The sequence below is a fragment of the Talpa europaea genome (genome assembly GCF_964194135.1).
Source record: "Talpa europaea genome assembly, chromosome: 1".
NCBI lineage: Eukaryota > Metazoa > Chordata > Mammalia > Eulipotyphla > Talpidae > Talpa > Talpa europaea.
The window spans coordinates 48,847,262-48,991,440 of NC_140073.1; the positions used below are offsets into that span (position 1 = coordinate 48,847,262).

General features: G+C 38.9%; 1 protein-coding gene across 8 annotated transcripts; it reads right to left on the reverse strand.

Moving 5' to 3' along the window:
• Positions 1-18,418: 18,418 nt before the first annotated feature.
• On the reverse strand, positions 18,419-78,050 carry PAK1 (p21 (RAC1) activated kinase 1; the record flags this gene model as incomplete). Of its 8 annotated transcripts, none has more annotated exons than XM_084250238.1 (14): positions 18,419-18,505; positions 22,563-22,700; positions 25,750-25,946; positions 26,924-27,023; positions 30,235-30,352; positions 33,959-34,071; positions 38,784-38,832; positions 42,488-42,547; positions 44,698-44,876; positions 47,607-47,723; positions 53,103-53,140; positions 58,165-58,312; positions 58,786-58,886; positions 77,861-78,050. In XM_084250238.1, 14 exons carry the CDS (start codon positions 78,048-78,050, stop codon positions 18,419-18,421), a joined length of 1,635 nt encoding a protein of 544 aa, XP_084106364.1. The 8 variants fall into 8 exon arrangements, with proteins under 8 accessions (XP_084106364.1, XP_084106363.1, XP_084106367.1 ...); XM_084250237.1 differs by having other exon boundaries at positions 58,165-58,333; XM_084250241.1 differs by lacking the exon at positions 22,563-22,700 and having other exon boundaries at positions 42,488-42,542; positions 44,702-44,876.
• Positions 78,051-144,179: the final 66,129 nt, after the last annotated feature.

A 144,179-nucleotide genomic window follows, 5' to 3' on the forward strand; every position in this document is an offset into this window, starting at 1 on the left:
CACCCACAATTCTTTCCCTATCCAACTAGTAGTCACCTTTCACCTTCTAAAGACTTATCCGTCCCTCCCTTAGTGCACAGATACACACATGCTGCACACACACAACCATGACACATATCTTACTATCCTGAGATTGTGTGTACTTGTCTTTTCCTCCAGTAGACTGAATTCCTTGAAAGCAGGAACCACGTCTAAGGCACTTCTGTTATCCCCAGTTACCAGCACAAAGGTCAAACAGCTGGGCAGGAAAGACATAGGGGGAAGAACACTCTTGCCTAATCCAAAGAAGCCTCCTGTTTCCACACAGTGATCCAATTGGTGAAATTCTTGGATCCTAGATGAACCATGCTTACAAGTAAGGGGAGGTACAAGATATGGCCTTCTTCTCATTTCAGCATGCACATCATTTGGTCTCTTATATCTTACAGCCCACCAGAGGTGTGCCAAGATATGGCACAGAGGAAAAAAAGACATCCTGACTGGGGTAGGTAATATGTGACCACTCATTCTCACCAGAGCTCTTCTTTAAGGAAAATCAGGTTTTAGTCTGACCAATAATAAAAGAGCACCTTGTTAACCACTTGCTGTTTTGCTCTCATAAGCACAGCTGCTTTGGAAAACTCACAATGAAAATAAAATCAAAGACTAAGTCATTTCTATAATCCCTAGCCAAAAATAACTAACTGAACCTAAACTACTTAAACCTTATTTTTTCTTCAAGTTTCAGTACATGAAAAGTAAAAAGTAAATAAATGAGTGAATGATGTAAGGAAAAGAAGTAAAGAATACAACAACATGAGGAAAACAAGCGCATGTTTCTGTAAGGTTAACTTTGGTTCCAGAATTACGGCAGTCGTTTCACAGAAGAACGAGAGCTCTAGCACACCCAGTCCTGGAGACTACCATGAACCCACATGGAAGCTGGCACCAGCCCAAGTTCCCCACATCGGAGAAAGTGTGGTCCAGATGTTTTCCATGTTTCTATACCCTAGAGCAGCAGCAGAATTCATGCGTAAGTCTTTTCTCCTTTTGGACTTTCCACTGGCAGGTGTAGCAGCCAGTAATGAAGGTAAGATAGCACTGGTAGTTGATTATCCATGGAGTATGCTTTTTCTTTCTTCTTGACCTCTTGCTCCTGCGCGAAATCCTCCCGACCTTTTGCATAGTTCACCCTTTTGCTGGAAGGACAAATAAAATAATCAGGATCTAATAGCTTCTTCAAATGTTTCATGCCCCCATTCTATAGAAAATTCCATCAAAAATAGATGAATTTTTTTGAAACTGATAATCTAAGAAAATGCACTGAATTCAGTGCAGAAGAGTACAGCTTCATCCTACCTTTGTCACTAACCTGTTAATGTTTACTGTTGTCAATGCACCACTGAAGGCTTAGACTTCTCACCTCTAACAAGGCAACACTCTCTTTCGTAAACAACTAAAAGACACTGGATGCATCAAATTCGATAATAAATATGAATATGTTTTTAAACTATAATATGCTCTTGAAATAATTTAAGAACTAAGAGGCATGGGTGAAGTATATGAAAAATACAATCCTTGAATAAAAAGTTTCTCAAACAACTGTTTGCCCCTTCCCTTTTTTTCCCATAAGGAATTAAGATGATAGATTATTCAAATTAGCAATGACTGAAATAAGCCAAGTTTGTTTTTTTCTTTTGTCCACAAAAATATTTCAAAGGTAGAAATAACAGATCATGTGGTATGGGGCTTCACAATGTCATTAAGAACCTAGACATGCTCCACCTTGCTGTTCCACTACAGCACAGAGCTTTCTTCTCAGGGGTCCAAAATGGCTACTCTATTCATCACTCCAAATTCCAATCAGCAGGAAGGGGAAGGAACAAAGGTTGTGCCCCCTTATTTAAGGACACTTACAGAAGCTGAATGTGACTTTTCCCTAACAGATAGGTATTTTTATTTAAAGAAATAGATATTGAGGGACACCTACTTGTCACTTGCATTTTCTCACCACACTGTGATAGGAAAAAAAATTGTTCTCAGAAATAGAAACTTTCAGAGAATGTTTGGAATCAGATGTGGGAAGGGGAACAACAAATTATTTAAAAACAAGCAACAAGAGCCTTAAATGACCTGATCCCAGGCAATAGTATCTGTTGCTGAAAACTGTATGGTATGCCCACTTTGCTTTTTGTGAAAGCACTCACTCTAGTGCTACAGTTAAGAGTCATGGTCTGAGTGTCCACTTCCAGCCAAAATGGAGTAGCAGGCACTGAAGTAACCTTCATATCTTAAGTAACTAAAAAACATAAATATGTGAACCAACAGTTTCCAGACAGTGGGAAATAGGCACTGAAGGACAGTAATCCTTGAGAGATGATAAACAAAGGAAGTGTGCATTATGAATGCCCACTGATAACCTGACTAGAGTTTCCAGGATGAAATACCCAAAGTACTTCAGGTAGAGCCAGGCAGTATCCCTGAATTGAGCACACAGTATCCCTGAATTGAGCACACAGAATTGAGCACAGTATCCCTGAATTGAGCACACAGAGTTCCCCTGTATCTCACTCTCCCACCCCAGTCTCCAATTGAAGACTGGTCAGTACATGCATTTGAAGAAATTACCTTTGGCTAGGGAAGGGACCATATAAAAGGAGGTGGTAAGACAAACTCCAGGCCTCACAAAACTTTGTAAAACTACTGAATAGCACACTCAGAAGAGTATTGCCTCAGTAGTGGAAATAATTAGGCCTACATTAAAAGCTGTTATGACTTGGCCACACAAAGCTTATCATACATAAGCTTCAAAAGAATCAAAAGTTTCCAAGTAACTTGACGGTGTTTTCGAACAAAGATCAAATTCACAACAGTAGCATCCCATCAAAAATTACCATGTCAAGAAAACACAACCCAAATGGAGGAGGGAATATTCACGAACTACTAAAAAATGTCTCCAATGACAGAATTAGTGAACAAGCACATTGCAACATTATTACACCTGTATTCTATATGTTCAAGACAATAGAAGAAAACAAGCATGCTAGGGAAAGATGTGAAATATTGTTAGAAGATGAAAACTGAGCTTCTAGAGATGAAAGTCCTATCTGAGATGAAAAATACACTGCTTAGATTAAGCTCAGATTAGATACTACAGAAGAAAAGATTACAGAACGTGAGAATGTTTAAAAATGAAGAGTAGGCTGGGCGACAGAACTATGAGCCATCTATTTTAATGTGACTGGAACTCTGAAAGAGAGGAGGGAGAAAATAAGAGAAAAACAATAATTGAAGAAATGACTGAAATTTTTCCAAATTCAATGAAAACCCACAGACAAAAGGAGTATAGAAACCCCAAGGAAATAGCATATATAGAAAATTACAAGACATCATAATCAAGGTGCCTAAAAACACTGGTAAGAGAAAATGGACAAACTGCGAACCCAGTCAGAGTGGAAAGCTATATTACAGGTAAAGGGACAAATATAAAAATATTTCTTCACATTCTTTAAAAAAAAGATTTCTTACTGAAAACGATGCAAGCCAGAAAACAGTGAAGTAGCATCTTTAAAGGACCAAAAAAAAAAAAAAAAAAAAACCAAAAACAAAACCCCACATTAACCTAGAATTCAACACTCAGCAAAACAGTTTTAAATAATGAAAGTGAAATAAAAACCTTTTCATATAATCAAAACTGGAAGAATTAATTATCAGATGACTAACATTACAAGAAATGTTAAATGGTGTCACTCAGTAGGAAGGAAAAAGGTACCAGGGAGGCCTCCCTGGTGGAGCAAGGGAATAAGTTAAGCACAGCACTATGAAGCTATCTGCAGCATGAATTCGATTTCGGGCCAGGGAGCTGCCCACATGACACAGCAGACCTCTCCTGGCTCACCCGCTGCTCCCCTCAGCAGTGTATTTCAGTTGGTCTGCCTGTTCTGTTCCCCATTTGTGTCTGGTGAGTCTTCTCACCCCCCACACCTCTGACCTGTACCCCAGCTCTTGTATGCATAAATAAACCTTTAAAAAAATTTAAAAAGAATTTTCAATCTTACATGAACCCAATCATACAGCCTCTAAAGGAAAAACACACAAATCTCCAATTGTGGTGGGAAAATCAGCACACCTCTCTCAATAAAGGATAAAATAAGCAGACAAAAAGTCTATTAGAATATAGAAATTTTCAACTAATCTTCATTAACATTTATAGAACACAATGATGCACAATGTACATTCTTTTCAAATGAAAGTGGAACCTTTACCAAAGGGATCATGTATTGCACCAAAAAATTGGTATTAATAAACCTCTAAGAATTCAATTCTTAAGAATTCAATTCTTAGAGGTCTCTGGTGTAACTGACAGTGTAACTATTACACTTAAGAAAAATATACCAAGAAAATTACACATTTGGGAATTAAACACCCAATTTATAAATAACCATTGGGACAAAGGAAAATAATCACATTGAAAATAAGACAAGTTTGAATTGGTTGGTGAAACTGCATGAATTTGATGGGACTAATTGCAAAATTGGGGCGAAAAAGATGTTGTGGAACAAAAGCTCTTTCGGAGATAGTAAAGCACTTGAATGCTGAATAAAAGGCAGCATTTTCATCAAAATCATTACTACAACCACTGCCCTCACATTCACAAATCCTGCGTGTCTACCAATAAGAGCAAGCAAATTCAAAATGAAAATTCAATAATATTTAAGGAATGATCAATAAACAATGTTTCTCTTCCAGACCTCTGACTTCCAAATCCACACACCCAACAGCCGACTGACACCTGCACTTGTATTTCTCGATGGCACCTCAAGATGACAATGCCCAACACCAAACCCTGGACTTTCCCACCAAAACCTGCTCCTCCAGGGTCTGCACCACCTCAGTCAACGCCCCTCCTGCTCACCTACTTGCCTGAGCATGGAGGCTTGGGAAACAAGAACAAAAGCGTATCCCTCCCTGTACCCCGCTATAAAAAACAAAAACTCTAGACACAAAACAAGTATTTTCAGAGTTTGAGTAAAAGGGAGCCCTGAGCTGTGAGCACAGAGAGGAGGGACACTCACAGGCCGACCCCGGGCGCCTGCTCGGACGCTCAGATCAGCCCCGGCCACGCCGCCGCACGAGCCTCGAAGCTGGGGGGCTCAGGGCCCCTCACCCCGAAAAGGGCAAATCTGGGCGGAAGCCGTGGGGTCCTCAACTTCACGCCCCCACCCCGAATCTTGAGCAGAGGGAAGGAATAACGGCAGCTCCAGGTTCCCCGAGGAAGTGAGCTCACCCTGAAGAAGAGCATAATGCACACTATCCCGGCAATTCCTGCTATTTCTGGACAGGCTTGAGGAGAAAGCACAGAGCTGGACATTTTACTTACAGAAATTCACAGCCCCAGCCCTAATCAGGACTTCTTGCTTGAGAAGACCAGCGACTCTCAAGATGGCGGAACAGTGGAAGGAGTCAGCGGAAGGTGTGCAGTGGGCGTGGCCGGGCGTGGCCTGGCGTGGATGGGGCGTGGCCGGGGCTTGGCCACAGGTGGTAACCTCTCTGGAATCCACCTGAAGGCTGACTCTCAACCTTGGTTCAGAGCACCTCACTTTTTTTTTTTTTTTTGGCTTTTCAGGTTTTTTAATGAGCTTTTTTTGGGTATTTTTTCTTTTATATAATTTTTACATCATTTTTCTTTTTTGCACAATGTATGCATTTTCATCTTGGTTATATTCCCCATACAATTCCCAACCCCCTTTATTTTGACCCTAACCTCTCCTCCCCTTCCCTCACCCCCTGTAGTGTGTCTCTGGTTTATAGTTGCTTGTTGATTTTGGTTTTTACTTTATTATAATTAGTCATTTTCCTGATCCCTTATTTAGGTTTTCTTAACTCCTGCTATGAGTGAGACCATCCGGTGTTTTTCTTTTTCTTTCTGGCTTATTTTGCTGAGCATGATCCCTTCCAGCTCCATCCATGTTGCTGCAAATTGCATGAGTTTATCTTTTTTGATTGCTGAATAATATTCCATTGTGTATATGGACCACATCTTCTTGATCTAGTGTAGGGTAAAGAAAATATCAGGCTTTTCTGCCCTTCCACCATCAGGATAGATGATGGATCCTTGTCCTGAATGCATGCCTGATGGCGGGCACCTGGAATAGGGTGTGGGCATAGGTAGATGGGATTCAGCTGAGCTAAGACTGTGCTTTTTAAGGGTGGCGTCACGGGGATGCCAGCAGCAGCAGTAGAAGCCGAAGCCGAAAGAGAAGCCGAGAAGCAGCAGAACGAACCCCAGAGAGCCCAGATAGAGTGAGGATTTGCTTGCCAGCCTCCCAGCCCCCCAGCCAACACCCCTGCCTGCCATATGCCTGGTGAACCCCAATAAAAGACCTGCAAAAACCACTGAGGACTCTGACTCCTCCTTTACCCGGTCTGCATGGGATCAGAAAACCTGCACTGTGTCCTGTTCCTGCCCTACATCTAGTCATCTATTTTGGGGCATTTGGGTTGTTTCCATAGCTTAGCTATTGTACATAGTGCTGCTATGAACATAGGGGTGCAGGTGCCCTTTTGAATTAATGTTTCTGTGTCCTTTGGGTAAATACCTAGGAGTGGAATTGCTAGAGCATATGTGTGAGGCAGGAATGACACTGAGCAGGTTTTCTATGATCCCATGCAGATGGGGTAAAGGAGAAAAGAGTCCTGAAGCCCTCAGTGGGTTTTGTAGGTCTTTTATTTAGATTTACCAGGCATATGGCAGGCAAGGGTGCTAGGGGGCTGGGAGGCTGGCAGTCCTCCTAGCCCTCAGCAAATCCTCACTCTATCTGGGCTCACTGGCCTTCTCTCTGCTTCTCTTCTTCTTTCGGCTTCCGTTCGTTCTTGGGTTCTGCCCAAGAACCCAAGGTGTACCCACTTCAGGTGCTCGCCATCAGGCATGCATTCAGGACCACAGGGTTCCCTCATCTATCCTAATGACGGGAGGGCAGAAAAGCCTGATACTTTTACCTTACTCTACAATATGGAAGCTCCATCTTTAGCAGGTTGAGGAATCTCCACACAGCTCTCCATAGTGGTCAGACCAGTTTGCACTCCCACCAGCAGTGCAGGAGAGTTCCTTTTTCTCCACATCCTCACCAACATTTGTTGTTGCTACTTTTTTTAATATGTGCCATTCTCACTGGTGTGAGATAGTATCTCATTGTAGTTTTGATTTGCATTTCCCTGATTACAAGTGATGCTGAACATTTTTTCATATGCCTGTTGGCCATTTGCATTTCCTCTTTGGAGAAGTTCCTTTTTACCTCTTCTGCCCATTTTTTGACTGGGTTATTTACTTTGTTTTTGTTGAGTCTCTTCAGCTCTTTGTAGATTTTTGTGATCAGTCCTTTATCATTAGTGTTGTGTGCAAAAATTTTTTCCCAGTCCGTGGGGTGTCTCTTTGTTTCGGTTACTGTCTCTTTTGCTGTGCAGAAGAGAGAGCACCTCATTTTAAATGTACCTTTTAAAGTATGTTCTCCTTGTTTTGGTTTGGTTCTTTTAACACTAACTTACACCTAAATTGAGTTCTTGTTAATCATTAAGTTCAGGGGTTCACTATTTTTTGTAGCGAATTTCCTCAATTTTAAAATTATTTTTCTTGTCTTTTTTTTTTAACCTCCTGAACTCTGTCCTGTTTTACTTTTGCTTCTTTTGATTCCTCTAGCTATTTCTCTGGGTCTTACCTCATTGCTGAGCTCTAAACTCTTCCACTCCAATACCTGCTCGTCATTTTCACCTGGATATCCTGCTCTTACTACCTCAAACGCAGTAAATCCTAACTTGAATTCATTACCTTTCTCTTTAGTTCTGCTCCATCTCTTTGACTCCAGTTTCTAACTGGCATGATCTGAATCCAGTTTTTAGTTCTTCCTTTCTTTTGCTCTCCCCCCTCCCCAGTTTTGCTTATAATACTTTCTCTAATTTCTATTCATTTCTCCTAGTCATTATCTTGCTGATCTCAATGCACCAGGTCCCTAGTTATCTCAGCTAGTAGCAACTGCTCAATACTGCTATGGTAAGAGTTAACATAGTTATTGCAATGGACTCCTTAAGTATCTCAATATTTCCAGGTTGCATTTGCCAAAATCTACCTCTCAAAGAGCAGATAATGAACACTTAAAAATGCAAATCTGACAATGTTTAAAATTCATTTCTAAAGTATAAGCTTAAATTGGATCTAGCTTTCCTCTCTAGCTTCATCTTCCTCCTATTCTCCTCTGTCTCCATTCATATAGAAACCAAACCTCTTGAACTGCTCCCCTATACCATTATTTATCTTTAGTCATGCTTTCCCTACTGCTGGAATTACTCACTTCCTGTCCCCAACTTTTGCATGGCTAATTCCTTTTCTTGGTGTAATATTTAGCTCAGGAAGTCTTTGATTCTCACCACCATATCTGATTAAGTGCTTCCTTCTCTTGTCCCAAATGTCTCTTCAAATAAACTTACCTGTTTTGTTTTGCTGAGGTTTTAATTTCCGCTTCTCCCCTCTAATTGTAATCTTTTTGAGGAAGAGACCATAACTAATTCATCTCTTGTCCTCAATGCTTACTACAGTGCTTGGCAATGTTGTTCAAAGCACTGTTGGCTGGTTATAGTCATAAGCTACAGACCTATCCACACTTACACTTCATAAGGGAGTTAGACTGTATTTTTTTCCAGGGCTAACTGAATTCCCTGGAGTATGTCTCCATGTAACTCTTCACGGTTGGGAGGACTTCACTCTAACCCAGGGGAGAGAATGGTAGCTTGGATTTGGGCAGTGATAATGTACAAGAAAAAAAGTAGACTAATGACAAGAATTGCAAAATAAGTTAATGAAAAACTGCTTGTAAAGGCAGGAATGGACACTGTGCAGGTTTTCTGATCCAGCAGACTGGGTAAAGGAGGAATCAGAGTCCTCAGTGGTTTTGCAGGTTTTTATTGGGATTATCAGGATATGGCAGGCAGGGGTGCTGGGGGGCCAGGAGGCTGGCAGGCCTCCCAGCCCCCAGCAAGTCTTCACTCTGGGCGCTCTGGCCTTCTCTCAGCTTCTGCTTCTCTTGCTTCACACTCGGCTTCTCTTTCGGCTTCTCTTTCGGCTTCTGCTGGTGTCCCCGTGACACCACCCTTAAAAGCCCAGTCTCAGCCCAGGTGAATCCCATCTACCTATGCCCACACCATACTCCAGTTGCCCGCCATCAGGCATGCATTCAGGACCGCAAGGATCCATCATCTATCCTGATGGCGGGAGGGCAGAAAAGCCTGACATTTTTCCTTACCCTACACTGATAGAACTGAAAGGAGAAATAAACAAACCCATAATAATAGTTCAAGTCTTCAACACGTATCTTTCAACAATTAACAGGCCAATTAGACTGAAAATCAGCAAATGTTTAGAAGAATTCAATTTCAACCAATGGTATGTAATTGGTATTTATAGAACATTCCATCCAACAACTTCAGGCCTTAAACAAACTTCAGCAAATTAAAAAAAAAAATTAAATCCTAGAGTGTATTCTGAAATCAAACCAGATAGCATGTCAGAATGATAACAGGAAAATCTATAAATATTTGGAAACTAAGTGTACTTCTAAGTAATATATGGATCAAGTGCAAATCTCAAGGTAAATTTTACATATACATTGAACTGAATGGAAGTGAAAATATAACATAAAATTTGTGGGATATATCTAAGCTTGTACTGAAGAGGAACTTTATGGCACTAAATACATAAATTAGAAGGAGGATGTCTCAATCAATAATATAAGCTCATACCTCAAGAGCCTAGATAAAGGAAAAAACAATGAAGGAAGGAAATTATAAGAAAGGTAAAGAGGTTGGGGGCCCAGGGAGGTGGGTGTGGCTATAATAGGGCAACATAAAGGATCTCAGTGGTAATGGAAATATTATGCATCTTTACAATATGAGTGTCAATATTCTGCTGGTGATAGTGTTGCAAGGTGTTGCCATGGGAGTAAACTGGGTAAGGGTATGTGGGTTATCTCTGTGTTACTTTTTAGACTGCAGGTGAGTTTACAGTGATCTCAAACTAAAAGATTTTATTTTATTTTTTTCCTTCCATATTTTTAAAATATTTTTTAAATTGAGGTGACATTAGCTTACATTATTATTGGTGTTTTAATTTTAAAAAGACAAGCAACAGAATAGAACATTTTACAACACATAAATGAGAAAGAATATACAAAATATTCCAACAGAAATTATTTAAAAGATGACAAAATAGGGCCTCCCCTGGTGGCGCAGCGGTTGAGCTCTGGGTTGCGAAGCTGCCCACAGCCTCAGCAGCGCCGGTTCGATCCCCGGCTGCTCCCCGGCCACCAGGCGAGGGTCCCACATGGCGCGCAGACCTCTCCTGCCGCCCGCTGCTCCCCTCAACAGTGTACTTCGGTCCTTCTGCCTGTTCTGCTCCCCGCTCTGGCTCTGGTGAGTTCTCTCACCCTCCTGTGCTTCTGACTGCACCCAGTGCTTGTATAAATAAATAAGTAAATAAGTAAATAAATAAAGATGATAAAATAGGACAAAAAATGGGGAAAAGTTTTCAAAAGCACTTCCCAAGAGTAAAAGCACAATGAAATCCTGTATCACACATAGCAATTTGGTTGCAAAGAAATAGTCTGAAACATTAAATTAAGCAAGGGTTGACTGAGCAATGTTCACTCAGTTGAGCAATGTGTGTGTTCCCATACTAGAAGAAGAAGTAAATTGGTGTGACCCTTTGGGAAACTCTTGGGCATTATCTTAAAATGTTGAAGATGTTTATGCCATATGAGCCAATAATTCTATACCTAGGATATTGCCTAGATAAATGTGTTCTTATGGGTATATGGGTACCAGGATAAATATATGATGATGTGAAACTAAGCAAACCTAGGGCCCAAAGGGGAAGACCTGGATGGTGGGTCCTAATCCCTCACTTAGAACTGCAGGACACACTCAAAAACAGACATACAGGGATAAACAACAATAACAGGTTATATTTCAAGGGAGGTAAAAATAGGAAGGCTAAGAGAGAAAGAGAAAGTTACAAGACAGCTCTGACAAGATGGCCACTGGCTGCCTCAGCAGGGGAAGCAGGAGCCTGGGCCACAGAGTGGGGAAGAAGCCAGCCTCATGGGGAGAAGGCCAGCCTGCCTAGGCCTGAGGCAAATGCCTGGAACTAGCCTCAGAGGATGTGGGGAAAGAAGCCAGCTGGCCTGCTGAAGTATAGGGCCAAACCTGGAGCCACCTCGCATGTGAGGGAGGAAGCCAGGTGGCTTGCTTGAGACAAGAAGGGTCCAAGACCAGGACAGGACTGAAGGACAAAATTTTGCCATTCCAATGGGCTGGTGAATAAAGGGTTAATAATCTGATGACACTAAGCCTGCATACCTGCTGCCATAAATTTCCTGCGCCCATTGTTTTTTTTGTTTTTTTTTTTTTGGTGGGACCCTCGTGGTGGCCGGGGATCAAACTGGTGCTGCAGAGGCTGCAGGCAGCGTCTCAACCCAGCACTCAACCGCTGTGCCACCAGGGGAGGCCCCGCCCATTGTTTTTTATTACTAATCCCATCCCCTCACCCCCCACCCCCACCACTCCTGAGCTCTCTATGCACAGCATGGGCAAAAAGGGGAGTGATAGATACAGAAGAAGAGCCACAGACCTTGACACCAAACCAGCTCAACATGAAGCTGCAGGCACACAGCCTCCATGAGATGTTCACCTTTGATGGTCACGAGCCCTGTGTGACCACCAAGCTGCAGCTGATAGGTGCTCACAGGGAGAAACAATAAATGAACTTAAGCTAAGTCCGCTCTCCTTGTTTTCTTAGCCAATAAAGTTTAATTGCTTTGCTCTCAAACCCCATTCCTCAAACCTAAATAGAGGCCCTAACCCCAGCACTTCATGATTAGGGAGGTCTCCTCAGAGCTTTCTCCTTCTCTTTTACTTATCTATAAATGATTCCTTGCCGGCCCTCACCGGTGACTATGGATTCTTCTTTTAAATGTTGACCAGAGGGTCTCAATAGCCCTTTTCTGGTCTCGGGAACAGCCACCCCCCTCTCCATTTGTCTGACTCCCAGTAGGTGGAACAGTGGACAGTGGCTCAGTTTGCTCCCAGTTTGGAGGATGGAAACAGACCGAGGGGCCCCAGGCCCACTCTCTTGTCTGGTGACGTGCTAAAGAGCAGACTGGAGAGCTGCAGGGTCCTGCATTGTCCACCACCAAAGAGCCCAGCAAAAGAAGCAGGTCAGGACACGCGACCGTCCACACAGGAAGAGTCAACCACATGTCGTCCTGCTTTCAAGTCCTGATGGCCGCTCTGCTCCTCCCTCTTCCCACAGCTCCCTCACTCAGGATGTCAGGGGATGGAGTTCAGGCCACAGGGCATCATCCCATCTGGCTTGGGCTGTGTCAGAGGTCAGGGAAGAGAGTTTCCTCCCTCCTCTGTTTGAAAAAAAGTGGTGTAGGGCAGATTGTACTGCCTAGCCCAGGAGGCCACGGGGGTACCTCAAGAGCCAGGGGTACAGGACTGTTTACAACCATCCCAGGCTGGGCAGGTTCGTCTTCATTCCTCACAGATCAAAATAATTTTGGAGGCACTGGTGGGTTTTTACAGGTCTTTAATGCTGAACTAGGGGACAGACCAGTTTTCTCTCTCAGTATTCCCCTGGCTGTCTCCTCTCTTTTGTCCTACTCTTGCCTCAGAGTGATGTTACCCTAATCACTCCTCGTCACAGGTGTCTCCATTTACATTTATACATGCCCCATGCTCTCTGGGCCCAGATGCCCATAGCTACATGTGTGCATGTAAGACCGCTGGTGCCGGTTAGATGCTAAAAGCAGGAGGGAGTGAAAAAGTCTGATAACTTCATTTACCCTACAAGGACTTAGCCACACAAGCTGTTCCAACAAACGTCCGTGTGTGCATTGCTTCTCATAGCCCCAAACAAAAAATAACCCCACAGTTTTTCAGTAGAAGAATGAATAGTCAGTATATTCATACAACTGAATAACATGGAGCCAAGTCAGATTACCAGACAGCACACATACCAGGCCTTTTGAATAGCATTTACTGGAGGAAACCAGACTATAGGAGCAGTAACAGGTTTGGAAGTCCCCCTTGGTCATCTCCCTGGGAGTCAACATGCAGGAATGAGAGAGATCCTGGTCCTTTCGTAAGAATACGACCGTACAGTGTCTCCTCAATAACTCCCTCCCTCTTCTTCCAATGAGAAAGTTTGTTTCTTTACAAAGAAAGAGACCTGAGGGCCTCCCCTGTGGCGCAGCGATTGAACACTGGGCTGCGAAGCTGCCTGCAGCCTCTGTGGCGCTGGTTCGATCCCTGGCTGCTCCCTGGCCTCCGGAGGAGGGTCCCACATGGCGCGCAGACCTCTCCTGCCGCCCGCTGCTCCCCTCAGCAGTGTACTTCGGTCCTTCTGCCTGTTCTGCTCCCCGCTCTGGCTCTGGTGAATTCTCTCACCCTCCCATGCTTCTGACTGTACCCAGTGCTTGTATAAATAAATAAATAAATCTTAAAAAAAAAAAAGAGAGACCTTAAAAACAGAATGACTGACCTGATAAGGGCTGTGATCTAATTGCTCCATGACATAGAACTGTGGCTTCTAGCACTTTCCACCACTTCATGATTCATCAGTTAGCAGTGCACTGACTCTCGCCGAACAAGACCAGGGACAAAAGGTCATGTCTTGATATGACAGATAAGTGGCCTATTCAGCATGCTGGTAGAATTGATTTCTGTAAGCATGTTACTGTAGCTAGTTTCCATGGAGCTCGATGGCCAATTCATTTTCTGGAGGCCAGCGTACAGAGAATCTTAGACAAGTTAATCCTTTTTTTCTCAACCACTGTTGTTCTCTACCTCTGATCTCTACATGGCCTCTATGCTACCTGTCCCACTCCATCAGTTCTGCATATCTATTCAATCTATAGGCATGCCTGGAGAATGTTAATACACTGACTAGAGGCAGAGGAGCTCAACCTTGAGCTGTATTAGAATTACCTGGAGAAATAATCTGAAACTTCCAAATCCAAAGAGGGCCCTGAGAATTTGCATTTCTAAGGAATTCTCAGGTGATGCTAATGTTGCTGGTGTAGACCCACACTTTGAAAATCACTGGAATAGGGAAAGCCGTGAATAGTCTCTTCCCTCAACCAGGGGTTGGGTGAGCTCAGATTCCGACAAGAACAGACATACTAGATTTCTGACCGGGATACTTAAGATAACCATACAGCCTTCTCACAGAGGCAGAATACTTACACTACCTACCAATAATCATGATTCATAAAGGGTGGTCGATTAGGGCACAGACAGCCCTTTGCTTGTCAGATTTTGAAGCTGTGTCAATCCAGTCTAGTTAAAACAATAATAAACATAAAACCACCCTGGCTAAGCCACCCAGGGTTATCCTCTGGGTGACTGGAGTAATCCCACTAGCTATTTAGACTAGCACAACTGGAAGATTTCCCATTGTTGTGCTCAGTCCAAATTATCCATCCTCACCAGGAATAAGACTATGAGGTATCTCCTATTCCTTTCTCTCTACTGCCAACTAGAAAGTTTTCTCTTGTACATTTAAACCATGGTGGCTATGGTGAGACCCCAATAAAACATGAAACAGCTGGATGATCACCTCAGGGTTATACTAGGTCATGGTCCCTGGAGGCAAACAGGTGAAAGCCATTGGACTACACGGGAAAATATCCTGGGAGGGACACATTGTCTAGCCATAACTGTGTGTGCATGTGTTTGTGTGTGCATTATGCGGCATTGAGATTAACATCCATAGTTACAGGGTTAACCAAGTTAAAGGCTAATCAAGAACAATAGGATTGGGGCCTCCCTGGTGGCGCAGGGGGTTGAGCACCGCATTATGAAGCAACACACAGCTCTGCAGCACAAGTTCGATCCCTGGCCAGGCAGGGAGAAACCCACATGGCGAGGCAGACCTTTCCTGTCTCACCCATTACTCCCCTCAGCAGTGTTTTAATCAGTATGCCTGTTCTGTCCCCTACTCTGTCCCTGGTGAGTCCTCTCACCCCCCCACATCTCTGGCCTGCACCCCAACTCTTATATGCATAAATAAATAAATCTTAAAAAAATGGCTTATTTTACAAAAGAGACCCCATATAGCTCTCTCAGCTATTGCCCTGAGTGAGGACTCAGGGAGAAGTAGCAGACTGCAACCTGGAAAAGGGCTTCACTAGAATCTGTTTGCGCCATGACTTTGAACTTCCCCAGCTCCAAAACTGTAAGAAACGCATTTCTTTTGCAAGTTACCCAGTCTGTGGTATTTTGTTATAGTAGCCCTAACAGAAGAAGGCAGTCCTCCAGTACTCACTGGGGGGGCTCTGGTGTAGAAGTTTTTTAAGTAGTAATGTAGGTACTGTGGTGAAAGGATTTTTGCTGTAATTAAATTTCTAAATTAGATTTCTGAGGTGATTGTCTAAATGACCCTGACCTAATCAAATGAACAGGCTCATTTGCTGAGTTGATGGATTGCTGGCTGATTGCTGAAGTGGAAATCAGAGATGTTCTCTGACCTGGGAGAATGCAAACATCCATTCTGTGACTTGTCTGTGGGGGGCCATGTGGCAAGAAACTGCAGGCATTCTCTAGAGGGTAACAGTGTCCTCTGCTGACAGCAAGAAAACAAGAACCTCAGTCCTACAACTGCAAGGAAATGAAATCTTTCAACAACCAGTGAGTCGAAAAAGGACTGCAAGCCCTAGATAGGACTTGGACCAAGACCTTGATTTCAGCCTGCTGAGACCCTGAGCAGAAAATAGCCATGCCATGCCTGGATAGACCCCTGACCTATAGATACTGTGAAATAATTTGCATCTTTTTAAGCCACATTTGTGGTAATAAAATGGCAAGAGAAAACACAGGAAATAGATGTGTTCAGGGGATAAGCAGAATCAAACAGGAACAGTTGTCTGTGGGTAGAGCATTTCCGAGTTCTCTTGCACACTCTGCAGGCAGTAATGGGCATGCAGGTCTGCTATCTTAAACTGCCTGGGCATGTTCCATTATCTGAGAGGGTGTCTAGATATTCCAGCAGTAAAGTCATTCCTGTAATGCTTAAATTGACCATTGGAACAACCATTGGACAACCAGTGCTTCTGTTGTAACACCCACCTAATGAGGGCTCTAAGATTCCAAAGAAACACCTGGAACAATTCCTCAGACCTCATCAGAACCAGTTTACCACTGCAATCTTCGATTGAGGTGGTACAAACTTTGTGCCCTCATTACTCCTGTCTTCAGATGAGCTGGTTTTACCATTATCTAACATTCCTTCTATTTCAAACAAAAGCAACCCAACTGTACCTGTCCTTTAAGTAACTGCAAGGAAGCTCTCCTGTACCTCTGTATTTTTCTCCAAAGCAATATTGGGGACCACCAACCTTACTATTTTCGACCCTTTGATCTGAAAGCCATAACCACATAGCATTAAAAGAGCCATCAGCTTACTTTATTCCCCCTGGAGTTATAGCATTCACCTGGAGATATGGATGAAAAGTGTGATAGTTAACTTTATATGTCAGCTTGACTAGACCATTGGATGTCTAGATATCTGGCTGACAGTTCTGGGTTATGTCTGTACGGGTATTTCCAAAAGACACTGACATTTGGACTGGTAGACTGGGTAAAGCAAATGGCCCTCTCCTACGTGGGTGTGCATCATCTAATTACTTGAGCACCTGAATAGAAAAAGCTGGAAGAAGATCACTCTCTCTGCCTGAGTGTTGAGCTGGGGCATTGAGCCCTACTCTCCTCCTCGCAGAGCTTCTGGTTCTCAGGCCTCAGACTTGGACTGTAATCTATACTATTGGCTCTCTGTCTCTCAGATCTTTGAACTACACCACTGGCTTTCATGCATCTCCAATGAGATCCATGGGACTTCTTAGTCTCCATAACTGCCGAAGCCAGTAGCTTTTAATAGGTAATTGTTTTTAGCTCACTCTCTGAATTTATACTTAAAATAAAAGTGAAAAAAAGACAGCACACATTGTAGTATACAGTGATAAAGGGGAATCTTATCTGCAATTTACTCACAAATGTCTCAGGAAGAAAAAAAATTACACTACATATGTTTTCTTATGTTTTAAATGGCTTCAGAATAATTAGAAAAGGAATGAAAAAATGAAAGGAAGAAAGGCATACTTCAAGTAATACTTTCATCTCCTTTTATTGAAGGAAATAAAACATGAGCTGCAGAGGCTGTGGTACCTCAGAGCATGACAAGGTTGCCAATGACAAGCCACAATGCTGGCCAGGGGTCCTACGATAGTGTGAGGACCAAAACCACAAAGATAGCAGGAGGTAGCAAACATCCCCAACACTCGGTGCAAGCATTTCCATTTGCAGAGCACTTGGCCATGCATGGAGAAACAGGGTTCCCTCACAGCCAGGAGAATATCATCTCAGGTGACCAAATCCACCCACAACTACCGTGTAGTATCAGATTTGGAGGTTCTTTCTTTTGACCCAAAGACTCAGGCCATCAGAATATCTGAGTTGCTCTTTCAGCTTCTTATCCCAGATGGAGAAAGAGGCTAAACTTCTTGAAACAACACAAAGGTATACAGAGCTGGTAGGTGTTAATGCCTACCCTTATTCTAAAAGCAGCTAATTTTTTTTCCTGACTTCTCATACTGCTCTCACCCAGCACGTGCCCTAGGAAACCTCTCAACATTACAAACAAGAAAAGGATGGGGGCAGCAGCCTGGGGGATGTAGGGAATTAAAAGCTGCTAAATAGCCAAGGCCATTTCACAGGAAATAGCATGGGAACACTATCGGGTCCGGGTCCTCCCAAAGAGCTGCTAGAAGTATATACAAAGAAAAACGTGCTCGCTCTCTCCCATTTCAGGGTCAGCTGTGCCAAAGTAACGGTCCAGGAGATGAGCAATTTCATGTCCCTGGCAGATAAGCAAATCCTATGGTAATTCCTCAAGCAGTTCCAATTTTCAAGTACAATGATATGTTTGAGCAATTCAGTCACAAAAAAGCGAGCACTAAAGAAATCTCAACTGTTTACAAACTGACAATATTATAAAGCCATAAATTTATACTGTCAAGAAGTGATTGGCGGAAGGCAAGGAGGTTGCTATGTAGAAATAGGAGTCCAAGGGCTTATTCATATAAATCTTGATCAGGAACCACCTTCATATCCACAAATTGGAGGAAATTCCTTATTTAGAAATGACCATCATCTCATCTAGCATCCCAGTTGCAGTTCCCTTCAATGCTGGACACGCGGTTGTCAGGGTCGAAGTCTTGAGAGCACTGCGCAGGAAATGGGAGGAGCGAGGCAAGGAAGGGAGAGCATCGGGGTTGGCATTTCTGAAGTGAGCATTTCACAGAAGGCTTGGCACAATGAGGCTGGGATGAGTGTGGTTTTAGTGATTGTTCTTAGTTGCCTCCTTTGCTGCAGCAATCAGTGGAGTGAGGCTGGAGAGGGGCTTGGCAATCTTCAGGAACTGATGCTAGAAGGAGAAAAGAACAAGAGGTACATGACCACCACTGTTCCTGAGCGATCATTACAAAATGCTAAGGACACACATATTATCACAAGGAGCTATCTGGAGACCTTCAGATTATCCCCAAATTGAAAGACATCTTTAAAATATAAAGACTATTTTGGAAAACTGTTTGGCAGTGTCTGTCTACAGCTAAACGTACATCTCTCAAATACCCCAGCAATTCCATTTCTAGGTACTTTTCCAAGAGAAATGAGTTTGTATATCCATCAAAGACACATGCTCGTAGCAGCTTTATTTGTAATTGCCAGTAACTGAAAAGAATCCCCAAACTCAAGAGAATGGAAGGATGAAAAGTGTTAATTCATTTAATACTATACAGAAAATCACACAGCAATAAAAAGGAATTAATAATTGACAGATGACTCTCACAGACATTATGCTGAGTGAAAGAAGTCATACAGAAGAGAGTTCAGATTTCATGATTCATTTTTATATCAGGTTAAGACTAAACTATGATGGTAATCAGAGTAATAATTACCTTTGGGGGACGCTACAGACTGATCATGACCTGATGCATGTTGCATGTTGCAATACCGCATTTCAGGACTTTGTTAGATTCCTATCCAATTTGCTGGATTCTATCCTTGAATCCAGTTAGGACGATTAATCCAGCAATAGCTTGGTCTTTTTCCCAAATCACTTCCATTGGGCTATCCTTGAGCCACACCCTCAACTATTAAAGAAGACCACTCTGGAGAAAACACCATATGAAAATCACATTTATAATCTCAGTAAAACTGCCATGGGGAAGCACTTCTTTATGTAACTCACAGCCTTTTCAACTAAAAATAATTTTTTTTACATTTAGTAGTAAAAGGCTTTGTGTGTTGAGGGTGTGGATGTTTCTTCCATTTGGTAAGAAATTTTGGAACTTTCATGTTTACTTGTCTGTGCAGGCTACTAGGAAACTGAGAACCAAATTTGGTATTTAAACAAAACTAACTCAAGTGACTAGCATATTTGATTCTTCTGCTTTCTCTACAAGTCCCTTTTAATAATCATTTTAGATATGTATACAAATACACATAGACATATAGACAGATATGCATATCCTTTGTTGGAAGTTGCTTCAGCTTCTTTTTGGACCGAGATAGGATTAAAAAGTGGTACCAAGAACACATTACTCTTACTATGAAAAGAATAAAAGATATTAGCTAAATCACGAAGATATGAATTCCAACATCATCCTACGTATTTGTTCATATATCTATTCTTGAAGGAAAAACAAACGTGAAACTCTCTTGGCTTTAAGATTACAAAAGTCAGGGTTTTAAATATTTACAACATGTAGTAATAGTTTAAAAAGTCAGTGTTCTCAGAGAACATGTTTCCATGACTCCCCTCTAAACTGAAAGAGCAGCATGACCTAACACCCACTGGGAGGTCTCAGTTTCTCTGCATAATGGACAAAATAGACAACCAATAGGTAAGCCTTAAGGCCCTTCCACTTTTGACACTCTTTGAAACAAAAGAACAGTTGCCAAGAGCTTACACATTTTCGAGCCAAATAGATAAACCACAATCCTCACCCATCGCTACTGGCTATGTAATCGCAGGGAAGTTACCAAACACTTGAAACCCCAGTTTCCTCATATGTAAAAGTGGGAATAAAGGAACCTAACAATTCAAAGGGTGGTTATAAAGAGTAGATGAAAAAACATATAAAGTGCTGAGGGCCCAAAATATGGTAAAGATTCAATATAATGCACTTATTGTTAGTTTTATTATTTTACCAGGAAGAAAATTCTAGAGGGCACTAATCTTTTTTTTTCAACTTTTATTTATTTATGCATAAAAGAACTGGGGTACAGGCCAGAGGTCTGGGAGGTGAGAGGATCCACCAGAGACAGAGTGGGGGACAAAAACAGGCAGACTGACTGAAATACACTGCTGAGGGGAGCAGAAGCGAGACAGGAGACGTCTGCTGTGCCATGTGGGTCAGCTCCTTGGCCGGCTGCGGAGAGCTTCATAGTGCTGTTAAGCCCTTGTGCCACCAGGGAGGCCCACTAATCTTTCAATAAGTGGAGCTGGTATCTAATTAACAGTATCTTCCCCAATTGCAGACTTAGCATAGTATTTGCACATTTCCTAATGCCTAGGGTTTCTGGAACAAACCTCACATGAAAGGCAAAAAATATTATTCAGTGAAGGTAGATACTTTCAAGCAATTCCATTAAATTTTCTGGAGTCAGGGATTAACCAAACCTTTTATAATGCCAGCTTAATCCTGAAAGCACAGCATAACTATTTCATATGGCTATAAAACTGCTTTTAGTAGACCACATTATTTGTATTTTAACTTTACATTACAGGTATAATTCCTTATTAGTAGTGTCATTTTACTACACTGCCTACTGGTGATTTTATAAGTATCACATCCAATTTTATGACCAGCAGCTTATACTTGGTAGAATCCAGATCTCACATCCAACAGACCAGTGCCTTGTAATTAGTAACTCTGATTATAGAGATGTTAAATATATTCTGTAGGGTAATATTTCAAGAAAGGTAAATACTTAAAACAATTCCACTAAATGCAACAAATATTTTCTTAAAACCTAGTCTGACTCTGACTTTGACTAAGTATAAGAGGAGATGAATAAAATAGGTGATTCTATGGTAGGAAAGACAAGAGTTGTTAACAACTAATATTAACGCAGGGCAGTGTGGTCTCTCAGGCCCTGGTCTCTCAGTTGCTCTGGGTCTCTAACACAGAGGCCCCTCCACATCTGGGGAATTCACAGACTGAAAATACATACAACAGAGTATATAGTTAGGCCAACAGTGGTTGAGGTTATGTCTATACTGAACATGTTCAGACTTTATTTCCTTGTCACTGTTTCCTAAACAACAGTATAACAACTATTTATGTAACATTAATACTGTATTAGGTATTATAAGTAATCTGTAGAGAACTTAAAGCATAAGAGAGTGTATGTGTAGGTTGCATGCAGATACTACATGCAAATAATCATTTTATATAAGAAACTCTGGGGTTAAAAAAAGAAACTTGGGGTGTCCTAGAACCACTCCAATCCTCTGCAGATACCAAAGGACAATCATACAAAAGTAAATGACTGTGAATGCCTACAGATACTGTCATAAAGTTATATGTGATACTTTTTATTAAATTACCAGTAGGTGCAATAGTAAAATGACACTAGTCCTAAGAAATTATAATTATACCTGCAACATAAATGTTAAACACAAATAATATAGCCTGTTAAAGGCAGTTTTTTCAGCCATGTGAAGTAATTATGCTATAATTTCAGGATTAAACAGGGACAATAAAAGGATTAGTTAACCCCTGATTCCACGTTGTCCCACAACCTAGCAGAATCTCATTCCAGACGACAGCATATCATTGCCAGCATATGATTGGGTTTCCAGTGAAAAAACCAGGAAGACTTGAAAAAGTACACTCACCAACTAGCCTCTTTAACATATGTCCTCTTATATCCTTTCCTGAAAATGTTATCTTTTGAGTTTAGCCCAGTAAAATATAACTTTATGTGAGATATGCATGTCAGAGAGTTCTTTCTCACCAAGACTCAAACTTTACCAAGCAGAACAGCAGAAGTGCTAAAGAAAAAGGTAGGTAAAGTTCGTAGGAGCTCAGAAAGTGTATATATATATATATATATTTTTTTTTTTTTTGGTGGGACCCTCGCAGGCAGCTGGGGAACGAACCGGCGCTGCAGAGGCTGCGGGCAGCCTCACAGCCCAGCGCTCAACCACTGCGCCACTAGGGGACGCCCAAGAAAGTATATTTTTAAGTTGAGCCTAGGGGAATATATAGAGGCAGAGCCTAAGAGAACGATCTGCGCAAAGGAGCAAGGATGAAGAAGGCTAGGGAACTAGGAATATAGGCTGAGTGTGGGAAGTTGTAGGAGAGAAGCCTGGATCTAGAATAAGCAGTCCTCACAGACACACATGGAGCAAGAAAGACTTGGTTTAGTGATTCCTTGAATTAGGAGTTTCCCCAAAGAGAGACAGTTACCTGCAGCAGCTCTTTAGCGGAACCTCTCCTCTCTACATCCATCTCAAGACAGCGGTTCAGAAAGTCCCGGAAGATAGCTGATAGTTTCTCTGGATTCTGAAGCTCTGGGGTCCCATTTGTGGCAATGAGGTACAGGGCCTGGCAATACAAATGGAGAATCACCTTGGACTCCAACTGGCATTTTCTCTTGGTTCCCAGACACATCCTGAGTATTACAGATCTAAGAATTTCTTATTACTGATTACATTATCTAAGGGGTTTATTATTCATTTAGTCTGATGCATTAAACATCTGCCCATTTGCTGAAGAACATTATTTCTGATACCTTCACTTCAGTCACTCAAGAATTCTAGTAGGAGGGGAATATAAGAAGGAAGTGTTCTGTAAAGCAGTAACCTGTTTCACTGTTGCCTTTCTGTTCCCCTAACATGAAGTATCTTCTCAGAAAGGTAAAGAAAAATATAGTAACATGACATCCTTAAAAGCACAGAGCACTGTAATTCAAAGTACTTACAGAAACATGATCTCATTTAATGACCAGTAGTATAACCCTGGGTAATAAGGAGGGCAAGAATTACTACCCTTATTTCACAAAGTCCAAAAACAAAGATATACCTGGGATCACACTTCTCATATAAACTCATGTGCTCTGATTTTAGTTCCAATCTTATTTCCATCAGACTCTACTGATCAGCATTTTCAAGGACATTGTAAGACTGGGGAAAGCTGAGTTATATGCAGATTTGGAAGGCAAAGTTGGGATCAAGGGGCAGGAACTACAGTTTGGTACGCTGAAGCACTTTCTAATAATCAGAGCTATCTAAGAGGTATGCAGTTATGATTAGATGACTGCCTTTAAGCAACAACACAAAGGGAATTCCTGCAATGGACAAGAGATTAGAATGCGAAAACAAAGGCAATCAAAATAATTCATATTTATCCAAAACCAAAATTATAAACCCGTTGTATCTATATTTATATGCTCTCCTTTCCTTTGCCCATTACAATGGATAAACTGTCCATATGCTAATCGAATGATCTTATTTCAGTATTTGATCCACCCCTCTCATCTACTTAAGAACATCACTTCTTTTGTCACTCCCTTGTACATGCTTATATCCCTTTTCTCCACTGGCTCATTCCCATTAGCACACTTGACTCCAAGATATTTTTCTGTTCCCTTAACAATAGCAAAACTCCTTAAGAAAACAACAACAAAAAAACCATTCTGCGTACATGCCATCTTAACAACTTCTTCTACTCTGGTAGATTTATTCTAATTAGGCTTCATTCTTATCACTCTACTGATATTGATTGTCAAGGTCACAATAACCTCCACACTGGTCTTATTTTACACATCTAGCAGTCACATTTGACACAGTGATCATTCTCCTTGAATACTCTGTTCTCTTGGCCTCGAGAACATAATTCTCTAGTTCTCTTCCTACCTGGAAAACCATTCCTTGATCTCATTTGCTACTATCTACAGAGCAGCAGAGATCAGTACCCCAACCTCATTCCCTAGGATAGTAATCGCATCTATCACCCAGTTCTATAAACCAACTACATAGTACCTACTAAAAAATTTTATAGAATCCTGACCTCTCAGCCTTGAACTCTGGACTCACGTCCAACTCTACTTAATATTTCCTCTTGGATGTCTAAGAAACATTGAAAATTAACACAATCAAACCCAACTCTTTATTATCCCATTTCAGTAAATGGCAACTGAATTTTTTCAGAAAGTATGGCCCTAACTCTCAAAGTCCTTGTTGATTCCGCTTTCTCTGATAGCCAATCACTTTGTCCACTGTATGTTCAGAATATTTTATGAGTGCAACCACTTTCAACTTCTATTCTTACCATTATAGTTCAAGTCACCACTGTTATCTGAATGATTACAAGAATATCTCAGTCTATTTTCCATAAAATCTGCCAAAATTATTCACCAAAAACATAAATCTGACCATAGTACTCTACAGTTCAAACTCTTCCGATAACTTCCAATCTCCTGCAGAATAAAAGGAAAATTCCTACAATGGCTATAGGGTCTTACCTGATCTAGCTCCCTGCTACTTCCTTGACCCTGTTTATCTTTCTTCACTCAGGCACTCACTCTAGGGACAACTAATTTCCTTGATTTTCCCCAGGGTACAGTAAGTGTGACCTCAAGTCTTTTGTATACTTGATATCTGGAAAACTCTTGTATCAGATTAATCTCATGGCTTACTCCTTCACTGCCTTTTATTTCTGCTCAAGTAACATAAGTTATATCCTAAATAAAAAAGCACACTTCTCTGCTTCTCCACTATTCTCTTAACCCCCTTACTCTGCTCTTCTTCATAGCACTTACCACCTGTTACTATATACTAATTTGCTATCATTAAGACAGTTTTTTGCACCTAAGAACTCAATCATTCAATAAATGAATAAATGACTTATAATATTTCTTTTCTTGAACATTCACACTTTAAACTCAACAATACTCAGTTTCATCAAGAAAGATCCAGTTTGTGGTCCAACCACTATGGAGAGCTATGTGGAGATTTCTGGACCTACTAAACATAGAGCTTCCATATGATCCAGCAATTCCACTCCTAGGTATTTACCCAAAGGACACAGAAACATCAATTCCAAAGAACACCTGCACCCCTATGTTATAGCAGCACTATTTACAATAGCTAAGCTTTGGAAACAGCCCAAATGCCCAAAAATAGATGACTGGATCAAGAAGATGTGGTACATATACACCATGGAATATTACTCAGCATTCAAAAAAGATAAACACATGCAATTTGCAGCAACATGGATGGCGCTGGAAGGGATCATGCTCAGCAAAATAAGCCAAAAAGAAAAAGAAAAATACCGGATGGTCTCACTCATAGCAGGAATCTAGAAAACTTAAGTAAGGGACCAGGAAAATGAATAACTATAAGAAAGTGAAAATCAAAATCAACAAAAAACTATGAACCAGAGACACTTTTTGGGGAGTGGGGGGCGGGAGGGGAGGGATTTGGGTCAGAATGGGGGGGTTGCAATTGTATGGGGAATATAAAAATAAAATTTATTATTTAAAAAAAAAAAAAAAGAAAGATCCAGTTTGAAATCCATAAAGAAGAGCCTAATTCCCAATTCCTTTGACTAAAGAACAGCCCAAACATCTTAAAGTGAGGCTAATCACACTCACTCTCAGAGGGTTTTCATTGAGGTATGGGGGCTCCCCTTCAATCATCTCAATGGCCATGATGCCCAGGGACCAAATGTCAACCTTGGGTCCATAGGCCTTCCGAGTTACAACCTCTGGCGCCATCCAGTATGGGGTTCCCACCATGGTGCTCCGTTTGCTCTGCTCTGGGGTGATCTGGGCACAGAATCCGAAATCAGCTAGAAAAGTAAAAGAGAAAAGGATTTATAATTAGTATACTCCATTCATAGGTATTCTACCTGTAAGGGTCAATCTCTGCCTGACTCTAGCCCATGCAGTTCCTTGTCTCTCTAAAACTGCAGTCACACATATCCCACAACTGGAATCCAGCTCCTAGCCTGCTCAATCTTAAAGAGAAGTAGAAAGTACTTCTCTGGTCTCCCACTTCTCTTCAAACCTGAAGGAGTAGTACTGAAGTCCATGTTGCCGTCTTTGGCCTTGATTAAGTGCTCCAATTCTTTTTCCTTCTTGAAAACCATTCTCATACTTTGGAATCTGGTAGCTAGGTCTTTGCTTTATTTCCCTGGCATGAGTTCCAGAATTAAACCCTAAATATCCACAACTAGGCATGGCCCTACTTTTACTAGTTCCTCACCCTGTACCCTAACTAGGATAGAGACTACTAACAGTCTTCCCATTAAGTAACATCCACCTGTGACACAGCCTGTTTGGACTTCTGAACAAAATGTTCTGCCTACAGTTCATTCACATTATGCTGCAATTATGAGGTATTTGATAGGAGCCACTATGTCTTCTTACTCATTTTTATATTCCCAGAGGGTCTGGCATACAACAGCCATTGAATAATATTTGTAGGATGAATAAATAAAAGAAATTACATTACACTTTTTTTCTAATTATCTATTTTATGTCTCCCATACTTGACTGAGAACTACTTGAAGACAGGCTAAAGTATACTGATACTCATCAGAGGACCTAGCACACAGTGGGCATTAAGTAGGCTTTTTGGCTGAATGTTTAAACAAATGAGGGGGGGAAAAGACACCCTATGAAGTGCTGAGTATTATAGAGAGCCCACATATCCCACAAGACAAATAAAGAAACTTTGGGGAGTTTTATAGGGACTATTGTATGATTACCATCCCAAAGGAGACAAGGTCTCACAGGAAAGAAAAGTATTATCATTCCTACTCACTGAGCTTGACAGAGCCATCCATTCCCAAGAGGATGTTGTCACTCTTGATATCTCTGTGAATGACCTGGTTTGAATGTAGAAACTCCAGAGCCTGCAGGCACTATTGAAGTGATGTGTGCAGAGGGAGAAAAAGAAGGACAAATAATATGAAGACATAGCGAAAAATAAATGAATCCAACCCTCCTCATGTAGCGATAAAGAAAATGAGTCCCCAGTGAGTAAAAGGACTTGCTCTACATCAGTGGCAGAGGTCAGTTTAGAAGCTAGTCCTATTTCATGGCTAAGCATACTTTTAACACTCCATGGTGCTTTACATATTTCTTATAATATACCTAATAATAGTTTTTTTGAAGTATAGAAACTCTTCCAATGTACTTTGGAGTTTTTAATAGAACACTAGATTCTTGCCAAAGAAACTGAGATCTCCCAAAAAACAACTGAAGAAGAAAGGGAAGGATTTTGTAATAATAAAACTGGAGGAAAGTAACAAGTAAGAGTCATAGTTGGGAAACCAGACATATGAAAATCATATTAGAAGCAATGGAGTTAAGAAGATTATCTTATTTAGATGAGAAGTTAATGTTTAACATATGTTAATATTTTAGGTATTTGAATTGTATATACCTATGAACATCTGTAGTCAGATTTCCAGTAGGGAACTGAATATGAGTAATAAGTTCTCTACAGAGGTCTGGGCTTGAGATAAATATTTGTAAATTATTTGTGAAAAGTTAATTTTTAAAAAAGTTATAGGAATACTTGAAATTAGCAAGGTTATAGAAGATAAGAGCTTAAAAAAAAAAAAAAGAACCTTGGACGATACCTGCTTAGCAGACAGAATGAGTAACAGGCTAAATGGGACAATTAAAATTCTTCTAACACCACCTGACTGCCAATATCATTCTAAACAAATCCCTTAACTCTCTCTAGGCTACTAGGCTACTATCTTTCTACCTGTAAAATGTAGAGATCAGAAAAGATCTCAGGTTTGGAAGCTTTAGAGGCTTCTACCAATTGAAAAATACTAAAGATGCAAATTATTTGGAAAATCCAATTTAAATGTTTTCAAATATTTCACTTTCTAAGAACAGATAATTGCTAAATTAAGAACAAACCGAAATCCAGAATACTTTTCCCTGAAAAAGTAAAAGCTTCTTCCCTAGGAGGCTGCAGATCCTGTCCTCAATATCTAAAATTATGATTTAAAAAAATTATTTGAAGAAATTAGAACCCTCAGACACAGCTGGCAGGAATATAAAATGGCATAGCCACTTTGGAAAATAGTTTGGCCATTCATCAAAATATTAGGCATGGAGTTGCTATATGACCAGAAATTTCACTGCTAGGCATATACACCCAAGAGAAAAAAAAAAACATATGTCCAATCAAAGACTTGTACATGAATGTTCATAGCATTATTGTAACAGTGAAAAAACAGAAATGTCCCAGTATTCATCAATTGATGAACAGCTTGATAAAATGGAATCTTATTTGCCAATAAAATGAATAAACTGCAATGTATAGATTAACACAAATGAACCTTCAAAGCATTATGTGAAAGAAGTCAGTCACAAACCAGCACATGTTATATGTGTTTTATATGAAACGTCTGAACAGGCAAATCTATCGAGACAGAAAATAAATTAGTCATTAAATGGAACTGAGAAACCAGGTGACTAGAGCGTGGAGCTTCTTTTAGGATGATGAAAATGTTCTAAAATTGATTATGGTGATTATTGTTGTACAACTCAATATATATTAGGAATCATTAAATTATATATTTTAATGAGTGAGTCATATGCTGGTATTATATCTCAACAAAGCAATTTTTTAAAAGGGGGTGATCTCTCCTAGAATTTAAGGATAATAGTAGTGCCACCTATTTATGTAATATTTAATTTTTCCCCCAAGAGTTTTGGTCTATATGCTACCCTTAAGGCACAAAAAGTATGAAAGTTGCAATTTCCATTTTAAAGACAAATAATTTGAGGTATACTGACTTTCCTAAACACACATGCATCTATTCTTCAGCCACTCTAAGTCAGCTCCTGGGCTGAGTGAAAAAAAATCTTAGCTATTACGTTTGTGCCAACTGAAAGGGTCTCAGTGCATAAATAGACATACAGTGTATCTGTGGTAAAACTAAAATTTCATGGGGGAAATGTGATTAGGGAAAAAAAAATTCTGAAAAGTCTCCTCAGCAGGGAAGGTAATCATAAAAAAAAAAAACTAAGAAACACTGCATCAGTGGTACAGCAAAGAACAGAAGCCAGATCTAAGAATCTGAAGCCTACGTTAATTCCATTAACCTACATGTATATATTCTAGATCCCAAGATTTTTAATGCAAATGTAAACATATTTTCTAGGACAATATTGATTTCAAATGATTTTATTTCTCCTCATACTGATTAAATATATAACTAAAGAAGTTCACCTGTATGCCTCCAGTTCTTGCTTCATCAAACCCCAATCATACTGTCAGACTCATCTCCATAAAACCTTGAAACTAATAATCTAATCATCCAGTCTTCCATTCATTCCCTAATTTTCAAACTTAACTATTATTGGGCTGTTGGAAAGTTCCAGTTTCTTTACTGTGCTTTGTTTTCTTCATAGCTCATGAAGAAAGCAGGGAAGGGCCTCCCCGGTGGCGCAGCGGTTGAGCGCTGGGTTGCGAAACTGCGCGCGGCCTCTGCGGCGCCGGTTCGATCCCCGGCTGCTCCCCGGCCACCAGAGGAGGGTCCCACATGGCGTGCAGACCTCTCCTGCCGCCCGCTGCTCCCCTCAGCAGTGTACTTCGGTCCTTCTGCCTGCTCTGCTCCCCGCTCTGGCTCTGGTGAATTCTCTCACCCTCCCGTGCTTCTGACTGTACCCAGTGCATGTATAAACAAAACAAACAAACAAACCAGCAAACAAATAAATAAAGCATGCCTCTATAAAAATAAAAAAAAAAAAAAAAAAAAAAAAAAAAAAAAGAAAGCAGGGAAGCAGAATAAACATGATGAACATTTATTTCCATGTAAGAGGGATAAAAGAAAATATTGCATAGTGCTTACAGCAGTTACAGCAAATTATTAGTGACTATATTGTCTCTCTCTGTGTGTGTGTAGGCATTTTTTAAGATTTCTACAATGGGTATAAAATTTTATAATCAGATAATAGTTATCTTTTAAAAAGTCATGGTGATAAGATTTCAAAGTTTCAAATGATGGGAGAATTAGACTAATTCCTCAGACTAATTCCATCAGGTAGAATCTCAGAGATGTGGATATGGAAGGATTTTTGCTCTAGGATTCCTCATGGCCTTACCTCACGGCATACAGCTGCAATCTGGCCTTCATCCATGCAGGTTTCTGTCACCACATCTGTCAAAGAGCCTCCAGCCAAGTATTCCATGACAACCCACAGTTCATCCCCCACCAGGTAACTGCGGGAGTACAGATAAAAGGTGAGAAGGAACAGTTCATTGAGACATAGCACTGGGTTTCAAAGGCTAAGCACATATACAAAGTGAACCTGCATTTCTATCAGCCCTAGGAGAGCCTAGGGTTCTTTTTTCTGGGAAAAAGCAGAAACTTGGGGACACAGTCACTAACTTGATCTCTCTCGCTCTTTTTTATTAATTTAACATCTCTTAAGGATTTACCTGGAGCAAACAAGACAGATTATTATATGAAGTCTTAAAGGGAAGAACTAAGATCACTGGGTTGAAGATAAAATTATATTTCATTATAACACAAAGGAATGCTCCCTAAAATTAGGCATGATTCCCATACCTTCAGAAATATCAAAGCAAAGAGGACCCAAGCATTTTATAAACATGGAATTTGGAGTCCATGTTACCAATATTAGGAAAAGTCACTAAACTTCCTTGAGAATTCTAAAAGGTCTGAGACCCATGAGACCAAGAACTGGCTCATTTTTACTTTGAATCGAGGTAATAAAGGTTTACATTAATGTCAGTATTTTGGAAGTACAAGCCCCCCCACCTCAGGTATTGCCACTGTAAGGTACACACTACCAAATGGGCCGTAGTCCACCATCAGAGTCCACTGAGCCCCCTCCCCTTTCAGTTCCATAGTCAGCTTTCAAGGGTTAGTTTTTTAAGTTTGTAATTATCTGACCCTTAGTTTGGTTTCTCTCTATTCCACATGTGACACCATCCAGTATCTATCTTTCCCCTGACTAATTTCACTTAGTCATCAAAAAAGATATATTCATGCCATTTGTGGCAACATGGATGAAGCTGAAGGGATAATGCTAAATAAAATAAGTGCTGAGTCTTGTTCAAGATCCTATGCCAGAATCCAGTACAGTAGATGCCAATATTTACTGAATAAATGAAGAAGTAAAATAAAAGGTAACCATAAATATTACATAATGGTTATATAGGCCACTTAAAAGCTGTAAAATGTTATACACAGTCTTTACACTAACAATGATCTCCATCTTGAGTGTCTGATTCTAGGAATGGAGTTAATTCAGCAAGGCTACAGTGAGTCTCTTCTGGTAAGCCAAGGGCTGCCATTTAACGTATCCCTGGGGAGACTATGGGCTGACATGAGTTAAAACTGATAGTTTCACTCAGGGTTTGAGTCATTCTGCCCCGTTAGGTGATAAATAAAAAGGTCTCTTAAAATGTCTAGTCCACTTTTTCACCTATAGAATAATCAAATAAAAACAAGGACAGCTCAGAAACCTAACAACGCTTCAGCTAGCTTCAGACAAAGAAGTTAGCTGGAAATGGTTTAAGCTGTGTGGTTTGTCAGCTTACCTTCATCCTGATATTGTTACTACTGCAGGAGAGATGGGGAGACTTTGAGGGGGGAAAAAGTTGTACCAAGCAAAAGGTTAAGATTTGAATCCTATGCTTTTGACTACTAATGTAGTGCTCTTCCATGAGACTCTGAAGTCTAAATAATTAAAAGTCTTGTAATTTTTTTAATGTCCACAAAGAATAAATATGACAGAATAAGTCTTTAACAGTCCTTTCTAGTGAGAAGACTATGGGGGACTTGGACAGGGACAGATCAGGATTGGGCAAAAAACCTTTTACTGGCATGAGTCTATTTCTGCCCTGATAATTCACATTTATGGCATCTTTCAAGCACATTGAGAGGACATCTGTCAACTTGGATAAACTGTGGAAAGAAATAGGAAGATCTAAGAGGCCATCTCCGGACACAGGCAAATCAGAGTCCTCCTACTAGGACCGGTTACTGTCAAAGCTAAAACAATGCAAGAGCAGATTCAGGTTCTCTCAGAAACAAGTTGTGGCTACATACTGTGCCAAGGTATCTTCAAAAATCACATCTCAAGGTAAAGTCTCAAAGCATCACATAGAGAAGAACACATTTTTAATTGAGTTAAAATTAGGAAAATGGAGTTTTCCTCTGGGACAACTCACAAAAACCACAGACTGTAATATCTTTACTGAATGTTCAGGTGAGGGTCACCCCCTTGTGTGCTTCCACAGGGGAGCCCAGATATTTTTTTTCTACAACTATACCAGAAACTATTTAAATGTGGGGACTGAGCCTTATTTACTTCTGATTCCACAGTGTAATAAGCCTCTGGGAACATCAGCAAAGGCATGATAATAAATAAGCCTATAAATCTTCTAATTACATTTCAGAACACAATTTCCTTCCCCAACATGGCCGTGCATTTTACTGTCTACCTGCCTCCTGTGATGGAGAAGTCCATCACTTTCTTATAGGACAGCTTTCATTTTTCCAAGTACTGAACCAAAATTTGATACCCTTATAGTTTTCAATAGTTTTTCTAAGCTATATTCTTGGTATAATAAGTTCCTAACTATATGGGAAGGTGAATAATAATTTTCAGAGAAATCTTCAAAGTCAAACAGGGCCCGTATCATGGATAAAAACATCCCCGATAGGAGATGGCTCATTCTATACAGTTATTTACCATAGGCAGGGAAAGTAAAAGTCCAACACTCATCCTCTTTGAGGAAATTAAAGCTTCAGATGCAGGAAAAGAAATATGGCAGATATTAAATGTGGCTGGCAATGCAGTGCAAATAGTACAGGAATTAGATCTAAGATTTACATTATTACCTCTACCTGTGATGTCTCTGAAACCTGAGCAAGGAGCTTACTTTATTTTTTCTCAGATTATGGAAGAAAAGAACATGATAAGGTAGAAGGGAAATGGATACTGGTGCTGAAACTATTCAAATCCAAAATCCTGGTTTGCTACTTACTGGCTTACTGGTATTGGACAAGTTATTAACTTCTATGAACCTCAGTTTCCTCATCTGTAAAATATAAATAATAAACCCTACCTCACAATGAGTTACTATTCATGAAAAGAGCACCTTTACTTTACTACAAAGTAAAGCACAGCACAAATGTCAGCTACGATCACTATCACTATGTTGAAGAACAAAATTCAGATGGACTGGTATGATAACTAATAAACAAAATTGGATAATCAAAATGGAAGAAAACTAAAAAGTTCTACAGTTTGAGAAGTTCATGTATGTATTAAAAAAAGCATCAGTGACTTTAATTGACCAAAACTTACTAGAAATTAACAATGAAACAGATCTCATAAAAAACAAAAGTATGAATGAAATCATTAGGTTGTGTTGATATTAGACCAAGGGAATTCCACTCTCTCGCCATACTCATCAATTTTCAAGTGACTACTGAGTATCACATTTTAAGGAAATATAGACAAACTGAAGCTATTCAACAGGGTGAGCAGCATAAGGAAATATTTAGGATACAGAATTTAAAGACCCACATGTTTAATTCAGGTAGATGAGTTATTCTGAGGCCAAATAGCACTAGGAACATTGTTAGGAGCTACAGTGTGGTAGGCTTCATCCTAACCCAAAAACTGTATGCAACTATCTGCGGGCAGGGTTGGAGGCAGAGAGCAAAGTATCACAGAAGATTCTTAAGTGGAGGCAGTTCTATGTGCTGGTGTTCTTTTCCTCAAGCTATTCCACCATCCATCCGTACCCAAAGGCCCAATCTCTCTGACAGGACCTATAACTCCATACCTGTCCAAATAGTTCACAATATTTGGGTTCTTGTTTTCCCTCATGACCAGGATCTCATTAATAATCAGTTCTTTCTTCGGCTGCTGCTGAAGGTTCATCTGCTTAATAGCCACCTGAAATCAGAGAACATTCAATGTATAAACAGAGTTACTCAGCATTCACTGAATACTTTCTAAAGGCCAGACCTTAAACACTAAGACATCAGAGATGAGTAAGATACAGTCTTAGTCCTTGAGGAATTCAGAGTATTAGTACAAAACAAAGGTTCTTAATATGAAGTCCTAGGACAGCAGCATTGACTACATGCAGAAACTTGCTGGAAATGGAAAACCCACTGAACCAGAAAAACTCTAATGTCTGTTTTCAGAGCTGACAGTAATTGTCTGATATATTTGTTGCACCTTCATTTGGGGAGTATATGTTGATCAGTGTTATATCTTCCTGATGCATTGCCCCTTTAATCATAATGCGGTGACCTTCTATGGCTCAAAGGATAGGTTTATTAGGAAAAGGAGAGAGAAAAAGAGAGGTGCCAGCATAGTGAGGTGGGGGCGGGGGGAGGGAAGGAGAGCTGCAAAAAGAATCCCCTTTAAGAACTACTAACAAGGCTGAATGCCCTTTTCGTAGCAGGGTAATCCCCAGGGGAAAAGGAGGTTACAGATTCCCTGCCCCACACTAAGGAAGGGCAGAGCTGGGCAGGGAGGTGAAACTAGAGAAGAGAGGAGAGAAGAAAGGAAGGTGATCAAGAAGACCTGAAGGAGGCACATGGATTGGAGAGGCACTGGAAAGAACCTGCACTTGCTTCTCAGCCTTGGACCTGTACCAGGGGCTTCGGGGGACATGGAAGGAGAAAGAAACAGAAGAAAGAGGAGGGAGGAAGAAAGAAACTTAGGAGAAACAGAGACATGGGTGGGAGACCCATGGGGTGGCTGACAATGGCAGCCTTTATTTTGACTTGGGTTTTGATTTTGCTCTTTTTCTTCCAGACCTGCCTGGCCCCTTCTGCCCCTTTCCATGGGTGCTCACCAGAAGGTGCCTTAGACTTGTGGCAAGCTTTTGGGTCTCAGCGATCCCACTTTGGTCCAACCCTGTTTGGCTGGGTACCTAAGCAGAGGATGAGCAATTTTGGGTGCTTGATTTGGAAACTATATTCTTCCTCTTCTCTTCTCTTTATTGCACACTAATTGTATTAAGGTTCTTTTCTATTAAAGGTCTTACGCACTAGAGTATGTTTTATCTTGATGTGGAAGATGGCCAAAACTATTTAGAGCAGGCAGGTTTGGGGGTCCCAAGGTGGCCCTCCTTCTGCCCCATAACACTGTCTAATCGGATTGACTGACTTACCTCAGCAAACAGCATTACTATAATGGAAACAGAAGTGGTTTTGAACTGTGATGACTAAAGTTTTGGGCTTGTGCCTGTCACTTAATGACCATGACTAATTACAAGCTCTCTGAACCTCAGTCTCTTCATCAATATGTTAAGGATAATATTCCCAAGTCTAATCCCTCCCACCACAGGACTGTTTTGAGAATTAATAGTGTTACTTATATACAAGTAAATGAAGATGTTACTCATATATAAGTAGGAGATTTAAATAATAAAAGGAATACAACACTGAAAATGTTAATTAGAGTAGTAACTGCATTTGATGAGTATCTGGTACAGAACAGTAAGAATAACAGCAACAACCAGCTACCCTACCAACACTACTGTTTATTTAATGCCTACTGTGTGCCAGGCTCCATATCAGGTGCTGTATTTACATTATCTCAGTAAAACCTAATGACAATCCTGCCAAATAAATATCATTACCGGCATTTTTAGGTAAGGAAATTGAGGTTAACACTCACAAGAAAAATGCCCAAGGTCACAATCAATGCCCACATGTCCATATAACTCTGAATGAGGCTTCCTCAATCTGTTCCTATTACACACATTCCCTTAAGAATAAGCTTGAAAAATAATTGCTGGATCTATAAATGGAAGACTCCCCAGCATTAATAATCTTTCTTTATGTGACAGACAATAGCTCTGCTCTTCACAGCTGGTAACCCCCAGTAAGCACTCACTCACAAAGACTGAGAGCATCTTACCAGCTCCACTAAAAATTTATACTCCCTGGGGCAGGAAATGAGGTCTTCCTAACCACACTGCATTAGCCATTCTAATGGACTCTTCCATTCATAGTTTTGTAACCACAAGGCAGGCACACAGTGAAGCTGAGTTTCTCACAAGAAGCCTCAGGGACTTCCAGGAACCACCCATCACTGGCCTACATCCCATCAAGGGCTGTGAGACCCTAGAGGCCAGAAACATAATGAGGAGCCCTAGTACCTACTTTTAACTTAGTTGTGGCCTTAAAGCCCAGAAAACACACAGGTTTAAGTTTTAGAATCCAAAGATTCTAACCTGGTCCTTTGCTAATTACTGGTATTATAACCTTACAAGTTATCTGAATGCCCTGGGTCTCAAATTTTTCATTATAAAAAGGAAATACTATCTATTTCACAGAGGGTTCTATTTAGGATTAGTGTAACTTCTTATTTTCAATCTCTGCCTCCAGTTTACCACATTTAAAATTTGGACAGTAATGTCATTCTTTCTTTCTCCCCAATATTTTGAGGTGGGTTCCTCTCAACACTACAAGATGTCCATATGTACAGCATAAAAACATGGTCCTTCACATTTATAGATGATTTTAATGTATGATACAGGCACAGGACTGAATCTTTCATAGTTCTCAGGACAAGGTATAGCATAAAACAAATGTTCAGTAAATGCTTTATAGAATGAATAAATATAAATGAGATATAATTCTTAAAGTTCACATGTTTTTCACGTCTTACTGTACTGAATTATTTCAATGCTTTTGTGCGGTATATATTACCATGCACATTCTATTTTATTTTTTACATCATTGTTCATCTTTAAACAATATTTGCTTCCTCCCACCCCCTCAGGTGTAGTCCCCATAGAGTTTCCTTCCCTAAGGCACCCGTGCACCATCACCTTAGTACCCTGTGCTCCTTCCTCCCTCCCTCTGATCCCTCTCCCTCCTCCTCCCCTGCAGATTTATAATTGTCCATTTTTGCTTTGTTGTGTTTTGTACTGTTATTTTGTACTGTTTTTGTACTGTTGTTATTTTGTACTGTTTTTTTACACTGAAGTCTTATTGGTTCCTCTATATTCCTGCTATAAGTGAAACCATCTGATATTTTTCTTTTTCCTTCTGGCTTATTTCACTGAGCATAATTCCTTCTAGCTCCATCCACGTCATTGTGAATGGCATGAGTTTATCTTTTTTGATTGCTGAATAAGATTCCATTGTGTATCTACACCACATCTTCTTGATCCAGTCATCTATTTTGGGGCATTTGGGTTGTGTCCAGGTTTTACCTATTGTAAATAGTGCTGCAATACACATAGGGGTACAGGTGTTCTTTTGAATCAATGTTTTTGTGTTCTTTGGGTAGATCCCTAGGAGTGGAATTGCCAGGTCATATGGTAGCTCCATTTTTAGTAGACTGAGGAACCTCTAGACAGCTTTCCATAGTGGTTGGACCAGTTTGCACGCCCACCAGCAGTTTAGGAGAGTTCCTTTTTTACCACATCCTCGCCAACATTTGTTGTTGCTTGTTTTTTTGATATGTGCCATTCTTACTGGTGTAAGGTGGTATCTCAATGTGGTTTTGATTTGCATTTTCCTGATGATAAGGGATGTTGAACATTTTTTCATATGCCTGTTGGTCATTTACCATGCACATTTTATGGGATAAACATCTAGGTAATTGGATTCTCACCTTGAAAAACAGTAACTTTCTAACCATAATGATGATTTTATTTTAAAAAGTTGACATGCCCTTCATGGACCTCAATATTTGGCTTAGACACTTGTAAAAGACTTACAAGAGCACAGTGAAGTATGCAATGTCCCTTTTAACAGTGATTTCTCTAGTATACCAAGGGTTTTCTCTCACCAAAGCAGATCCTGGCAGCTTCCATTAGAGGTATCTGACTATTTTCATTGTAATAAGGGTCTCTCATTTTCTGAAACCCAGAACTTTCTCCTATCTATAGCCTACCTATTAACATTCCTATCCTATAACTAAAGAGCGGAATGCAAGGGAATACCCTTCATGTCTTCCTTCTGAAGACAAGCTCTTGGGTCAGTAGACCTTAGAATTAAGGGATAGTTCTCCCAGCTGACAGAGGTACCTGCAAATGAGGACTTCAACATTTAAAAGAATCCCATGCATAGAGGAATGGAAGGACTGCTAGATGAGGAGACAAGAGACATGAGTTTAAATCTCTTCTAAATCAGCTTTCTCTCCTAAGCACCAAATTTGTATAAAAATTGCACACTGGCAGTTCCACAGCAAGGTCTCGCAGGCAGTATCCAACTTCTTCATACCTATAGCTTCACCTGTTTTCTTTTTGCTTGACTAATATCACTCACTATGAGTCATCCTCACATTCAATCACCTAACTCTGGTGATGGGCAGACTCTGCCAAATCTACCAATCTAAGTATCTCTCAAAACCATCCATTTCTCCCACTCACACTATGCTACCAGCTTGGTTCTAACCATCATCTCTCACCTGGAATTCCATGATAACCTCCTGACTCTTACCTCCTCTAGTCTGCTCTCCACACTGTAGTCAGAGTGATTTTTTCCCCCAAAATCTGCAGGCCTCATCCTATTACTTCTCTATTTCCAGTCTGCTACAGTAATAAACTAGCAGTGTCTCTATTGAGTTAAGAAGGACTAAAAATTAACCAAAATAAAAAGAAACAATGCAGAAGCACCAGTTGGTGTACTCACCTCCTGCCCTGTGGCCACATCCATTGCAGTGTACACGGTGCCCGAAGCACTGAACAACAGGTGGAAAAGAGAAATAAAAAACACAGGTGTTCAATGAATTGAATTTGCCAAATGCCAACTCTATATACAATGTGGCAATGCAAGTGTTAATAACAGCAGCAAAAATAATCCCCCATTGCTCCCATCTCCATTCTTATATTTGAGAGGCAGCATACAGTAGTAAAGAGAATATAGGGTCTAGCAGACAAGAGACCTGAGTTCCAATGTGGAAGTAAGTACCTACAAGTTAGTATCTGAACAGATTACTCAGTTTCTTTGAGCTTCACTTTACTTATTTGTAAAGATAAGACACACAAGAGAATTTAAATCAATCAGCATCAAGTGCTACAATACAATAGGTCTTTAATATATACTAGTTTCCTGTTTCTGCTTCCTCCTCTTATTCCAGCACCAGTGGCAAATGGCTTTACTCTCTTGTGACCTCAAAATCTGCATCTTTAAACAGGGATAAGATTAGATATGTGACTTCAATTAGAGGTGAGGGGTAAGGGTAGGGAGAGTTTCAGAATGAGGAGGGGGGTTGAATACAATTTATCAAAAACTGATATGGACTTCTGCGGAACCAACAATGTGGGTACCAGTTACATGGGTGTGTTCACTTTTTGAAAACTCATCAAGTTGTACACTTATGTATGTTATATTCCACTACAATTTACATAAAAAAAAAACTGTACCTACCAAAAAACTTGTATCACACTGAATAATCTAAAATAATCTCAAAGTGTTCTTCCCACTCTGATACGATGACACTTTAAAACAGTGTTTTTTAATCATTTATCCTATCATGCAGATATGTGAATTTTATATTCTAGTTTGTATTATGAAATAGGTTTTTAGTCATTTTTTCAAAGATAAAATGACATTAAATATGCTTCTTCGAATACATAGGCTCCCAGAAATTCTGATACTATTTCTACCTCAAGATAAAAATAACCTCACTATAAATACATATATGTATATGCACATACATTTACATACAGTAGGAGAGGAGAGAAAGATGGAAAGAGGAAGGGAAATAAAAAACCCTAAGAATAATGCTAGAAAGGTAATCATGTCCATTCAAAATACTAAAACCTTATTTCACGCCTATAACCATAAATATCGCATATGTTTAGGTGTATAATATGCTAAATATTTGTAATTGTGCATGCCATATGTCACATATATATATGATGCAATTTGAAGAAATTTAAAATTATCATGTATTGCAAAAATGCACTCTATGCATTATACTTCCCAGGGGAAATCACCTGTAAGATCATTTTATAGCTAGAAATTATGGTCACCAGTTTCCTAACCACCATTTTTAAGCTGGAACCCTACATCCATGCCAGGAAATTGTGATTGTAAGATGCTGGTTATTAAATAAGGATTGGATTATTTGCATGACAATTACTTCTCCATGTCTGCTCACCCACCTCTAGTCATCGTCTGTCATAAAAGTAGTGTGTATCTTCCTATCACCCTACTCCTTATCATATGCACCATTTTCAAAGAGCAAATATGCCCAGACCTCAGAGGACTGGACATTTGGGACTATGTTTCCATGATTAAGAGGTCTAGAAAGGTACCTAAGCCCACTGGTTAGTACTTAATTATTTCTAAACTGAACAGACATATGATTAGACATATGAATTCCCAATTAAAAAAACAAATCTTCAGATCTTAAAGGTGGGGAGAAAGCAAGCAAAAAGTACAATAGTATTATTTACAACACTTGTGTGGCATTTACAGTTTTAAAATCATGGAACATGAAAACATCTACATAAGTGCTTAACTATTTTATTTCTCCCTTCACTCTAATAGTCTTGTCAAGAAAATAAGGGGAAAACATTTTACAGATGTTGCTTATTAATGGGCCTTGTGTGTTTGGGAAAAAAAGTCTGGATTTTTGGAAAGATCCGGAATCCCCAATCCCTCTCCCTTAAATTTATGAATAAAGAAACTAAAGTCCTGAGATGGAACCTGACTTGCCTGAGTTATCCATGTTACTTTCTGCTACATTCTTACTATCTTAATGTAGTTAGCTAAAGGAAATGCCATACCCAGATTATCTGTGACAAGCAAAAGGAGTGGTAACTAATTTATGCCATTAAATTAGTGTTAACTAATTTATGACATTCAGACTTACAAAAGTATGTCCGGTAGGAAAAGCAATGGACCAGGAAAAAATGAGGTACACTCAAGTCCAGGATTTTAAGGATTAAGTTAAACAACAGATGGAAACTGTAGAGTGATGCACATACACAATATCACTATATCATGCACCTCATTTTATTTTCAGAAGTTCTTTTATGCATAAAAAAGAAAACTAAATCAGAAAACTTCAAAGATTTCATTAGCAACAATGTCTTAATTCAACCAAAACTGAGCTTTCTATAAACCAGATACTTCTTTATCAGTTCTTTTTAATTGTAGCACTTTGGTAAGATCTGTGGAAATCTTATTCTTTTTCTCTTTTATATAAAAGTATATTGGGCCTCCCCGATGGCGCAGCGGTTGAGCGCTGGGTTGCGAAGCTGCCCGCAGCCTCTGCAGCGCCAGTTCGATCCCCGGCTGCTCCCCGGCCATCGGAGGAGGATCCCACATGGCGCGCAGACCTCTCCTGCCGCCCGCTGCTCCCCTCAGCAGTGTACTTCGGTCCTTCTGCCTGCTCTGCTCCCTGCTCTGGCTCTGGTGAACTCTCTCACCCTCCCGCGCTTCTGACTATACCCAGTGCTTGTATGTATGTATCAATCAATCAATCAATCTTTAAAAAAAAAATTAAAAAAAATAAAAGTATATTTACCTGAAGTAATTTGCACAAATATTAAGAGTACAACTTGATGACTTTTTGTACATATGTACACCTCATGTATTCAGTACCAAGATCACCCTAAAGGACCCCCTCATGTTCCTTCCCAATCAATATCCCCTCCCCAGAAGTAACCATTATTCTGGCTTCTATTAGTAAATGTTATTTTGCCGGTTCTTGAACTTCATATAAATAGAATCATATAGTATCTGCTCTATAAGTCTGGCTTCTTTTGCTCAAAATAACAGCCAAACATTTTTAAGACATATCACAGTATATTATAATTTTGTGCTTGGCTATCTTCTTTTGTAGACATGAGGAACTTCAAAGCAGAGATTGTCTAATTCATAGCTGCACTCACAGTACCTCGCACACAACAGAAACTCTGTTGAGATTTGCTAAATTCAGTACACTGCAGGCAGCATACAAGATTTAAAGAAGGAACCAAAGAGCAGGGACGTGGCACCCACCCAGAAACATAGGTCCTATTACGTTAGCAGAAAGATCTGCAGTTTTGAGTCCATCCTATTTCACATTAATGCTGGTAGGTCGTAGCACTAGACAAAGGGTTAATCTGGAAAAGGAGAATTGTAACTGGGGAAGCAGGTTTTGTGCTAAGAAGTTAAACATTTTTATCACTTTCATTGCAAAAATATTTTTAGCAACTTGATCAGCTAATGGCACATCTCTCACATTAAGTACAATTCCACCAAACCTAAAGTTAGTCTAACACACCTCCAAGTGGGTACGGGGTGAGGTGGAGGAAGAAAACAAGATTTATGAGAGGCAAAACAAAAGCACACATAATTTTTAAGTCATTTCTCTAGGGAAAGAAAATGCCCCTACTAACCCTTGTCCAATCTTCTCAAATCGTGTATATTTCTTCTTAGGATCGCCCACACTCACTATGCTGCCTTTGAAAGAAACAGAGACCATGAATCATTTTTTTCCCAGATCAAGATACAAACAGGTCCATGCGCTCCCAAGCCCTGGAGGTGGCAAAAATTAAAGACTTACCTTATTATTACCACAAAACTATAATAAGCAGGTCTTTAGCTTTCCCCTATAAATTCCAATAAAAATTTTCAGCTCTTTCACTGTTTTTATTCATAGTAATCTATTTAATTTTAAATTCCTAAGAGTCAGTCATTCATTTTTAAATTCACTCATTCAATAAACAGTTATTCATTTAATATGCTCACTTACTCTGTACAAAGCCCTATGTTGAGTGCTAGGAATGATGAGGTAGATGAGACACAGTTAAGAGACCCTACTCTCCAAAAACTCAATTTCATGAAGACAAAATAAGTATAAAGTTTGATGAAAATATAATAATTACTGTGATAGATGGCAAGAGGATATAGAAAGAGACACAAAATACAGACTGCTAAGCCTTCAGAAAGAAGTGATATCTGGGTTGATTTTTACAGCGTAAGGAGGAGTTGGCCAGGGGGAATAAATAGCGAAGCAGTTACAGAAGTCCTTCAAGTGCAAAGACACAGAGGTATGAGGCAGTTCACTGGGTTTCACAACTTGCAATCTAGAGATGGTGAAACTGAGGCCCCCAGAAGGGAAGATACTTCCATCCAAGGTCACAAATCAAATTTGGTGTCAAAGCCAAGTCTAGCTGCTTGTTTTTGTTTTCCCAGTGCAATGTGCTTTCCACTAAACACCATTTACTAAGACTTGGTACTTTCCATAAAATTCTTTTATTTGATTTATAAGTGAGACAAGTGTTATCATCCCTATTTAAAAGATGAGAAAAAGGAGGCCAGTAAGCCAAAGAACAATAGGAAATTGCCCAAGAACAAGGCAATGGCAGAGCTGGGGTTTCAACCTTGCCTTCAGACTATTCACTATATAAAAGCATAATCTATGGCCAAGATATCAAGTGTAATTCCCAAGGCCAGTCTGCTTTCCATCATTCCGTGTTCTAAATATTTTTTTTTAATCTGGTTCAGAGAAAAAGCCTTCATATAAGACCAAATACATGGGGTAGGTAAGTGGCTTTTCCTCATCATCTCTTAAGGACTCTGGGCAAGCGCAACTTAAAAGAATGAAAAAAAAATGTAAGTCAAACAAGAATTATCAGGAAGAATTTGAGAGCTGCTAAGCTAGAGAACCACGAGACTGAGCTTTAGAAAGCAATGCCATTCAACAGATATGGTTAAATTCAATCCTCTTTAGAAGGAGATAGGTGCAAAAAAATAAATTAGTGACTTGTCAAATCGTTTTGCCAAGTCTGCAGAACAATCCAGTCCTTCCTCACCCTATCAATTCTCCTGCAGTTTATTAGAACACACAAATAAGCTACCCTAACATGTTCCCATTTCTTGCCACTAAAGAAAGTAAAATAAAAGTTTCTGCCTGAAAGGAAAAGGCAACAAGCTTTATCACAGGGACACAAGTCACGTTCTAACCCCAGTCCTGTCAATTTCTGGATATGTAGTTTGGGACAGGGTATTTAGCAGCTCTGAGTCTCAATGCCTTAACTGCGAAAATGAGGATTATAATGCCTATCTTCACAAGGTTTTTATGAAGAATAAATGGGGAAAAATCAGGAAAATACATGGCTTGTCATTTGATACATAGTACAGGCTCATAAAAGGTTAGCTTTCCTTCTCTCTTTCCTGCAACCAAGAGAGCAGATCTGTCTTGTCCTAGGTCAATGGCAAGCATAAATAATCACAGCACTCTTTCCCACCAGGTACACACAAGGCGTCAAATCATTCTCAACACAACATTCCAGACTATTTGCTAGATAAAAGCTATTTGTTATCTCCATAACCTGGGCGTAGGGGGGTGTGACATGGATAGTTCTCAAAATAAGTTATTCACACTCTCTCCTCACATTCCCATGCCAACATGGTATCTAATTACACCCAGTGAGACATAGTGGGTGCAGGAACACAGTGAGCAGAGGCATAATGTGCGGCTAATAAGCATAACCAGTCAGTCACATGGACCACGTCTAGGGCCAAGATAGTTACAGCAATGGAATTCCATCCTTGTGTTCAACCAGTTACCTATGAGAGAAAAGTTCAGAAAGCTGCAAAGTACTTACGTAATTTCTCCAAAATCTCCTCATCAGACATTTTAGGTTTCTTCTTCTGTTTCTCAGTATTCCGAGTGAGAGTATCTGGTGGAGCAGCATTATTCTCAGTAGGTGAAATGGGAGATGTAGCCACGTCCCGAGTTGGAGTAACAGGAAGTGGTTCAATCACGGACCGTGTGTATACCTGCGTTGTTGGTGCAAGAATTTGGCAAGGCCAGCCTTTGTTAGCATGAGGAAGCTCATTAGCCTCTTACAGATATGTGTTAGAATGTCCAAAGAAGAAAAAAATGCAGACAAATTCATCCTTTCTTCTAGATCAATGTACACCTGAGGGATTAGTGAAAGTGTGAACATCGAAGATATTCAACACAAGATAGACAACTCAACAGAAATGATTTGAAGGAGCATCGAGTGTTAAATGGGAATCTGTTTCATCTGTAATATTCTATTCTTTCCCTCATTGAAATATCTTATATTCCCACAGAACTTTGCACTGCTAATACAACACTTAACATTATCTTCTTCTGAGTTTTACTCCTTCTTTAAATCCTGGACTCTTTCAGAGAAGGGACTACAACAGTTCTTCTTTAAGAGGCAATGGGCTGTAGTCATTTCAATCCCAGATTCTGGAATCTGACTGCCTGGTCTTAAATCCCAACTCTCATTCTTCCTATTTGTATGACCTGAGGTAGGTTACTTAACTTCTTTGTGCTTCAGTTTCATTTGTAAAATGATATTAATGATACCTATCTTACGCTAATAAGATAAGTTGTGGTAATAAATTATTTGATGTGTGAAATGGTTAGAATCACACCTACCAGATGATACGATTTTCAATTTTAGCTAATAATACATTTTCTATTCATTCATTTACTTAAAAACATCCACTGGAAATATATTTTTTGCCTCACTTCGTACAAACCTTTGCCCCCATCCTCTCATTCATATGAAAGAAATGTCATTAAAGTTCTGAATAAGCCAGAAAGGGATAAATGTCATAGGAAATGAGCAAAGTATATACTATTGTGGTACAGAAGAAGTACTCATAGATTATATCCCCTTTCCCTGTGACATGTTTCAAGGCATTTAATTTTTTTTCATAAATAGATCACAATTATCTTTCAACTCTATGAAAACAGAATCCCCGAATTTCTGTAACTTAAGCTACTGCCTAACAAAAAAACAGGGATTCAGGAAAATGTTTGATGAATCAATGAACAAACAAGTGGAATTCATAAGCTGGATCTTAAAGAACGGACAGTATTTTAATAGGTGGAAATAGGAGCACACTTTCCACACAGTGTAAAGAGTAATAAATCAAGACAATGAGACCAGAGACTAGAGCTTCTTTCTTGACTGCTCTAACATAATGAATTATTAATTTTCAATTCTAGTAGCTATAAACAAACTATATCCCTGGTACCTAAATCTATACTTTGATGCCTTGTCCTCCTACTTTGGTTCTTCTTATATGGCTCCTTGAAAGCATAGACCCTACCTTTCCTTTCTCTAACATTATTTGTATCTGGCTCCTGGCACAGGTCTGCACACACAGAGAAGTCACTATCCTACAGGGGAAAGCAACCTGGGCTTGGAGTCAATTCCCTGCTTTCATTCCTGGCTCTTGCTTACCAAGAGACTCTTGGTAGATCAATTTTGCCTTTCCATATCTCAACTTTGCTATAAACTAAGAATTAACAATGCCTTTTCAGAAAAAGAATTCTATGAAGATCAAATTTATCAATTCATCTGTTCATTCAGTATTTACTATTTTTCTGGATCTAACACCTGCGAAGTAAGAACTATATTAAGCACTGCAAGTGTGTGTGTATGTGTGTGTATTTCTTCTGCTTTAGAGGGGAGCTGATGGTATAGCGGGGGAAAAATAAAACCACTTTTCTTAATGAACATGTTTATAAACCAAAAAGGCCATATCGATGTGAACTATCTTGATAACTTCCAGTTCTGAAGCTCATTTTACTTATGGTAACTTTGTGACCTTAAGAAAGGGTGATTCCACAGATTCTGTTTATAAGTTCTCAACCTAAAAGGTCATACAATACCCTTGAATTTCCTTCAAAGTATCTCTCACAGTCGACCAACTTCAGCTCGAACACCTCCCTTAATACCGCACTCCAGAGGCAGCCTTTTATTTGTATTATCACAGAGTTTAAGCCCTAATCCTTCTTTTGTTATGAGGCTCTTGTATAATAAAAAATCCAAACAAAGAAACCCTAAAAAAGTATCATCTGATGATAGGTCAGTGCTTAATGACAGTGAGCAGAAGCATAATGTGCATGGGGACATAAAAGGCATGGGGACTAGACTGTATAAAGTGAGGACAGAGAGACTGTGGTTATTCTGAGATATGAGAACCTCAAAGGAAGTTAAATAAAAATCACTGCCAACATCCGGCATCAAAATGCACTCCTGATGTCTAGTACATTAATAGCACTAACATATTTATAAATTCTCTTGGGTCTTTCAGTATCATCATTGATAGTCTATGAGGCTGAACGCTGCACATTTAACAGAGAAGAAAAGATCTGCAGCTGGCTAATATGTTGCTTCCCAGGAGACTAGATAATTGATACTAGCCCTGCACTAAGTAACATTAATTCTATATATCTTCCTAAATGTCTGTGCAGAACAGGCTAAGTAAACTAAGGCTGGGTTGGTATAAACACAAGTTTTTAGGACACTTTGGTACAATCTGCAAACCAATGAAAAATAAATATACCACTTCTTGCCTATCACACAGAAAATTCCTAATCACACAGAAAACTCAGTGATTTAACCAGCTCCAAAACAGGACATCTACCAGAATGCTAAACCTCTAGACTTCAACACCATCTCCCATCCTTCCCTCACATGCTAATAGATCACATAGCTGTGTATATTCCCAAAGACTTACAGATTTTGTATGCTCTGGGCGAGGAGCAATCACTGGAGGTGGGGTAGCATCATCATCATCATCTTCATCTTCTGAAACTGGAGGCACTGCTGGAGTCTCAGATACTGTCTTCACATTCTACATGGGGAGAAAGGTAGATTCATCAGGTCCATTTGCCATGGTACCTAATCTATCAGGATCATCAATCCGCCAAAAGAAAATTCATCCTGATACTCCTTCTGAAACCCACACTAGTCTCCAAAAACTCCAATGTTGAGTAGTCAGTCTCAGAACACAGTCGGCTTCCCTCTCCTTCAGCTATCACCATCTACTCAGTCGCTGGGAGGATTCCTTCTCCCACCCAAAGTCTAACTGTGGAATGGGAAATCAGTTTATAGCTCTTCTACCTACCTCCCTCACTCCACCTAAGGAAAAATTCATAGTTCCTTCTTACTCCATGAATTTTACTCTCCACATTGAACAGTCTAACGTCTGAGTTGTAGGGAAGGGATCACTAGTTTGGAATAGTAAGAAGTTTATCCCTGTAACTCCTCACTCTTTTCTAATATGGTAAATCAGTGAGACTTTTGCCTCTCATTTTCTTTTCTTTACCAAAACCTACTAGACCCATTATATCATTAGATGCCCTCATCTCAAACCAGGAAGATATAGAAAACCAGGAGTCCCAAGAAGACAATAAGTTTCTCCCCAGACTGAATGCTATCCATTTCACTAAGCTTTGCCCTGCAGTGGAATGAACCTTAAAGTACCACTAACTGAATCTGCTATAATCTCAAACAATTCGATTTTCCCATGAAAACTGTAACAAAGCTGGGCCAAGATTGGCAGGTTTTAGGGCAGGTCCAGGCAAAATTTCATACCATTACTGTTTAGAACACAGATTCATGAGACAAAGTAGCTCCAAAACATGAGGTTTAATAGAGATTAACTGATGGCTCCATCAGAGGCAAAAGGAATCTTTTAATATACATTGATATTATTCAACTTTTTCAGATATTTTCAGAACACCTACTTTGTATTTATTAAGATACTGTGATGAATGCTGTTGACATAAAGTTTCAAAAATGAAAAAGATGGTCTATGTCTGAAAGCAGCTCACCAGCTAATACAGGAGACAGAGGATAAGTTCCCCTCCTACCTGCCTTTTGGGGTTTCCAGGCAGAGGAAAGTCAGAATGACAGATAACTGAAGGAACTTACCTAGCAGAATACTAGTCTATGTCACTGTATGGAAGACTGGCTTTTACCACATCTGACATACTATGGCAAGAAAAACTGGTCATCTCATAGATCCTACCACAACCTCCACTGAAGGACACAACTTAAAAACTGACATAGGCATAGGACATAGGCATATGAAAACAACTAGCTTTGGTGATCAGAGGCAATGACTCTGTCTACTTGGCCTCAACAGTCAATACTTGAAGAAATGTGGAGGAAAGATTAGTGGTATAATTTGAAGGGTAACTTTAAGTCCCTTTCAGTTCTAAAATACAATACTGTAATGCATGTAAGTGATGTGTTTAACTACACTTTAAATTTTTTTTAATTTATATATATTTTACATCATTGTTCATTTTTAAACAATGTTTGCTTCCCGCCCCCCTCAGGTGTTGTCCCCATAGAATTTCATTCACCAGTGCGCCCGTGCACCATCACCTCAGTCTCCTGAGCTCCTCCCTCTCTCCCTCCAATCCCTCTCCCACCCCCCTCCCCTTCTAACTCCCCTTTTTTCTACTTAGCTACCGGCAAGCTGCTTGGGCAGTATTCTTCCAGTGAGGGAAGCAATATCTTTTCTACAATGCATGGAATGAAGTGTTTAACAAGATTTGTAATACAAATAATTCCTACATGCAGTATCTATAGAATCTCTCTGAACTGTCAGATTTTCTTAAATTCTCTTTCTGAATTACCTATTTCCTTTGGGTCAGTATCACTGCTTTATCTTAGTTCTTCTTTTTAATGCTTTGTTCCTCTCAAGTGTCTAGAGATCCTCAGCTATCCATTATTTACAAATGAAGCACTGATTGCTGTATGTAATAAACACAAGTTTCTTCTGTAGTTATGTAAGTCTGTTTCTCCATTGTCCCTTCCTCTGAATGGGAAATCTGATGCAGTCTGCTATGTGAGTTATGGAGATGTGGTTATGACAAGCATCACTTTAGGGTATGCTGACATGGAAAAGGATATAGGATAGAGACTCCGCTCTTCCCAGTTATTGAAAATATAAGAAATTCATCTTGGGATGGAGAAATATATTTCTTCCACTGTAGAGCTGCTTATCCACCGTCTCTGCCCTCTCACCCACCTTTAAAGAATTATAGTTACATCAGGTTGTGCTCTACTTCTCTCCTCAGGTCCTTACACCCAGCTCTGGAATTTCTTCAAGCAGGAATTTACTTTCTTTAAAAAATTATGCGGCCTAAGTTTAGAATCAAGATTCTACTACCTAGTGCTCATTGAAAGATGGAGATTGCACCTGGTGTTTCAAATGAAGACTTTTAATTAATTTTACCCTTGACGATGACCTGGGACTTCTTCCTGCTTCGTGTGTGTCTCTGTGTGTGTTCACTCAGCCCATTTTCTCTGGAGCTACTTTGATCTTACTTAGAGAATTTTCTCTTTGACGTACTTTTAAGTTGTTGTTTCTTTTGCTCTGATCATTCTAATCTTCTCTGTTTTCTATCTTCCATGAGTTGCTGACAATAGTTCATTTATGTCCTGCTTAAGTTTTCGAACACTGTTTTGGTGTTTTTCAAAAAATATATCTTTTCTAGAACTAAGAAATTTGGGATAGCAAGAGAGATGGGCACATGAATTCATTCCACTAATCTGACCCAATTCTACAGGAATCTTTGTAAGATGTTAGCTTAAACTAACACACACATCCAACTACATCAATCTCCTATTTAAAATACTTCCTTAGCTCCAAAAGAAAGTGCTAGGTCTCTGGCCAGATATAATGCTTCCTAAACAATTTGGCTTTTGTTTATGCTATTTTGGACAAGAAAGCACTTCTTTATACTACCAGGCATAATAAATCACTTCATCAGATATGACTGCATTGTACATCGTTCATACCTCTTTTGCAGTCCTTATCCCTCTAGTCTGTCATTAATTTTTCCTTAAGGAGTAAGACAGTGCATATTCATTTTTATATCACTAATACCTGGCTGGCCACAAAGAAAGTGCTAAGTAAATATTTACAGTATAAATTAAAATAATGATTAGGAGAACTCAATTTTGGATGGGTTTCTACTAGGGAGCAAGTCGCTTACTCTCTCTAACCCTCAATTTCTTAACCTGTGTTATGAGGATAACGATCCAGTCCAATTGTTTCAAAAATCAAGTAGTATCATCCATGTGACACTAATATGAAATAATGAGATGATTCCACTATATTTCCTAGTCAGAATATATACTGTACTGAGCCACAAGGACAAACATTCTGAATTAGGGAAGTAAAATGTCCTTGACAGCCTGAATGGTTTAATTGTAGATACCAAACCAGTGCAGGTTTTTTGACCAAGCAGGTGTCATCCTCTCCGCCATATGGCGTGAGCCCCAGGGCTCCTCCTCCTCAATAACAAACAACATAGCTAACGTTGTACTGCAGTCTCCTTTAGAACGCCTCCCTGATACCTTCTTTCTTAGATCCCTGCCATGGTGAGAGGAATCCCGTACTGGGACTCAGAAGACCCCAATGCTACTTGGAGTTCTGCTGCAACAGTTAGTTATGAGTATTTAGAAAAATCTATTTTTCTACCTGTGACATGAAGGTAATATTACTTTCTTCACAAGGCAATTGTGGGGTCTAATTATGCTAACATATATAAAACTGTATGTGCCTGGCATATACTGATCATTCCTTACATAAAAACATAAAGACATTTGAGTTACAAAGCTCTGTTCTGCTTTGTGCAGACCCCTTCCTCAATAATTTACTGTTTAATAACCTCAAGAAACTTCCAAACATCTTAGTTTTTGCAAGTTCTCCCCCATCTTGTAACCACATCTCTTCCATCTGATGAGAGGAGAATGAACCAGGAGAAAAAAATGTGGGCTGGGAATCAGATATCCTATAGCCATTAACACTCCTCTATTTCAGTTTTATTGTCTATTAAACAAGGATAATAATGCACCTCATTAAACTCCTCTGAGGATTTAAAGAAAGTGAGTAAGAAAAGACCCAGTATGCTAAAAGGCACTAGACATATGATTTTTTAAAAAATAATAGCAAAAACGACTCAGAATAATTCCCATTAATGGAAGCATAATACAAAGTATTTTCATGGTAATTCCATATTATGTTAGAACTCACCATTTTCCTGCTTAAATTTTTTCAAAAGCTTCTCGCTACCTTTAAAATAAGGTTAAAATTCCAACATGATCTGACCTGCCACCCAGTCCTCCTTACCACCCATCTCTAGTCTCTTCACACTCCACATTCCAATCATAACAAACCACTTACAGTTCCCTGTGCAAGCATAACTCATGAACTTCTTTGCTTTTTTACATGCCATTTATTCTCTGTCTGGACTATGATTGTCTCTCCTTAATTCTTGCTTTAGATAACTAAATGATTCAACTCAGACTCTACCATCAAGGGACATATCTAGCTGTTCATTCAGGAAATGGTCAGTTGCAAGTTGCCAAGGATATAGCAATTAATGAGTCAGACATAGTCTTTTATGTCACTCACTAGACTGGGGGTTCTTAGGAGGCCAGATAATGTCTGATTCATATCTATACTGCCATTTCTCCACATGGGACCTGGCATAGAGTAGAGACTTTGAAAATGTTTAGTAAAACAATATGACATAAGCACCTTTGTATAAAAGGTGTAAAGAATAGCAGTATTCTCCTATATATCACAGCTTACTAGATTTTAAACCCTTACAAACATATCAACATTTCATTTTATTTGCTCTGGAATAGAATCTATAAATTGAGAGAAGAGAGGAACTGTGAAATCATCTAATTTTACTTCCATTCAATTCATCAATGATTTCTATAATATCCCTTCAAGTAACAGGCATTCACTACAACTTCACTTCTATTCTGAATAGAATCTATTCTCTTCAACATTTAGTTCTAATCCTGGTTTTATGAACTGGCCAACCAAAGAAAGGAAATTCTTTCTAAATTCAGGTAAATTGAAGTTATGTCCCAGTAAGGGATTTCATTTTATTGAAAAAAAACTGAAGCTCAGAAAAGCAAATTGACTTTCCCAAGATTCAAAGCTATAGATGAAAAACTGAGCCAAGAAGTTAGTTCTTAAGGTTCTATGGTTACCATTTCTAGAGCATTAAAAAAATTAAATGCTGGAAGAGATTCCCACTGTTTATGAGGTCTAATTGCTTTATTGTATAGATAGGGACTATGAAGTCCAGGGTGGGAAAGTAACTAAGATGAATGCCTCTCAGTCTAGGCTCTGCATCTACGACATATGGTCTTGATCCCTAACTATATCAGAACAGAAGAAACAAAGACTTACCAAAGTGTTGGATGAATTATAATCCTCAGCTAATTTATCTGCAAAAGAAAAAAAAAAAGACAAAGGACACAGTCAATAAACAATTACCAATTAATCTTTTCTTGAGAGGTAAGGAAGCCTATCCAGTCAAGTACTTGCCAAGATCATAGGATAATATAGTATGACTGCTTCTATGGGTCCAACACCATGCTAAGCACATTATATATATTACCTTCTCTAATCCTTACTTCAACACTAAGTACTATCATTAGGTCTTCTTTTATGGATTTGTTGAGAGGTTCCTAGAAGTAAAGGAAGTTGCCTTTGGTGACACAGGTTAAACAGGAGTCAAGATCTGAATCCTGACCCAATCCTAAACATTTTTTTTTCACTTTCTTTTTTTGGTTATAGATAATTTTTTTTTTAATTTTTATATTCCCCATACAATTGCAAACTCCTTATTTTGACCCCATCCCTCCTTTCCCCACCCTACCCCCCATAGTGTGTCTCTGGTTCATAGTTGTTTGTTGATCTTGATTTTTTCTTTCTTATATTTTTTCTTTCTTTTTCTTTTCTTTCTTATATTCTTTTTCCTGGTCCCTTATTTAGGTTTTCTAGATTCCTGTTATGAGTGAGACCATCCGGTATTTTTCTTTTTCTTTCTGGCTTATTTCGCTGAGCATGATCCCTTCCAGCTCCATCCATGTTGCTGCAAATTGCATGTGTTTATCTTTTTTGATTGCTGAGTAATATTCCATTGTGTATATGGACCACATCTTCTTGATCCAGTCATCTATTTTTGGGCATTTGGGTTGTTTCCAAAGCTCAGCTATTGTAAATAGTGCTGCTATAAACATAGGGGTGAAGTGGGCAGAAGAGCTAAAAAGAAACTTCTCCAAAGAGGAAATACAAATGGCCAACAGGCATATGAAAAAATGTTCAACATCACTTGCAATCAGGGAAATGCAAATCAAAACTACAATAAGATACCATCTCACACCGGTGAGAATGGCACATATTAAAAAAACTAGCAACAACAAATGTTGGCAAGGATGTAGAGAAAAAGGAAACTCTCCTGCACTGCTGGTGGGAGTGCAAACTGGTCCAACCACAATGGAGAGCTGTGTGGAGATTCTTCAACCTACTAAAGGTAGAGCTTCCACATGATCCAGCAATTCCACTCCTAGGTGTTTACCCAAAGGACACAGAAAAATTAATCCTAATCCTAAATATTATGCTAGAACTTTATCCATACTATCAGCTGTATCACCACTGGACCTCAATGGCTAAAGAAATTTCCTGCATTCTACGAGAAAGGGAAAGAATTCCTGGTTACCACCATCCTAAGCCACTCATGAAAAATCATGAACAGGCTGCAGCTACAGTTTGTAGAAAGAACCCTCCCTAAGGTCTGTTTTCCACAAGAGAGGGAAACCAAGGCTTCAGAAAAGAGAGGGACTAATCATGTCAAGTCTAATTAAAGGCAGAGTCTTGTTCCTAAGAACAGGTTCAAACTCCCCAGTGAGACAATTACCATATTTCATTGACTCAAAGGTGTACATTTTAACACTAACATCTCTGAAACAGAGATGAATCCTACAAAGGTATTACATGATTTAATTGCCAACACTTTCTTTCTTTTGTGGTATATTAGGTAACGGTGGATCTTACAATCAGTGATATCTTAGACTTGTGAAAATATAAAACATGAACCTAGTAAAGATCTTAGCAAGAAAATAAGTTTAAAGACCTAGTATTATGTTTGTTTGTTTTTAATTCCTAAAGGTCCAAGAAGAAACTGGCTTTGTCAGTGCACCACAAACGGTATTAAGAAATATTCTACCAAATCTAAACTATCTTTCACTAAGAACCAACACCAGAAAACTTCCAAGATCTCAACTCCAGCAATATGAGAAAGTGCCAAATAAAGCTTCTCTGGTTCTATGGCAAATCCTGAACCCCACAAAGCAGGAAATACAGCAGACTGTGATAACATGTTCTTAAACCATATCCTGAACAGCCAGCTGTATTGTGGAGAAATCAATTCAGGATATACTTTAAACATAATTCATTTGTTTTTCCTGTCCGAAGAAACATCTGTGTAGGCACAGAAAAGTGCAACTGTACAACACTGTACAGTGCCTTTACTGTACCACACCGGACCGTATGCCTTGCTAGTGTTTACATGATGTCGGTATTCTGGTAATAAATATGTCTGTTATACCAGTAAGCACTGTTTCTTTTAAATGTGATATACAATTTCTGTACAGCAAAATCAATTCAAAGCACAGAAAGACAGAGCAGAAAGTATTTCGACCCTTTTGTTCTACAAATGAGAAAACTAAGGTTCAGAGAGGGAAAGAAACTGGTTCAAGGTTTCTTTTAATGGCATAGTAGGGCTAAAGCCCATGACTTTGGGTTGTCAATCTTGTCTACATTTTGCTTATCATATTAGCTACTAGTTGGTATGGGGGAAAGGGCTAAAAAATGACAAAAAATTTGGCATGGAGGATTGTGCTTAGATGTCAGACAGCAAAGGAATTAAGGGCACTAGTTAAAACACACTTCCATCTTATATCAACTAAATCACCCAAAGTCACTTCTCTTCTCTAAACCTAATTAATTTCTCTGAGTTTGTAAGATGGGGTAATAGTCCTTGCCCTGACAAATCTCTAAGGTCATCATGAGAATCAAATGAGATCATTCATGTGCAAGCATATACAAATTAGTGTTATCATAATTAATGGTATGAATAAAGGGGAAACAGGTAAAGGGAAGATATAACTTTAAAAATAAATTCTGCCAAGTATATAATTTTGGCAGGCATTGGATATGATCTTCAACTTCTAAAAAACAAGAAAATCTTGTATGTATACAAACACAACATCCATTATGGACACGTGTGCACAAATTTATACACAGAGCAGTAGATGTATTTTATACATATACACTCAATGCTATTCATCTGTGCATGCACAGATGAATGTACATACAGTTACCTGGAGGTGTACATCTATACATATTATTCATTTACTCACAAAAATACTAAAGTGGACTTTATTCACAAACATATGCAAACTCACAAGAGCTGTTTCCATATATGTGTTTGTGTGTTTGTGTGTGTGTGTATGGCTTTAGTATACATCTATATACATGTATACATAAAAGCAGACAGATTCTTCCAGTGGCTTTGCTGCTGAGGACTTTCAAAACCAACTTCTAATCAACAAGCTCTAAACTTCTGAACACAAAAATTTTCTACCTGGCAACTCTCAACCCTAAATCCACCTTGAAATGACCCAATCCTCAATGGGAGAAATGAGGCAGATCAGCGGGGCCAGACGTGAGGAAGGAAATACTGCTGGGAACAAGCATGACCCTCTTCTGGGTACCATCATGGCAGCATGAGCAAAGCTGCAGTCTGTCAAACTCACCATCTGCGCCCTTTGATACAAGCCAGATACTCACTGGGAAAGCATTCTTTAAAATCATCTAGTTCATCCTGGGTCTCACTTTTTCCAACCTGCTCTTTAGCAGAAACAGCACAAACATTGGAAAGAGCACTGAATTGTAACTTAAGATACCAGCCCTGTCAATAATTCAGCCACATTATTTTGAAAGGCCTTTTTGGCTTTAATGTCTGGAAAAATAGGAAGGAGCTAGAAGTGATATATATTAAGGATATCTCTTTTTTTATTATTAAAAATTTTTGTTGAGGTAATGTTGATTTAAAATACTGTATGTTTTGGTTACAGGACCACATCTCTTCAAAAGTGTGTTATCACTCTATGCCCACCAACAAAACGCCCATATTCCAATGGGTCCCTTTCCTCCTACAGCTCTACCCCTTCTCTCCTCTGGTAGCCTTAGTTGTGCAATTAAATTTCAAAGGTTTGTTCTGGCTTAGTTTTGTTTGTTCTTTTGTCTTGTTACTCTGTATTCTACATATGAGTGAAATCTGGTATTTGTCTTTCTCTTTTTGACTTATTTCATTTATTTAGCATAATCCCCAACAGTTCCATCTATGTAGTTGCAAATGGTAAGGTTCACCTTTTTTATAGCTGAGTAGCATTCCACTGTATATATCTAGCAAATCTTTTTAATCTACTCATCTGTAATTGTGTATTCAGGTCATTTCCATACTTTGATTATTGTAAATAGTGTTGCAATGAACATAGGGGTGTATATACACCTTGAAATTTGTGTTTTTGTATTCTTCAGGTAGGGAAACTGCTAGATCATATGGTAGATCTATTTTTAATGTGTTGAGAAGCTACCACACTGGTGTTTTTTTTTTTTTTTTACCACACTGATTTTAAGGATACTTCTTATTCTAACATTCTAAGATACTACATATGAGGCAAATTCCCAGAAATGTAAGTCTTCTCATAACTTATCCAGGAAAAGATAAATCTTTCTGCTGTGGAAGGAGGTCCTCTAAATAGTTACTAAAAGCAAGTCATAAATTCAAAAGGTGTTGGTCTAGGCATTAGGAGATCTGGATTTTAAAAACCCCAATTTTGCTATTAAAAATACACTGAAAAACATAATCCCTTACACACAGAGTACATCTAATGAACACTTATTATTACTGGAATGTTTTTCATTCTACTGATAAACACTAATTTATTGAGAAAGAAATTAGGCTTGTCTACTTATAACATAAACATTAATGTTATTAGATAACTTCTTGATGTTAAAAATGAAGATAATGACATTTTCTTGGTGTTATTCTATAATCTAGACATAACTGTCACATCAATGAGCTCATTCATGCCTCACTAAAGCCTTGTGAAACAGGAATTGTTATGCACATTTTGAGACTCTAAGAAATGAAGTGACTGTTAGAATCTAATGACTTTCAAAATCTAGATCTTCTAGTACAAAGTCTATGTTTTTTATCATAATATTCTACTTTTTAAAAGCATGCCGTTTCAGAGCACAGACTCAAGCTTGATGCAAAAATTCTATCTCAGCAAAAGTGCCGTCTTCACTCTTTCCAATACCTTCTTTCCTTACCCCACAGCAGTCTGCATGTGGAACTTTTCCACCATATAAAAACTCTTCTCTAGACTGCCCATACCTGTAAAGCTCATGTACTTCTGGCTGTTGGAAGTCTTCTTTGAGTTATAAAATTCCAATACATCCAGTACAGCTTGCGGGTTTTTCTTCTGCTCTGACTTAGTGATATTTGATGTTTGAAGCAAGCGAGCCCACTGCTCTGGCATCCCCTGTAAGAGAGACAGGCAAGGCTGTAAGAAAGTCATGGTCACAGAGAGGAGGCTGAGGGAAAATCAGATGGGATACATACTAGCAGATAAAGACAGTTATTCCTTTCTCTCTGTACCCTCGGAGCACTACACAAGCCTCTCCTACATACCTATCTCATTGTATTAGCCATTTTTTTGAGCTGTCTGCTCCTTCACCAGACTATTTCTTTCACCTTTAGTGCAGGACCCACATCTGATTTATCTTTGTATCATTACTGCCCAGCACAGAGCCTGCTGCTACGAGGCTACTTAAAAGAGGTCTATTTAAGGAATGGAGACTCAGAGTCTTCCCTACTACAATTGTAGAAATAAAGAAAGTGTCCCTCTCATAGATATAAGAACGTAATAATGAGTGTCTCAGGCAAAGACAGAGGCATCAGGAAGATTACAAAGGACTGAATATAATGGTGCATAGATAGAAACCCAGGACTTACCGTAAACTCCCCTGTGACAGCATCAAAACCAACATGAATTGTGTGCTCAAAATCTGAAGGAAGAGATATCTCTGGTCGTTCTTTCTCCTTCTTTTTATTTGCTGCAAGAGAAATGGAAAAGGAAATTAAAAAAGGTCATTATTATGCTTTTAGACTCAGTTCTTTACTGAACTGTACGTTCTTTTAGAGGCCAAGGACTACCTACTTCACATACATATTTACACAATCCTACATGGGGCCTAGATTGGAGTAGATGCTCAATACACGATTAAAGTCTTGTAGTCTATTGACCTTAAGAGAGGAGCAGAAAGAACACTCATCAGAGTTAATGGTCCTGGTTCTACAACTAATAAATAAACCAGTTGGTGCAAGACAAATCACTCCCTTTTTCTGAATTCTGTCTTCTCCATCTGTTAAAAGAGATCCCCTGTTAAAAGTAGAGGGTCTTGGGCCTCCCTGGTAGTGCACGGGGTTAAGCACTGCACCATGAAGCAACCCACAGCCTCTGCTGCATGAGTTCAATCCCTGGACAGCCAGCGAGCAAACCACATGGTGCGGTAGACCTCTCCTGACTGCCTGCTTCTCCCCTCAGCAGTGTACTCACAATCTGCCTGTTCTGTTCCCCACTCTGTCTCTGGTGAATCCTCTCACCCCCTTCATCTCTGGCCTGTACCCCAATTCTTGTATGCATAAATAAATCTTTAAAAATTTTTTTTTAATTTTAGAAAAACTAGAGGGTCTTTAAAGACCCTTCCAGTTCTGAGAACGTATAGAACAACCCCCCCCAACCCCCTCTTAACCCTTGGTTACAGGCTGCTTTAACATTCTCTAAATTAATGAATTTTGGAGTAGGAAGTGGTTTTAATAATATGAACTGCTAATATTTTATCAAGTGCTTTCCAGGCAATGATTCAAGTTCTTTACATGTATTTATTCATGTTAGCCTCACAACAACCCTATCGGTTAGATACTATTATACATATTTTGCAAATAAATTGAAGGAAAGATTAAGTGATAGTTAATTATTGGCAGCACTCACTCAAACCTAGACAGTCTGGGCCCACAGCCTAATCTCTAAACCACTATGCTATGATTTAAAGTCCAAATACTTACAGTCATCCCTCTCTCATCAGGGATCTTGCATAAAGTAGTTCACTAAGGTCCTGCTGACTTGGCAGAGAAAGCTTCAATAGTTAAGGAGTTAAAATGTTGAAATATACCTGTTAGTGGCTGAAATGTGTCCTCCACAAAATTCCTATGTCCTAACTCCCAGTACCTTAAAATGTGAACTTATTTGGAAATAGGATTGTTGCAGAAATAATCAGTTAAGTTGTGATCACCAGAGTAGGTTGGGCTCCTAGTCCAATTAGATTGGTATCCTTATAAAAAGGGTAAATTTGGAGTTAGATGCATGTAAGAACACATTACTCAGATCAAGGCAGTAGAGTGATGTTTGCCAGCAAACAATCTTCTTCCTAGAAGTTAGGGAAGTAGCATAGAACAGATTTTTCCTCGCAGCCCTCAGAAAGAACCAACACTGCCAACACCTTACTTGGACTTCTAGCTGCCAGAACTGAAACAATAAACTGTTGCTTAAGCTATCTGGTTTGTGGTACTTTTTATTTATACCAGTTCTAGCAAACTAATATAGCCCTCTTTCAACTAATGAGTTTCAGGATCTTGGTAACAGCCAGACCTCAGCAGGCATCTGCAAATGTATCAGCTGAAACACACTTAAATACTTCCCAGGGCTCAGAGGCTCTTTCTTCCTAGACAGGGACCAAGATTTGAAGTATCTGCAGAAACACTCCTTCTTCCTCCAGCCAGGTCTCCTCTTTCAATGTCCTAGGGAGCAGGTGAGGGCCATTTGGTCTAAAATCCCAGGGATCTCCCACACAAAGGCTGGGGTAAATGGATTCAGAGGCTAACTACAAAAACTACCATTAATTGAGCTCTATGTGCCAAGCATATGTTAAAATTTTAGTATGAGTTATTTTATTCAATACTCACAGAAACCTAGAAAACACATATCCATATCCCTTTTTTATAGGTTAGGAAAATATTTAAAAATTATTGTTTTTAATACTTTGTTGATCATTCCTGAGTTTTCAGTGGTAATTTTTTCCTGAGTATTAGACTGCTCATCCAGGCAAACTAGTAATACCTTGTAGGACTATGAGGTGAGGCCAAAATATCTCTTCTTCATGGTAAATCAACAAGGAAAGCTGAGGAACCTGCAGTCCCTGGTTATCCCCACTGCCTATCTCTTGAGGAAACCACAAGTTTTCTCTTTGTAATATCCTTGCAGTTGTTATTCTCCACATTATCATGGCACAAAATCACTCGCTCCAGGACAAACTCCACAGACATTTTCCTTCCTAAAAATGCCTAGGATCGGGCCTCCCTGGTGGCGCAGCTGTTGAGCGCTGGGTTGCGAAGCTGCCCGCAGTCTCTACAGCACCGGTTCGATCCCCGGCTGCTCCCCGGCCACCAGAGGAGGGTCCCACATGGCGCGCAGACCTCTCCTGCCGCCCGCTGCTCCCCTCAGCAGTGTACTTCGGTCCTTCTGCCTGCTCTGCTCCCCACTCTGGCTCTGGTGAATTCTCTCACCCTCCTGCGCTTCTGACTGTACCCAATGCTTGTATAAATAAATAAAAAATAAATCTTTAAAAAAAAAATGCCTAGGATCATGCATGCACAAGCAGGACTCAGGGTCAGAGATTGGAAACCCAAAATTCATTTCTAAAAGAATTCAGTGAGCAGTAGCTGAGAACTTGGCTGGAGTCAAGACTGGGACTAAATGCCAGGTTTTCTGAAACTATCCTTAAAGATCAGATTAAAAGTAAGGCTGAAGCCCATGGGCTACAATAAGGCTTTTAAATCCATAGATAACAGCAGAAAGAACTGGACTTCACTTAAATGATCTCCTTTTTCTATAAAATGATTGTCTTTCCAAGTTAACATGTTTGAACCTCACTAACACCCTGAATAGTAATATTTTATAATAATAATCACCTTCATTGGTATCATATTCTAGTATTTACAAAGTATTTTCACATATATTAGTTCACTGGAGCCACGAAACTACTATGTGCCAAGCAGGGCAGTGACAATATCTGTAACCCAGTCCTCTTCAGTCCTATTGGCAAAAGAAATTCTGAAGTCCTAATGCCTCCACAGACGTAGAATAAATAGGTAAAATGCAGCAAAATGGAGGAGGAGGAGAGAGTAAGAAGGTCTAGAGTCTAGACCAGTTTTGCCTGTACCATACCATACATGTTCTCAGCTTTCCCATCTGAACAATGGGGAGAATGGACCAAATGATCTTCAGGGTGTTTCCAGCTATTCTATGAGTCTATGAAAACAGAAAGATGAGCACTCACAAAGTCCTGCAGCTATATTTCTTCCTGACACTGTATCCCAGTTTTTAACAGGAACTTCATATACATCATCCCATATAATCATCACAATCCTGACAGGCAACTTTCATTTGTAGGTTAGAAACTTGAAGTATGAACTTGTTTCTTCATCAACATATGGCATTATCACTTTTGGATTTTGGCCATTCCAAAAGATGCATAGTGGTATTTCATTGCTGCCTAAATGCCAATTGCTAAGGCTTAAGTTCTTTATGCACTTGGCAATTTCCCTTCCAGAAGCAGCTGCTTTGAGAAGGGGAATGTTAAGGGTTTAGCAGGGTCCAGACTAACCAGTCATTTATGATATAGTTCATCTGTCCTACTCACAGCTTGAATGTATGGGAGATGTTGCAGAGCTTTGGAATTCCTCTATTCTAAATTTCCTCTAATGTAATCACTTAAAAGATTGCAAGAAGAACATATATGTTTTATTATGTTTTTATATATTATTTCTAATACATGTTATTACATATGCCATCACATGCAGGGAATGTCACATACAAAAGGAACTTTAGTAATAGAGATGCAGAAAGTAGGGTTCAAAGGATGAGTAGTACATACAGAGTCCCAAGGAAATTAATTCACCCAACAGAAACATACAGGGTAATGCTGAAGTGGGCTCTGTTTCCATAGGTCCCGTGACCCTATAAACACCTACCAAAACCACACCTCCAAGTTTTTACTAACTTTCTTTTCTGTGCTTAGAATGCCCTGCCTGTCAAACTCTCAGCCATATTTTAAAGATTGGTTCAAGTCCCACTTCTTCCAAGAAGGGCTTTCTGACCTCCCTCCGTGAATTCCAAAGGCACTGAGTCTGCAACACCACCATGCCTTTAGTCATCTCCTGTTTTGTATGACTTCTTGATGGTTTTAACACTTAACCTCCTTATCTAAAATGTAAGTTTCTTGAAGACCAAAATCACAGCTTATAATTATGATCATTATACTTCCAAAGTCCAAGTAGAACCCAACACAGAGCTTACTCACTTCAAAACACCCCAGAAAATATTAGGAAGGGATCTTAGAGACCATATCATTCTATTCCCTGAGTAAAGAGGCCCTAAGAAGAAAATTGTCTTGTCCTGTGTCATAGAGCACATGGGGGTAAGACTCAGTTCCCCTGATCAAGTCCTACTTTTCATGATATCCCCTGTTCCCTAACTGGAAGATTGAACTAACTGGAAGAAACTACTGCCAGTTTATAACTATTTAACATAGACCACACTTGAGTTATATACAAGAGGAGGAAAGGCTTGGCTAAAGTCGGAAATGAGAGAAGTATGGAGTTAAGGGAAATCTAGCTACCAGAATTTACCCTGCATGCTGTTCAATTTAGAATGAGAACCGATCTAGGGCTATCTCGGGGTTCCTGAGACAAGAAAGCAGAAACTGAAGAAGCCATGCAGTCGAGAGTTACTTGGCACTTAGAGAATTCCACAGTCTTTCAAAGCCCTTTCATGATAACTGTCTAGCTGGCTACTCACAACAACCCTAGGGACAAGATAGCACATGGGTTATCCATATTTTACAGCGGATAAGTCTGATACCAGAGAATTAAAAGAAATCTGTCCCAGACTAGGATTCAGCAGAAGATGGATTCAATATTATCTTGGCCATCAACTCACTTTGTGATGCTGGGAAAGTCACTTTCTCTCTCTCTGAGTTTCAAGTCTTCAACCTGCAAATTAGGCCAATGATCCATGCTGAGAGCGCAGGGGAAGGTGAGTAATAAATCACCTTTTTTGGAGAAGAAAGTACCTGAAAGAACTCCTGAAAGATAAACAGGAGTTGGCCATGCAGAGATAGGTAAGAACTTTCCAGAAAGAAACAGAGTTAACAAAGGCCCAGAGGAGTAAACAGTGACTTGTCTCCTTTCCACCTGCCCAGCAAGTCAAACAAATCTCATAAATCCTTACTAGGGATGTAATCTGAGCTTGGGACTAAAAGAAAATATAATGTAGAAAATAAACAAACTCAGGATCATGGTAGTCTTATAACTCAAGGCCACAAACATCAGGCTTCTTGGCACTATTGCTGCTGCTAACAAAAATGTGTATAGAGACTACAACTATGAGTCCAGAGGAATCATCAAAGCTGTGTTTACATACAAATTTGTAAATGATTGTCATAGCAGCATTATTTAAAACAGACAAAAAGCAAAAACCCAACTCACCCAAAGATAAATGAAATGTGGATATCCATATAATGAAATGTTAATTAATCATAAATTAACTTATGCTACAACCTTAAAGACATAAAAGGCCACATAAAGATTCCACTTATATACAATGTCCAGAAAAGGAAAATCCATAAGCAGAAAGTACATGAGTGGTTGCCAGGGGGCTGGAGAAAAAGGGAATGTGGAATACTACTGCAGTTACAGGGTTTGGGTGGTGGTGTATTTTTTTTTTTTTGAGGTTGATGAAGTATACTAAAATAATGTAATTGTGATTGTACAATCTTCTAAATCTACTAAAACTAGTGAATTGTAGTCCCTGAGATGGTAGACTGTATTTGAGTTATATCTCAATTTAAAATAAGTTAAATGTAATTTACCATATTAACAAGAATAAAAAAGAGCATGTATATAATCAATGCAGAAAAATTAGATTTTCAATTATGATTAAAACTTCTTAGCAAACTCAGATTACAAGTAAATTTAGTTAATCTAGTAAAAGCTAATTACAAAAAACATTTGCAAAAACAACATACTCAATAGTGAAATGTTGATAGTTTTTCCTCTGAGATTAGAATTAAGAGTGCCCTACTATGATGTCTACTCATAATACTTGAGGTGTTTAGCCAGTGCAATCAGGAAAGAAAAATAAGTAAAAGGAGAAGAATTGAAAAGGAAGAAACAAGTCTGTCACACACAATTTACAGATTATATAATCATGTACATGAACACAGAAAACTTAAAAGTCTTCATTCCTTAAAGAGTTTTTTAAAAGAAAAGATCATAGCTAGAACAATTAGGCAAGAGAAAGATATATAATATGCAAATTGTAAATGAAGTGAAACTATCACAATTTTCAAAAGACATAATACACACAGAAAACCTTAGGGACTCCACTAAAAAAATTATTAGAAACAATAAATAGAATAAAGTGACAGACTACAAAGTCAATATCCACAAGTCTATTGCACTCTTATATGCAAATAATGAACTGAAAGAGAACAAAATCAAGAAAACAATCCCATTTACAATAACATCAAAAAGTATTAAGTTCCTAGAAATAAACTTTAAAAGGAGGTAAAGACATGAATGAAAACTATAAGACATTGCTAAAATAGAAGACACAAAGAAATGAATAGATATTCCAAGTTCATTGACTGAAAGATTTAACAGTTAAAATGTCAATCTTACCCAAAGCAGTACATAGATTCAATGCAACACCTATCAAAGTTTTAATGGAATTCTTCAAAGAAATGAGCAAATATTACTGATTTTTATGTGGAACCACAAAAGACCCTGAAAAGCCAAAGCAAGCTTGACAAAAAAAAAAAAAGGAAGGAGAGTATCATACTCCCAGGTTTCAAAATATGCTCAATAATAATAACAATAATAACAATAATAATAATAATAACAATATGGCATTGGGATAAAAACACTATGGGGCAGGCGGGGAGAGGAAGGATGAAGGTCAGAACAAGGGGGGGTGCAATTGTATGGGGGAACATAATCAAAATGAAAATGCATACATTGTGCAAAAATGAAAAATGATGTAAGAATTATATAAAATAAAATATTTTAAAAATAAATAAATAATAAAAATTAAACTATTAAACTTAAAAAAAATAGGCACACAGAACAATGAAATAGAATTGAGAGTCCAGAAATAAACCCACACTTATATGGATGGTTAATCTATGACAGAGGAGCTAAGAGTTTACAACGGAGAAAGGAAAGTCTTTTCAACACATGGGGGGAAACTGGACAGTCACATACATAAAAATGAGACTAGACCACTCCCTCACACTATCCCCCAAAATTAACTTAAAATGAATTAAAGACTTGGACATAAGACTAGAAATCATAAAATACATAGAAGAAAACACAGGCAAAGCATGCCAAAACCCTGGATTCAGGGTACTCAAGTCCAAGAGCGAGGAAGACAGAGGTAAAAATAAACAAATGGGACTACAACAAATTACAAGGTTTCTGTATGGCAAAAGAAGCTATCATTAAATGAAAAGACATCCTACCAAATGGGAGAAATTATTTGTATATTATACATCTTACAGGGGTTAACACCCAAGATTTAGAAAGCACTCATACAACCCAACAAAAAGAAAACAGAAAACACTATCAAAAAGTAGGATAAGAGTTAAATAAACACATCTCCAAAGAAGACATATAGATGGCCAACCAGCAGATGCAAACAATGTTTCCATCATTTATCATTAAAGAAATGCAAGTCAAAACCACAATTAGATACTTTATACCTGTGAGAATGGCCCGCATTGGAAAAACCAGAAACAATGAAAGTTGGTGAGGGTGTGAATAAAATGAACACTTGTCCACTCCTGGTGGGGTGTAGAAAATAATGTGGAGGTTCCTCAAAATATAAAAAAGATATACCTCATCCAGCAATTCCACTTCTTGGTATTTATCCAAAGAATGCAAAAACGCTAATTCAAGGGAATACATGCACCAACATGTTCACTGCAGCATTACTTACAATAGCTAAGTTATGGAAACAACCTAAGTGTCCAAGAACAGGTGAGTGGATACAGAAGATATATTTTATATATAGATGTATCATGTGTGTACACACACACATACATACATACATACATTACACACATATATAATGTAATACCATGCAGTTATTAAATAAATATGAACTTTGCCATTGCAAAAACATGTATAGAAGTGGAAGAATCATGCTAAGTAAAATAAGCCAGCAGGAGAAAAACAAATACCAGGTGATTTCACTCATATGTGGAATATAGTGAAATAAAACAAAGGAACAGAATGAAAACTAAATCAAGTCATGCCTAGAGAAACAACTACAGAATTGAGGCCACTAGAGGGGATTGTTGGGGTGGGCAGCAAAAGGGGAGGAAGGCCAGTGGTCCGTGGTGGAGGATTATGGGTGCTTTGATGGTGAATGTGGTGTGGTAACATGTGAAGAAGTATGAATCTATTTCTATAAATCATATACTGTATTGCAAAACAATGTTACCTAAAAAACAAAATAAAACAAAAACAAACACAAACTCAAAAAACCCCAGAAAGCATTAAAAAGGAAATAATAACTTTGACTACATTAAAATTCTATCAAAGATGTCATGCATCTATCAAAGACAAAATTGAGAGGATATTTGCAACACATAAAACTAACAAAAGACTTATATAGGTAAGAACTCCTGCAAAGCAGTAAGAAAAAATAATTGTGTGCAAGACTCAAACACTTCACAAAGAAGTACACCCAAAGGCCTACTAATATGAAAAATTGTTCAACTCACTAAAGACTGACAATACTAAGTAGTGACAAAGAAAGTGGAGTAATTGCAGCTCTTAAGTACTGCTGGTAGGAATATAAATTGAACAATGGGGGCCTCCCTGGTGGCGCAACCAGTTAAGACGCAACCTGTGAAGCTGTCCGCAGCCTCTGCAGCACGAGTTTGATCCCTGGCCAGGGAACAACCCACATGGCAGAGCAGACCTCTCCTGTCTCGCCCGCTGCTCTCCTCAGCAGTGTACTTCGGTCAATCTGCCTATTCTGCTCCCCACTCTGTCTCTCGTGAATCCTCTCACTCCCCTTACCTCTGGCCTGTACCCCAGCTCTTGCATGCATAAATAAATAAATCTTAAAAAAAAATAAATTGAACAATTGTGTGTTTAAACGGCAAACTTTTGGCATTCTCTACCAAAGTTTAATATAATCTCCATGATCCAAAAATTTCACAATGTATATGTGCACTAACCATGTGAACATATGTATAAAGGCATGTACAATAAAGGTCTGATAATACTACTCATAATTGTTTATTAATGAAATCAACCTTATATTGATCAATAGCATAATATATCCCTATAAAAAGAATTATTATATAGCTTTGAAAATTAGTCACAACTGTACATAAAAACACAGATATATCTTATATACAAGGTTAGTCACAGAATACACTGAATGACTCTATATATAGCAAGTTCAAAAGCAGGCAAATTCATGATGTCTACCTTTGGGAAGGGAGAATGTTGGTGCCTGCAAGGACAATGCAGGCAGTTTCTAGGGGGCTAGTTATATATATCCTAATTTTTGGTCATGCAGTGGCTACATGGATGTGGTGAATGTGATAATTCATTGAGTTGTAAACGTCTGAAATATGTATTTTTCTATATAATCAATTATGGCTCATGACCTACACATGATTTTACAGAAATTTAATCCAATTTATTTATTTTATAGGTGAAAAAGAAACTGAAGTGCAGAGAAGTTGCCCAAGATCACAATAAGTAAACAGGAATATTATAATAGGAATCAAACCCAAACAGAATATTTAAAAGTGCTACTTTCTTAGAAAATCTTGAACACATAGTTGGTTACCAAGTCTAACTCCAAATATCCTGTGAACATCAAAGCTTACAATCCTATGGACAACAACTAGTTGATAATTAATGTCTCCTTGTGAACTAAGAGAACACAGAGGGAGAGAAGAAATTGGGGGGGGGAGGGTGGAAGGAGGTTAGATTAATAATGAAATGAGAGTATCTGAGATTTAAAGTTTTAAGAGGCTTGGCTTTTTGGCCCCAGTTTCCAACACATTATTTGTTGAAAAGGTCCAGATCCATTTCCAAAGCCTAGAATCCTGCCTCTGACATTACAAGCTACTCTTGAGAACTTCTTGGGAAACTTGACTTTGGGTCTGTTTAGTCTCAGTGTACAAAATGATTTAATCTGGTCTTCCTACTAGCCCTATTTAAACCAACAGGAAATGCAGCCTCTATGTGGGGAGAGAACAGTACTTCATCCTAGCCCCATTCTTGAATTCTATGTTGGAGGAAACCTGAGAAGAGCTGTTATTTTGTAAATCTCATAATAACTCTTAAGTGTTAACCACAGATTCCAAAAGAAAACCGTGACTGCAAGCAGTAACAGCCACCAAAATTACTCTCAACTCTTAACAAGGCTGCAGTTTGCATAATGCTTTTCACATCTTTAGTTTTATAATCCCTTCAGCAAACTATATGAAATAAGTATTACATACCTATATTACAAGTAAAATAACCAAAGTTAAAAAAGGTAGAGTCAAAGTCACAAAGTCAGAGATGGGCAGTGGCTGTGCTACAACACCGCTTTCTTGTATATGCACTAGGCCTTCCCCATATTGCAGACTAATGGGATATACCAGTGAGTGAAAGGATCGAAGTCATTAAATGAAAAGAACTAACCAAATCAGTTTTACAAATGCATTAGTCTAAGTATCTCTACATATCTGTAAGATGGGAGCCATCAAACACTATATAGTGTCTGATGGTTTAGAAGTATGAAAATCACAGCAAGAAGTCAAGAGAAAATGGTTCAAATTCAGACTCCATGTACTGCAAGTATGTAGCATATGACTCTGGGCAAGTCATTGACCCTCTGACCCCCTGAGGCTAGTGTTGTAGAGAGGACCTTGAAATCAGAACTCCAATCCTGAGTCCACCATTCCCCAACAAGATGATCTTGGGCAAGTTACTTAAACACTGTAAACCTCAGTTTACTGTCTACAAAGTGAATATTTATCTACCTGAAAGGCCTGGTATGTTTCACAAACATCAAATATAACAGGTATTTGATAAATAGTAGTAAATAGTAGCTGGGTATTGTTATTGTTGTTATTAATTTGAAGATCAATGAAGGTAAAGAAAATATGTGCTTTGTAAACTAAAGAGTTTTACAAAATGAGTCATTGTTAAATCAAAGAAAGTGTTAGAGTAAGATTTTCCAACCCACTCATAAAGTTAGAGAAACTGTGACTGAAAGAGAAAAAGAAAAACCCTAATTTCATGTAACTAGGAATCTCAGGCTTACAGAAATACAGGGTAAAAAGAAGTCTGCAACCCCATTGTAGCTTTAACCCTATCGTTCATCTAGTCCATTTGGTTTTCTGATGCATGGGAAATGAGGCTAACTCTATAAAATTCCATGTTGCAGTACAGCCAACTATATTTCAGCACAAATCACCAGTCTTATTTATTTATTTTTTTAAAGATTTATTTTTAAGAAGCACCTCTCATTGGTTCAGCTGAGCAGTCTGAGCTCAAGGCAGTAAAAAAAGCTCCAAACTTAAAGAGATAAACACTGACGTCGTCCAGTTTTAAAATTAACTTTGCTAAACTCTTCCCAAGGTCGACAAATTCCACTTGGGTTGTAGATATGCAGCTAGAAAAAGATTCCAAACTAAATGTTGCAGGACTTCATAGGATAAACCGAAGGCTCCAGATCCTAACCACTGGAACCAGGCTTTCCCACATGGAATTCTGCAACTCAGCACCATACATTACAAGCCCTCAATTACAGCTTCTTCCAATCATTTACACATTCCTCCAGGCGCACACTGAAGCCAGGCTGGAGGTCAACATTAGGTAATGCCCACCGACATTCCACCCCCTGCCAGCTCAAATCTCAACCGCTACTGCAATACCCAGAGAACTCTTCTTTCCAATCTCTCAAGTCTCTGTAGAGACCCAAAACTCCCCCTTGGAAATCCTGGCTCCAAAAGTCTGGGTAAACCCAGGCATCTGTATTTTTCAAAAGCACCATGAGTGAGTCATATGTATAAACTGGATTGAAAAGAGTTAACGAGGACAGTACATTATGATATAACAGATATTTCAAGAAGACAGTTCCACACTCGACCTTGCCACTTTCCAGCTGAGAGACTTTGAGCAATTTACTTTTCTCTAAGTCTCAGCCTCCCTGTCTGAAAATGAGTTGTTGAACATATCACATAAAAAAAGAAATGAGGTTTATTTCTACTAAAAACAAGCAAAATCCCTTACATTTATAGAGTATATTAAATTTAGAAAATGTCTTATTTCTTTCTGTCAAATAACAAAAGCCTACTAATGACATTGGGTGGATGGGAATTCTGATTATTCCCAGTTTACAAATGAGGATACTGAGACTAAAAAAATAGTTACGAAGGAGGGGGGGGGAGTCAGAGTTAATATATTAGAGGCAGGACTCAATCCAGGTTCTGTAAGTCCAGTACTTGGCCATTCCTGCATGTAGCTGATATAAATTCTCAACTACCCTGTAAAGGGCATACAACTTTTAATACTCCCAACACTGCTGTGTATCCTGCTAAGGCTAAGTGAAGTACAAAGCAGGTTAACAAATGCTTTCTGGTTGAATGACAATATCAACAAGCACAAAATCAAATTGAAGAAAAGTGTCACAAAAGTAAAAATATCAGATTTATTTCATTTTAAGGGACACATTAATTGTAGCCATATGTCTTAAAACAAAATGGTGTGAAACCTATGTACTCAGAGCATGAATAGAAAATCTATAACTAAGCAATGAGAGAGAGATTACTAGATCATTTCACAAGAAACTACTTACTACTCCAAGCTTTCTACCTCTATGCAGTTTTGATCTTGAGGTTATGAGATTTATTTTTAGACCAAATTTGGCCTGGATTACTCAGGTAGAATTTCCAGAAACAAATAATGGTTAAAATTTTACAAAGGCTTGCATCTTTTAACCTACATATACACACCTGATCCAACTTTATATCTCATTTATGCAATAAAAGGATTTCAAACCGGTGTGACTCTACGTTTGTATACTGGTTTGAATCTAATTTTCTAGATTAAGGCACTGATGTCCACAGAGAACTGACCCAAAACAGGCAGTCAATTCATGGAGGAACCAAGATTAGCCCCCATGTATCCAGACCCCATATCCCCAAGTCAGTACATAAGATCATTTCTTCAGTTCCCAAAGAGGTCTGAAGGTTATGCCTCTATCTGCTGTTTCAAATAGGATTCTTCTCTTTATAAAAACAAAAGTTTTACTGAGATGTAATTCAAATACCACACAATTCACTCCTATAGTGCACAGCTCAGTAACTTTCAGTATATTCAGAGTTGGGCAACCATTCCTACAATCAATTTTGCAACATTTTTATCACCTCCAAAGAAATACATATCTCTTAGTCACCACCCCCTAAGTCCATCTGCCTCCCCCCATAGTTCTCAGCAACTATCACCTGTTTTTGTCTATGGATTTGTTTATTCTGGCCATAAAATGTGGTCCTTTGTGCCTGACTTCTCTCACTTATCATAATTTGTTTCAAGTTTCACCCATGTTGTAACATAAATCAGGACTTCATTTTTGTTATGAAGTGCTTTACAAGATATATTATTTGGAAAAAATATGTGTTATCTTTTGGTGACCTTTGAAGTACAAAAGTTTCTAATTTTGATGATGCCTACTAACAGGAATCTTATCTTCCCACTTGAGTAAGTAAGAAGAATTCCAACTTTTTAATTTTAAGACATTTTTACAACATGTAGAAACTTGGTCTGAAGGCCTATTTGTTTATAGAGATTAAGAATTATGGCTGACAAAATTAAAAATAAATAAATCAGAGGATAAACAAATTGGCTGTATATGTGGGAAAAGGTTCCAGAGCAGGGTAATTCCACTCAGGTATAGCCCCTGTCTAAATAAAGGAATTAACCGGAAAATCAAATTTAAGCGACTTACTCAAATATCTCTTCAATCAAGATCCCAAAGACTCACATTGAAAGTGAAGTGGAGGGAAAGGTAAACACACACAAATATACAAGCCTGAAGTTTTAAATAAAAAGTCTCAATCATTCTCATTTCAGTTATTCTGTAATCATTTCTTATATGAAAAGTCAATGCCTATTAGACGTCTCTAGTCAAGACACTCAAAGTGTCTAAAATTAACTTTTTACCTCAACTGCAATGTATTTAATGTCATCATCTTTCTTGATCCTTACGGACTCTGCCAACTTATTCATCTTAGTGAATAAATATTTCCTACTTGGTTAATGATATTATCTACTATCTCCCCTGATCTGGAGTTATACAGTTACGTTTTTCTGCAACAAAAGATATGTTCTTAAATGCGCCGTTGTGTTTATGACATGTGACCAATTGCTTCAGAATCTCAATTCTGGTTTTATCATGTAGTCGACTGGTTATGTCTCCCAACTTCAACAAGAATAGAAAGAAAGAGAACTACTATTTGAGTACCTTCATTGCTGAAGGTACTATATTAGGAACTATGTACAATCGTCATATAACAACATTTTGAGATATTATCCAAATTTTAGAGATAGGGAATCTCAATTGTTCCTTAGAGACATAGGAAACTAACAATCAAAGGAGTTAACTGAGATGCCTAAGTCAGAGATTTGGTAAGTCATGATTTGAACCAGTGCCACCTAAAGCAGTAACTCACAATAACTATTTTCTCTCTACCATTTGCTATGCCATAAGAACAAAAAGTATGCCATAGGAACAAAGCCCTACAAGCATACCTGAGAAATTTACTTCAGATCAATGGTCCTTGAAATTAAGACGGCAAGGGAATGTCAAACAAAAGTCATCTACTCAAGGTGGATGTACAAAGTATTCACTACCTTGTCCATAAGAATCTCAGTGACTTTATCAGACACACTTAAAATCCTGATTATTCTTCAAGAAGTTTTATCAGTATTCCAAACAGGCTGCATTTCCATTAAGGAAAACAACAGAGAAGGTGTTCTAGACTGCGATCCCCCTCCCCCACCCCTTGGGGCAGGTGTTGACCACATGCAGTACACTGACAGTGGGCAAATTTCTGGATCTCAGACCTAGGGCCGAAGAGAGGAGGAATCTGCAGAGCCACAAATGCACACCAGGGCTCTCCCCAGCACTTTTGCAACAATGACTAGACCCCCCACCTCCACCCTGCTGACATAGCAACTGCAAAAATAGGTCTCAGTATCTATAGAAGTTGGCAAGGGCCAAAAAAAATCAAATCAAATGAAAGCACAGTGTCACCTAATAGAAAGTGAAAGTAATTCAATTCTCTCAGTTACTGTTAGAGATATAAAAAAAAAAAATCAATAGGAAAATTTAAAGACACAAAATGAGCAAACAAAAAAATTTTTTCTCACAGCAATTTGAGACCCCAAGGGACTATATCAGAAGGCAAGAACGAATGCTTTCAGAATCTAACCACAAAGACAAAGAAGATTATAACTACCTATCTGAATGAAAAATACTTCATAATTAGTATTAAAAAGAAACTTAAAGAGCTAGAAGAAAACTCAAAGAGCAAATCAAAGAGATACAAGAGAACTCAGAAAAGAGACAACAAAACTTAGAAAAATAAATTAATGAGCTCAGAAATAAAACTGATGACCAGAAAGTTGAAATTAAAGCTTTATATGAGACTATAACAGAGATCCAGCATAGAAGGAACTCAATACATGAGATCCAGAGCTCTAGAGAAAGCTATGTAAACAGAATAGACCAAATGGAAGATCAGATGAATGACTTATGTAATGTACAATGGACTCAGGTTGAATAAGAAAGAGAAATAAGATCTTAAGAAAAAAATTAAAAAGCACAAGAACTATCAAATTACATTAGGAAAGGCAACATAAGGAAAATAGGTACTCAAGAAGGGGAAGAGAGAGAAGAAGGGAAAAGAGTTTATTCAAAGAAATATTAAAGGAAAACTTTTCAAACCAGGGAAAGAACTGAATATATACAAATACATAGACACCTGGTTATCTAAGTCTAATGAGACTTAACACTAAAACATAATGCAGCTATCTAGATTTCAAGACAAATAAAGAATACTGAAGGCAGCTATTGAAGAAAAGAAGGTAACTTATAAAGGTACTCCCATCAGGCTGTCATCAGACTTCTCAGCAGAAACTCTACAGACCAGGAGAGAATGGAATGACATATTCACAACCCTCAAAGAAAAACAACTGCCAGCCATGAATACACAGTCCTACAAGACTTTCAAATATAGAGGAGAAAAAGGCCTTCCCAGGCAAATAAAGAGATGAATGAGTTTGCCAAGACTATACCTCTCCTACAAGAAATACTGAAATAAGATCTCCTATATAAATTGAAGAGAAGCTATTGACCAAAAAAACAAAAAACAAACAAGAAAATAAATATAGAACCAGAAGCTAAAGACAAAATGACAGAACAAGCCCTCAAATATCAACAATAACCCTTAAAATTCATGAACTGAACTTACCAATCAAAAGACAGAGTGGATGGATGGATGAAAAAGCAAATCACAACTACATGGTATCTACAAGAGACTCGCATGGTAAAAAGACAAACATAGACTTAAAATCAAGGGATGAAAACTGGTATTCCAAGTCAGTGGAAAACTAGGAACGGCTGTATGTATAGCAGATAACACATTTCCAGCCCAAAAAAAAAAAATATAGCAAGAGACAAAGAACATTAGATAATAATAAAGGGATCAGTACATCAGGAAGAAATAATTATCAATATATATGCACCAAATAAAAATTTTAAAATAATTAAAAGCCATGGAATAAATTTAACCAAAGAAGTGAAAGACCTATTTACCAAAAATTTTAAGACACTCTTGACAGAAATAGAAGCAGGCAAAAAGAAATGGAAGTTAGCTCATGTTCATAGATTAGAAGCTAAAATGGCTATATTACCTAAAGGAATATACAGATTCAATGCAATCCCTCAAAACCCCAGTGATACTCTGCATAGAAACAGAACCAAAAAATGACATTTACTTGGAACAACAAAAGACCCTGAATAGCAAAAACACTCGATTAAAAAAAAAAAATTGGCAGTATCCACACTCCCTTACTTCAAACTATACTACAAAATGAAGCCATTAAAACAGCTAGGTATTGAAATAAAAACCGAAACAAAGATCAGTGGAATAGAATTAAGATCCCCAAAATAAACCCACATGTCCTGGGAAGTTAGTTTATGTCAAAGGATCAAATAGCATACAATGGAGAAAGGAGTCTCCTTAAGAAATGGTGTTGGAAAAGCTGGACAGCTACATGCCAAAGAATGGAATCAGATCATTCTCTCAGACTATATACAAAAGACTTGAATGTAAGATCTACAACCATAAAATGCATAGAAGAAAAAACATAGATGATACACAGTCTCAGAGATGTGTAATTGTGCTCAACTACAATGACAAGGGAAACAAAAGTACTCATCAAACTAAAAGGCTTCTATACAGCAAAAGAAAAGATGTATCAAAACAAAAAGACACCCTACTAAATGGGAGAAGATCTCTGCATGTGGTATATCCAACAAGGTGTTAATATTCAAAATTTACAAAGAATTCATAAAACTTAACAGTTTTAAAAAAATTTTATATGGTTTTCTAAATTCCTGCTTTGAGTGAGACCATCCAGTATTTTTCTTTTTCTTTCTGGCTTATTTTGCTGAGCATGATCCCTTCCAGCTCCATCCACATTGCTGCAAATGGCATGAGTTTATCTTTTTTGATTGCTGAGTAATATTCCATTGTGTATATGTACCAAATCTTCTTGATCCAGTCATCTATATTTGGGCATTTAGATTGTTTCCATAGCTTAGCTATTGACCAGGGAAAAGACTAATTATTATAATAAAGTAAAAATCAAAATCAACAAGCAACTATAAACCAGAGACACACTATTGGGAGGGGGGAGGAAGGAGTAGGGTCAAAATAAGGGGGGTGGGAATTGTATGGGGAATATAACCAAGATGAAAATGCATACATTGTGCAAAAATGAAAAATGATGTAAAAAATGTATTAAATTAAATTAAATCAAAAAAATTACACGGGAAAGACAAAAATACAGATAGCCAATAGGCACATGAAAAGATATTCACACCTTATTATTAGAAAAATTTATATCAAACCAATGAGTTAACACCTCTTGCTTATGGCTATTATTCAAAAGACAAGAAACAAGAAGCATGGCAGAGGATGTGGAGACAGAATGTAAACTGATGTACTCATTATGGAAAGCAGCACTGAAATTGCTGAAAAAATTAAAAATAGAAATTTCATGCAATGCACTTATCCCACTTCTGGGTATTTACCCAACAAAATACAAAAACACTAACTCAAAGAGATACATGCACCCCATGTTTATTTCAGCACTATTTATAAACAGCAAGAACTGGAAACAACCTAAGTACCCAGTAATTGATAATCAATAAAGGTGTAGTATTTTTACCTAATGGAATACTACTCAGCTATAAAAAAGATGAAGCCTTGCTATGTACAACAGTATGGATGAATCTAGAGGGAATTATACTTAGTGAACAATACCAGAGAAAGATGAACACCAATAATTTCACTCATGTGGTACACAGAGAAAAAAAAGATGAACTAAATAAAACAAAAATAGACCAATGAGACAATGAGATAGACTAGTGTTACCAAAAGGGAAAGGGGAAGGAGGAAGGTAAATCAGGGAAAAAAGAGACAATAGTATGGTGAGGGACAGATTTGGACTTTTCATGGTGAACTTAATGTAGTATTTACACATGTAGATCCGTGATTAACATCTGAAACTTATGTAATGCTATAATACAATGTTACTTCAATAAAAAAAAATTAATTTTAAAAAGCATACAAGTGATGAGAAAGAAATGAAAATACTGTACTTTTATCTCCAGGCAAGATGGATCGGTAAAATCGGTCCTTCTTTTTCTTCTCCTCTGGGTTTGGGGGCAGAGGTTTGGAACCATGGTTTAGGGTTCCAGCATCTTTGCTGCCAGCGCCAATCATAGTGCTGGTGTTTCTCATGGGAGGGGCTGGGGGTTTATCTTGAATGTCGAGGCCGTTATTTGACATTGTCACCACCACCAGCAGCCACTGGAATCAGAAAGAAGAACATGATTCTTTTATTATTTTTGAGTAACACATGTTGAAATTTTTTAAAGGAATCCAAATTGTACCACTCTTCCTCTAAGGTCCAGTTTAAATCCTTCCATTCTCTGCACACCATGAAAAGTGTTAGCTTATTGAATCAACGATACTCGACACATAATACCTACTTTGTCCTAGGAACTGCTGAAAATTTACAAGGCTTGTGCTTTTCTCTGAAGTTCCACATCTAAGAAAACCACCATGATGAAGTTTAAGGCAGAAATTTGGCCCAGCTAAACAAAATTTGAATCCCAGTGGCATTTACTAGCTTTAGAGAAATTTCTTAACTGAGTGGGTTCTATTTATTCAATCACATGAAGATGAAATAAAACTGCTAACAGCATTCCACAGTGAGTTCTCTGCCATCCTCTAATTTTATAACTTTGGGAAAATCACTTTCTCTCTCTGAAAAGGGCTACATCACTATATCAAGGGTCAACAAAGCTGCCACTTTTACAAATTATTTCACTGGGACACAGTCACACCCGCTAATTTATATACTGTTTGTGGCTTCAGCCTATGGTGGAGTTCAGTAGTTGCAGCAGAGAAGGCATGTCCATATATGTAAAATATTTACTATGTGTTCCTTTATAAGAAAAGTTTATAGACCCCATAGACTATACATCTCTTCACAGTGTCTCCTTCCTCTAAAATTTGGCCTTATTCTAGATATATAGTGGTGAATGTATTGTAGTAACAATCCTGTCCTCTATGTGTTGAATTTATATGCAATCTTCAGTGCTTGTAGGAAATAGAATAAAATCTCAAAGAAAGTGGGGGAAAGCCCTACCTCATGATACCAACAGTTTTAATGAGATAGATGTTATTATCTTAAATAAGTATCCACGAAAATGGATAGAAATTAATGTATTTAAACTTAATAAAGTTTCTCATTATTCTTCCATGCTACAGTATAAATGACATCTTTAACCATAACTATATAGAATAAACTCCTCGGACTCAAATACAATCCTGCTTTAGAGACCAAAGTTTCTAATCAAAAACAAATAAACAAAAAACAGCAAAAAAAATTACCAAGAGCTTTTGAGAAATGCAAATGCCTTCTATAGATCCTAACACATTTTGACTTAGCATGGCTAGCTTAAACGCCAAAATTCTGTATTTTAAAAAGTTCTGATTCTATTGTCAATCACATTTGAACACCACAGCTTTAGGCAGTTACTTAAATGCTATCGTCAAACCTATAGGAGTCTTCTAGACATTTTCTAATAAAAGCAGAACTAAATCATCCTCTGCATCTATCTTCCCCTCAGTTCTTTCACCTTTTTTTTTTTTTAAATATTTATTTATTTTTATACAAGAGGTGGCTCAGGAGGGTGAGAGGATTCACCAGAGACGGAGCAGAGCAGGCAGACAGACCGAAGACACTGCTGAGGGGAGCAGCAGGCAAGACAGGAGAGGTCTGCAGCACCATGTGGGAATCAACTTGGCCAGCCGGGAATCGAACCCACGCTTCTGAGGCTGCACACAGCTTCACAGCACTGCAGTCAACCCACTGTACCACTGGGGAGGCCCAGTTCTTTCACCTTCTATCAGTTTGAAGGTCCTTCTACCATTTCACCAAGCCCACCCATCCGCCTCACTTCTCACCACTGCCACTCCTATATTCTAGCCATAGCAACTTCTCCAACTTCTTCAAGTATACCTTGGTTTTCATAATTCCATTCCTACATGCTGTTCCCTTTGATTTAGGTCAATTGCCCTTTCATCAAATTGTGCATTCACTCATCCTCCAAATGCTGCTTCTTCCATGAAGCCCTTTTGGAAAACTTTTCATCTCCAAGAAGTTTCTCCTGCAACTCTCAAGGCATTGTTTCTAAATTATCACATTTATTTTTCAGAATGTCCCTCAAAGGTTGGGCCCCAATTTTGTCACCTTTGCAGTCCAAATGTGCCTAGTATAGTATCTAACTCAGAGTAGATTCAAGAAATATGTAATTGATGAAAAGTTTGTACTGTCTTTAAGGAAATTTGTACAGATGAAATTTAAGGGTCCTTTCACAATCTGATATCAACCTGCCTTACAAACTAAGCCACCACACATGGACACATTCTACATTCAAACTACACCTGCGAAATCTCTGTTCCTCTTAGTTTGCCAAGTAGTCTATGACCCAATTCTTGATCTCTCCATGCTTCCTTATCAATGATTTCTCTCCCCTCTGACTAATAAAAACTACTCATTCTTCAAGGTCAAATTCAAACTTCCTCTCTGAATAATTCTTCCTGGTTTTCCTTTCAAACTTTACTTCTCTTTTGCAAGAAAGAGAGAGAGAAAGAGAGAAAGAGAGAGAGAGAAAGAGAGAAAGAGAGGAAGGAAGGAAGGAAGGAAGGAAGGAAGGAAGGAAGGAAGGAAGGAAGGAAGGAAGGAAGGAAGGAAGGAAGGAAGGAAGGAAGGAAGGAAGAAATCAAGTAGGCAAGAAGTTAATCTAGATTAATTCTGGGTGGTATGTTTTCTATCCTTTTCTTCCATTTTCACTTCACAGTCCCAACTCAAGTCCCTCTGCTTCCTCAAAGAGAGTTACCACTGGCTCAGATCTCAAGTGTACCTTCTACCTGTACTGCCAGTTCTAAAATTACACTTCCTGTAGCCACCTGATATCCTAAGCAGGCCCTTCCTTGCCTCTTATGTCCCTCAGTCAATACCTTCATTGACTGTAACACCCACCACCCGAGATTTTGCCTAGAAAGACTTCATTAACCTTCCTGACACAAGTTTTTCTTCGTGTCTGAATTCCCTCATTAGACTTTGAGAAATCCCAGTGGTAGATCTCCACTGTCATACAGATGCCAAATTATTTAAAACCTAAAATCTAGTGATAGGAAATCTACAGTTTCAAAAGTCCGGCTATTCTCTCTTTGGTTACCTCATTTAGAGAGTTCTCACTTAAATTTTTTTCTCACACGGCATTGCTATTATTTGTTTACACATTTGCCTCCCTTTACACTCCCCTTCCCTGCCAGACTTAGACTATGAACTTCTCAGGAACAAAGTTCAGTCTTATTTAAGGGTATTTCTCAAACACCAAATCCTGGTATAGAATAATCAATAATGATTTGCTAAACAAATGACAAAATAAAAGAACAAGTTAACAAATGAACAAAAAAAACTACTTCCATCAGTTAGTCCGAAAACCTATCCCTTAAGACTATTCAGAAAAATCTACCTCTTTCCCAGACAAAATTTTAGATATGAGAAAATCAGCCTTCAAGCCTTCCAAATCTACTTACTCAATGCTCACATTGCCAGTATCTTCAACTATGCGACAGAACACAATCCTGTGCTTTCTTGAACTTAGATGGACTTGGTATTTCTACCACTTTCCAGTTTCCCTGAGCACTCTAATCATTCTTTTCCTGTGGCTTCTCCCCAAGCATTTTCTCTCTTTATATTTCATAGATCCCCTCACTGCTCATTTTGTCTAGCTATCATCAGCACATTTGATAAGCTATAATATTTTAAACTCTGTTTACAAAAAACACACAAGTCTAAAACATCAATCCTAAGAGTGAAAAAGGAAGAAACACACTAAACTCTTAAAAAAGGAAGCCAAACACAGCATAAATCTCCTCAGTCTCTCCTGGTCAAAGATTTGGGACGATGACAAACTAATACTGTCTGACATGGCACAGTAGCAAATTAGGCTAAAGTCAATGTTTAGAATAATTCTGATAGCATATCTCTATTCATCTTAGACAAAAAATTGTTAGAACAGAGGAAGTGCTTGCTTTGGCAGCATAGTAAAAGTGGAATGATACAAAGAAGATTAGCATGGCCCCGCATAAAGATGACACAAATACATGAAACACTCCAACATTTTTAAAAAAGGGAAAAAATGGCCTGAGAGACAGACTGACCAGGCTTTACCACTGTCCCAGAGACTCAAGGAGCCTAATAAATTATGAGCACTAATTACACTGAAGTATTAGTTATGAATCAATTGAATGGCTCTATGATAAATGTAGGATCGCTCTAAGATTTTAAAAGGGTCGGGCCTCCCTGGTGGCGCAGTGGTTGAGCGCTGGGTTGCGAAGCTGCCCGCGGCCTCTGCAGCACCGGTTCGTTCCCCGGCTGCTCCCCGGCCACCAGAGGAGGGTCCCACATGGCGCGCAGACCTCTCCTGCCGCCCGCTGCTCCCCTCAGCAGTGTACTTTGGTCCTTCTGCCTGCTCTGCTCCCCGCTCTGCTCTGGTGAATTCTCTCACCCTCCCGAGCTTCTGACTGTACCCAGTGCATGTATAAACAAACAAACAAATAAATAAATAAAATAAATAAATAAATAATGCATGCCTCTTAAAAAAAAAGATTTTAAAAGGGTCATTGACAGGGCAATTTAATAAAAAGATGAATAGAGTTTAAATCAGGAGATCTGAGTTTAAGTTCTGGTGCTGCTATGCACTAGTTCTGGCCCTAACAGAACTTCCTGAACCTATGAGCTTTCATTTGTTATTTCCTTCTATGCTCTCTCGAGACGTACGATGGTCACGAGACAACTAAGGAGGGAATATGATTTGTCTCTCTTTTGCTGTAAAAAGCATAAAGATGCAGTACTAGAGTAGAAAGAAAAAGGTAAAAACACTTTTCAAATAACCACTATGTGTAAGGTTCTTCACATACTGCATGAAACTGGATAGGATTCAGGAAAGGAATTGTGCTCACCAAATAACTATTTTCCAATTTGTCACCTCTGGACCCCACAGTCTCTAGTATAAGGCAGAGCCAAGATAATCTCTACATCAGAAGCAACCTTGGAAGTTATCTAATCTAATCTCTTCATATTACAGTTAGGGATACAGAGGTACAAAAAAAAAAAAAATCACAAAGAAAATTACCTAGTATCACACAGCACTTTAGAGGTGGATATTAGAACCCATGTCTTCAGATTCTCTGCCAAACAACTTTCCCACTATATTTTAGGTATTTCTAGTCCCTTTGCACCTTTTCTGACCTAAATTTTGCTACTTCTCATTTACATTTAGGTCAGTCAAATCTAGCCAATGGAAAATATAGAAGAAAAATAAACTTGTTTGGTCTGGACTCACGTCTACCATGAGATACCAGAAAAGATAAATACATTCTTGTTCCTCTAGTCAGTCATGTTAAAGTTATGCACAAATTTTGCTGTAATTACAGGATCTTGATTCAAGTAAAATTCAAACCACCAATTTTTTTTGGAGTATTTACATATAAGGTGCTATGCTAGAAAAAAGGGATAAAGAGATAAATGAATATGCTATGATATCAACTGTAGAGGTTCTCAGTCTAGTAAGCGAGATAGACAGGAGCTAGAAAACCATAATGCCAGGCCAATTGTGAATAGTGCATAAAATAGTACAAGCAGTAAAATGTCAGAAGACCCAGGAAAGAAAAACTATATGGAACTGAGATGATCAATGAGACTTCATAGAAGAATTTGGTATTAAAGTAGGGGCTTAAAGAATAAATAGGCCAAACAAGTGGTCTTTGACTGTGAACAATTAGAAACTTCTATGAGCTTTTAAAACACCAGCTGAAGTACTTAGGGGGTTAGTGTACTAACATCTACAGTGAAGTACTTAGTAGGAAAGACTCTAATATCAGCAATTTACTTTGAAAAGCATATTTTAAAAATAAGATAGATTAATGAATGACCATAGGGTATGGCCTTTCTACCCGTGTGTGTGTGTGTGTGTGTGTGTGTGTGTGTGTGTGTGTGTGTGTGTAGGATTTGGATAAGGCTGTCCTGCATGACTGCCTTAAGACAATGGCCCACATCACGAGGCAGCTGGGGACGCCTAGGTAGCCATTGACTGATTGTGTGGCCATGGTCTGAGGAGGTCTGGGAGTAGCTCAGAAATTACAAGTACCTGCTCAGGAAGTCCTCCCTGTATACGTGGCTGATACATCCCCTCCAGTTCCCCATAAAGTTGATTATCCTTTGTCTCCCCTGAACCCTGCTCCTCCTGCCATTGTCACATAATCAATCATGGTTGTTTATTACTGGTAATAAATAACAAGAGGGCTGCTCACTGAGTAGCAGAGTCTTGCCTTGCAAACCTGCTCCACGACTCATCCCTCAGCATGTCTCTGGGGACATGCTGGCGTGTTCCCAACCCAACAACAGGGATGTGATACATAATATACATGTCAACATATATGTGTCACTATATAGTGTAAAACGGCTATGATAAAGCAAGTATATGAAAATACAGAATAATCTAAGTAGTAGCAATACAGGTATTCACTATAAAATTCTTTAAACTTTGTTGCACATTTAAAATTTTTTCCTAACAAAATGTTGAAGGAAGAACAACAATGCTTGTGCTCTACCCCAAAATCTCTGGCTTAACTGATCTAGAATAGGCATATTCCATTCCAAGGCATTAGCTTAACCCCTGGACCAAAGAAAACAGGCAATTAAAAAAATAAATAATTATAATGGCAAATGCATCCTAGACCACAGGAATAACACAAGTGTGAGAGCACTTGAGTGTGGCAGAATGCAACATGAAGATGGAAAAGTAGGACACAGTGATCACAAGGGCCTTTAACATTCTTCAACACAAACATCACTAGACAGAAAAATGGTCCCTTCTAAGCAGTTCGAGATCAGGGGAATAAACGTCCTATGTTAAAAATAAAAGATGACATTGTTGATTTAAAAAGGCTGTGGAGAATGATAATGAGAAAAGAGGTGTTGCCTGGAGGAGGAGACCAGCTGCTATCCGTCTGCATGGAGGACTTGGTGATGCTTTAAGCTCACACAATGGGACCAGGAGTTTAGGGGAGAGCTTAACTCTGGCCTAACAGAGTTACTAAAATTCTATAAAACCAGTTTCTCCAGAGACCTCCTGGAGTAACAGTATCTACTAACATTAGATCATACTTTAGAGTTTACAGAAAACTTGGAACCCTGTTTGGTAGGGATCATTTTTCTCATTCACACATGCACACATTTTACTCATCACCTACTGTTTGCCAGACTATGGTAGGTGCTGGGGATAAAACTGAGCAAATCAGAAAAAGCAAAATCTCAAGAGACACTGCAAGTCACCTATGACTACACAGCTGGTCGACAAGAACATCAAGGGCCTGAAATGAAGTCTGAACACCTCTCTTTCCAATATAGCACACCTTACCATTCACTCAAGAGGCAAAAGAATGGACTAGAAAACCTCTAACACCCTCTCTGGCCATTATTTAAAAAGGAGGGAAATAAAGAGAAATAAAATCTATCCTATATATATTGATCACATTTCTCAGCTTGAAAAACCCAGAGTAGCTGAGACTAGCATAACCAACATAAGCCTGGGGAGTACGGCATGCCCTTGACACCTGGTTATGAGAATCTGACCTTTAATTAAATTGCGCCAGGAGGTTTTCTTTGGCAGGGGCCTGGAATGCTACAGTCTTGAATTTGCTGAGGGATGTCCTTCTAACACGTCAAAGACATTCCATCTAAGCAGCCTCCAGCCATTACCTCTGGGGAGGAAAACTGGAGGCTGTTTGTGGAATGTCAGGAAAGCTACTTCAATTCCTCACCTTTGATTTCCTCTTATGTAATATACAAATAAGACTATCTACTTTATAGGATTATCATGAAAATTAAAAAGCATCTATCAGAGCACCTAGCATACTACCTGGTACAAAACAGATGTTCAATAAATATTTGTTCCCATTTCCCTTTTATCTTTCAGTTTCATTTCTACTATTCCCTAAATTCATCATTACAGCACAATGAGCTTCATGCCTCTCTTTGCCTACACTGTTCTCTGTCTAAAATGTCCCAAGTTGTCTGCCAAACAAACTCCTACTCATTCTTCAAGACCCAGCTTGACTCACTTCCTCTGACACTTTCAGAGAAGCCTTCCTACTTCTACCCAAATTATATGGGATTTTATATATAGACAGATAGATATATAGATGTACAGCAGTTTCCACATTTCATCATATCAACCTAACCAGTACATGAACAAGAGAGACAAAGCTGAGTCTGATTAATCGCTCTGTCTCGAGTTCCACCTCGTGGCACACACTAGGTAATTAGTAAATAAAGGTTCACTGACTATTGCACCCTGGTTTAGAGAAAAAAACACACAGGCTAGAAAAATCCTGAAAAAAAAATCAACCAATTCCAAACCTTTATTTTATAGTCAGGAACTGAAGCCCAAAGGAGTATGTAATTTACCTAAATCATTGCATGAAATGTTGAGAAGGACATGACTAGCCACTGATTATTCTGACTTTAAGATACTAACTGCAATTTTAAATAGAATGAATAAAGGGTTGTACACGGAGCCTTCCTGCAATTGGAAAAGGTATCAGAGGCAGCAATATAAAGACAAAATGACAAAGATTTGAAGTCAGTGACTCAAATTCACTTTAGCTGACCCTGTACCTTCACCCTTTCCTGTCCTCACCAATCATACCAACACATCTTCCTCACTCCTACCATTTCTACAGATAGTCACTCGAGTTACCTGCAGAAACTCTACCTACAATCTCATAATCGTCTTCCTACAATCTTGAGAAACCCTGACCTGCAATCCCATGTGAGCTATCCCCAACAGGTAAGGGAAAAATCAAATTTAAGCTTCAAACCACTGAAAAGTTCTAGTGGATGGCCTGAACTGAGAACATCATCACTAAAACCTGAAACCCAAAGTATGAGCTGAAAGGAACCAATAAGGACATCTGGTTCAACCTCCCAAAAAATACTGTCCTTCTGTCTCCTAGACAGATGACCTTCCAGTCAATCTCTGCCTGAATATATCTTACTGTCATGTTCTTCCTCAAAGAAGCATGTTCTCTTGGATGTGGTAAGAACTACAGCATGAAAATGGACTACCTTCTAGTCTCTAAAAGATAATCAAGACCAAGCCATTCAAGTTCCAGAATCCTTTCACTGTAGTCATCCATTATCATCTAAAATCTAATCCCCAATTTTTACTGTATACTCTCTAATTTGACCAAATTCCCACTCCCTGACTCTAGAGCTCTTTACTACTACTTCCTCTGGAACTTCCCATTTGTCATGCACTAACTCTCTTTGCCTCCTTGCTGTAAAAGAAACCTGGCTATCACCCAAAGAAGAAACTTCTATAGCAGCCCTCTCAACTAGAGGCTGTTCACTCACATCCAATCTATTGCAGTTGTCTTTAATTTTCAAGGTAATCTCTAAGCTATTTCTTTCTCTTTTCTTATAAAAACCTCTATTCCTCTGAATAGCCACCACTGGCTACTATCACATTTTCATGCTACCTAATACCCTGCCCTGGTCACCTCCACTCAAAGGCGTTAGTTCCCACATCAATCTTCTGTACCCTTCTTATTAATATTTTAGATGACTTTAGCATTCCCAATTGTGACCCTTCAAACACTTTGGCAGCTCTATTTGTTAACCTCAAGCTCAAGTTGTTCGATATTCACCTGACCACAATCTGGACCTTATCACCAAAATGCCATCAACTCCAATATCTAGACTATACACACTTCAAACATAACCTATTCCACACAGCTCACTTGCTCAAGGTCTTCCACAACAACTCCCAGACTTCATTTTGAGCTCCAATCTACCATCTTCACTTCTTTTCCTCCCTAACCATAGTTTATCAACATCACTCAAACATCAAAAACCATCAGTCCTCTAAAACACAACAAAAACAACTCAATTCAAAAACGGGAAAAGGACCTGAATAGACATTTCTCCAAAGAAGATACACCAATGGCCAACAAGCACATGAAAAGATGATCAACATCACTAATAATTAAAGAAATGCAAGTCAAAATTACAATGAAATACTATCTAACACCCATTAAAATAACTACTATGCAAAAAAAACCCAGGCAATAACACATATTGGTGAGGATGTAAAGAAACTGGAGCCCTTGCTGTTGGTGGTAATGTAAGATGGTGTAGTCACTGTGGAAAACAGAATACCAGTCGCTCAAAAAAATTAAAAATAGAATTAACATATGACCCAGCAATTCCACTTCTGGGTACATGTCCAAAAGAATCAAAAACAGGGTCTCAAAGAGATATTTGTACACCCTTGTTCATAGCAACAGTATTCAAAAATAGCTAAAATGTGAAAGTAACCTAACTGCCTACTGACAGATGAATGGATAAACAAAACGTACAATATTTTTCAGAAAATGAAGGAAACTCTTAATATATGCTACAACATAAATGAGATGTAAAGATACTATTCTAAGTGAAATAAGTCAATCACAAAAAGACAAACTGCATGATTCCACTCATATGAGGTACTTAGAATAGTCAATATCATAAAGACAAGAAGTATACTGTGGTTGTCTGGGGCTGGGGGAAGAGGAAAATGGGGAATCATTGTTTAATAGGTATAGAGTTCCAGTTTTATAAGATGAAAAGAGTTATGGAGATGGGCGGTGGTGATTGTTGCATAATAATGTGAATATATTTATTATCAATGACCTATCCATTTAAAAATGGTTACGATGGTAAATTTTATGTTACATATACTTTACCATAATAAAAGGGGGAAAAGTAGCAAAATTAGAACTTATAATTTAATAAATACACTACAATGTGCCAAAAGTTCACAATGGTAGGAGTCTGCTGATGCTAAGCTTGGGGTCAGTGAACTGAGGCTTGAGGCATTGTGGGAAATGGATAAATGGCTTTCAGTAAAATTTGTAGGATAATACACATACTGTCAACCTAAAACTTGAGTAAGCAATTAAAAAAGGAGAGCATGTTTATTTGAGATCAAAGAATTCTAAATCTGGATACACAGATTCAGGCAGAAAACCCTCTCCAGGAGGGACAAAGTCAGAGATTTTTATGGGAGGAAAAAAAGGTAAGAGGTTAAAGAAAAGAGTTGGTTAGTGTTAACAAGCTTAAACTATGCCTGGCTATACATAATTGGTTACCAATTCTATTCTTTGGCTAAAGAGTCTCTAATCATCAGCTCTCATTGTCCAGATGACTTCTTAAACAACTGTTTACTTGATGGTTTCTTACACCAATTGTTTTGGGCCTAGTCCAAAGGTCTCTGGCCCACTTCAAAGGTCTCTGACCTAGCTCAAATTAGACAGGTAAGGCAATTTTTCTGTATTGGCTGACTGGTTCCATCTTAGAAAAGGTTCCACAAATGGCAGCTTTTTATAATGGGCTTTCACTATACATGTACACTTTAAATTAATCTGATCATTCTGAACAAATCTAATTTTTAAAAAAAAATCAACCCCCTTTCCTTCTTTTCCTTTCCAAAATTCAACTGGCAAAATTCCAGTTATGGAAAAGTCAAACTCAACACTCTCCCAACTGTTTCTATATTGAGACAGCTGAATGTCCAAATACTATCTGGTTGGCTGCTTTCATTTGAAAATTTCGATTACCTCCCTATCTATAATGACCTTGCTCGATGCGAAAACAAAAGTCTTTGCAGTCTCCATCCTCCCACCCCCCAAATCTACATGCTTCCCTGCACCCACACCACCTGGGCTGGAGGAGGTCATCCTCCATCCAAAGCCATTCTCTCTTCTCCCTCTGTTCCTTCACCCGCCCTCCTTCTCTGTAATGACCTTCTCTTCTTCCCTCCCTGCCCCTCTGCCTCCTTCTCTCCACCCAATATATTGAGTTTTTCAACAAATATTTCCTGAGCATCTACAAAGTGCTAATATTAACACAGCTACAAAAGACAAAGTCCCTGTGTTCATGGGATAAGAGTAGACAAATATGCAAATAAATATACAACATCAAATCCACACTGAAAATTAGAGAGTAGCAGTGTGAACATGGGGGTGCGGGGGGCTGGGATGGGAGTGGTACATAAGACAAGGTGATGAGGACAGGCTTCTCTGAGGAAGAGACACTTAAGACCTGAATGAAAGTAAATAGCAAATCACAGTAACATCTAGAAGCACTTTAAGCACAGGCAGTAATAAGATAAGAATATTTGGGGCATGTAAAATAGCAAAAAAGCCAGCAAGACAAAAATTGAGTGAACACAGAAAATGTGGCAGGAGACAGAAATTTCAAGATGGAGTCAGATATCAGAGCACCTTCGAGGCTCCCTTCTTGGATTTTAATAGCAAGTAGAAGATGACATTTAAGAGTGCTTGGGCAATAATCTGCTTTATGTTTCAAAGACCACTCTGGCTGCAGAGAACAGACTGCCTGAGAGCGAAGGGAAAGCTGAGAGACCACTAAGAAATTACAAGAATCCAGGTGAGAAGTGATGGTGGCTTGACTGGATGGCAGTAGGTAAAAAGAAGTACTACAAAGGAGATATATTTTGAAAGTAGAGCTGAATGGCTTATTTAAAAATTGGACACATTGTGTGAATAAAAAAAAGGGCAAAAAAATCAAGATGATCTCTAAATTTTTGGCCTAACCTGAAAATATTAGGTGAATATGCTATAGTGGCTCCCACCAAGATTGAGACACACATACACACACATACACACACACCTCTCTTAACACCCACACCCTCCACCAAACGTCATTAACTTCTTTGTTCCTGTTCACAGCAAAGTTTCTCAAAGAATTATCTACTTACACTATCTCCACTTCCCTTCTGTTTGCCAGCGCTCTACTATTTCACCAAAGTAGTCTTTACCAATCATTTCCATGTTGCCAAATCGAATGGTCACTATTTTGTTATCACTTTACTCAATCTCCCAGCAGCATGCAACATAACTCACTCCCTTCTCTTTCATGCTCTATTTTTCTTAGCTTCTAGGGAAGTATACTCACCTGACTTTGCTTGGTTCACTCTGTGTACTCCTAACTCCTTTGCAGACTTTAATTTCACATGTTCAAGCCTAGGAAACTCCTTTCCTCTTCCACTATGTTCTCCCAAAGGCAATCTCATCTACTCCCATGTCTTTACCCGCCACCCATATGCTGGTGAGGCCCAAGTTTCTCTCTCTAACCGAAAGCTCTCTTTCAGGCTAATAACCACCTGTTAGGTATAACGCTGCCCACACTTTTCATAATAATTTTCCACCTAACAGGAACAAATGTAACTCTGGGTTTCACACAATTTATCATGTGTTTTAACTGTATCTGTTCACTTACTATACAGCCCTCCAATAAATGGTGAGCTTCACAGAGGAGCAACTGAAGTCATCATGGTTACCAGCATTTACTCCATGATGAGATAGGGCATGGCAAGACAGACACCAAGACTCACAAGGTACTGGCTGTGCCCCCCCAAAATATTTGCGTACTAATGGGAGAGATAGAAACCTAAGGCACAATGGCAGTACAAAGTGGAAAGTGTGACTACAGGTGATTAGAGGACACACACCGAGTATTTCATGCCTCCTAAAGAAGGGTCCTGGGCAGACTAGCAGTCAAGAAGACTTCAAGAAGGTAAGTTTAGAGTTCATCTTGAGGGGTTAGAATAAGTATTGCTATAACTGGCTACTATATATATTTATTTTTTATATAATTATTTTAAAACTTCATAATAATTTCAAAATAGGTATAAGAAGCTTCCATTTTACACGTGAAGCTTAGAAAGGTTAAAAAAAAAAAAAGAAAAAAATAACCAAGTAGCTAGCAAGTGAACCAGTTCAGAATTTGAGCTGAGGTCAGTCTGCTTTTAAATCCCCCCCCCTTTTTTTTAAATATCACAAGCTACCACTAAAAATATCTTTTATACTTGCCACCTACTATTTATTTGACCTTAAACAAATCATTATGGCTATTGGCCTCAGTTTTCAACATGGGGTTCAATTACCAGTCTCTAAATCATTCTCTTTCTAGTCCCCTCCAATTCTTTTATTATTAAAGATTGAGGTCCAGTTTTAGACTATTCAATGAGCAACCCTAGACATTTCTTTCAGGGTACAGCACTGGCGTATTTTCCATAGCTGAAAATGCATTCAGGAACAGCCACAGTGACATCTGTATAGCACTTTATAGTTTACAAAGCAGTTTCATATATTCCTTATTTTATTTCATTTTTCTACCCTTATGAAGTGTAAAATCTCTATTTTACAGAGGCCAATAGAGGTAAATCGTGTAGCCTACCTCCATCTGGTCTCTGGACTCTACAGCCTGCCAGAAATTGAATTTAAGAAAATGGAGTGTGGAAGGTAAGGAACAGAACAAATGACTCACGGAGGGACTCAGCACCAAGTCACCCAAGTGGCCTAGAGCCAAGAGAAGTTTAGCAGGGACCAAGTCTGCTCCCTTCCAAGGTAATGAGTTTTTGTTTGGCTATCGCGCAGTGACCTACCACACGGAGTTATTCTTTTTACATCTTAGCAATATCTAGAGAATCTAGGCCCACATGCAGGCAGAAAAGAGAACATAAGAAAACCCTTAGTATACTTATGGACACACAGTGTCAGAAGATACCATAAGAAAATAGATATCGCCTTGAAAGAAGACTTGAGTTTATGTCCCAGTACAACTAATTTCTGAATCAAAAGTTCCTTCCTCTGTGTTATCACAGTCCCTGTGCTTCCCTCATATCATATACATTTATCATAGCCAATTTCCATTCTTGTGTCCCAGCACCTGGCACCATAATTAACACAGAAGAGAGTTCAGAGAATGTTTGGTGATGGATGGATGCCATATTAAAAGCTCTCTATCTACAACACACAACACATTCTAGTCTAGTCAGCAGTAACAGAAAGACAGCAAACTTGAACCTTGTTTTCTTATCTCTGCTTCTCCCTATTTTGAGGATACCATTCAAGAAAAGTTTGATGAGTAGAAACAAACCAGTCCAAAATGTCAGCCTTTGAAGGGGAAAAAAAAATAATTTATTTGCCAAACTATATAGTCTTCTTCATCACACCTACCTTTATCCCTCTAATACCCCCTTATCTTGCTCAAATCAAACTCTTCTTCAAAATGACTAGTTTGCAGGCCTCCCCTGGTGGCACAGGCAGTTGAGTGCAGAGCTGTGAAGCTGTCCGCAGCTCTGCAATGCGGGTTCAATCCCGGCTGGCGAGCAAGATACCCACATGGCGCGGCAGATCTCCCGTCTCACCCACTGCTCCTCTCAGCAGTGTACTTCAGTCAGTCTGCCTGTTCTGTTCCCCACTCTGTCTCTGGTGAATCCTCTCACCCTCCCATACCTCTGGCCTGTACCCTGCTTCTTGTATGCATAAATAAATAAAACTTTAAAAAAAAACTCTTAAAAAAAATGACTACTATTCTTCCACCCCAGGACTCCTTCTCTCCCTCACCCTATCCCTTACTTTCCTAGGTTTACAGATCAACCTTTTTTCCTCCAGATTGGTAACTCCTAAAAATTGCCAGAGTTTCTGTTCCTCTCCCAGTCACTCATCTCACTAAAGAGAAGATGATCCTCTGCCCAACCCTGCTGGAGACTTGCTCTAGTCTTCAAGCACCCCCCCCCCCATTTCCCATCTTGCTTGCTTCCTATTGTCTGCCATCGCCCACTTGGCTCAGGGAAGGAGGTCAGAACAATCCTAGGAAGAAAGATTGCTTAACTGGCCAGTTCAAACAAGACATGGAGACAGTAAGGAGAGAAAGGAGAGAGGATGGCATTTGGGGAAGACAGAATTTGTAAGTGAAAGCTGAAAGGAGTTAGATAGAAAGCAAAGTATCCAGACCTCGCAAGCACCGCAGCAGAAGTTCCTATAAGCCAATAACCTACTAAAAATGAGAAAGTTTAACCAAGAAAAGGACCCAAGAGAGGAAGGGAAACTTATCATGGGGGGAAAGGGACAATAAAGAGGAAGAGAGGGAGAAGCAAGAAGGGAGAAAGTGGGGATAGGAGAAAAGGTGAGTAGTAGCCAGCAAAGGAAAAATAATCAGGAGCAGGATGTAGAAAGAAAAGTGGGGAGAGAAAGCCAGGAGGGAGAACCATAGGAAAACTGGAGGAGGTGGTACAAAATAATCAAGGTAGGTTAGCAGCAGGCCTGACATGTGTTTCTTGGTCCCAGATCATCAGGAAGGAAAGAATGATAGTGATTAAGGCATTACACAGCCTCAAGGTCTGTCATTAACTTGAGAGAGCAACGAGAGGGTTCCGGAGAAAACAGCCTAGTTAAAAGCAGTTTTATACCCAAATATGAAAGAATTGGCCAGTTGGCCATTTTGGAGGAAAAACCATTAACCTGTTTCTTCCCAATCCTACCTCCCTACACCCAACACACCAACACTCAACATTAAAATAATCTGCATTTTCAACAACCTCTGCATTGCCCATGAAGTCACTGGGTCCTGAGCAGACCAGCAAGCTGCCACGCACAGGCTGGCTGGAAGACAGGGTATCAAGGTCTGCTTCCTACCTTTGCCTGTTTCCTACAGTGTTAAGGGGGACATCTCTGCACATCATTCTAGGGATTTAACGAGCTCGCCTTCCCAAATGGCAGTGTGTGGGCCTGGGAAAGCCAGAATTACAAAAGGAAGCCAAGCCCTTCACTGCACCCATAAGGAAACTGAGGCCCACAGAGGCTGATGGAGCAAGACCAGTCAATCACCCCCATCCCTTTCTATCTTCCAGTTTACTCCAACTCTTAACAGGTCACTTAAAATACTCTCACCAACACCCTAGAGAAAAGCCCCCAGCTCCCCGCAGGCCTGCAGCTAAGCCAAGGCAGGGGAAAGCATCACTCAGGCCACAAAGCAGAAGGGTGCTGCAAGGCTCCTGAGACAGAGGAGTTCCCCAAAACCAGCTTCCCCTCTTGCACACCCTCAGCTAGCCAGAGCTCCAAGGCGCGCTGGCCTAGCTCTGGGTAGGCTCATCTGAGGTCTCTACCTTAAGCCTCCTCTCTTGTTTAGGGTCTCTTAAGGGAAGAGACCCTAAATCCACCGGACCCCGCGCCATCACTCCCCGGAAACCGGAGGAAAGCCCCCTCCTCCCCAGCGCCACCCAAACGGGCGCGCCTCGGCGGGGGGCAGTACCTGGCGGGGAGCGCCGGCCCGGCATCTCTGGACCGGTCGCTGTCGCAGAGCCGCACCTCCCCGCCCGCCCGGCCGCCGCACACGCCCGGCTGCGCCCGCGGCTCTCGGCGGAGCCCGGCTCCCAGCAGGCAGCTCCCGCCCTCGCAGGCGCAGCGAAGGCGCAGCTCCGGGGTTGGCGAAGCAGAAGGGGCGGGGGAAGAAGGGAGGGGAGGAGGCGGGAGGAAGACGAGCTTCTCCTTTCTGTGAAGAAGCGCTAAGGGCTGGGAGACGACCTTCCCACCCCCTCTGCTGTACTCCCCTTCCTGGTCTCCAAAGGGAGGTTAATTTCTTGCTGAGTTCAGGCTTTCCAGGGCCTGAAGAATGCTGGGTGAGCCCGAGTCCAGGCGTCCAGGCAGAGAACCAGAGCAGCTCTTCCTCTGTGCTTAGTTGCTACAGCTTGGCCTGGGCTCCACGGCTCAGATCAAACCCAGGGGTCTATCCATGGACCCTGCAGGAAAAGAGCTGCACTCACCTCCCAACAGAGGTGTCAAGTTTTAATGCTAATGCCACAGGGAAAGCTGAGGTGGGCCCTTTAGCAGCTTCTAAGCAAAGAAAGCTCAAAAGCTACCATTTCTTGTTATTGTTTACCAGTACTTTATAAAATACTATGTCTATTTCACCACAACCTTATGAAGTACGCAGTCTACTAATCCACAGATACCAAAACTGAAGTCCAAGAAGAATGTGGTTTCATACAGTGAGTTATTTCTGAAGCACCTATTGTGACTCTGAGCATTTATGAGATGGCCCCTGAGCTGAATAGCACAATACAATGACATTTACCAGGCCCCTAAAGGCCAGTAGTACCCTCCCATAATTGAAACAATAAAAAACACCTGCACACATTTCCGGACGTTCTCTAGGAGGACATATTACCTTGCTAACTCCACCTCTTGAAAGATAGGGCTGGAGTCAGAGTAATGTATTGTCTCTTCCAGGCCTTAACTAGGAGTTGCATTTTGTTCTAAGTTTCAGCAATGGGAAGGTTTTGGGGGATTTTAAAATGACAAGGTCTAATTTACATTTTTAAAAGATCACTGACTCCAACAACTAGAGCTCCATAGAAAATGAGTGACTCACAGTAAAACCTAGCAAAGATACAAGGAATTAAAAGTAACAATGAGCAGAAAATTAACTTCCCAGACTTTAGACACTGAAGTTATCACAGATTATAAAACTGTTATGCTTATTATGATGAAATAAGAGAAGCTTGAAAGTAGAGACAAAGAGCAATTAATTTTGAAGACAAAGCCAAACAAATTTGTAGACGTGGGAAATAAAATTTAAAACCTGAATTAAAAGCAATTTGGACACAGCAGAACGGAAGATGAGTGAATTAAAAAATTAAATCAGAGAAATTCTCCAAAATGCAGCCCAGAGAGACTTAACAGAACTAATGAATGCCCTATTAAGAGACATGGAAAACAGAATAAGGAATTCTAGTGATGTCTAAATGAATTCCAGAAGAAGATCATAAAAATGAGTAAGAGGTAATATTTGAAAAGAGTTTTCCATAGTTGTTAAAAGACAAATAAGTTCTAATCCTCAGAGCGTGGAAGTTAATGGCTATCCAGCATGACAAAATAAAAGGAAATTTATACCTTTAAATATACTATAAAACATCAGAACACGGGCCTCCCCGGTGGCGCAGTGGTTGAGCGCTGGGTTGCAAAGCTGCCCGCAGCCTCTGCAGCGCTGGTTCGATCCTGGCTGCTCCTGGGAGGAGGGTCCCGCATGGCGCGCATACCTCTCCTGCCGCCCCTCTGCTCCCCTCAGCAGTGTACTTCGGTCCTTCTGCCTGCTCTGCTCCCTGCTCTGGCGCTGGTGAATTCTCTCACCCTCCCGCGCTTCTGACTGTACCCAGTGCTTGTATAAATAAATAAATAAATATATAAACAAAACAAAACAAACAAACAAAAAAAAATCAGAACACAAAAGTGGGGGAAAAAGTCTTGAAAACAGTTAAAGCAAAGAGATCAAGTACAAAGGATTTGCATTTAATAATTACAAATGACAGCAGTTACAAATTAGATCTGCACAAATATATTAGCTCCTAGCCATATGCAGCCATTAAAATTAAATCATTAAAATAAAATTTTTTTTAAATCATAACTGATTACTAAATGGAGAACAGAGAGAAGGATGATAGAATTAAGAAAGTAGGTAGATTCTTTCAGAAGTCCGGGCAAGAGAAGATGAATGATTTAAACTAAAATGTTGGAAGATGAAAGAAAGAAAAAAATATTCTGAAAATACAGCTTGGAAGAAGCAGCAGCAGAATTACTGAAAGAATATGATGAGTGAGCAAAGGCAGTGACTTCCCCGAAACCAAAAAGGTAGTAAATGACCCAGCCGTCATCCCAATGCTGGTCTGACTCCTACACCTATGCTTTATTTCTCTCTGCCATGACAGGGAGAGTTAGCCCTCACTCTAGTTTCTGGCAAACAGCAGGTAAATCAGTATTATACCTAATCAATATAACAGAGAGAAATTTTATATTTATCAATTTTCCCCTGGCAGTTGTCTACACTTCCATTTAATGTGTCCAAATTAATCTAACTGCAGAAGGATGCACAAACTTGATCAGGGCAGAAAGAGTTCTTTTAAGTAACTTTCACTGTTTCCAGACCCTGAATACCTGTGCTACTCCAACAACCAGAAGACCAAATTTGGTGAGGGAGACAGAGAATTTCGTGAAGACACCCCCATTATAGAGAGAATAGGTCAATAATTCAGACTGGCAGATCTGCTGTACCATCAGAACTCAAATTCAAAGTACTTTTAGGATATTCTTTTGACTCCACACCCTTGTCTTTCATGTTGACTTATACAGGGTGGAGGAAGCCAGAAATAGTCCTCTGCCTTGGACATAGTTTTTTAAACTAATGATCAATAAACATAGCATCTTATCTTTCAATTTTCTACCCCATGCCGAGTCCTGTTAGGGATGGTATTCCAGGCTCTACTGGTATGTATGCAGAAACAAAGAGCTCCCTTGCAAGTAGCAGTGTGACAGCACTTCCTAACACTGAACCTGGTGTCTCTCTATAAACTTCCAATTCTGCCTCCTGGAGCATTTAATAAACATCCTTCAGGGCAACTCATATTAAAGGCTGTCAGTTATGTCCCTGCAGTTTTTCTTTTCTTTAAGATAAATACCCCCAGTTTTAATAGCCTCTTAATCATTTGTTCATTCAACAACTATTGAAGCTTCTTGTACAGCAATGAGGATAGCCAGACACATCAGTGATCAGGTCCACACCATCAAGGAACTTATGGTCTTAGTAAGGTGATTTTCAATATTCCCTGTACATCAATTTACCTGGGAGCATTAAAATATATACTGAAGTCCTAGCAGAGATTTTGACTCAATTCGTCTTGGATGTGGCTTCGGCAATGTATCTTTACAGATATTACAATAGCTTTATAGTCATTTAACAGAAGACTAAATCTACCCAACCTCAAAACTTACTATAAAGCTACAGGATGAAGACAGTGTGGTATTAACCAAAGAATAAACAAATAGATGAATGAAATAGAATAGAGAGCCTGAAATAAACCTACCAAAATAATCAACTAACCTTTAACAAAGGAGCTAAGGAAATTCAAAGGAAAAAAGAAAAGTTCTTCAATAAATGGTGCTACACAGACTTTACACCTTTCACAAAAATTAACTCAAAGTGTATCATAAACCTAAATGTAAACTGCAAAACTGTAAAATGCCTAAAAGATAACATAGGAGAAAACCTAGATGACCTTGGGTTTGGTGGTGATTTTTTTTTTTTTTTAAAGAAGCACTGGATACAGTCAGAAGCGCGGGACGGCAAGATAATCCACCAGAGCCAGAGCGGGGAGCAGAGCAGGCAGAAGGACCGAAGTACACTGCTGAGGGGAGCAGGAGAGGTCTGCGCGCCATGTGGGGACCCTCCTCCGGTGGCCGGGGAGCAGCCGGGGATAGAACCAGCGCTGCAGAAGCTGCGGGCAGCTTCACAACCCAGCGCTCAACCGCTGCGCCACCGGGGAGGCCCTGGTGGTGATTTTTTAGATACAACACCCAAATCATGACCCACAAATGAAAAGATTGATAAGCTGGGCTTAATTAAAATTTAAAATTTCTGTTCTACAAAAGATACTGTTAAGGGAATAAAAAGACAAGTCACATACTAAGACAGTATTAGCGAAAACATATATCTAATAAACTTATATCCAAAATATACAAAGAATTATTAAAACTCCACAATAAAAAAAAAATTTTAAATGGATAAAAGATCTGGACAGCTCACCAAGGAAGACAGTTTGACAGTGTCTTACAAAGCTAAATACAGGCTGTCATACAATCCAGCAAATGCACACTTAGGTATTTATCCAAATGAGTTCAAAATTTATGTCCACACAAAAACTTGTCCCCAAATATTTATTGAAGTCTTATTTATAACTACCAAATTTAGAAGCAATAAAATGCCATTCAGTAGATGAATGGATAAGCAATCACCTATTTTGCACCTATCAAGGTGCAAAAAGGCATGGAAAACTGTAAATGTATACTAAGTTAAAAAAAAGGGGGGTGGGGGGCCTGATTCCAGCTATATGATATTGTGGAAAAGGTAAAACTTAGAAATAGCAAAAAGATCAGTAGTTGAAAAGGGTTCAAAAGGAAGTCAGTGATAGGGATAAATAGATAAAATAGCATGAAATGATGTATGATACTGTAATGATGGATGTATGGCATGCATTTGTTAAAATCCACAGACCTGCACAACACAAAGGGTGAACCCTAACATAACTATGATCTTTTAGTTAATAATAATGTATCAAAACTGGTTCATCAGTTGTACCACCCTATTGCAACATGATGATAATAGAGGAAGTTTGAGAAGTAGGGGAAAAAGAGCATATGGGCACTCTATACTTGGTCCATTTTTATGTATGCCTAAAATATTTCCCTATAAATAAAATAAAAATAAAGCATTAAGCATAAAAAAAGATAAGATAAACTCATTTTCTTTATTAGATTCACTAGACATGAGATTCCTCTGTCAAATTTTAAGTTTTTAAACACTCAATTTCTAAGCTTACCTCATTGCAGACTGGGATCAGTTCAGACTCTAATTTGAGTATTGTGACCTAAGGGACCTTCGGCTAAACATAGTCCTGTTTAAAATACTTTCTTACTGCCTAGTATCCTAGAGAGAACATGATTCTTAAACTGTAGGCTGTCTGCTTCAGAACATAGTTGGACTATCACCTACTTTAACCATACTTATACCGCCAACAATTCAATCTGAAGATGCACTACATTTTTAGCCACTGTTATGCCTCTGGCTGACACTGGACTTAGGCAGTCAAAAATCAACATTTTTTATAAGAATAGCCTCATGCTAAGTGTCCTCCAGACAGCCCATATGCTGCCATTTCAGTAAGACTTAAAATGCAAAAGTTCACTACCATCATCCTTAAATTTTATCTTGTTAGCTTTAATCCATCTTTTCAAGCACATTCTCCACCACCACCCCCGGCCCATCTAGTACAGTAGTTTTCACTTTTAGCCTTTGGTCACCTACATATCTAGTAAGTATGCTATTTCTTTTTTTTCTTTTTTTTAAAGATTTATTTATTTATTTATACAAGCACTGGGGTACAGGCCTGATTCGCAGGAGAGTGAGAGGATTCACCGGAGACAGAGCGGGGGAACAGAACAGGCAGACTGATGAAACACACTGCTGAGGGAAGCAGCGGGCATGGCAGGAGAGGTCTGCGCGCCATGCGGGACCCTCGCCGGCTAGCAGGGATCAAACCAGTGCTGCAGAGGCTCGGATAGCTTCACAGCGCTGCGCTCAAACGCCTGCGCCACCAGGGGAGGCCCAAGTATGCTAGTTCTTAAAACATTTATCAGACATCTACTATGTGCTCTAATCTATAATAGATTTCAGGGATTAATGATAACCTAGAAATGGCCTATATCCTATGTCTCCAGAAATCACTAATAAGAGAGGTTGGCATATATGAAACTGTAAAAATTATCACACAAGAAACAGAATAAACAAAATAAACAGGACAGGGTAGGAGAAACAAGTGTCATACAGTATAAGACAGGACTACTACTATTTTTAGCAAGAAAGATCTATTTGAAATCTATTTGAAAGATCTATTTATTTGAAAGATCTATTTGAAATCTATTTGAAATCTCAGTTCTCAAAAAACAGATACTGGTTTGGTTATAGAAGACTGACGAGTTGGCTCACACATTCAATGGTGCGTGCCTGACTAAGCATGGCTTCCTCTGATGAAACAAAAGACTCATTAAATTGAGACATCTTGTTTAAAAAGTCAGCAGTTTCATTCATTACTGAGGGTTAATATTTTGCAATCTAGGCAGAAACTATTAGCTAAAAGCAGAATCATATAAGGTACAAGTTACTTTAGAGACAAAACTGTACATTCAAAGAAAGAAATTAAATCCTAGAGATATAAAGTGATGTTGCTAAGTTTACACAAGTTAGCCGTTAACTTATTTTAAGTGCAAGAACTACTTGCATTAATATAGTCCTTTGGGTTATAAAGTAAACAATTCACAAGTTATTCTTCTACTTCCTGGACCTTGACCAGCAATAATTTTGTCTGTGTAGTCATCTTAGCCTGACCAGGCCCTTTCAAGTCACCTGGCTTCTGAAGGCATATGAGTTTGCAGCCCTTGGTAACACTATATAAAGGATAATGATCAGGAATAACCAGCAAATTTTGTTTAGATATTATAGTTTTCAACTATTAGGCATATGTATTTAATTGATGACTATGGTGATTATAGTGTCTATAGGATTTCAAAATTATTGCTTTTGATTCTTTTGCATTCACAAATAAGTTTAAGAACAAAACCTTTTTTACTGATTGAGAATTACAACCTTCTGATATCATCAGTTAAATGTAGAAGCCAACAATAATGATTTTAGTTATAAAATAGCCATTTAATAATAAATCATTCTCATAATTAAATGGCAGGGCCAATTAAAGAATCTCTCTGAAATAAGATAGAATATAAAATAAATAAATAACAATGACCATTTACAGCAAATCCTTCAAGAAAAAGAAATAAGCAAGGGTAGAACAAAAATGGAGAAAAAAGGGTAAAATCTATTCAGTGGCAGTCATTTACAAGATACCTAATCATCACTCAAAATGTACCTGAATTTTAACAAGGCCAAAAATTAAAGTACCAAAAAGGGGAGAGAGTAATTATACCTGTAGAGCTGGGGAAAGCTTTATGGAGAATATGGTATTTGGGTTGGGTATTGAACAAGGAGTAGAATTTTCATAGATAGTGATACTGAAATTGGGGGAAATGAGTTTTAAATGCCTAACCAATATCTATTCTCCCTTCATTCATGCTAAATAAACCCTAATGTTGTCCAGGTAGGAAATGAGATAACTAAATATTCTACTAAATTTTCTCAATCTCTTTAAAGTTTGGTGTGCCAGTTCTAACCAGTAAGTCATAACAAGAAGCTTCTAAGAATTCTGGGAAAATGGCTGCTTTAATTATAAAAGAGGACACAGGAGGAATGCTAGCTCTGATACCCACCCCTCCCTCCCCACCCCTCATCTTTTTCAGGCATTCTTTCTGAAACTGCAGTAGACATCTCATAACCATGAGGTCATAAGCCCAAGGCAGAAAGCAAACACTCTAAGGTTGCAGAGAGGGAAAACAGAAAGAGGCTGGATTCCAAAAGGTATTGTGAGTATCTGAACCCATGCCAGCAACCAACTACCTCCCTCCAGACTTATTAAGTGAAGAAAATTAATCCTTACATTTTAAATCATTATTAGGTTTTCTACTACTCACAGCTGAAAACATCCCTAATTGATATAAACAAGAAGCATTTTAGAGAATCAAGAGGAAGAAGAGTCTGACTGGTCTGAAATATTAATTCCTTGTCAGCTAGTAGGATCTAACCATAAGTGTAGTAAGAGACTGGAGAAGGTCTAGCAAATTAAGATTTACAGAGCCAGACATGAAAAGCATACTGAATGGTCCCAGTAGCCAGGCAATCACTCTCCCTAGTAAGTCCTTATTTTTATACAAGATAACTATATAACTGACTACTTCAAAAACAGCTTCCAGGTTTCTTATTTAAATAAAGATACATACCTTAGCACAATGGTAGTCACCAGTGGGATACAGGTCACAAAGTAAAAGAAAATTACAGCACAGAACCAACAGTCCATGCTAAAGGTAGCTATTACAACTCATGATCAAGTTTTGCTCTGGGAATCCTGGAAGTCAAACCAAAATCAATAGGAAGGGAGTGAAACTCAAGCTAATTAATTCTCATTGTCTGATGTTAGAAGAATTTCAGTTTTGTTCAGTCAACCAGAGGATGGAAAATTTTTCTTACCAGTCAGTCTGCTGACCACTGAGTCAAAGGATTCTCAAACTAAGTCCCAGATCCTAGCTGATTAAGCACAAAATGTATACTGAAAGATCAGGCAATTCATGGGGTAGGGGAGGTTGGGGGAATTAGGCTTAGGGTTAAACTACCAGAACAAAGCACAGTCATACTAAAGAACAAGTCCAATGAGAAAATGGGCATTACTTCTGATTATTAGATGCTACAATAGGTAGCACTACCACTTCTGGGTCAAGAATTCAACATTATCAACATCACTTGTAGTCAGGGAAATGCAAATCAAAACTACCATGAGATACCATCTTACACCAGTGAGAATGGCACATATTAAAAAAAAACTAGCAACAACAAATGTTGGCGAGGGTGTGGAGAAAAAGGAACTCTCCTGCACTGCTGGTGGGAGAGCAAACTGGTCCAACCACTATGGAGAGCTGTGTGGAGATTTCTGGACCTACTAAACATAGAGCTTCCATATGATCCAGATATTCCACTCCTAGGTATTTACCCAAAGGACACAGAAACATCAATTCCAAAGAACACCTGCACCCCTATGTTTATAGCAGCACTGTTTACAATAGCTAAGCTTTGGAAACAGCCCAAATGCCCAAAAATAGATGACTGGATCAAGAAGATGTGGTACATATACACCATGGAATATTACTCAGCATTCAAAAAAGATAAACACAGGCAATTTGCAGCAACATGGATGGCGCTGGAAGGGATCATGCTCAGCGAAATAAGCCAGAAAGAAAAAGAAAAATACCAGATGGTCTCACTCATAACAGGAATCTAGAGAACTTAAATAAGGGACCAGGAAAATGAATAACTATAAGAAAGTGAAAATCAAAATCAACAATAAACTATGAACCAGAGACACTTTTGGGGGGATGGGGGGTGGGAGGGGAGGGATTGGTGTCAGAATGGGGGGGTTGCAATTGTATGGGGAATATAAAAAATAAAATTTATTATTTTAAAAAAAAGAATTCAACATTTAAAAAAAAAAAGAATTTTAACATCAATACATATGCCATTGTAACCTCCTAAAAACTTGTCATTTTGTTTACCATACAGGTCTTACATCTCTAGTCATACTTTAAGTTCCTTTGATGAGGCAATGTTTTCTGTTCCCTCAGGACCTAATTAAAACCTAGTACATAGAAGGTTCTCAACAATTATATCTACTGAATCCAAATAAATCTAGAAAATAAAAATATCACATATCTTTTGATCTGGTCACCCAATTTCTCTTTGCCTTGCTCTGATTCTTTTACACTCCCAGGAAATGCAATTTCCAGGACTGCCTTAAATACCTTTCCTATACATTTTATTTATTTATTTATTTATTTATTGAACTGCTTTCTTTTTATTTTTTTCTCCTTGTGGGTTTTCTCTCTGTGTGTGTGTGTGTGTGTGTGTGTGTGTGTGCGCGCATAAGAACTGGAGTGTAGGCCAGAGGTCCGGTTGGGGTGTGGGGGGGTCAGAGGATTCACCAGAGACAGAGTGGACAGCACAACAGGCAGATTTAATGAAACACACCGCTAAGGACAGCAGCTAGTGAAAGAGGAAAGGTCTACTATACCATATGTGGGTTAGGTTCCTGGCCAGGGATCAACTCAGACCCAGTTCTTAAGCCCTAGGACACCAGGGAAGCCTTGAACTTTCTTTTTAATTGAAGTAACATTGCATTATAACATAAGTTTCAGGTATGCATCATTATAAATCAATATCTGTATGTATATGTATGACATAAAGTTCACAACTAAAAGTCCAATTATAACTTTCATCATACAAATTGACTCTCCTAAATATTTTAAATGCTGCAGTAGCGCAAATGGCTTTTTAAAAACTGTCTTTACTATGTATAAGTGGCTTTTATAAAATGACCATTGACTGATGACTAGATAAAGAAGTTGGAGCCTGTATACTCAGTGGAATTCTATTTAGTTATTAAAAAGATAAAATGTTGCCTTTTAGAATAACATGGATGCAATTTGAGGTGATTAAGAGAGGTGAAATAGATCCAAAAGTGAAAGACATTTACTGGGTGGGTTCTTTCATATGTGGTATATAAATAACAAACTCAAACAAGTTGACAAAACACAAAAATAACTCTTAGACTTGAAAAATATGGTGGTTACCAGAGGAGAAAAGGGTGGAAGGAGGGTGAAGAGGGGTCAATTTGATAGTGTGGGGGCACTAGAACTTTGCTGGTAGATGAGTAAAGCATATACACACATTGAGATGTGAAGCAGCACTCCCAAAATATATACTTTCATAAATGAATGGTAAGTTAGTAAAATCTGATTCAAAATAATAGAAAGGTGATTATAAATGAGTTCTTCATAAACCTATAGGTAGTTTAAAGTTCCACTGTGTTATCAAAGACCATTTTAATAACCATATCCCCATTTTAAGAACTGCTAGTTTCAAACCATTTCATTTTTTTTAAAGATTTATTTATTCATACAAGAATTGGGATACAGGTCAGAGCCATGGGTGGATAAGAGAATTCACCAGAGAGAGCAGGGAGCAGAAAAGGCACATGGACGGAGGACATTGCTGAGGGGAGCAGCGGGCGAGGCAGGAGAGGTCGGCTGCATCACGTGGGTTTCTCCCTGGCCGGCCAGGAATCGAACCAGCACTGCAGAGGCTGCGGACAGCTTCACAGAGCAGCGGTCAACCCACTGTGCCACAGGGGAGGCCCCTCAAACCACTTTAGACACATTTTTTTCATATAGGCGAAACATTACATGCCATATACCTCAGTAACATCTTTAAAGACACATCACCCAAAGCAGTGATAGTGAAGGCAAAGATAAATAGCTGGGACTATATCAAATGAAAAAGCTTCTGCACAGCAAAAGAGACAGTAACCAAAACAAAGAGACACCCCACTGACTGGGAGAAAATTTTTGCACACAACACTAATGATAAAGGACTGATCACAAAAATCTACAAAGAGCTGAAGAGACTCAACAAAAACAAAGTAAATAACCTAGTCAGAAAGTGGGCAGAAGAGCTAAAAAGAACTTCTCCAAAGAGGAAATGCAAATGGCCAACAGGCATATGAACAAATGTTCAGCATCACTTATAATCAGGGAAATGTAAATCAAAACTACAATGACATACCATCTTACACCAGTGAGAATGGCACATATTAAAAAAAACTAGCAACAACAAATGTTGGTGAGGATGTGGAGAGAAAGGAACTCTCCTCCACTGCTGGTGGGAGTGCAAACTGGTCCAACCACTATGGAGAGCTGTGTGGAGATTCCTCAGCCTGCTAAAGATGGAGCTTCCATAGGATCCAGCAATTCCACTCCTAGGTATTTACCCAAAGGGCACAGAAACATTAATTCAAAAGGGCGCCTGCACCCCTATGTTTATAGCAGCACTACTTACAATAGCTAAGCTTTGGAAACAACCCAAATGCCCAAAAATAGATGACTGGATCAAGAAGATGTGGTACATATACACCATGGACTATTACTCAGCAATCAAAAAAGATAAACTCATGAATTTGCAGCAACATGGATGGAGCTGGAAGGGATCATGCTCAGCAAAATAAGCCAGAAAGACAAAGAAAAATACCAGATGGTCTCACTCATAGCAGGAATTTAGAAAACCTAAATAAGGGACCAGGAGAAAGACTAATTATAATAAGTAAAAATCAAAATCAACAGGCAACTATAAACCAGAGACACACTGCAGGGGGGGAGAAGGGAGTAGGATCAAAACAAGGGGGGGGGGTGGGAATTGTATGGGGACTATAACTAAGATGAAAATGCATGCATTGTACAAAAATGAAAAATGATGTAAAAAATATATAGAATAAAATAAAAAAATAAATTCTCAAAAAAAATTTTAAAAAAGTTTTTAAAAAGACACATTTTTTCAAATGAGTTTCCAATCTTATTTGCCACTGAAGTCTTTCTTCGGACTTCAATTAACGTAGGCTCCAACTAAGGTGTTCTAAGTTTGCCAAGGTTTTAGAAAAGTACCTTCTATAAGATATGACAATCCCTAATATTTATGCAGTACTTTATAATTAACAAGACACAATCATACTCATTATCTGCCCACATATAATTCTGTGAGATATCTCCTCACAAGCAAAGGCCAGTCCCAAAGCCATTTCTCTTTGACCACTATCACCATCAGCACCCATCCCAGCACCCCCCCATTTCCCATACACACACAGACACACACACATTCACTACATTGCTCTTCCTACTCATACAGCTTATCTATTATGCATAGTGAAGAATGAACAGCTGAAGAGAAGGGACCAGGCTTAGCACAGCGTATAGCACAGTCCATACCTGTTTGCTGAATAAACACACCAAAGTGAGTTAGGCAGAACAGCTAGTATTTTTGTTTTAATAAAGTAAATTCTGAGATGACTCTCAAATTCTCTTAGCTGAGACTACAATCAGGGTATTCTTTTTCAATTCAGGACTTTCTACCACATTTGCCCGGTCCTACACCTGGCCAGAATAAGTTCTGGACTAGAATTCAAAAGTCCTCGGTTCTTGTAAAAGCCATTTATTTCCCGTGGGCATCAGGTTCCTCATTTTTCAAATGGGAACAATCACACAGTGTTTCCCTCTCTGAGAACACTGTGAAGATGACATAAGATGATAGGAGTCAAAGTGACTGGAGAAGTGTGAAATGACACACGAGATAAACAATGTTGATGATTCTCACTGTCAGGGACAAAGGCAAAACCAGAATCTGCCCTAGGATAGTCACTTTTATTGGATCAGCGCTCAAAAACCAGCTTTATTATCCTCATTGTACAGATGAGAAAAATGAGGCACAAAGAGCTCCACACTTGTTTTGCAGGCTCCTGCAAAACCAGGGCCTCCCTGGTGGCGCAGGCGGTTGAGCACCGCACCGTGAAGCTGTCTGCAACCTCTGCAGCGTGGGTTCGATCCCGGCAGACCTCTCCTGTCTCACCCGCTGCTCCCTTCAGGAGTGTGTTTCATCAGTCTGCCTGTTCTGTTCCCCACTCTGTCTCTGGTGGGTCCTCTCACCCTCCCGCATATCTGGCCTGTACCCCAGCACTTGTATAAATAAAAAATAAATCTTTAAAAAAAAAAAAAGATTGTAAAACCGGTAAATATTAGTTGGAATTAGAATTCAGATCCATCACACCTAAATATCTTCCTCTGCTGCTCCCCCAAAATATAAGAGTATTTTTCCTTAATTTCAATTACCAGCAGGTAGGTGGGGCAATGTTACTCTTGAGTTGGGAACACTCCATTGTCACTCAAGCCAAATCAGACTAAGAGTTAATCTTGTAGGTAAATACAGCTTGATTGCAATCCCTTGGTGCTGCACCTCAGGAGGATCAGCTAAAATTTGAATATGTATGTTAAAAAATGTTCTGACCTCAATTTTGAAATTATTTTAACAAGACTAAAAATCTGTCAGGAAAGGCAAAAACAAATAATCCCATTTTTTCCATTCATTGCTATGATTATGATTATGAAACATGGAAAAGAGTCTAGGCTTTGAAATCAGATGGTCCTAAAGGAGAGAAAAGAAAGGCCTGTAGAAGAAAATAAGCAGAAAGAGAGAGGACCAAGATACACGGCTAAAGCAAGTGGGAATGGCAGTGAGAACTAAGAAAACACAGTCTCCATCCTTTCTTCCTCCCCAGACACCCCCACATCCTGCAAATAACCAAACTTGTGATGCTTATTTTCTCCCTACAGTACCTGAAAAAGACAGATCAGAAAGTCTAAAACCCTCATTTGCTGACACTTTTGCTTAAATGCCTCTCCAGAAATGAGCTAAATGGCAGGCAGAGTGTCAGGAGACACATGTCCTTACACTGTCCTATACAGTTTGGAATAGGTTTTTTTTTTTTTTTTTTGGAGATTGATGTAGCTGCTCTTATTTGCAGCTTTAAATATCCATATACCTGCAGCCAGAATTCTTTTATTTGGGATGAAAGTGTAGAAACGTTTTTTATTTTTATTTTATTTTTTTTTTTTATAGAGGCATGCTTTATTTATTTGTTTGCTGGTTTGTTTGTTTGTTTTGTTTATACATGCACTGGGTACAGTCAGAAGCGCGGGAGGGTGAGAGAATTCACCAGAGCCAGAGCGGGGAGCAGAGCAGGCAGAAGGACCGAAGTACACTGCTGAGGGGAGCAGCGGGCGGCAGGAGAGGTCTGCACGCCGTGTGGGACCCTCCTCTGGTGGCCGGGGAGCAGCCGGGGATCGAACCGGCGCCGCAGAGGCCGCGCGCAGTTTCGCAACCCAGCGCTCAACCGCTGCGCCACCGGGAGGCCCTAGAAACGTTTTTTAAAGGACATACTTGGAACTGACAAAAAAGAAAAGCAATGTGAATATGTAATTTTTTTCAGAAACATTTCTGAGTAGGGTAGGCCTAGTCGGCAGTGCCACCATCCAAACCCTGTCCTATAGTCAGAGCCTCTTAAATCTCCTCTCTGAAGAGACTTCAAATGCAGGCTACAGACCCATCATGCAGAAGCATCACAACCCAAAATTCACTCCCTCAAAAAGTTCCATCAACCTTCCCTGAGTGTCTGCTAGATGCAATGTCTTGTGTAGGGTGAAATCTGGGAGCAGCCAATGAATCAGGGGCAACAGAGAAGTAAAGAGTTAATCATAAAAACAGCAAGAATGAAGTAAGTTCACCTTCAGAAATAGAGTGAAAATTGTTTTGACTATTTAGGTCACAGAGGCTTCAACAGGTGACCCCCTCCCCTTATGGATGTCCTCCTTCACTGTACATCCCACACCAGATATCTGAACTATGATCCCAAGAGATTTTGCCAGATAATGAAGAAATGAAGAAAGGCATTGGCTAGGCCACTGCAGAGAAGGTAAAAGCAAAAACCTGAAAGTGTAAATGTACTGGTTACATCTACGGAATGGCCAGTGACGACAGCTAGAGTATAGGGTATACAAAAGAATTAATAAGAAACAAGGCAGATAAAGCATATTTGGATGAGATCTATAAAGTTTTGAATGCCAGTCTAAAGAACTTGAAATTTACAAGCAAGGAAGGACTAACTACTAAAAAGTTTCTAAGTAGAATAGTGGTGCTGACTTATATTTTTAGAAAAATCACTGTAGCGCAAGCGTGAAAAGAAGAGGAAAATTAGAAGCACAGACAGTGTTATCATATCTAGTTAAAAGAAGTCGAGGGCAGCCCAACACTGCAATTGTATCCCAGACACAGTGTGTACCCACACAGGAAGGAAAATCAGAGTCCAAGCAGGTGAGATCGGGATGCTCAGATGAGCTGGGGAGGCAGGCTGAGGTGGGATGTCAAAGACCAGAAAGGAGGAATCGAGGGGACAGGGTGACCTGGGGAGAGGGTAACATGAGGGGCGGGGGTAAGCTTGTGGTATGGAAGAAACCACACTGAAAAGGTTGAAAAGGAGTCCCATGGACAACCAGCCTGGAATGTTGGGGCTCACAGAGGATGACGAGAGCATCCACACAGTGGGGAGAACCTGTAATAAGGAGTTGGAACCTCATTTCCTCACTATGTCTACTGAAAAGTCCTAAGAGCAGCACCTGTCCTGCAGCAGTAAACAGGCCAAGCAGCTAGATCTTGGCTTCTAAATACCATATAACACGTAAGAAACCAGGGTTCCCTGGTGAAATGACTGGCAGAGAAAGCACAAGATGAACCCAGAACACCCTCTTGGGCTAAAAAGCAAGAGAGTGGTCAGATAATGTTAGGGACATGTCAAAGGTAGGACCAATCTGAATGAGGAACCAACCTGAATGAGGCTCCTACTTGTCAAATCAGAGAGAATTTGAGCATCAAAATAAAAAAGAATAATAGATTATTACATAGTAGATTAGAATCCATAAGTCCATAGTGATATAAACAAATATACTGAAAGTCTGACAAGGAAAGCAATATATACATAGTTTCATAGTATTTTCCTACAATATACCTATCAAATTTGGAGGAATAAAGAATAACATCACGGTAGAGGAGTCTGGCAAACACCACCTTGAGCAAGTTACCAAACTGAATATCAACAGTAATGAGACAATGGTAGCAAAATAGAAAGAACAGGGACTTTAGACTTCCAAGTACTTTTGATTCCTCACTCTGCCACCTTGGTTGACTATTTAACCTTTCTAAACTGGAATTTCTTATCAAATATCAACCTGGGATAAGAAATCAGGAGTAGAGGGAATTTCCTCAACTTGATAAAAGACAAATACAAAAACCCATAGGTAATACCATTACCTATAACTGATTCATTGATAAATACTTTCTTCCTAAAATCTAGAACAAGACAAAGATATGTGCTCTTACAAATTTTCTTTAATATTATAATGGAAATTCTGGCCAGAACAATTAGGCATGAAAAAAACAAAAAGCATTCAGATTGGAAAGGAATATGTACAAATATTTCTATTTGAGACAACATGATCTTGTGTATTAGAAATCCTGAGGAATCTACACACACACACACACACACACACATCCCCCAACTAAAAAAAAACAAAAAATCAAAAAAGCTATTAGAATTGATAAATGAATTCAACCAGTTGCAAAACACAAGATCAATATACAAAAATCAGCTGTATTTCTATATATAAGCAATCCAAAACATGAAATTAGAATTTTCCATTTGTAATAGCATCAAGAATGAAAGTGCAAGGCTTGCACAACTTTAAAAAAAGAAGAACAAATTTGGAGAACTCATACTTTTGCCAACTTCAAAACTTAATACAAAGTTACAGTTACAAGAACAGTGTAGTACTGGCATAAGTATAGAGATATAGATCTATGAAATAGAGTCCAGAAATCAAAGAGTGCCAAGACCATTCAATGAGAAAATATTCCTTCCAATAAATGGTATTGTAATAACTAGTTATCAATATATAAAAGTGAGGTTTACTCTCTAATTCCTACCTTATACAAAAAAGTAACTCAAATCATAGATCAAAATGTAAGAGCTAAAACTCTTAGAATACACGGGTATAAATAGTTATGACTTTGGACTAGGGATTGTTTCTTAGATATGGCACCAAAAGCACAAACAAAAGAAAAATGAAATAAACTGGATGACATCAAAATTTTAAATGTTTATACATCAAAAAAGTGAAGAAAATCCACAAAATAGCAGAAAAGATCTGTAAATCATAAAACTGATAAGGGACTTGTATCCAGACTATAAATATAAAGGGGAAAAGAAAGGAAAACACCCTTATAATAACAGTAAAAAATAAATAAGACTATAAAAGTTGCAATGGATACAAACAGACATTTGTCCAAAGATATCTAAATGACCTACAAGCATAGAGTGATACTAAGCATCACTAGTTGTTAAGGAAATTCAAATCAAAACCACAGTGAGACAGATACCATTTCACACGTACTATGATTGCCATAGCTTAAAAAAAAAGACAGATAATAACAAGTTTTGGTGATGATGTGGACAAACTGGCCATCTTACAATGCTGTGGGAATAAAAAATGCTATCATCCCTTTGAGAACAAGTCTGGCAGTTCTCAAAAGGTTAAACTTAGAGTTATCATATGATGTAGCAATTCCACTCCTACATATATATCAAAGGTAAATGAAAATATATACCCACCCGCAAAAAGCATATAAATGTTCAGAGCAGCATTATTTATAATAGCAAATAAAAAGTGAAATCAACCATGTCATCAAATGAATATTCACTTGGCAACAAAGCAAATACATAAATAGAAATAATAAAGAGCTCTATACAATGGAGTTTCATTCAGCAAAAATATTGCCAAATACTATTCAGCAGTTAAAAGAAATGATACATGTTACAACCTGGAGGAACCCTAAAAATACACTAAGTGAAAGAAACCTCATACAAACCTGTTGTATGATTTCAATTACATAAAATGTCCAAAGTAGGCAAATTAAATCTTCAGAGACAAAAAGCAGATTAGTCACTTCCTAAAACTAGGGTGATGAGGGTGTGGCAGAATGGTGAGTGCTAATGGATACAGGGTTTCTTTGAAGAGGACAAAATGTTCCAAAAAGAGATTGTGGTGATGGTTATACAATCCTAAGAATAAACAAACAAAAAAACACTTAACAGTATACTTTAAATAGGTGAATTTTATTGTATGTGAATTAGCTCTCAATAAGGCTACACAAATACAAATTACAAATACACAAAAATGGATAGAAGAGCTAAACAGACACTTCTCCAAAGACAACCCGGCTGGCCAAAAGGCACAAGAAAAAAATGTTTATCATCGCCTGTCATGAGGGAAATGCAAATCAAAATCATGAAATGCCACCTCACATGCATGAGAATGGCACACATCAAAAAGACCAAAAAAAGTGTGGGAGAGAATGTGGAGAAGAAGGAACCCTCCTGTAGTGTTAGTGAGAATGTAGACTGGGCCAACCTCTATGGAAAACAGTGTGGAGGCTTCTCAAACATTAAAAATAGATCAACCATATGGTCCAGCAATCCCTCTCCTAGGTATATACCTGATGAATGCAGCAACACCAGTATGAAGAGATACATGCATTCCTGTGTTCACTGCAGCATTATTTACATAGACAAGCTATGGAAACAACCTAAGTGCCCAACAACAACTGAGTGGATAAGATGTGGTGTGTATGCACAATGGATTACTATTCAACTATTAAAAATAAAATAACATCTTGTCACTGTGATAACGTGTGGCAGTAGAGGAAACTATGCTAAGTGCAATAAGAAGGAAAAAAGACAAATGCTGATGATTTCACTCATAGGTGAAATATAAAAAACAAAGTAAAGGAACAGGCAAAAACAAAACAAACCCTTAATCTCTGTCTGTGGAAATGAACTACCAGAAATGGGGTGGAGTGAAAGGGGGAGGGGACCCTGTCAATTATGGTGGAGGATTACTGGGGGGGTTGGTGGTCAGTACGGTATGACAACGTACATTAAAAGTAATTCATTAAAATACAAAAAAGTAAAATATAAGCTTTAAAGTTACTCACTTGGCATATACAGATTGAGCACCTTAAATGCTTCAGGGTAAGACTCCCTGCCTTCACTGCTTGAGCGAAATATTCAACTTCTTTGTTTTTAAAAAAAAAAAACCAAATGAGGGCAGAGTCCTAGAAACTCAGAGTGGGGAAGCACCGAGGCAGCATCAAGTCCATCCTTCCCCATTCTAAATGAAGGAAATGAAGCACCCACGGGTCTTAAAAGTCAGACCTAAATTCAAATCTTGGTTTTCGTATTCACTACCTGCGTGATCACGACTTCTCACTAAACTTTGTTTTCTTTATTTGTAAAATTAGGGACATAACAGCAATCATCACCTTTGCAAGTTGGCTGGAAAGTGAGGTAAGAAAAGAAAACACAATGAAAATGCCTTTGCCTAACAATTGATTTCCTAAGCCACCTATTTTCTCTTGAGGAGTCATTTCTTGTCACTAGTTTTACTGACCAAAACAAATGAAAGAAGAAGAGAAGGAAAATTTTTTCATCTCATTTAAGTAGCTTTGCAGATTTTCCCTACAAGCTAAAAGGATAATGAACATATCCCAAAATCAGCACATAGTCCTGATAAAGAAGGGGTAGAAGTAGATAACCCATTTGGCCTTCTTCCCCTGAATTCAAACCTGCTTTCTGCTTCAACTGGTATACCCTGACCACACCTTACCACAGAAACAGGAAGCAGTTGTTCAGGAGCTGTTATCAGATGATTCACAGTTCTGGGCTGGCAAGGACAGTGAAACTTCCCTGGTTCTCCATAGACACTTATCCTGAGGCTAGATGTCACCCCAGGACATCACTGGTAGGCAACCAAAGATGGAAAGTAGAAGAGGCATTTAATATTTTTGTTTACAGAAGGGAAAATAGAGGGATTTGCATAAAGCCACAGAGCAGGATCATAAAGCCCCAATCATATTATACATGCATGGGAAGCAGCACAACACTGTGCAAAAATGCCTGGGCTTGATGATAGGAAAACACAGATCTGTTACCAAAATTGCTACCAGACTGCTACATAATCTTGAATAAATCAATCTTTCTGACTCTCAGTTTTCTTTCCATGTGCCTACAGAATCAGAAATTTCACAAGTAAAAGTAAGCACTGAACGGGGGCTTCACAGGTAGTGCAAGAGGTTAAGCACCACACTATGAAGCTATCTGTAGCCACTGCAGCGTGAGTTCGATCCCTGGCCAGGGAGCATCCACATGGTGCAGCAGACCTCTCCTGACTCGCCCAATGCTCCGCTTGGCAGTGTATTTCAGTTAATCCACCTGTTCTGTTCCCCACTCTGTCTCTGGTGAATCCTCTCAACTCCCCCCCCACCTCTGGCCTGTACCCCAGCTCTTGTATGCATAAATAAATAAATCTTTAAAAAAAAAAAAAAAAGGTAAGCACGGAACTGACCTGTTGTAGCGAACAAAAGAGTGTTTACAGTTAAGTCTACACTTATGGACCTTATGAGGTGGAAGAATGCAGAAGTTACACACATTTTTCTAAAAAGTCAGTTATAATTACAACCTGTGATATATAGCCAGTGTCACCAGAAAGTAAGAAGTAGGTAGGAGAGCATATAAGCAGAAGAAAACGTCACCCAACAACTTTACATTACAAATCAGAGGACTGCCTCTCAGCTCTCCTTCACAAACAAGCTCTGTTTTTCTTTGCCTCATGTTGTCACCTGACTGCCTGCTGCTTTTGTGTGGCTGGAAGCAACATGGTCATCCATAAAAAGCATAAAGCATACATATAACAAATGCCAGTCAACTCCATCAGTTTCTGCCCCTTTCTCTCTACCAGCCTCAGAGTCTTCTACTATAAAATGGGGAAAATACTATCTAATTCACAGTACTGTTCTGAAGGTCAAGTAGGAAAAAATACTCTGGAAACTACTCAAAACCAGGTCAGCCACAGTGCTCAGCATAGGGTTAGGAACACTACAGCTTTCCCATCTGCAAAACTGTGACAACTTCTGTACCCACCTCGCAAAATAAATGTGAGATTAAGTGAGATAACTCATAGGCAAGGTACTTAGCATAGACCCTGACACACAGCAACTCATATAAATATTAGTTGCTATTAGTTCACTTAATCTTTCCCCTCAGTTTCCTCATTTGTAAAACAGGGAATAGCAGTAGTACCTAACTTACAGAGTAATTATGGAGATTAAATGAACTAAGATATTTAAAGGTCCAGTATCTGGCACAGTGTTATATAAGTAGGAGAGTCTATTATTTTTAATTTTGTCCTTTGGCTGTCCCTGCAATTTAAACATATATAGAGATGACTGGTTCTCAATCAGGCTTTGATTTGTTCCCCAGGGCACATCTGGCAATGCTGAGAGATATTTTTGATTGTCACCACTGAAGGGAGGACAGATGTTACTGACACTTACTAGGCAGTACAACAAAGATGCTGCTAAACATCCTCCAATACCCAGGACAGTCACATACTCTCCCCTCACACGCACACAGAATTCCACAATCCAAGTCAGCAATAGTCTCACGGTTGAAGAACGCTTACCCAGACAAAACAAATCAAGCAGAAGTTCTTGCTCCTCCTCCGACCTCCTTAGTCTTTTACTTGGCTAGCTCTCCTGGACTTCATTAAATAACTACAGAAAGTTTAGACCTAAAATACAATTTAGAAAGCCCATTCTTTACTGAAGCTAAAGTGGCAAAGGGTTTACAAGAGAACAGAGATTCAGCAGGAAAGGCTGGACAAGCTCCCTGTCTCCCGGACAGCCAGGAGCCAAAACAGTTATCTTGCAAGCTGTTCCTTCTCCCTTTCCCCCATTCCTCTACTCATCACCTTCTTTCTCACACTCTCTCCGTCCCTCCTCCTTTTCTTAAACCTGGAGAGGTTTCCTTTCCAGCATCATCAGAAGTCAGAGACAGGCTAGTCTTCCTGTCCGCCCTCCCAGCTGCTCCCTTCACAAGGACCTGTCCTCTCCAGATCCAGTCTGGACTTTGGACTTGAAGCCAAGAACCTTCCTATTTACCTTGCTGGGGGTCCTTTTTTGCTGGGGCCAATCTGAGCAGCTTCTGCACGGTTTTATCCTTCTCTCTCTGGAATTCAGAGTAACTGGGGTTAGACACCCTACGTTAACTTCCTTTTCCCTGTCTATGGACATGAACTGGCCTCCAGGAGGGGCCAAAGGCAAGTTGTAACAGCTTATGTTGGACTTTCTCCCCAGGAAGTGGTTTTGAAGAGGAAAAAAAAAAAAATAAAGACTGGGTATTTTCGAGAGCAAGAAAGTTGCAGAAAGGATACATAAGTAAAAAAAAGTCACAGAGTTTTACCTCAGTACTCAGACATATTCAGGGCATCTCAACCATTTCCCACATCTCATTCTTACCAGTCCCTGCAGGATAAATATCTGCCTCCCTATAAATCCTCCCATAACCACTTTAGCCCACAAAAAAATTAAGCAAGACGTCATTATGTGCCAACTACTGTTGTAAATTTATATTCTTTAATCTTCACAACCTGAAGTAATTATTATTCCCATTTCAGAGATGGAGAAAATGAGGACAAGAAAAGTAAAGAAACTTGCCTTACTGTTCCAGCCAAATAAGTAGCAGAGCTGATATTTATTCTCAAAATTTTCAGATACCAGAAACCTGAGCTCTCAACTACTATTTCTCAAGATAATTTACCCTTTCTTTTTTTGAACCTACATTGTATTTACTGTCTGTATCACACATTAAGCAAAATTTTAGGCTGTCTTGTCTCAGTTACATATACACCAGAAGATTTGTTCCAGACCCTGTGCTATGTCCTGTGAATACAAGATATAAATAGCAGGCAGTTTCTTCCCTACAGTGGAGTTTCTCTAACTGTTTTAACTATAATCTACAGTAAGAATGCAATTTATATGGAGACCCAGCACACACTCAAATGCATGCGCGTGCACACATGTGCATACACACACACATAATCTATAAACATAAAACTGAAATAAAAGTTTCATAAAGCAATCCTGTTCTTTCTATATAATGTTTTCTCTGGTGTATTCAATTTGACTTTGTTTTTATTTTTTACTTTCCAAAAATACTAGTCCAACTTATTTATTACATCCACAACCCATAGGTTATGACTCACAGTTTGCAAAAAGACACTGCCCTTGAGGTGCTCCCAAGGGCAGATAAGACATGAATAAACACAAAAATAATTGTAATAGGAGACAACATTTCAGGAATTCTTAATGTGTATCTAGCACTCAAATAAGCCACTTTACATGAATTATTTGGAGCCAAGCTCCAACCCAGGTTGGCCTGCTCAAATCTAATGTCCATATTCTCTTCCCCACACCAGTGTTAGCATTACATGGGAAGTGCTGTAAAGAGAGAGCAAAGTGGAGATGGGGGAGTAGTCAGGAAGCTTCACACAAGTGAAGAAGACTGAGTTTGTACTTTGAAGTATGAATTTAGAAGAATTTGGCACATAAGCTCCTATAGGTACTCTAAAAATATTTGTGAATAGAACTTTCTTTCCTTGTGATACTGAAAAACAACTTGATATTTTTAGACAGAAATCCATGTAAGTTTTAACTGACGCTGTCTCTCCTAATAAAAATCTAAGGCACAAATGCTGTATGACATTTTTAAAAACTGAAAGTATGTTAACATCTTCTCTAGAAGTGTTGTCTATGGAAAGACATCCAAAACTGGCTACCAAGAGACTAGGATCCTAGTCGCAGTTCCAGCACAGAATTTCTATAAACGACTTTGCACAGATGCCTTTACCTCTCTGGGACTCAGTTACTAATCTATAAAATGATGATGAAAACAGACCATATGATGAATCATTCCTTCTAGTACTAATAAATGCTCATAAAAAAATTCTAGTACTACTACTAATAATTTCTATTGCTAACATCCTAATAATAAAAAATGCTAATGATTCCAATACTGATAAATTCAGTAAGGCTGTGGGAATGAATCATTTTAATGAAAACTATTCACCCACAAAGCCACAAGGAGGAATCTGAGGCTCTGGACCTGAGTTCCTAGGCCTCTGTCTTACCTGGTCCTTGTAGCTGGAGATGGAATGGAAGAACACCTATTATGACACACCCTTTCATCTGCCTAACCTTAAATTTCCTCATGTGATTAGAAGCCACAGAGGAGCAGATTTTAGTTCTAACAACCAAAATGGAAAATCATGAAAATTACAGCCTCCAGGAGTGCCAGCTCTCTATCATGGAGGTCTGTAAGCAGATACTGGAGAAAAATTTGGCAGGAACTCTGCCTACACTGGGTGACCTTGAGCCATTCACTGCTTCACTCCAAGCCTGAGTGATCTCAATTATAAAACGATCCAATTGTAAAAGGATGTATCAGATAAAATGATGTGTAAAATTTCTTCAAGTACTAATTTTACTGCTCTAACAGCATTTTTATAATTCAAGTAGCCTCTACCCTAAATTCTCAAAGATATAAATACAAAACTAATAAAAATACTTTGCTTCTAGTAAGCACTTATGTTGGCACAGATGCAGTGCTTTACCTGTTTATCTCCTTTAATCTTCACAGCAACCCTATTTTAGATAAAAGGAAACACACTGAGAAAGATTAAGAAACTTGCCCAAGGTCACACAGGTAAATAGAAAGGCTAGAACGTTACCTAGGCTACAGATTGCATCTCCAGTCCAATTTGCATTAAACCATTCATTTCCAAAAAGAATATATACCTGAACAGAATCGGGGACAAAATGCTAGAGATTAGCTTCAATCAGCTAGGAAAGATCTGTCAACAGGGAAGTAAAAAAGTGTTACAGTCACCAAAAGACAAGAGCCCTCTCAAGCTGCTAGAAGTAAGATTCATTTGAATTCCTCCCACCTCTATTCACTCTACTAGTTTAGTCTCCAAAAGACCTATGGGCTTGAGCACAGACAAAGAGCCAGGGAAAGTTATGTTTACATCTAAATAATCCATAGAAGATGATTAGAAACCACTTAGAAGACCAGCCCTTCTCACCTGCTGCCGATTTCCCCCAGCCTCCTCCTCTCTAAAGAGGCCTGTTCTTCAACTTCTGCCTCTCTGAGGAAGGCCATCATGTCTCCAGATCTGGACCCTGATTCTAAAAGAAGCTACATCACCTTAGAGATGGGAGATGCAACCATCAGCAACTAATGTCCACCTCTCCCAACACTGGGAGGAAAAAAAAAAAAAATCTAAGGAGAAAAGAGTGAGAAAAACAGTCTAAACAGGGCCTCCCTGATGGCGCAGATGGTTGAGCAACAGCGCTGTGAAGCTGTCCGCAGTCTGCAGCTCCAGTTCGATCTGGCCGGCCAGGGAGATACCCAGCAGATGGTGCAGCAGACCTCTCCTGTCTCACCCACTGCTCCCCTCAACAGTGTTTTTCAGTCAGTCTGCCTGTTCTGTTCCCCACTCTGTCTCTGGCGATCCTTTCACCCTCCCACACCTCTGGCCTGTACCCTGGTTCTTGTATGCATGAATAAATAAATGTTTAAAAAAAAGGTCTAGATTTCACAGGAGATATACAAGACCATTACTCTGCTTTTCTACCTGTAGAAATATAGAAAAGAGGGTCCTCCAACACCCCATAAGCTACTTCTTGCCAATGACATAAAAAAAAACCAATACCTTTCTTTTACATGGAGAGGTCCTTAAAGATCATTCAATTCAGAGGTTTCCAAGTTTAAAAAAAAAAAACAAAAAACTCTCAAGCTCATTTTCCAGTCAAATCTTACAGAAACGCCAATATTTAAACATATAAAAGTTGTCTGCTCTGTCTGAAATGGAGGTGGGAAAGTCCCACTTCCTCAGCTTCTTCCTACATCCCAGTCTCACTCAGTAGCCAGTAAGGCTGTTGCACTTCAGAACACTGAGACTCCGCTTAACTTCTCCATGTTATACTTAAGGAAACTAGAGTTCACAAATAACATCTTACGGTCACAGAGTCTGTTGGTGTCAAAACTGTAACTCAGATTCAGATGTACTGACTTCAAGAGTAGCCAATGTGCCCTTAGCACATTACTCATTTGAAATATCACGTGCAAGTGAGTGTGAATGGGTTGTTTCCCAAACACTGAATGCTAGAGACAACGTGTAGTTCCCTCACCTCAATTTCTGGACAAATAAAAGAATCAACACATTCAAATTTCCAAAGGCAATTTCACTACATAGCACCTAATGGCAAAGAATCCTCTCATGCTTCTAACCCCTCAGTAAATTACCTGATTGGTTGTAAAAATAAGCATGATTATGTTACCAACTTCAAAGATTGATAGTAGATATGAGACTAAGGAGGCTTCTGAAGGAGGCATCTTGAGAAAGCATCCCTCAAAGATACGAGGGAACCCTCCTGGTATCCACCATGCCTGAAACATGAAATAGAATCTGAACCTGTGTGTTAAGGTTAAGTCCTTAATAAAGGATGTGTATAGGGCCTCCCTGGTGGCACAAGGGGTTAATATTCAACCTATGAAGCTACCTGCAGCCACTGCAGCACGAGTTCGATCCCTGACCAAGGAGCTGCCCATACGGCACAGACCTCTCCTGTCTCACCCGCTGCTCCCCTCAGCAGTTATTTCAGTCAATCTGCCTGCTCTGTTCCCTACTCTCTCTCTGGTGAATCCTCTCATCCCCCATACCTGTGGCCTGTACCCCAGTTCTTGTATGCATAAATATTTTTAAAAATTTAAAAATTAAAAAAAAAACCACAAAAGATGTGTATAAGCTGGGTTTCAGAGTTTCTCTACATCTACAGCAGCCAACCTGCAATGATCCATGCCTCCTCATAATCTCCCCACGTGTATCCTTTCCCATTTGATAGAAGGCCGGTCTATAAGACCAAAAGAATACAGCAGAAGTGATGGTATATCATTTTTGAAATCTGCATTATAAAAAATACTGCAGCTTCGGTTTTGGTTCCTCTCTTCACTCTTAGATCACTCATTTTGGGGAAGCCAACTGCCATCGTATGAGTTGCCCTATGGAGAGGCCATAAAACAAGGAATTAAAGCCTTCAGTCAATAGCCAGCAAGCAAGAAACTGAGGCCAGTCAAAAACCAGATGAGCGAGTATGGCAGGGAATCCTCCAGCTCCAGCTGAGCCTTCAGATGATGGTAGTCACCTGACTATAGCCTGATTTTTGCCCCCCAGAAATTATGTGAGATAATAAATGTCTGTTTTTTTTAAACTGATAAGTTTTGCAAACTATTTACACAGTGATAGATAACCAATACAAGCACAAACCCAAGGTTTCCTGGGTTTACATGCAAAAGCCTCTGCTTTGAAACCAGAAATCCAATTGAAACAAAACCCAAGGTCTCAAAGATTGGGGTTTCACTTTAAACAATAACTGTCTCCATTGCTTATTCATGATGTAACCAGATGTAAGTCACTTCATCTCTCTTAGCCATAGTTCCCTTGCTAAGATATAGAGACATTTTCCTTACATATTACTGTGTGAATTAAATGGGAATAATTTGCAAAAGTATCTCTTAAACAGTATAGGCTTACACAAATCAAAGTTATTATTTAAGGATTCCAAAAGGTACACCCACCTAGCCAACCTTTCAAAAGCCACATAAAAAAAAGTGAAGTCAAATTGAAAGGCCTCTACTCTATCACTTATCCAGCTGTATTATATGCATCTCCTTCTACCGCTGTCCTTCACAATAACAATAAGCAACAATTACATACCAAGCAGTGCTTTCACATCATTTTCTTATTTAATACTCCATTTAATTGACCCTTAAGAATTAAAATTATTATGGTTAGTAATGGAGCTAGAATTGAACTTCATATCCACGCTACTCCAAAGACCATGTTGTTTCCACTAAGCCAATATGCTGTTGCTACACTAAAGTACCTGAAGGTTTCCAATACAGAAGGTATTCAGGCACAACTTAACAAAAGAGCTGAAAGAGTGAAAAAGTTAGGTAGAAAAACCACCTTTCAAGTTCATGGGGGAATAAAAAGAATTAGGACATGTGGGTTCTGGACTTGCGTAGGACACCAAGCAGTTATAACACCTTGGGCAAATATTTGATTGTCAAAGCAATCCTCAAAGGTAGTTATAATTATCTCCATTCCATAAATGGGAAAACTGAAACTCAAAAAGAATTCCAGTGAGCTTGCCCATGATTATTAAACAGTTGGGACATGCTAATATACTTAGATTTCCTTATTCTCTAAGACTTAAAAGTTTTAGAGAATACCCAGAGGTCACAGCAAGTTCAAGAATCCAATTTCTTTTTTATGTGCATAAGCTAGTGAATTACAACCACATATACAAACCTGGGGAGCTTTTAAAAAAATGATGCCTGGGTCTCACACCTACCCTCTGCCCCCCAAATTTAATTTATTTGGTGCCAGGTAGAACCTGTATATCAACATATTTATAATGAGTGGCTATAATTGAGAGTTACTGCCCCAAGTCCAAGAGCCACAGATTAAGAAACTTCATGATCCAGCCTCATTTTCTATGATGAAATTTTATCAGTCAAATCATCTATTGTTTTGCAAGCTCGTCACATTTATACAGCAAAATATCTTCTGTAATTATGAATGACTGTAAAAGTTAGAAATAACTTAATTTCTGTTACCTAAAAATAAATTTTTACGCACCATGCAATCAACACCTTAATGGTCAAGACTAAATTTGTGGCATGTGTCAATAAAACTGCTTACAGAAAAAGAAAAGCCGCCTACAGTGAACAAAGCTGCATACTGTGAACAAAAACGACTAAGAAAAAATCTGAAGTAACCTTTTTTTCACTAAATATCCTTGCTTGGGAATCTGAGAATTCCTTTATTCTACCAAGATGAATTTATCTAGTAGATCATTTTATGACAATTTGGACATTGCAAAAACTTGTCTCACAACATCTCTACTTCTCTCTGTTAATTCAAATCTTACCTGACCAAGTCCTTTCCTTAACCCTCAAAAGCCCATTGTGATGAGGAAACACAATCCCAATGGCAAGGGAGACAAAAGCAAAAATAAACAAACTGAACTGCCTCAAACTAAAAGGTTTTTGTGCCTCAAAAGAAATCATCACAAAAACAAAGACAATCTATGGACTGGGAGAAGATATTTGCATATTATACATTTGACAAGGGGTTAATTTCCAAAATATATAAAGTACTTATACAACTCAACAACAACAAAAAAGTAACTCTCAAAAAATAGGCACTGAATCGACACTTCTCCAAAGACATTCAGATGGCCTACACGCACAAGAAAAAATGTTCAACATCACTTATTGTAAAGGAAATGCAAATTGAAACCACAAAAATATATACTCAACAGAATACTCAGCTATTTAAAAAGATGAAATAGTTCCTTTTGGGTCAAAATGGATGGCTCTTGAGGCGAATGTGCTAAGCAGAATAAGACAGAAAGTAAAAGACATACTAGACGTTTTCATTTGTTTGTGCAATATAAATAACCAAAGGACACAAACTGGCAAAGTACAACAAAAATAATTATTATCAGACATTGTGAAAATCATACTGGTTGCCAGAGGGAGTAAAGGAGAGGAAGGGGAATGGGGAGCAAGGGGATAAGACACTGTTTGGGTAAGAGAAGTGTGTATGTATACGAAGGTGTGAAAATGTACCCCAACATTATATAGATGTGTAAATGACTGACAAATTAATAAAATGGGGGGAGCCCATCATGATGGATTTGAATTGTCTCCCCAAAACAGATATGCTGAAATCCTAACCCCCAGTACTTTAGAATTTGATTTTATTTGGAAATAGGGTATTTTCAGAGGTAACTGAGTTAAAAAGGGGTCATTGTGGTGGGTCATAACCCAATATGATTGTTTACCTTATAAGAAGTGAAATTTTGGGGGCCTCCCTGGTGGCACAAGGGGTTAAGCACAGCACTGTGAAGCTATCTGCAGCCTCTGTAGCATGAGTTCGATCCCTGGCCAGCCAGGGAGCAACCCACATGGCGCAGCAGACCTCTCCTGTCTCCTCTCAGCAGTGTATTTCAGTCAGTCTGCCTGTTCTGCTCCCCACTCTGTCTCTGGTGAATCCTTTCACCCCCGGCATCTCTGGCCTGTACCCCAGTTCTTGTATGCATCAATAAATAAATCCTTTTTAAAAAAAAGCAAAATTTTTGGACACAAGAGGACTATGAAGAAACACAGCAAGCAGATGTCAATCTCTAAACCAAGGAATACTGAGGTACCTAATTTAACAGAATCAAATCTTAATTTATAATTCCTATAAGAGAGAAAGGATTTGGTCAAGTTCACACAGTTTGCTAAAAGCAAACTTGTGTTTTGATTCCTAGTTCAGTATAATTTCTGATTATACTGATTATTTCTGATTATTCCCCATGGGAGGCCCTATTTCACCACCACCCATTCAATATGGACCACCTCCAGCATTCTGTGGGCCTTTTGGGCCACAACCACTTCCTCCACCATTTGGTATGATGATTTAACTATTTGTTCTATTTGTGTCTTCCTTCTTTTCTCTTCTTTTCAATTTCACCAAATGAGACTTAGGGTGGTAACTTGACCAAGGTCATACACCTACAAGATGATGAAACCAAAATTTGAACCTAGAGCATCTTCTGGAAAGGTCGATCCTCTCATTTACTCTCATGGTAAAGTTTTTGCAACTCCAAATATAAACATGACTTAACTATTTTGTTCCTTTAACTTTCCTCTGAAGTTTGTTTTAATTAAATTTGGCAGATTAGGGCCTCCCCAGTGGCGCAGCAGTTGAGCGCTGGGTTGCGAAGCTGCCTGTGGCTTCTGCGGCGCTGGTTCGCTCCCCGGCTGCTCCCCGGCCACCAGAGGAGGGTCCCCATGGTGCACAGGCCTCTCCTGCCGCCCGCTGCTCCCCTCAGCAGTGTACTTCGGTCCTTCTGCCTGCTCTGCTCCCCGCTCTGGCTCTGGTGATTCTCTCACCCTCCCGCACTTCTGACTGTACTCAGTGCTGGTATAAACAAAAACAAACAAACAAATAAATAAATAAATAAAAACATGCCCCCCCCAAAAAAAAACAGGCTTCCTTTAAAAAAAAAAAATTTTTGGCAGATTAAAAACTCATTTACCCGTGTTCCTTCCCCAGCACCACACTAAGATGACACTAAGATGATTTCTTAAAAAGGTATAAGCTTTAAAAAAGGAAGAGAATGGATAAGGGGGCATCAGAAGATGACAGATTTCAACATATTTCGGACTACAGATATCGACTAGAGAATGTGTGACTAAGAAAATGAAGGGCAAGAGAAATGCTGGGTCACCTGGTCGGCAGAACTAGACAGTGCCTGGACAATGGGCTCTTCGCCCTAGGAAAAGCACTGTACAAGACACGTGAGAGAAGAGAACTAGGAAGCATGTATAACCGCTTGTACAGAATTGCATAAAGCTAGCAGGAACTTGAACTCAGGTCCATTCTTGTATCTTCCCACAACACATATGCTACTAGCTGACTGAAGAGAATACAGAGTGTCTGGATAGTCCATGTCACAAAACAAGGAAGCAAAGGTGTTTCCCAAGCTCTACCTTTTGGCCTCCTTTACCAGCTCCAATGAAGTCCTTTATGTTTGGACTCTCCCTGCAGAGAGCTCAGATAGTTGGGTAAGAACCCCATATCCTAATTCATATTACAATTGCCTGATTCTAAAAAAGTAGGTTACCAGCACCTGACAAAAATATGACAAAGCTTGAAAGAAAGATTTCAGAAGCACCAACACTGTTTTAGGTCAAAGCTGAGCTCATCCACCTTGCCCGTGATAGTGTGATACAAGCAGCTTTTCATCCATTTTTAGAACAGAACATGCCCAAAGGTAGGTGTTGTTACATCTGTTAACCAGCTAAAACTGATTCACTTTTAAATGCCAAATTATAGAAGTGCCTACGGTACCAATTAAGGCATTAATGACTCTGGGGCCTTTTCTCAATACACAGCAATTACGTGAGTGTGACAGCTACCTGTACCCTACTTCTGCTTGAACTTTTATCTATCACTGCATTAAATACATCGATACACTCAATTTGTCTTTTTCTGATGTGCACAGAAAGAATATTGAATTAAAAGTCAGCAGAAAAATTCTAAATACAGCTCAAGCATTAAAGTAAAGACAGACAGTTATAAATCAGAGACATATTGCAGGTTTGAATCCCAGTCCTCTGAGTTACCAGATGTGAGATCATTAGACCACTAATCACTCTGGGCCTCAGTTACTTCATAACAATCTACATGACAGACCCACTGTAAAGATTGAGAGTATTTATAAGGCAAGTTGCACAGCATAAGGAACTTAATAAATACCCTTTTCCTCTTTTATCAAATACCTAGTATATGCCAGGTTATTTCTAACCTTGGAAGGGCTGATTGTTTTGAGGAAGTGTTTAAAGAGAAACAGGTAGAAGAGCAAGTAATTACAATAAAAACAGAATAAATACAATACAAAAAATGCTGCCATAGTCTTTGGAACAAAGTATCACATAGGTATCACATTTTCTGTTCTGAAAAGAGGGATATTAACCATGTTTGTCATAGAGGGAGATGATCAGGGAAGGTATCAGAGACTGAGCTATTTGAATTGGGCCTTTAAGGTTGTTGAGCAGAAGTAAAGCAGGCAAAGGAAAACATCTTAAACAAAACAAACAAACAAACTAAGAGAAACAAGTTAGGGAGACATGAGACAGAATGTATGACTTATTCAAACAACAGTAAGAAAACTTATGAGTAGAAGTGAGTATGTTACACAGATTAGCTTACCCACAGGGATTTTTTGTGGAGAAAGGGGCTCATGAGAGATCATGTGAGAAACTCTTGATGAAAATATTTAGTGAAGAATAGAAATAAAATCACCATTATGATATAAAAGATTGCAATATGGAGGTTTACTTGAATTTATTGTGCATGATTTAGTAAAGTAGATGGAATTTAAAGGGGACACAAAAATGGCTGAGGGATAGTAACCACACACAGAACAAGGGAGGGAAAGGGTGTTGGATTTAAAAGGAAATGTCCTTTCTTGTTCCTTCAGTGATAAAATTAGCCCAGAGAACTCAAGTAAAACATGCTCATCTATCAGCTGAGGAATCCAGTCTTCCTCTTCTTCCTCTTTGGGAAAAGGACTTGACTTGATAGGTTTTTGGTGCAACCAGGTTTGAGGAAGGTGCTTCCACCACTTCCTGAGGGCCTTACACAATTCAATTCAACCTCAAAAAGAAAAGTGAACTCACACAGAAGTAGCCTAAAAAAAAAGAAAGAAAACTAAAGCAGGCAACTGACTTTAATGGAAGCTAGACAGCGGGCTTAAAGACAAAGGCAAAAAGGGACTACACATCAGAGAAATGAATTATGTGTTACACATAAATGTGGTGGACGTAAGCATTGGAACAACTACATGACCATTACCTAAGTGTCTGAATTGTCGGGAGCCACAGAGGTCATCCAGTCCAACAGCTCTCTGTATAGACATAGAAATTGAAACCCAGAGAGGGAATCGGGGAGAGAAACTAGACCTAAAAACAACTTAACATAATACTTTACCCTTCAGGCAGTTTTACTTGTATTATATCTAAATTTTCCATAAGATAACTCAGTGAAATATTATTTTCCCAAGAAACACTAAGTTCTTTAGCCTTAAAGAACCTACATTAACATAAAAATGTTTGTGTTAGTTACCCTTATGGATTTTGGGAGTAAATAATGCTTTTCTCTTTATTTTTATAACCATAGGTTATAAAAATTCACCTTGAGAACTGAGTAAATATGTAGACTAGGAAACAGGTCCTCAATACCTCATGCCAGTTGCCCTACTCATCACTTTGCAAAGTATTAAATGTTCAGTAAAAAAATATTCCATTTCAGTTTCTGTGTTGAGCATCAGACAAAATTCCTGCCATCAAGGAGCTCCCATTCTGGTAAGGTAGTCAGTGATTGTATTCTCTTTGAGTGAAAAAGACCAGGATTCATATCCTGGATCTCTCCTTTACTGGCTAAAACAAGTCATTTCCTTTATCTAAACTCTGTATTCCTTTCTGTTAAATTGAGGGCAGTCTTACATTATCAATCTAACTCAAGGGGTTACTTGTTAGCATTTGGTGACATAATGTATTTAAAGCTCCTAGAAGAATATCTGATCCATAGTAGATGTGCCTATATAGCTTATATAAAACCACCCTTCGGTAGGGGAGAAAAAGGGAGAGAATCTATCTAGCATTGTTTTCCCATAATCCTGAAACCACTGAAAAAATGTTGGCCTGATCATGCAGATTTCATACTTACCCAGCTCTTGCGCACCAGAATCACAAGCACCATCCTAGCATTCAAAACCAGAAAGAGGAACCTGACAAGTCCCACACAATGACCAGGGATGGAGGAAATAGCTGTCTGGACAGATCAAGGTTGCAAAGGGAAGTCAGCAGTAGAGCAAAACTTTAAAAACTGAATATCTGAAATCCAGCAAAGCCTTAAGGTTAAAGACTCGAAAAGCCTGATTAAATACATATATCTCTACAAGGTAAAGCTGAGATGAGAGATTAGGTGCCACCAGCGATTTCTGCATCAAATAGTCATTCTTTCAATTAAAATACCTAGGATCTGTACTTTGGGTCAAGTATTTGGAGCAACAAAAACTTAGACATGGTCCCAAAACTTTGAGGCACTTAAAGGGTTAGAGGTGGATCTTAGGGATCTACCCAAAGGACACAAAAACACTGATTCAAAAGAACACCTGTACCTCTATGTTTATTGCAGCACTATTTACAATAGGTAAAACCTGGAAACAACCCAAATGCCCAAAAATAGATTACTGGATCAAGAAAATGTGGTACTTACACGCTATGGAATATTACTCAGCAATCAAAAAAGATAAACTCATGCCATTCGCAGCAACGTGGATGGAGCTGGAAGGAATTGTGCTCAGTGAAATAAGCCAGAAGGAAAAAGAAAAATATCAGATGGTTTCACTTATAGCAGGAATATAGGGGAACCAAAAAAGACATCAGTGTACAAAGATAGTAACATCACAAAACACAACAAAGCAAAAACTGGCAATTATAAATCAGAGACACTGCAGGGGAGGAGGAGGGAGAGGGATCAGAGGGAGGGAGGGAGGAGCACAGGGGACTGAGGTGATGGTGCACAGGTGCCTTGGGGAAGGAAACTCTATGGGGACTACACCTGAGGGTGTGGGGGGGAAGCAAACTGTTTAAAAATGAACAATGATGTAAAAAAATAAAAAAAAAACTAATTAATAAGAAAAAAGAGGGTTAGAGGTGGAAATCATAATGAAGAAAGGTTTCACTACTGGCGCTGACATGCTGCTATTCAGGGCAGCAGGCAGAGGTGACCACTCTTCCCATTTCCATTCTTCCTCTCAAATATCCCAGATACCAGGCTTCCTGCCCCTCTTCTTCAGTTTACCACAAAGCTTGCAAGCCCTAGCGGCCTTTACCTAGGAAGAAGAGCCTGGGAGTGGCCCACTACAGGTTTGGAATGGAAACCTGACCAACAGCAAAGTCTATACTTACCCCCCTGTATCCTCGGAATCAAACTCTACAAAAGTTTTAAACCCACAGAAGGCCAGGTTCTGCCATATGCTTTATAAGCATTAGAGGAACAGTTTTCAGAAGATAAAAGTGAGTTTTCTGAGATGATCTCAAACATTTATTAAACACCTATTATGTGCCAGGCACCATTCTGAATGTTTCACAGACACTAATGGCCTCAAAACAACTCTGCAAGGGAGCTATTAGTGTATCACTTTTACAAAGGAAAAATCATCTTCACAGAAATAAGAACTTGCCCAAATCACATGGTTGACAGGTGACGGAACTAAAATCCATAAGCAAATTGACTGTGTCCATATAAAGCACTTCATTTTTTTCCACTGCATCTCACATTTTATGCTAATAATAACCCTGTGAGAAAACTGGTGCTTAGGAAGCAATATTACTTTCTCAGGAGCAAGTCAGTAAGAAGCAGAGCCATGAGTTGTAATCAGATCTCTTGCCCTCAAATTGGTGTTCTTTCCACTACCCCACATTTCCTCTGGCACCGTGCCTTGCAGAGGGGTGCAGCAAAATATTCTTAACAGGGACTCAGAAGTGCTCAGATGTAATCCTGACACTGTAACTAACTTAATGTATAATATGGAGTGAGTTAGTGTCCTCTCCTGGTGTCAGTTTTCTCATTTATAAAGTAAGGGAGTCCAGTTGAGCAACCCTTTTATCCCCTTCAGGTAGTGATCTGCATTGTAATTAGTATCAACAAGTCTAGGAGAAGCAGCTTCTCTGGTTTCCTTGCCACACAAGAAATGCCACACATTGCTTTCTCTAAAAGAAAAATAGTATTAATGGTTATTTACAGTATACTTAAGGTGAGATGTTATCAGTACCACAGAGTAGAAATGACCCATTTAATTTCATCATTTCCTTCCCAGAATGCCCTAGACATCAACACAGAGGTTAATACAACACCTGTACATCCAATAATTGGCACATCAAATAATATGTCAAGTCAATCATAGGAGTGAAAAGTATGTTCATGGCAGTGCCTTCTTCCTACTGCTGATTCACAATACTTCTATTCATCTGGTAATTTCTCCTCCCAGACTGGGACAGCAGTTCTGCCTCACAGCAAACAAGGTTCATGACTTTACCTTAATCCTATCAGTGTAAATAATTTATGAATGACCTTGTCTAGTGAATATTATATTGGGAAAAGTCATGATTTTTCTGACAACCCAAGAGAACCAAAAAAAAATTTTTACCTCAGATATAGATTCATCCGTGCCAAGAATGTGAAAAGAACATGAAGCAGGATATAAGGCTTTGGACAAATTACTTCCCTGTCTGTCTTAGTCTCTTATATATAAAATTAGGGAGAGAGTCCAAACCAATCCTAAATGCCTTTCCTACTTGAACCTATAGTAATTTATTAATATTCTATATTTAGAAAATATGAAGTGAATAAAAATAAAAAATTAAGATGAAGAGAATAGTATTACAGGGCCTCCCTGGTGGCGCGGCGCAGCGGTTGAGCGCTGGGTTGCGAAGCTGCCCGCAGCCTCTGCAGCGCCGGTTCGATTCCCGGCTGCTCCCCAGCCACTGGAGGAGGGTCCCGCATGGCGCGCAGACCTCTCCTGCCGCCCGCTGCTCCCCTCAGCAGTGTACTTCGGTCCTTCTGCCTGCTCTGCTCCCCTCTCTGGCTCTGGTGAATTCTCTCACCCTCCCGCGCTTCTGACTGTACCCAGTGCTTGTATAAATAAATAAATAAATCTTAAAAAAAAAAAAAGAGAATAGTATTACATATTAAAATGATCTTACAGAATAAAATGAAAAGGAATGCGTTACACTGCCTAGGCAGAACATAAAATATGTATGGTCGCATACTCTGAATACATGCTAGTTATAAGAGCAAAGTGAAACCGCTCTGTCCCCATGACAGCTGAAGTAAATAATTCACGGAATGCCCCAGGTTAAGATGGCAGAGGCAGAAAGTATTGCCCAAGCAGTTAAACCAGAACTGATCTGAACATAATCAAGGCCTTCAACAATTTCTGAGAACCAGGAAATTGTCTTAAGAGGAAAGATAATACTAAAATTCATGCTACATTAGCCAATAAATCATTTTTAATAAATATTTACTTTCAATAATCATTTTCAATAAATATTTAGTTATTAATATGCTAACTGGTGAGCTAAGCATTCCCACATACCTATCTTCACTGAATTCTCCCAAAACGCCAATAGCTATATTCCCTACTCTACAGAAGAGGAGTTTGAAGTTCAGAGTAAAGAGACCAGGATGAGAACCCAATATCTGACTCCAAGTTCAGTGTGCTTTCTACCTCATCCTTACTATAAACGATCTCCTTGACTATACAGGTCCCCCACACATACAGTATCCAGTTTCATATTTCATAACAACCTTGTCAGGTAGATATTCAAGATTCCTCATGAACTGACCCCTACCTGCCTTTACAGGTAATGGATTGTTGGCTGCCTACCTAATATCTATTCCCTTACTCCTCCTTCCTGAGTCCAGATTTTGATCAGTTATTGATCCCTCAGCAGTTTATGTTTACTAAGGCAAATTTGAGCATATTATCATAATCATAATCAACTAGAGGGCATGTTGCAACAGACTGCTGGGCCCTAGTGGAACCACCACTCTTTGAAAATGACTGTCCTAAGGGAAAGCCCGACCCAAACCTAGCTCCAGGGGTAGATCTTGATTCTACATCCAAACCAAACATAGCAATCCCACTCTTCTTGCCAGTGATTGTCCGTTCAAGTATTCAAGCTTCACCAGTTAGCACTTGGCATATCTTTGGAAACTCTTGTAGTTCAGGTACAGCTTCCATTGAACTAAAGAGAAGTCAGAATCTGTGTCTGTACCTTTCTCTCTTCTTCTCTCCCTCTTTTATTTCATTTTATATATATTTTTACATCATTTTTCATTTTTGCATAATGTATGCATTTTCATCTTGGTTATATTCCCCATACAATTCCCACCCCCCCTTATTTTGACCCTAATCCCTCCTCCCTACCCTACCATCCTATAGTGTGTTTCTGGTTTATAGTTGCTTGTTGATTTTGATTTTCACTCTATTATAATTACTCTTTGTCCTGGTCCCCTATCTAGGTTTTCTAAATTCCTGCTATGAGGAGACCAACCAGTATTTTTCTTTTTCTTTCTGGCTTATTTCGTTGAGCATGATTCCTTCCAGCTCCATCCATGTTGCTGCAAATTGCATGAGTTTATCTTTTTTGATTGCTGAGTAATATTCCATTGTGTATAAGTATCACATCTTCTTGATCCAGTCATCTATTTTGGGCATTTGGGTTGTTTCCATAGCTTACCTATTGTAAATAGTGCTGCTATAAACATAGCGGTGCAGGTGCCCTTTTGAATTAATGATTCTTTGTCCTCTGGGTAAATATCAAGGAGTGGAATTGCTGGATCATATGGAAGCTCCATCTTTAGCAGGTTGAGGAATCTCCACACAGCTTTCCATAGTGGTTGGACCAGTTTGCACTCCCACCAGCAATGCAGGAGAGTTCCTTTTTCTCCACATCCTTGCCAACATTTGTTGTTGCTAGTTTTTTTAATATGTGCCATTCTCACTGGTATAAGATGATATCTCATTGCAGTTTTGATTTGCATTTCCCTGATTACAAGTGATGCTGAACATTTTTTCATATGCCTGTTGATACATATGTCAGTATGATTCAACTCAAATCTGAGTCAGAAATTCTGCCTTCAGAATTCCAGATGATGTAGAATGTGATGCTAGAAAAGAGTACAAGCTACCTGAATAATGAATGCACCAGAATCTGCAAATTGGTTTGCTCAATATCTATTCCAATCCCCTTTTAGAAGTCAAAAGAATAAAAAAAGAAAAACCAAACCAGTATTTCTCTAGACTCTATCCTAAATGTGATTAAGATTCTGTTAATTAGATGCTCTCACACTAGACACTGATCTGGAACTAGATGAGGGAAAAGACCAGACACAGGACATTTCCTTTTGCTGGAACTGCAGCAAAAGTAGCAGAGTTCTAGATCTTACAGTTGTACCAGCAGCTTTCTGACTCTGGAGCTTCTAGACTTATAAAAGGAGGGGTTATTCACAAAGGAAGAAAGAAAATCAACCTGACAGTGAAGAATAAGCAAGATGACATCTGGCAGAAAAGGGGCAAAAGGAAGAAGTAAAGTAATTCCAGTGTAAAGGGCAGCACTCACAAAGGCAGTAAGACACCTCGTGCTACCAAGAATTGACCCTGTGACTCACAACTTCTTAGAGTTGGGATGATGCCACAACAAATTTTTATATCTTCAATAAACTGATGTTGAATATGTGATTTTTACAATCAATACTAAGCACTGATTTTTCAGTAAATACTACTGTTATAAGAAAATACTATACTAAGAGCTATAAGGGGTATTTTCCTAGCAAAGATCACAGTCCCCCAATCTTGAGGATTTAAAATGCAGAAGAAAACAAAGACATCTGAAAAGATCAGAACACAACACAGTTACAAAGACAAATGCAAATTCATGAAAGAAAAAATTCATGTCACTGCAATATCAAATACTAGGTATTATTCACAGAAAATTTCCCTAAGAGAATTCACTAATTCACCAGATACTTACTAAGCCCCTACTATGTGCCAATGTTATTCTAGGTGCTGAGGATACAGGGAAACAAGCAGACAAGGTCCTTGTTTTCTCAAGCTTTAATTTCTAACTGAAAAACAATCAAGAGCAAAGGCTTCAAGGACAGGGCTGTAAATTAAATTAGTGGTCATTTAGGTTCAATTTAGCTTCCTTACTCTGTAAAAATAATGATAACCAACACTTACTGAGCAATTGTTATGTGTGAGAATCTGCTTACTACCTCAATCCTAGTAATAACCTATAAAGTGGGTAATATTATTAGTACCATTTTAAGGATAAGGAAACTAAAACTACACAGTATAAATAATTCCCCCCCAGACCACAGTCAGGAAATGATAGTGTCACAGGATTCAAAGTTAGATCCATGGCAGAGGTGTTCACTGCTACACAATATAGAAAGGGCAAGATTAAATTTATTTGAGATTGAGTATGGAATTATTAATCTGGCATAAGCTTTATCACCTCTGAGGCTTTTCCTCCCATTCCATAAAATGAAGTTATGGTCACTTCCAGCTTCTGTTTCTATGGTTTCAAAAACAAAATGAAAGGTATTCAGGTGCCTAATTGTTGTTAGTGAAAAGACACTTGGAAGGCTAACACTAGACAGTCCTTACCTACCAGCTGAGACCAAGTGCTTCCATGACTTCATTAAGAGACACATTACCATTATATTAATTGGGATAAACAGCTGTAGCACAAACCTGCACGAGATAGGAAGCTGGAGGCATAGAAAACAAAGGGAGAGGCAGGAGAGCAATGATTGGCTGACCTGGATCTGTCTAGGTCAGGCATGGCATTTGGTCCTTGTGCATTTCTAAGTTCTCATGAATGTGGATGTCCAGGCAGCAGCCCCAAGCCTTCCTCATTTCCATCTCAATCTTCACGAAGAATTACAATGAGAACAAGAGCTACTGAGGCAGAGAACAGACTCTGAATACTAAAGCACACACCAGGCAGGAGCTGGCAAAGGGAGGGAAGAATAACAGATTTTTTTTTTTTTTTTGGACCTCAGTATACCAGTCAAGCCCTACTCACTCATCTGCCATCACAAGCTCTATGTCAAACAGTACCTTTTTAAGGAACTTCTCCAAATCCCTTCAATTATTATCACCTCTTCCTATTCCTAGGCATTTAATAGGTATCTCCTCCTATGTACCAAACTCTTAAGGTAGACATCATAGGGCTATAAACCACAACCCCCAAAATTCAGGGAACTAAATCTAATGGGAGAATAAGTACATAGAGAGGAATTCTTGTCATATAACGGTAACTAATACCCCAAACTACCATTTATATTAACTGACAACTAAAATTTCTTAGTTATTTTTTTTGAAGCATTTCTCTTCTTTTTTTTTTTTTCAAGATTTATTTATTTATACAAGCACTGGGTACAGTCAGAAGCGCGGGAGGGTAAGAGAATTCACCAGAGCCAGAGTGGGGAACAAAACAGGCAGACTGACGAAATACACTGCTGAGGGGAGCAGCGGGCGGCAGGAGAGGTCTGCGCGCCATGTGGGACCCTCCTCCAGTGGCCGGGGAGCAGCTGGGGATCTAACCGGTGCTGCAGAGGCTGCAGGCAGCTTCACAACCCAGCGCTCAACCGCTGAGGCCCATTCCTAGTTATTTTTTAAGTTGGCTAGATCTTTATCAAGTTAATATAAAACAAACTTTTTACAAATCTTAATTTAACAAATTTAAATTGCAATTACCACTAAGATAAGAATTTTGTTTAATTGAGGGAACATTGGTTTACATTGTTGTTTGAAGATCTCCCCCCTCAGGTGTGTTATAAGGTAAGAATTCCTAAACCAAAGAACATCTGTCACTCCACATTTGGCTTTCAAAACAGACTAATAAGAGGATCAATTTTGTAAAAATATTCAAGAGCTTCACCAACTTTTCCCAAGGGTGTCTTTTACTCAAGGATTTGAATCTCCTATGTCATTACTCATGTTAATTCTTTTTCAGTTCAAAATTGAAATTTATTTCAAATTCATAAAATTCTTCATATTTTGCAAAGATTATAGTCTTTATTTTAAAATCAATTGCATCATGTTGTTAGATGTTAATTATTCCACCATTTAAAAAAGGCATTACCACAATAAGGTTGCACTTCAGACTGGTTAGAATGGTTATCATCAAGAAATAATAAATGTTGGTGAGGATGTGGAGAAAAGGGAGCCTTTGTCCTCCATTGGTGGAAATGTAAACAGGTGTAGCCATTACAGAAAACAGTATGGGAGGTCCTCAAAAAACTAAAAAAAAAGACCTACCCTATGATCCACAAATCCCACTTCTGGGTATTTACATAGAGACTATGAAAATACGAACCTAAAAAGAAATACATAGATAGCCCTGTGTTCACTGCAGCACTACGTCACTCCAATATGGTCAAGATATTGAAACCACCCAAGTACCAAACACACACACACACACATACACACACACACACACACACGATGGAATACAATTCAGCCATAAAAAAGAAAGACGAAATCTCCATTCGTGAAAACATAGGTGGACCTTGAGGAGATTACTGAGTGACACAAGGCAGGAGGAAAAAGATAAATATTCTACGGTTTCATTTATTTGCAGAATATAAACATAACAAAAACAAGCCTTCAGACTCTGTCTGATACTAGAGTGATTACCAGAGGGGAAGGAGAAAGGAGGAAATGGTTAAAAGGAGTCAACTGGTTAACAGTGGATGGTGACTAGAAATCTGATTGCAGACATGGTGAGAAAATGTAATCTTGGAACCTATACAGCACTATAAATTGTCTTTTTAAAAAAGCATTTACTATTAAGGGCCATGAAGCAGTAGACAGAGTATAGTGGTGAGCGAGATGTCTGAGTGGGTCTAATTTTGTAAGGGGTCAGTTCCCAAGGATGACTAATGAACTTCTACATATCTAATTATAGGGTACAGGATGGGAAGAGTGCTTTGAAAATTAAAAAAAAAATTGCTGAATAGATAAGTAAATTATTTTATTCAATCATTCACAAATGTTTATTGAGCGCCTACTATATTTCATAGTTAAAGATATGCTGAGTATATACAGCAAGGAACAAAACAAAATACTACCCTGTCTTGGTCCATTCAGACTGCTACAACAGAATACTGTAGACTAGGTGGCTTACAAACAACAGAAATTTATTTCTCACAGCTCTATAAGTTAAGAAGTTCAGAGCAAAGTGCCTAAAGATTCATTGTCTGGAGAGTGTTCTCTTTCTCGCTCATAAATGGCTGTCTTCTTACTCTGTCCTCACATGACGGAAGGAACTGAAGAGCTCTCTTGGGTAAAGATATTCATTCCATTCATAAAGGCCTACCCTCAGGATCGAAAAAACCTCTCAAAGGCCCCCGTGTCCAAAAATCATCACATTGCACATTAGCATTTAATGTAAGTACGGGGAGAGACAAATATTCAGTCCACAGCATACCCTCAAGGAATTTATAATCATGAATGAGTAAGTGAGGATGGAAGCCTACAAGGAAGAAGCTGCATCCAAGTCGGATCTTAAGAATAGATTTTTAATACCACAGAAGAAGGAAGAATGAGGCTGAGATAAAGTAATACAACACATGGAAGTTAACAAAACAGTAAGTGTTTTTAGAAAGACAAAGGTCAGGAAAGATAAAGCTGAACAGGTAGGAGTGATCAACTGTAAAGGCTTCTGAATAATGAATTACTTTGCCTATTATCCTACAAGAAATGGGGACACACTGATAGTTTAGGTGCAGAATCAGGATCAGAAAAATGACTTCAAGCAGAATTATGGGTGAAAAAGAGGCAGAAAGATTGGGGCCCAGGACACTAGTTAAGAGATATGGAAAAGCCTAAAAAAAGATGGTTATGATCTAAACCAGGGGATAAAAATGTAGAAACAAATTTGGATGAAACTTCAGGGATAAAAATAACAAAGCTCGATAATCCATTGGATATGATGGATAGAGTTAAGGAGAAAGGAAAGGCTTAGGCAATAGAGATCAGGAAAATTATGGAAATTGCCAGCATATCTATATATGGTGTTGAAAGTTAGGAGAATAAATTTAAGTAGTGAAAAAGCACAGTGTAAGAGAAGAGAATCTCTCCATTGAGGAATTCCAACATTTAAAACCAAAGTTTAAAAAAAAGGCAACAAAATAAACAGAGAAAGTCAAAGGTAGGAGGTAAACAAGTAAAGTGGTATCACTGAAGGCAAAAGAGGACTATTTAGGGCCTCCCCTGGTGGCGCAGGCAGTTGAGCGCCACTCTGTAAAGCTGTCTGCAGCCTCTGCAGTGCCAGTTCTATCCAGGCCCGCAGGCGAGGGTCCCACGTGGTGGGGCAGACCTCTCCTGTCTCGCCTGCTGCTCCCCTCAGCAGTGTATTTCGTCGGTCTGCCTGTTCTGTTCCCTGCTCTGTCTCTGTCCCTCTCACCCTCCCGTGCATCTGGTCTGTACCCCGGTTCTTGTATAAATAAATAAATAAATCTTAAAAAAAAAAAAAGAGGACTATTTAAAGAGGGAAACATGCCAAAAGACCCAGTAAGATGATTATGAAAAGGAAATTCCATGGCTGCTAGCATCACCAAAAAAGGTCACCTAGGTCTAATGAGCCTCTTAATAAGAGAAAACACCAATACCAATACCTGCCATGAAAAACAAAAACCTAAATCTGATTAAATCTCTAGATAAGAATTTACAAGTAATATACAGGACCAAGAAACCTGCTAAACCCTAACAGAGAGATGCAAAATCCTGACAGCAGAAAACTCTATAGAACAATGTGGTTTCTTCCATTAATAAACTGAAAGGGGAGAAGAGAAAGAAATTACGAGGAAATATAGAGATTAAAAGAGACATAAAAGATGTATTAACCAAGATCTCTGCGTGGCCCTTACCTGGATTGTTTCAAACTGTTAAAAAAAATAAAAAAGTATGTCATTTGAACCACAACTGAATATTTGGATAATACTGAGGGATTATTAATGTGTGTGGCTGATTTTGGATTTTAGTTTGCTTTTGTGTTTGTTAAGTTAGATTTTGCACCATGTGGGTCATTTTGGAGCTTATCAAGAGCAGGTGTAATGAGGTGGTAGAGGTAAAAGTAGATTAGAACACATTACCAAGTTAGTAGGAGGTAAGAAACTGGAAGCAGAAGTTATAAAGTTATTTAAAAATGACTGGCTTTGAAGGAGAGCAAAAATAGGGTTGGGGACAGCTGACATGGAAATTCAGGAGCACTCTTGTTCGCGGGGTAAGGGGAAAGTTGTTTTCTTTAAACAGAACATTTGAACTATGCTAACTCGGTGGAAAGCAAAATGTAAAGGTTCTTTCCACAGAACCATGGAAAAGAATCTAAAAGTATGTGAAGGAACAGGTCTTTCCTGGGAAGAGCATCACTTCCTTCATTGTAAAGGAAGGAACAAAGGCAAAAACTGATGCAAAGCTAAGTATATTCTTATATCCAGTAGCAGGAATGTGAAGTTTCTATTAGATCTATGATAAATGAGGCACGGAGAGCGGTGAGGGGTGGGCAGAAAGGGCAGAGGAAAAAGTGACAGGTGAAGACTAAAAAAAAAGCAGGTATTTCCACAACTAGAGAACAGGATGAAAAAACAGGGTTTTGGAAATGAGAAATGAATCAGCTAAATACACTAACTCCTCAAGAATCATTAAAAGTAAGGCGCTGTGGTGGCTTCATTAGCTTGCAAATATTAAATCCTATCAAAAGCCCCCCATTAGACTTTATACCCCTGACCCAGAAATCTCGCTTATGGGAATTTATTCTAAATAAATAACATCTGGAAGGGTTATTTGTAGGGTTATTGATGATAGTAATTTATAGTAGGAAAATAAAAACCCAAATGATTGTGATGGCTAGTTTGGTTTTTTTTAAAGATTTATTTGTTTATACATACAAGAGCTGGGGTATAGGCCAGAGGTGTGGGGGGATGAGAGGACCCACCAGAGACAGAGGGGGGAACGGAACAGGCACATTGACTGAATCACACTGCTGAGGGAGCAGCGGGCTAGAAAGGAAAGGTCTGCTGCGCCAAGTGGGTCGAGAAGCTCCCTGGCCAGGGATCAAATTTGTGCTGCAATGGTTGCAAATAGCTTCATAGTGCTGAGGCCTAACCCCCTGAGCCACCAGGAAGGTCCCATGATGGCTAGTTTTATGTGTCAACTTGGTTAAGCTATAGTAACCAATTATTCAATTAAATACCAATTTAGGTACAGTTGTAAAGGTATTTTGTGGTGCTAGTAAACAATTATATTAGGCTGACTTTAAAGACTATTTTTCATAATATAGGTAGCTTTCATCTAATCAGTTGAAAGACCTCATGAGCAATACTTAGGTTTCCCTTGACAAAGAAGAATTCTACTGGCTGTGTTTCTCTGGTAGAAAATGAACTGACACAATGGCTTTAGGCAAATTATAGAATATCATCTTAAATTTTACAACAATCACTACACTGAGGAATGATGGGGAAATGTTTATAGGTCACCGAAAAAGGGCAAACAACAAACTTAGGTCTACATTATGATTACAACTATGTAAATATGTATGTTTATATATAAGGACAAAGGAGTAATTACAGTGATGGAATCATGGCTGAATCTTACATTTACTAATAGCATTACAAAATAGTTTGTGGGGAAAAAAAATTGAAGGACTACATGTGCTCTTAGGTTCACTGTAGCACTATTTACAATAGCCAAATTATGGAAACAACCTAAGCGATCAATGACAGGGGAGCAGGTTGAGGAGATATGGGTATATAAACATTATGGAATACTATTCAGCTATAAAAAGATGAATTCTTGCAATTTGTACAACAGAGGTGGGAACTGGAAGGAATTACACTACGTGAAATAAGCAGATGGAAAACAACAAATACAAATGATTTCACTCATATGGAATATGGAAGGAAAAAAAACAAGGAACTGACAAAACTAAACCAAAGCAAACCCTAAAAATATGACTGCAGAACTGAGACTACCAGAGGGGCAGGGAGAATAAGGGTAGGAACAAAGTAAAGGAGCCAGCCAATAGTCTATGGTAAAGGAGAATAGGCGCTTTGGTGGTGGGTGCTGTGTGGTGATATATATCTGAGGAGGTATGAGCCTATTCCCCTAAATTACATACAGTGTTGTAAACCAACGTTACCTCAAAAATGTTTTAAAAGTTTTAAAAAATAGTTTGAAATGTTATTTTTAATGGGGAAAAAGTTATATATTTAAGCCATATTAGCATTATACAGCTCTTTAAAGAAACTCATATCAATCTAAAAGAAAATTGCCAATTTTGAAGTGTTGCCTTGGGTAGTACTGAAAAATAATGGACCCTCTGTAAGGCAAATATGCCTACAAGGGCCTCAATCCAATGTCACTTTCCATAACATATAATTCCTTGAAGAAATGAAATGAGGAAAGATTCAAATGGTGATTGAAGCAAGAATTTCCCACATGTCTAATTAGCCATCAGTGCATGCCTTCAACTTTGACTCAGGTCAGACACATCTGCACTGGGCAGCTAAATACTTACAACAGTGAGATTTCTTCTCTCTTCCCCTCTCCCAACACCAGATATTGAAAGGATTCTTGTATGTTTGTTGAATTTGAGGAAATCAAATAATTTTTTCTTTGTAAAGAAGTCATATGAATCTCAGTTGTAATGTTTGCTCTAGTTTCAATCAATAAAAATAATTTATACCAATTATCACAGTATTGTTGTCATAGTACCTATTATCTCCTAGGAACTGCGAATGTAACAGTAAAGAAAAAAGGACACTTATTTTAAGATGATACTATTTAAAACTCACTTTCCTAAGGGTAGCAAGCTTAAAGAATAATGATTCTCTGGAGTTTAGGGTCTAACAGGGCAGTTAGATATGAATAATGCCACAGTACAATAAGCAAGAATATGGTTCTATATAAACAAATAATGATATTAATGTTAAAGTACTTAAGAATTATGTTTGCAACTTATTTTGAAATGTTTCAAAATAAAGTAGACTGATAAATGGACTAAGATAGATGAATATGCAATAAAGCAAATACAGTAAACTAGGAATGATTGTGTACATAGTCCCCTCCCCATATTTTATATAAAGAATTTTTAAACAATCAAGAAAGTTGAAAGAAGTATACTGTGAAAGAGTTTCAAGAACAGTTAGCCTACTGGAAGGAGGTGCATATACTACAGTCACTATGGAAAGTAGTATGGATGGAGTTGTTTCAAAAAAATTAAAAACAGATCTACCAGATGACCTAGCAATTCCACTTCTGGGATTTACCTTAAGAATATGAAAACCTATAACCAAGATGAAAATGCATACATTGTGCAAAAATGAAAAATGATGTCAAAAATACATAAAATTTTAAAAAATGAAAAAAAATTAATAAATTAAAAAAAAAGAATATGAAAACAGGGCCTCCCTGGTGGTGCAAGAGGTTAATGCAACCTATGAAGCTGTCTTCAGCCACTGCAGCATGAGTTCAATCCCCAGGCCAGCCAGGGAGCAACCCATATGGCACAGCAGACCTCTCTTGACTCGCCCACTGCTCCCCTCAGCAGTGTATTTCAGTCAATCTGCCTGTTC